The sequence below is a fragment of the Pyrgilauda ruficollis genome, unplaced genomic scaffold, assembly GCF_017590135.1.
Source record: "Pyrgilauda ruficollis isolate IOZ18807 unplaced genomic scaffold, ASM1759013v1 scaffold36, whole genome shotgun sequence".
Classification (NCBI taxonomy): Eukaryota; Metazoa; Chordata; class Aves; order Passeriformes; family Passeridae; genus Pyrgilauda; species Pyrgilauda ruficollis.
In genome coordinates, this window is record NW_024525045.1 from 57057 (window position 1) to 201235 (window position 144179).

The 144179-nt window shown below is 41.2% G+C and overlaps 2 protein-coding genes across 8 annotated transcripts; one reads left to right on the forward strand and one right to left on the reverse strand.

The window, feature by feature from the left end:
* Positions 1-3465: 3465 nt before the first annotated feature.
* On the reverse strand, positions 3466-39991 carry ATP13A4 (ATPase 13A4). The gene is made up of 30 exons (XM_041475723.1): positions 39856-39991; positions 32232-32405; positions 29661-29795; positions 27376-27446; positions 27203-27283; positions 26279-26348; positions 25326-25460; positions 24832-24904; positions 24064-24195; positions 22714-22884; positions 22125-22282; positions 20508-20696; positions 20133-20194; positions 19265-19415; positions 18606-18692; positions 17775-17928; positions 17061-17172; positions 15211-15335; positions 14348-14511; positions 13205-13327; positions 12479-12558; positions 11632-11674; positions 10935-11044; positions 10034-10130; positions 9244-9316; positions 7807-7981; positions 7161-7369; positions 6208-6296; positions 4079-4159; positions 3466-3687 (listed from the first exon to the last, which is right to left on the reverse strand). The coding sequence occupies exons 1-30, from the start codon at positions 39916-39918 to the stop codon at positions 3466-3468; spliced, it is 3609 nt and encodes a 1202-aa protein (XP_041331657.1). The 5' UTR covers positions 39919-39991.
* A 3849-nt stretch (positions 39992-43840) lies between these two features.
* On the forward strand, positions 43841-96790 carry OPA1 (OPA1 mitochondrial dynamin like GTPase). Of its 7 annotated transcripts, XM_041475644.1 has the most exons (31): positions 43841-43983; positions 46854-47172; positions 47479-47575; positions 48809-48916; positions 52979-53032; positions 53894-53961; positions 58621-58719; positions 62767-62820; positions 63860-63964; positions 64886-64972; positions 65762-65875; positions 66202-66282; positions 66692-66766; positions 67102-67173; positions 67312-67411; positions 67945-68075; positions 68612-68684; positions 68776-68848; positions 69600-69715; positions 70292-70356; positions 70948-71024; positions 71263-71428; positions 71946-72098; positions 72675-72783; positions 73407-73486; positions 74288-74428; positions 75740-75856; positions 77115-77208; positions 77527-77637; positions 94197-94274; positions 94862-96790. In XM_041475644.1, the coding sequence occupies exons 1-30, from the start codon at positions 43955-43957 to the stop codon at positions 94259-94261; spliced, it is 3033 nt and encodes a 1010-aa protein (XP_041331578.1). In that variant the 5' UTR covers positions 43841-43954; the 3' UTR covers positions 94262-94274; positions 94862-96790. The 7 variants fall into 7 exon arrangements, with proteins under 7 accessions (XP_041331578.1, XP_041331572.1, XP_041331573.1 ...); XM_041475638.1 differs by lacking the exon at positions 52979-53032; XM_041475643.1 differs by lacking the exons at positions 43841-43983; positions 46854-47172; positions 47479-47575; positions 48809-48916 and adding exons at positions 49721-50035; positions 50342-50438; positions 51675-51782.
* Positions 96791-144179: the final 47389 nt, after the last annotated feature.

Here is a 144179-nt window from a genome sequence, read left to right on the forward strand (position 1 = left end):
TTTTCAGAGTGCCACACTGGAGTTCTCTTCAAAACCTCTCTCCAGAGGGCACTGAAAGGTTGGTAACATCAAATCTAACCCATTTCAAGAGCTCTGGAATTTTCATGAATTTTGTAGGGTTTCAAACATACTTCAGTAAAAGTTCAGGCACATACTAGTTTAGAATTCCCAGCATTCATAGGTGTCTCCCATTTTAAGGACTCTCGTGTAGCATCCATAGCCCAGTAAAGTGAACACAGATGTTACGACAATATCCTGTATGCAGAAACACATGCCTGGCATTTCTATTTGCAAACTCAGCAAGTAACTATCAATAACTGTTTCCCCTCTTACCCACAAGATCTATTTGTTTTGTCCTCTGTAGAGGAAGATCAGTCCTGCAGTATTTCCTTATTTATGCAGGAAAAAACATTCTTTGTATATGTCGTGCGACAAAAGGAAGTTATGAGGTGAAAAATAAATTAAAAATAACAATTTTGCAAATATTTCCCTCTGTGCATTACTCTGCTGTTGAGGCCACAAGCAGGCCCAGCAGCAGCATTTCTCTGGTGATTTTTAGTTTCTGGACTACTAAACCAAAGCTGTTAAAGAGGAACAAGTGTGCCTTAGCTGGACTAAAAAAAGACCATTGGCAAGAGCCTCCATGAAAGGGCTGATGTGATTTGGCTGTGGTTCCAGCAGCTGCAAAAAGCACAAGCACTCCAGGTCTGTGGTGCTGCTCAGTCAGGAGGCAAGATGTCCCTTTCCACAGAAAAATTCTGTCAGGAGTGAGGTCCAACAGTAGAGGAGAAGGACATCAGTCTTTGACAGTACTGCTCTCCAAGAAGAGACACAGTCACCATAAGGGAAATATTTAGCTGTTACAAGCATGCAGCACCTCCTCAGCTTCCTATCATTCCCTGCAACCTTCTGCCAGGAATGTGTGCTAATAGCCAAAAAAGAGGTTCACCAGCTTTCCACCATGGATTATGTCCATGAAGTGTCAGTCACCCCATCCCAAAGCACCCAGGTGGAATCTTCCTAACTGTCCCCCCAAGTGCTGGCCTGACTCACTGACCTCTTTGAAAAGGAGCAGAGGTGATTACAGTGCTTAGAGTGGCAGAGGTTAAACATTACCCAGCATCTGAATTCTGCTTTCTTGCAGGCAAGGCTGTATTTCAGCAGCAGGCAAGCAGTCCTTTATCTCCTCCACCCAACAATTACCACAGGCTTACCAAGACTTGATACTTTTATAGTGTCAGTGATTTCTAAACATAAACCACATGCCTGGTCTGCAATGCTACTGCTGCTGTCACTGTATCACATCCAGCAACATACTAGTTTTGTCAGGCAGTTCATAATAGGACAGTGAATTTTGTCTTCAAAAAAATGTTACTGTATCTAAAAGACAGGATGTCAGGAGTAGCTCCACTAAACCTGCTCTTTGGTGCCTCGAGCTGTAAGGAATGCAGAGAGCATCTAGCCTTCCCCTTCCAGTGGCTTTTGCTGGGAACTGGGAAACCATGAAAACTTTGGAGACACTTCTAGGAATTAATATGAAATATTTCTAGTTTGTGTCAAGCTGTGTGGCTTTGTGACAGGCATTTACTATTAGGTAAACTTCTGTAGGTAGGAAGATATTTACTCCATTTGCTCATGTCAAACTTGTCAAAAACATTATAAAACTGCTTTGAGTCAAATAAATGTTTTTTTTTTTTTCAAGTTGAAATATTGTTTGGTTAAGTTTTTTGGGATTTTTTCTTTTTATTCTTAGTTGTTATTTCTTTGTTTTCTTAGTTATTTTAGGTTCAGGCTAGATTATTTTCAGACTCTACTCTGGTGCAGATATGTTGACTCAAAACAATTAATGATTTCCTCTGATTTGCTCTCTGTTTCCCAAGCTGATTTTTAAATCTAAAAACCGAATAAGTCTTTCCCATGATTCCCAGCTTGCCAGTTTCCTGGCTTTTTGTAGCAGCACATGAGTGCTTTAGCACACAATGGTGGGGAAATACAGTCTCCAGTAATAAAGTGCTTCTCAGCTCCACCCAGTAAAAACATGGGTTAGCTCTAAGAGCGGAAAACAAATTGTGAAGTCAACTCAGAAGGCACAGCTCCCCTGCACTTCTTATCCAAGGAAGGAAGTGTTCCTCTCGGTCCAAAGCCCTTCTGATTGACTACCTTGTTGTTTTATCCAGCCAGGGACCAAAATTGCAAAATGCAGTGAGGAGAAAGGCAGATTAACATCAGTGGGCTAAGAGAGAGTATGTGCAGGTAGAAGCTGCCTTTTTTCTTAGTAGGTAACACTTGTGGGAATGTGCAGTGTTGTTGCATTTATGTATGGCAAATACAGCACAGAAAACTGAATAAAATTCTCCATCAAAGGTTAACAGATGAGGGATATGAGCTGATGATTGAATTGCATCTACAGTTATGGAGAAACCACAGACTAAACCTCAGATGGTTCAACTTAAGAGGATGCCACTGAATTTTTAAAAAAATTATTTTGAGACCTAGCTGGTTCCACATCTTTTATTTCAGGCCTTAGCTCCTTGAGGTTAATAACCCCTTCAATACTTGCTTCTTTTGGCACTGGTAAAACTGATGCCAGGAGGCATTCCTGCTGTGCAGAACCTGCCCTGGTAAAGCAAGCTCACCCCACACGGGACAGCATGTCCTTGAAGGATGAGATCATAATTTGTAATTAATACATTCCATTCTACAGTTTAATGGATATCCTGAAAAAATATTCCCTGCCAAAACAAAAGTTAAATAATAAAAACATTCTGCTTTGCAGGTCAACAATTTTTTACTCATAAAATGCAAATATCACTTGCTAAAAACTAAGAGGGCGAACAGGTTTCCTGGTAGCAGTGAGCTAGCAAGAGAGTGCTTCTTGTTCCCATCATGGGAAAAGCACAATGGTGCTGGGAGTGGACACTTCCAGAAAGTTTTGGCTGTTTGCATCCCCTTTCAGTTCTGGAAGCCAAGTATTGCCACAAGGGTTAAAACCTCCAAAAAGAAGCAAGACACTGAGTAGCAATATCTGAAACTCCATGAGAAACCCCAGGGACGCCCATGCTCAGCAGCCTCTATCAGGAGTAAGTTCTACTTGTTTTCTCAAAAGAGATCTGAGAGGGGACTGCTGCTTTGCAATTAGCTACTTTTCATCTGGAGCCTCTCCCACGCTTAGGGATTGCATAATGCAGTTCAACAGAGGGACACAGCAGTGGGGTGTTTCAACCACAAATACTTTACCAATATTCAGCTGGCAGCCATTTGTATATGGGCAAGGGGACAGAGGAAACATCACTGTGGCTTTATGTTACTGCAGAAGTTTTTGTGCTTCCAGTTAATTTAGGTGCAAGCAAGAGCTGGTTACTCCTAGAATGGAAGATCAGTAATGAGCCCTTCCTCTTTTTAAGTCACTGAGTCCTTTTAAGGTCAAATACAACTGTCCTGGATATGTGTCCTCTGCAGTTTCCTTTAGAGCGAGTCCTCATTGCTGTCAAATGTTGGATTGCTATGGCCTCCCATATTTTCTTCTACTGTTACTGTCACAGAATCTGAGAAGAAGGTTTCATTCAGAGGTGGCCAGGCTGGGTCCTGCTCCAACATGTGCTGCAGCCTCTTGTAGTGGCTCCTTGAGTGGTACCCAAATGCCTTTTTCAGAAGCAGCCACAGGGGTCTGTTCTCAATGACAGCTTCCTGAAAAGGTAAAAGCAAAAGAGGGTTTAAGAGGACCTGGACAGCCATTTACTCTTCAACCAGAGTACAAGCATGGGGCAAATAGTGGAGACACAGATCTCCCACCTGCCCTGCTCATCCATGTCCCTTAAACAGCCTTTTATTGACCACATTTCACACCAGCTCCACCAGAGTTCTCCACCAGAGGAAAGAAAAGGTGGCCATGCCTTGCATTCCCTTATCGTTCAGATGGAGTGCTTTAAGAAAAGGGAGCAATGGTGAGATAGCAGTAATTTCTCCTGCTTTACTAGATATTCCCAAACTGGGCTGAGGAGGAGGGAGAAAGGACAAGACTTGACCATTTTTCCTCACAAATTAGTGCTGACCAGCTCATCCAATGATGCACACTCACCTCGACAAGGAAGGACACAGCCAGTGTGACTGCAAGCATTCCCACCATGGAGATTCTCCATGTGGTAGGGGTGCAAACAAGCTGGGGAAAAAGCAGGACAAGCTATTCAGCAATGAGTCCACAGTAAACACTGGTGGGTACTTGTGCAATAGGACACAGAATCATTTAGGTTGGGAAAAATCCTAAAGGTCATTAAGCCAAACCATAAACCTGGCACCACCACAGTGCCACAACTACATTTCTTTTAAATACTTCCAGGGATGATGGCTCAACCACTTCCCTGAGCAGTCTGTTCAGTTTGTAACAATTCCAGTTAAAAATATTTCTTAATCTCCAGTCTAAACTTTCCTTGGCACAACCTGAGGCCATTTTCTCTCTATCACTTGTTACATGGGAGAAAAAAAGTGACACCCACCTTGCTACAACCTCCTGTCAGGTAACTGTAGACAGAATTAAGGTCTCCTCTGTGCCTCCTTTTCCTGAGACTAAATAAACACAGCTCCCTCAGCCACTCCTTACATGACTTGTGTTCCAGCTTCAGCAGCTTCATGTCATAAAAAGCCAGACTCCCAAAATGGCTTACCCTGCTGATGAGCTAATACTGCTATTTGTCTTGAGGAATTACTGATAAAGATGCTTTTAAATCTATGATGCAGTAGAGCAAATAGAGAAAACCATGCTTTAGATCTGCAAGAGGAAATCTAATTGTCTTTTTACTTTCCAATATTAAGAAATAGTTCAAACTGAGTATTTCGGCCCCAAACCCAGTTCCAGCTTCCCAGAGATGGGGCTGGCTTTCTGGCTGTAGCTCAGCTGCTTTTGGAGATGCAGCTCAGATCCACAATTTGGATCTGCAGTTTCTCCAGGGCTAGGCTGTTGCAGAGGTTTTTATTGCTACTCCCTCATTTTCCCTTCTCAGCAATTCCAGTGAATTCCCTCCAGACTTCTTGGGCTGGGAGTTTTGCAGTTCTCCCCAAAAGCGTTTTATCCCCTTGCAGCTGCAGTGCTGAAAAATGTCCTGTGCCAGCACAGTCCACAACAGGACGGTGACTTGCTTTGAAGTGCCATCTCGTGGCAGGTTCTCTTACTGGGTCTGCCTGCTGAGACGGGCTCTGCAAATAGTTACAGGCAAGAGCAGTAAGTGGGCTGTTTGACTTTTAAAATCGAGACTCGGACCCTTTGACTATCTTTCTGTATACAAATTCCATTAATCCCATGTCTAAACAGACTTGCTAACTGACATGCAAACATACAGGACTGGAAGCTGCATTGTGTTCAGCACTTGTGACTCAAGGCCACTGCTCTGATTGCAAATGTACAGAAAAAAATAGCTGTGTGGTGCTTGTCATGTTTTGTTCCTGTGACTCCTACAGCAAGACTGTGAGAGTGTCACAGTAAAGAAGGCTAATATCTCCCAGCCTCAACATACTAATTGTCAGCTCCACTGACAACCCCATCCTTCAGCTGATGTAGATCTTATCCTTCCCTCACATTTCCCTTGGGATGGATTTGCACAAGACAACTCCCAGCTTGCATTCTGCCAGACAACATAAGCCTTATTGGTATTTATTAATCAAGGATCAAGACAGATCCTCTCTTGCCATGGCAGCCCCACTACTCTTTCCTTACAATTGTTCTAAACCCAAATCCTACTTTGGGAAACTACCTAAAATTTAAACAGGGAGCCTCAAAAGACTGGGGACTGGAACTGAGAGCTGCTCTGAGAGCCAACCGGCAGATTTTGGCAAGAGGACCTTTGTTCAGAGTAGCACAGCTTGACAAACACAAGGACATGGTGCTTTATTTTAAATGTGCAGAGCCCAGCCCTGTTCTGCTCCTGGCTTCACAAGCCACCAACATACCACACATAAGCTTAGTGATGTTGTCTTCTGTTGCTTGGACAATGTGCTGAAACAATCAAAATTACACGTGTAGCTGTCCCACTGAATGCACAGATACTAGTTTGGAGACACTGTATTTCCAGAAGTTTCTCCAATCCCATAATCTAAAATCCACCTCTTTAAATATTATTTAGAGATGCAAAAGTCTGTGCCTTTTGCTAAAACAATCCCAGTGTGCTTATAATGGACTGGCAGTAGGAAGAAAATCCCCTTTGGAACAATACTCACATCCATCTTGGAGTAGAGATCATCAATGTCAGCAAACATCAAGAAGAGGCAAATGCCCAGCTGTCCTATGAGCACCAGTATGAACACATCTGAAGGGATAAGAGCAAAGAAAAAAACCCACAGATTTATGAGCAATCTCAGCTGTTTGCCTTTACTGTAGAAGATTGTAATAATTTTCTGTGTTACACAGTCATCAAAAGAATCCATGAGACAGAAAAGAATTTTCAGCAAGAGAAAAATGAACAGAAATCCCAGCTTTACTAAATCAAGTGGATATACATGAGTGTGGGACAAGCATTGTAGCCACAAATTTAAAACACCAAATGGGTATTTTGAACATCTGATTTGACCTTCTATATCCGAGAAGCTTTATAGCTTTCCAGTGAGTCTCTCTCTGATCACAATATATTCTGTGATTCAGAAAACAGCCAGGATATATTCTTGATTTTGTTAATATGGTTAGGAATGCTGCCTTCAACTCCATCTGTAGATAAATGTTCCAATAATGAGTAAATTCATTTGCTCTTCAGCTGGCATGCACTGAACTTCATCCTCCACCCACTCATTTGTGTTTTGTCTTGTTCTGGGAGACCAATGACCCACTTTTCTGCTCTCTACAAGGAATGCCCCCTCTTCACTATTACTATACCAAAACATCAAAGCCATGAAACCTGCTGCATTATTTTAACTCTTCAGTAAAAAATATTAAAAAGAGCTGAAGAGAGTTTAAGAGCATGCTGCAGGATTCGTCCCAAACAGAAAAAGACCAGCTCTTCCATGACTCACTGCATCTTCTGGAACTGTCACCATATGTGCTCATCTTCCCTTCACATGACAGTCTTTCTCCTGATTTTTTGGCTGATATAGTTTTGCTCAAGTTAAATTTTTCCCTATTAAACTGACCTGCATATATAAGTTGACTTATATATAATTTCTTCTCTCACCATACTTACAGTTGGTGTAGATGGGTTGCCTGAAAGGCTTTCCCTTGGAAAACACCAGTGCTACAATGAGGCAATTGACGGTACTTAGCAGCCACACTGTGGTGTTTTCATAGCTCTTGAAGCCATTGTCTGCTTGCTCATGGGCTCCATCTCTCACCCCACGGAGCCCCAGGCTGGAGGATGAATTCCTCTCATGGTTGTTCACTGACAGGCAGGCACTAAAAAAGAGCGTCACACTGCTCAGGAAATTATCATTGTCCTGGTTATTTCCCCCATCTTCCACTATTAGCTATCAGGAATCCTCCCTCAAAGCCGTGATATAGGTTATTGGCAATGCCTTCAATCTCACCACTGGCTGAGCTTGCTGAACTTGTTAGAGCTTGAGCTCAGACCTGGTCTCTCCTGCAATCAAATCCTCCTCTCTGTGCTCAGCAGAAGCATTCTCACCACATGAACTGTGTGTGGCAGGTTGCTGGAGAGCTTAGGGACCTCAGGCAACACTGGTTAAAGTGTCTGCACCCTGTGGGCAGCACAGGGTCTGCTGCAGCTGCTCATCGGGCCTGCAGTTCAGCTGATCAATAGCTTCACACAGAACTGCCCCACCAGGTCAACCCTGTGGTATCCAGAGTCCCAGAAAGAGGACAGAAAGTCCTACCTGTGTATATCAGTCCGGGAATACCAAGGCTGCTCCTGGACCACCACAAACCCGAAGATCTGCATGCTGAGGCTGAAGAGGATGTTAAGCACAACAGAGAGCAGCAATGGGGGTGAGATGAGCTGGCTTGGAGGCCTGTAGGGGACCAGCTTTGGATAGGCACGTGTGAAACTCACTGAAATATGCACAGGTGTGTTTACTAGTGTGTCCACAATACAGGCAGTGATGCTGTGTAACACTGACTGTATCAATGGCACTTTTGCAGTCTGTAATAGTCTTAATAAAACATACAAAGATTGTATCAAGTACAAAACACAGTTGTTTTCTTACAAAATCATATTTACACAGAAGAGGTTAGTACATTAGTAATGCCATCTATCATGAGGTATTTTTGAAAAATAAAATGTTGGCTTTTTATTTTATTTAGCTACTGTCAGGCCCAAGACTATGAACATATGCTCTTCTCTTTCTGTCACTTGCCAGCTGTGACTTGGGATTTTTTGCTGCCCATGTTCTGTTCATCCTCCTGAACTAAACACCTAACCAGGTTATTTGAGCTGGAAAAGGACAGCCATTGCCTGACACAACAGGTTTTCCTCTGTTCTTAGGTTTAACAAAATTATCCAGACTTTGAGTAAAAGAGTTATGCACAAAGCTTTGATGCAAATCCAGATAAACTACTTACAGCAATGTAGCTTTTGGCACGCAGTGTTGCTGTGGCTGACCTTTTAAGGCTTGATTTCATTAAAGTCTTTTCCTGTTGTCTGTGTTCCAGCAAGGGTGGAACATACCAGGATGTGGTTTTGCTATATGCTTTTCATGGCCCTGTCCTTGCCATTCCTGCTTCTAAAACCTTCCCTGCACTTATTCTGTCTCAATAACTTTGTCTTTCTCTTTCTTCCTCAGCACAGTTTTTCCCTCTTATTCTTGGCTTACAGCTCCCTGCTCTGTAGTGTCTGACAGCTGTCATTTCTTTCTTCTCAATTTTCACTTCTTTTCTTTCAGGGCTCTGGTTCACACAGCTTCAAATGTGAGCTGGACTCGTAAAAACTAATCCCTACTTTTTCATTTGGGCATGGAGCCAGGTGTCTTCTTAATCTGCCTTCCTAAGTCAACAGGAAAGTGCCTGAAGAGACTTTCCACTGCACTTGGTGTGGGTTTACTCCTTGGTCCTAAAGACAGCAGCCCAGTTAGAAACAACCTACACTCAGCAAATGCACCACTAGGTACTTCCCATCTTTAGGGCTTTTCTCAAACAAGACCCCTCTTCTACTAATCCAAACATCCTGTATTCTACATAGAGGAGGTTTAGTCAGCAGAAAGCTTGGCCTCCATTTTCTTTCCTTCTCAATGTACAATTATGTATTTCCAAGGAGGAGAAAAATATTTGAGATCATTCCCTCATTAATTAATACATAGGATGACTGAGGGGCTTACTTGTCACACCAATTACTGTGGTAATAGCCAGATCTTGGAACAAAAATTGGTAATTCCCAAAGGAGTTTAGTTGCTGAAAAGAGGAAAACAAAGGAAAAAAAATCACATATCAGACATTTGACATGGGCATATTTATATTGTCTCCAGAAAGCTATGTTATATCCATGGAGCTCCTGCTCTGCTGTTTGTTTTCAAATGCTACTTTGCAGATAAGGAGACCACACATTTCACCACCCTGCCAATAGGTTCCTCACCATTGGGCCTGCAGTGAATATTCTCATTTTGCACATTGTTTGGAATAACTACACTTTCAGTTCACTCCAGGCAATAAAAGAGAATATTTGAAGAGACTGCTTTCTCACTGCTGGGTTACTTCTGAACACAAAGCCCTCCTCTCCATCTGGGAAAAAGCCATGCAAAAGTGGTTTAAGGCACTCCAGGGGATTTGCTTACTGTCAAGTTAATTCATGCTTTAAATGCTGAATAAATGGTAACAGCATATGCTTACACCAGATTCTTCCTTTTCACAGACATATGCCCTCATCCAAAACACCATTCAGTATCTCAACTTTCTTTCTGCCCAGCTTGGATCTCAAGCTCTCTGGCTGAAGTTAATGGGAAGAATCTTGCTAGTTTTCTACTGGAGGACCTTATGATCACACCACAGAAGTTTGCAGTTCAGGTAAAGGTAAATCTCCATCTCCCAGTCTCATGTGGCTTTTATGCCCTGTTTCTCCTGCAAGGAAATAGCAGCTTACCCACTTCCAGCCAAAGTGCTCCCAATACATACCCAGTAAAGCAGGAGAACACCAAGGTACTGAATTATGCTGTACAGTGCCATGTACTTGAACATGCAGAAGGAAGTGACAAGAGCAGCACGACCTTCCCTGTGTGAAGACATAAATAAAGTACAGCAATTAGGTGGTGCCAGTTCTCCCAAAAGGCTGTTGAAAAACAAGGCATGTGTCACAAGCAGAGAGGCCTCTACCAGTATTTTGCTGGGAGGTGAAATAAATAAAATCTGACCTAAACGAAAGTAAAATCTTCACTTGCAGAAATCTTGTTCAATAGAATGGGCTTGATTCCTCTCAGCTGTGTTCTGTAGACTACAATTTACCCCAGCAACTTTTTCTGCTGACATTAATAGTGTAGGTAGCAAACTCTGTATGAGGAAAAACTTACAAAGCCAAGCAGCCACTCAGTGAATTCAGAACTAACAAGTCCTCTCATCCTACAGAACATACAATATCCAATCAGGATAATGCTCTCTCCCTGGCTACTCAAACACCCCAGTAAGCAAAATCAGGATCCTGGCATAATAGATGATGTATTTTACTGGCATAGGGTATCAGAGGTAGGGCCTGAAATTCATTTACAGGTTGGCTGTGGACATTTGTTTCAGCTTTATGGAGCATTGTTAATTTTGTTATGAAAATTTAAAATATTTTTAAAATTAGAAGCATTTAAAATACTTTTGATGACATAATGCTCAACTGTAAATGTCTTCCTCTTGTGATAATTAATGTATCTTAAAGGAATTTCAGATAGGGACTAGGCAAATGGCAATTCAAGGTCAAAGATTTTTTTCTCAGATATGCATATTGTGACTTGATGGGAACACCCAAGCCTAATGTTTGAGAGGAGTGGGAACTTCCTTTTTTATGAAATAGGAAACAAAACCCCATGCTTACCTGATTAGCTCTGGAACACAGGCTATGCTGGGCGTTCGGGATGTGAAAGGTGAAGCCACAGACGCCTCCTGTTCTGACAGGGATATCCCTGCATGTGCCACTTTCAAAGCCTGAAAGTCACATTCCTCCTCAGTGCTCACCAGAAAGACACAGCAACCTACATGTCAGCCAAGCAGTGACCCCTTATCACAGGATGTGTTCTGTGACAGCAGTCCCTCTTCACTCCCTGGGTGTGCTCCACCCTGAGGGCTCCTCCAGTGAGATACCGAGTCCAGGGAGAGAATGGGGATGAGAGCAAGGAAAGTTCATTTTCCACAGACTCCCATGGCCATCCACTACCTGCTGCAGAAGACACGTTTGGCTCTGCCTCCTTTTTTAGCACTTGTTTGTTCCCATGCTTTATGCAGCTAGTCTGGGTTCTCTGCTTGCTCCCCCCAGGAGAACCTTCTGGTGGATTTTGCAAGGAAAATGAACCAGTCTTTGAGATAACAAACTGCAAAAATCTCTGCCTAGGACAGCTCTTGCATGGTAAGGACCACACAGTGGGATCAGGTCTAAATCAGTACTGGTGATAGTACAGCTGCTCTGTGAATAAGTGGTACACTCCCATCACCAGCATGTGCTCAGTTTGGAATATTCTACTGGTGTTACTCTAATTTCTCACTTTTAAAATATACTGTAAATAAAATTCACTTACCCCACAGTCATTGGCTCCATCTCCACACATGCCCACAAAGTAACTAAAAAATAAAGTGATAAGGCAAATGAGGAATCTGACCCTGCTCCATGCAAGTCATTCATGCAAGTCATACAAGATTTTTGTTAAAAGCCTTTCTGGTAAGTTAAAGCCTGTCTGGCCAGACAGCAGTTGAGGTGCTCACAACTGGACACACCAGGTTGATAATCTGAAATGGCCTAAAGCTCACCTTGCTCTAGGACATGGCCTGGGGCTAGCTAAGTGAAATATGGGTGAGGGTCTTAAAAACACTTGGGAAACTGCTGAACAACAGGCAACAAGATGCTTGTGGCTCAGGAATATATCTATATATCTGTATCTATCTCTCTCTCTCTCTCTCTCTCTCTTCATATATATATATATATATACATATATATATATATATATCACTGTGACTGTGAACAATCCAGACTGCCCTGACACATTTTCTAACCCATCACACTGAGCCAGCAGTAGCACAGTAAAGAGACAGCAAGCTCAGAGAAGCTGCAGTGCTGGGAGAGATTCTTAAAAATCTTGGGGAGACAAGTGTCAATCATTCAGGCCCAGAGAGAAGTAAAGATGAAGAATGATATGAACAAACAAAATCCAGGACCATGAAAGTATTTGATCTTTGACAGGTTGCCAAACCAGAATTGAGTTCAGTGTCTCTTTTTTAAAAGAATTTTGGAATTTAATTGCCAATTTGAAGATGTATGAGGGCTTCAATTTTGTGCAGTTCCATGAAACTCTATGCTAGACAAAAGCTACTAGACTCTTTACAAGCCTGTAAATTCAACAAACACTTCCAAATTCATTAGGAACTTACTCTAGCTTTTGAAACTCTTCTACAAGACTGGATTTCTGACTAGGAGACATTCTAGCAAAAACTGTTCCATTCAGCAAGAGCTATAAGGAGAAAAATAGGAAATTATTTTTAAAATAGTTGAAGTGATTTCAGTAGTAATCTGAGTTAAAATCACCAAATATCTCATTTATAAATGACTGATTCTACACTTGAAAGGAGGGAAAGGCTGATGAGCAAAGATAAAGGGGATCTTAATCAATATTTTGAAAAAGTAACAATGACAATAAGGACAAGAGGCCTAGTATGCCATTTGAGTTACCTGATGGACACAGATTGCCAGGCAGGGAGTTAGAATAAGAAGAGAATTCATGAGAATTCATGATAGTCTGTCCATGGAGCAGACAAGCTATGCTGAATTGCACCATGTGTAATATCACATTTTCTCCTGTTCTCCAAAACAGGTCAGAGTCAGTGCTGTGCAAGGGGTAGGGATATGGCCACAAGTGTTTCAAATCATATCCTCACACTTTAAGGCATGCCTGCTCCTCTAATGTGCAGAGAAAAAGACAGGGATTTTCAGATCCTTCCCCATATAATAAAATCAGAGATTCATCCAGCCCATAAGTATTTCAGGGTTATAATTGTTCCCAAAGATGTCCTGGTACAGATCTCTTCAGCTAATTGTACCAGGACAATTCATATCTCCTGAATGGCAAGGCTACTCCAGTTACATAATCCAGGTCTTACCTTTGGAAGTAAGTGTCTGAAATGGTGTGCTACAATTTGGTAAGATTTTCCACTCATGGCAAAATGATACTGGCCTGATCCCAATGCCAGCCTGATTCCTGGCTCAGTCTGACTGTCATCCTCCTATAAAATGAGACAGAATGAGTGCTGTGCCCAGGTCCTCAAAACCTACTCTATGTTTACACAGACACTACTACAGACAAAGTAAAGGGCATACTGTGAAGAGGGTAATTTTGAAGGCTCTGGGAAACTTGGATTCAAGGCCCACGGCCTTTGCTTGGATTTGTAAGGAGATTGAGGAACATTACGCCAGTAATTTCAGTGTTAACTGGGTGTTCGTTGCAGGAGTTCTATCAAATGGATTGTTGCTTTTGTAGAATTCATGCAACGGTGCCAGTGTGGTGGGCTGCACTGGAAATGAGAGGGACTAGAGGCAGCAGATGTGCACCACATCTAAGGAAGTCTTTGTGCAGTGGAACTCAAGACAGAAGTTGCTCAGGCTGAGGAACCACTGCAGATGTTCCCTACCATCTGCCTGACTCTGTACTTCCCAGAGAAGGGTCAGCACCTCCAGATTAACCCTTCATGGAGAAAGTAACTGGTCTTTTTCCCAGCTTCTCTGTGGAGATGCTTGATGAAATATATTTCTTGGCCTGGCTTGCCTATCATTCACTGTGTATATGCAATTTCTCAACAGTGGGTCCATGTTTTAATTCTGCAGGTATAGGAAAGTGCTAACACTCTATCTGCTTGAACAGGGCTGGTTTGTTTAATGGAGCTCCACAGATTTTAAGTCCACATCTATACCATCAAATTTTTCTTGCAGGAAAAGCAAGCATTTAAACTGATTGGCATCAGCTAAGCATGAAGGCTGGAGACAAATCGTTCTGGGATTTCTGCAAAGCTGGTCTCAAACCCAGCTAGGCGATTAGCAAAAATGTGTTCACAGGATAAAATGCTAGGAAGTAAGCTCTAGGGGAGCTCATTTCTATAAAGATCCCCTCTTCATAAACACTCTTCTAGCACATATTCTGGTGGTGAATGGTGGTTCTCTGTTATACTACCATAATCCCACTCCTTGTTTAAAGCATTCCATCCTAATTTGCTTTCCTACTGCACAAAACCTGCTTCTGATATGCTCACCAGGCTTCTGTAGTCTTCAATTTTGTTTTCTTCTAGGGATTTCCAGGTTATAGATGCAGGAAAAGATCCAGGCACTTCGTTTGCTTCAACAAGAATCACTCTGTGTGTTGGAGCTACCATGCCAGCATTTTTGGCAACTGTTATAGCTGTCTGAATGTTGTCCCCTACAAAAACCAAAGGAAGTGTTATCTAAACATTTCTGCAGTGAGGAATTGTTTTTTCATTAGCCTGAATTCTGAGTTTTCAAATATATCCAGAAGAGTTACTAAAATTTCAGTGCCTGCGCATAAGAAAGTTTTTGATAAAGATTAAAACTTTGCAGATAAGCTTTGTCTCAATCAATAAATATTTTCATTTGGAAAAGAAACATTTTGATCTGGACATGAACTATTTTCATATTCAGCTTGAAGAAATACATATGGGGAATGTGCTCCTTGATCATTTGTCTTAAACAAAAAACAGTAAGGGGTTCAGTGCAAAGGTGCTGCTGGTATCCTTGATTCTCATTGATTTGCTTTGATGTATGTGAGCTGAAAGGGGTGAGGCCCAAGTCTTAGGCACGAGTTACAGATGTCAAAAGGTTTGGAGATTTGTCCTGAGCACACATGCCCCATTTCTGCTCATTTCAGGAGGCCCTATAAAAAAGGGATCTTGCATGACAAGCCTTTATTAAAATCAGACACAGCCTGGTGAATTTGCCAGGGACAACATGGTTCACCTCATGTCATTATTAAAACACAGACGTTTCTTGGATTAAATATCTGTGCCTTCCTGCCAGTGGTGTTGACAGACTTTGCACTTAAACATTGCTGGACTCCCTGTCTGGGCCAGTGACCACAAAAATAATCCACCTTTTTAGGTACCTGTGACCATAACACTCCTGATGCGGGCAGCACTGAGCTCTTCCAGAACAGGCCTTGTCTCCCTCTTTAATCGATTCTCCATTATCAACAGACCCAGGAATGTCAGATCAGATTCTACCTCCTCCCTAACAGACAAAAAGAGACAGATTTAATTATTTACCTTTATCACCATTGGATTTGGTGATAGTCAATTATAACTATCAACCATCCCACTTAACTCAAAAGAATTAAAATAATTTGTCTATTTTGTGCAGTCCCAGGATGTCTGACTTTTGTGGGGCTACTTCAATACTAGTAGTGCTCATTCAGTACCAGAACCCTGAATTTCCTGCAGGACTCCCAGTCTGTGGTGGTCTGATTTGGAAAGTCCCTGCACACTACACCTTCTCATTTGAGGACTGTACAACAAAGAAACACACCTTAGTTAATGTGTCTGCTCCTCTTGACAGCAAGACCTAAGCAAACAGCCTATGGCAATTTGTTTTCTTCAATTTCCTCCAATTATATTTTCCCCTGCATTTTTCTTTTCACCTATGCTATTGCTTTTTTACAGTTGAACACATGCAGCTGAGAACAGAACTGAGTAGACACCCTACCCCTGAGTCATGAACTAGAGGTCTCTCAGGGACACAGGTCGACTCTGAAGAATCTGAAAAGAAGAAAAGCTTTCAAGCAGTCATTTTAGACACCAAGGAGATGCCAAACACTTGCGTGGCAGTCAGAGTAGCTGAGTCAGGTGCAGCCTGAATGGTCACTGCTTTCACAGCAGATCTTGTGTTTGACCAGCAGCTTTCCTCTTTCTCTTGGCAGCATAAACATCACACATGCTGTACCTGCACACACAACTGCAAAATCTGGGCCATTTCACACACATTTGCTTGTTGTGTGGATAGATCTGTTATGACACCTGTGACCAGAGTTATGCAACCACTTGCACTCTGCCTCAGTGCCACCAGCCCATTCAGCAAAGCAAAAAACCCTGTGAAAGTGAGCCTCACCTGGATTAGGACCTGCAGCTAGTAAAGACAAAGGACAGCAGATGCTCAGTAACTGCAGGTATTTCAGAAGTGGTGTTTCTGGAGTATCACATATAAAAGCAAAAGGCTTTTGGAAAAAAACTATATGGATTCAAGTGAAAGATGCTCTTTTGTGCAGCACAGTTTTTACAAAACTAATACCACAAGCATAATAGAAGAGTTTGCTGACTTCAATAGCAACTAAAAAGGGCTAAAGCGAGAAAGCTAAATGATTGAACTAACAGAACAGCAGAAGACAGCTTGCTCTGGGCTTTGTGGTATGCAGAGCCCTAACCCTAGACAGAGCAGTGAAAGCAGCCTTAGGCTAAGGCTGGTTCCAAGGAGAAAGCTGTGGAGGAAGCCATGTCTTGGCAGTTCTGCGTTCCCCTTGGCATGCCTTTTGCTGCCTTTTACTGGGCTGGAGATCACTACTGGGGGTCATCTACCTCCTTTGCCTAATTGAAGAGTGTGGATGATAAAAAAATTTTAAAAGACTTCTCTTCAATTGAAAGCATGGGTAAATCTGCAAGGAGTCCAGTGTAAATGATGGAATGAACAGTGGGCATGTGCTAGTGTTCAGAGTGTAAGAGGATTATGCTTCCTATGTTTAGAAATTGAACAAATATCAAGGATTCTGTGCATGTGCCATAGGAGTGCCCTCTATCTAGTCCCAGGCCTATATCCTGATTTAAATCAGGTCCCCACTGACCTGAATCTAACAAAACTCTCTACTATGATTCTGCTCTTGGCAGGGGTGATGAGGTGATGGTGCTTTGTGAGGTACCCTTGGCCCATGGCTGAACATGGCCAGAAGCAGTGTTTTTTATGGTTTACCTTGTTAGAGCAGCAGGCAGCTTCCCTCCCTGCAGAGATTTACAGGCCAGGCCAATGACCCGAAAGCCCTGTGCTGTGTAGAGCAGGAGCTTGCTTTCAAAGTTTGATGGGACTGTGCAAAAGAGGAAAACACAATTTATCACAGCAGTAACTGCTTTCTAATGAAAGGAAGCCTTGGAGCATGGAAAGTTTATGTCCCAGAGGACCTGTACACCTAGAGTATACCAGTAGGCCAAGCACATCAAAGAAAGGAGCTTTTGTTCAAAGAAAGGAAATTTTGTTCAATAAGAAAATCTTTGCCTCTCCTTTATCATTTTGAACTTCGGTCCTAAACTGCCAAGACTTACCTTCTTCCAGGGTGTCATGAAGGACTGTGCTTCTCTAAATGCCCTCACAAAGTCTGGAGAAAAAACCCAACTTTTTTGAGAGAGATGGACTTGTAGACAACTTTTCCAAATATCTATTCTGCCAGAGACTGTACATCTTGTATAGGAGTTGGTAGTTACTTTTAACTCTTATCTCTCTCAAAACCCCTCTTTTTTGAGAAGGGCTGTGTGAGAGTTTAGCCTTAGACTTGGAATACAACAGAGACACTTTTCAGGCTTTAGTACAAAGTCTTAGACAGAAATCTCATTTTGGCCTTCCATTTCATTGCACCATCCAAAGTCACTTATACATATCTGTTTCTAGAATGCATTTATGAATGTTTGTTACCTGTTTCTGCTCTACACAGCATGGCTACTGTTTCAGGAGCCCCTTTTATGAAGGCCTGTGGGTCCCCACCAATTTCCTGGGCAATGACAGACATTCTTTGCAAGGCTGAGGAAAATGGGAACTGATGTAAAATTGTAATTCCTTCCACAGGGGCCTAGGAGAAAAGCAAGTGGATTACACAATCTAGCAAGGATTTTAAACTCAGACAGAAGGATTTTAGGTCTGTCCTTTGGGCCACAGTAAGAAGCTAACCATGTATAATAGGCTAATTTGTCACACTTAGACAGAAATGACTGGTACATGAAGATGAGATTAAATTTGTGCAGAAATATTTAGCTTAAGCAGTAGGAATAGTTCATTGACAATTTAGCAGACTAGGAAATGTAATTTACTGAAGGGAATTTCCCAGTCCTGTTTCTTTAATAAGACTCTGGTGTATGTTACACTGGTCTTGCAAAGGAAAATGGTTTCCCATTTTCCCAGAAAGTGGGAATTTCTGGTTTCCCAGAAAGTGTCCCACCAGGGTATGTCACCAGAAAGGGTCTGACATCAGCCAGCAGACTCCACTGCATTCCCCACTCAGCTGAGCTCAGCCTGAGTCTCAAGCCATGAGGACAGGCACATCCCTGGGCAATCTCTAATCCAGCATCCCCCTGTTTCTGGTGTGAGCAGCAAGCTCCCCCAGGCGTCTGTAATCAGATAGAGCAAGGCAATTCTCTGCAGGCAGTACAGGAAAGTGGACAAGGACACCCAAGCTTTCCTATACTAAAAGGTAACCCTTACACTGACAGTCTTACTTGATCATGGATTTGAATCTTGCAAGTAACTTACAGTGGTGGCTTGAAGTCCAGGTCTAACAACAGTGGCATGTGTGGATCCTTGACCTTCGTTCTGGTGTCTGTTGGAATCATCTATCACCTGTGTATTGAAAGACAAAAATATTTCAGACTGAAACACCAGTACAGCTGAAAGGAACCTCAAGGATCCATTTAGAGCTTTTCCTTGCCTCTAAACAAGGTCTCTTGTTTAGAGGGGTCTGTCTGATGTCAAACTAAATACTTCCAGTAACGGAAAATCCAGTGCCTCTCTTAGCAATTGAGTAGAAAGCCTCACCAGGTTCACCAAGACACTGCTGTACCCTTGCACAGCAAATAGACTATGTCCTCTCATTGACAATAAATCCTTTTTTCATTACAGCAAAATTAAATAAAGAAAAATCTTTAGATATAACATAGACTCAATGAGAAAATAATACACAAGAATTTGTATTAATGTAGAAAGCACTGCTCTTGAAGTATTCCACAAATCATCTGGATTTTTTATCATCACAACATGATTGTGAGGAACAAAAATATCTTTTGGTGTCAAAAGAAACTCAAGTTATTTAACAGAATTCCTGAGGTTTTCATAACTTTGATAGGTGTCTGGCTAAACCTGAGATAGCAAGATAATCTACCCACTGTTTGCATAACAGCAAATCACAGCTTTACCCAGTTAGTGGCCTCAAACATTTTCACATCCAGAGGGTCTCCTTGGATCTTGCCCTCCCAAACAATTAATGAATGACAAACTGCCAGTGCTTTGAACACTGGGCCCCAAGGCAGGCTGTGGTCTGCAGGGAAACGATGAATATCCTGAAAGCTAAAGCAAAAGAGAACATAAAAGTTACTCTGAGAGAACACCAAACATAAGACTAACAGAAAAAAATCCTAAACTGGGGGCAGTTAAAGTCCCATCCTGAACCCAGACCACATGGATGTTCTGGGGACTTGTCCTCCTCTATGAACTGCTTTCCATGCACCTATAAAGGCTGGGATACACATGCTCAAACCAGGTGTGTTATGCCTAGTTAGGGAATCCAGTGGGATGGAGAGAGGAACAGATTATTATAAAATATCTTCCTTGAGGCTTGTGCAAAGATTCTTTGAGTTCTGAAGCAGATATAAGTTTGAGCAGCTTTGTATATGCACATTTCTGGACATGTAAATGGGCAAAATCAAGGCCACTGAAAAAACAGAGTGTCAATCTTGTGGGTAACAGTGACTTTCTGTCATAAAGGGTTGGGATTACACTGCAGCTTTGAGATCTAACCCGGGCTGTCTACTGAACACTGTCTGCCTCGACCTGCTGTGCCAAATGCTGGCAACAGTGGCTGTATATTTTCATGTGGATCAGGACCCCAGAGATAAGGTAAACAATTCATTTTCCAGAGAATATAGAAATAAAATTTAAAATCTAAACATGGGGAACTTCTTAACTGTTTAAAAAGAAATATCTTTCAGATTTGGTCCTTTGTCTAGTAGAAGAATCCAATCCCTAACCAAATTTAGATGCCATTGGTGTACCAAGGAGCCTTACCAGTTTCTTTCAGAGGGCAGCAAGCCCCAAAGATCCAGGCCATCTTCTGTTAAGGTGCCAGTCTAAGTTAAAATATACATTTAAATTAACTTCTTACATGAGAGCTCCAATAGGAATAAAAACAATACTTATTTTAAGAAGTTACTATCCAGAAAATACCAGCAGCGAGCAGAGCAAAAGGGCTACCAGGCAATCCCAATATTCCCAGAAAAACAAGAAATTGCTACAGCTTCTGTTCAGACAACAAGAACTTAAGTACAGAGCATTGGTCATTTTGTTTCTAAAATACAATGGAAATTTTCAATCAAACCCCAGCCTCCCACTCCCAGCATGGCTCCTTTACCAGTGAGGGCATAACCACCACACAGCCATTACTTTGTCAAAGCAGAAAAGGTTCAGCTGTCCACACATGTTGATCCTCTGTGGGCTGATGCAAAAGATGCCCTTTTTCTTCAGCCTCTGCTGGGTATAAATGATTCCTGTTGTCAAGGCAGCTGGCAGAGCTGGTGGGACAGCAATAGTGATAACATCCAAAGCCTTCTTCACCACTTCTCCTGTCTCCTCCTGACATAACAACAAGGACAGTTATCAGGAAGAGAGTGGCAAGAAGTGCTGCTTGCAGTGAGCCCTCTTCATTGCTCCTCCCCTCCACTGCAGGTGCTCCAGGCTGCTCTGTTTTCTGCCCGTGGTCCACCACATGTTCATCTCCATAAGAAATTAATAGGCTTGATTTAACCAGAGGCTTTAAAGCCTCATCACTGTTAAAGAGCAGCCTCCAGGCCTTCATCCATTCTCCATGCAAATAAACCTGCCAGGCTCACAGCCTCCTCCAAGACACATGTGTTCAAACATGCCAGCCAGATCATTTTACCCTCAGTCAAACCTATTTTCCCATGACACAGCACACAGGAATCTGCTATTTATATGGGCATTCATCCAGATGCCTACAGGCACAGCTGGAAAGGTGACAGGTGAGACATATAGGATGGTGCTGAAAATGAGGGCAGAATGGATGAGCTAATGATTTCTTCTGACCTTATGTTCTAGGAGTTGTGAAAGAAAATTGCTTTTACCTGCAGGAAGAGACATGGAAGTAACAGTTACCTTTGTAAAAGCAATCTGTAATTTGGGAGCTTAGAGGTCAGTGTAAAACTGACTGCCAGGATGCTGAGTGTGGACACCGCTATTCTGGGCAGTTGATATGAATGCTAAAGAATTGAATATTTTTCAAATTGGGGTCACAGGACTGAGACACTGCAAACTAAAACAAACTTGCAGTTCAGAAGTACTTGCAAACCATCACAAAGATCTACTTTTACTACTTCTGAGCTTGGGATTTTGACCACAAATCATGCTGCATTTGATGTGCTGAATTTCCATCATGTTCTGGTTCTCCTTTCATTGATATTGTCTCAGACCACAGAACTCATCAGTTTGATCATATTTTGTATCTATTTTCTGTTAGAATGAAGTACTTAACCACTCACCTTTAGATAAACCCTCACAGAAGAGAAAGCATTTAGTACATCCTGTGATTCAATCTTAAAATATTGGCAAGACAATTTCAGCAATTGAGATAGCATCAGCCTGTATTTTACATATTACAATGGGGAAGTTAAATTTGGAAAAAGAAAAGAAAAAACTGCAAAGCAGACACAAGAATATGTTCGTAAACACACTTTCTTTGATATCTTAAGGGGAAATAATCTTCTGAGATGATTGTAGATTATTCCTCAGGAGAAAAATTATTCAAAAGCTGAATTACAGTATCAGCCTTACAACTCATGACTTGGATTTTACATTGGCAAATAATTATCATGGCATGAAATGATTTCCTGAAAGCTTCTGAAAAAGTTCTAAATCAATCAGGCTTTAAAATTTGCAGAACTACTGCTTACAGTTTATAACTGTTCTCACATTGATGCATGAGAGTGAGTGAACTGTTTTAAAAGGGTTTCAGGTGAACCATTTCTCCTGCATTTAGTAACTCACCCCATTAAGTGCAAATACACACACTGTGTAGATCATTCCAATGGCTGCAAATGCTATGAGGCACATCAGGAACCGGAGGGCATCCCTGTACAGCTTGAAGTTCATGGGTTTAGGGTAGAGAATGGACCTCACCAGATCCCCCTTAGCTGTGTTGAAGCCTGGAAAGACAAATCAAAAGCATTCCAAGGGGAAAATATTTGTAAAAATTCTCTGCAAAGAATGGGGGCTTCAAAATTATTCAAAATTTCTGCAATTTATGAAAGGCCCAGGTGTTTCATTTTAGTGTATGTGACCTTATCTGCAGAATATAGAAAGGAGTTGTTTTTGTCTTAGGGGGAAGGATTTTTTCAATGTCTTAGAAGCAAAGCAAAATTCTTCTTTGTAATTATATGCTGGCAGTTTTTGTAGAAGTTATGACAAGCAAAAAAAAACAATGCATAATAACTTAGCCCAGCCCAGGATAATGGTTCTCTATCTGTCTGTTGTAAATATGGATTAGTGCCTTTAACCTAATGTTAGTTGATACTTTGTCAGACTGTTCCAGTGAGAAAAATCATGGAAGGGAAAGTGAACTCAAGTGTTGACTGACCAGTCCGCAGCACCACAGCTTTCACTACTCCTCTGTCGTCTGCCTTGGTCTGGATGACCTCTGTTCCACAGAAGAGGACATGTTTTCTGTAATCCTCTGCACAGTACACTCTCCAGGGCTTGAAATTATCAGCTTGTGGTAGGTGGATCTTTGTTACAGGAATACTTTCTCCTAGGGAAGATTAGTTCAGATGAGGAAAACTGCAGTACACTTAATAACAGCCTGCTGACTTTCAAATAAGTACCCAGACATCTAGATGGTAAGTTAAAGGTATTTACTAGAGCAACCAGTTTACAGAAATTTTACTTTTGTATTTTGACATCTTCAGAATGAATAGAGCTTAAAGCCTAGCAAACAAACAGAATGCCAGAGTTTTCCTTTGTATCAGTACAGCAGCTTCATGTAAGTCTAAGAACTGAAAGCAGTCCAAGGACTCCAAACCCTGACTGTAGATGTAGAGACTTGAAAAGAGGCCTGAACTGGTGTTGCATGACTGCCTTTGAAAGGCCACAAGTTGTTTACCTAATTTGAACCTGATATGCAGGTCACTACACATTCCCTCAAGAAGATGGGAACATGATATCCCCTATTCTCCCTCTCTAGTAAAAAGGAGAGCCTTTAGCTCAGTGCTTGACAGGTGACAAATACCCTATTTATGTCAAAGCAGACGTTAAGGTGAAGAAGAAATGGTTTGTGACAGCTGAAGTCTTCTAAATGAAACGTGTTTCTGGAATTTCTCCATTATATGAAATTTCAGAACTGTCAATTTCAGTTTGATTCAGACCAAGATCAAATTTAAAGACAAGAAATAGAACTGTGACCTCCTCCTGCACTAAAAACCCTGCTTTTCAGTAACCTCTCCCACCTGGTGTGTCCTCCACTGCCACCACAGGAATGTGAGGCTAAGTGTCTGGAGGGCTAGACAGACACTCCACAGGGATGCTGCAGCAATGAGACATCCAGGAAGTGACAGAAACCCCTGCAGCCAGAGTGGACTGTGGGCCCTGTGAAGGAACAACTTTGCTTCATATCCATTTTCTTCTCCTGTCCTGCTCACTCCTCCTCACTGTCCACTCTTTCCCTTCTAATCAGATCACCTCTTCCTAAATGCTGCACCCCATGAAGGTAGGAAAGGATAAATTGCCCTTCCTAAAGTCCATTGTCTGTTTAGACAATTAACAACAATTCAATCTCTGTTATATCAAACCAAAAGATTCCCCTTCTTGGCCAGCTATGGACTGTCTCACAGAAAGGGATGTGCATGACAACTCTGTCTGTCCTGTGTCACTGGCTGCAGCCGTGGGGCAATGATGGTGTTCAGGTGGCAAACCTGGCAGGGATGAGCTGTACCTGTCAGCATGCTTTCATTTACAGTGCACTGCCCGCTGACCAGGACGGCATCACAAGGCAAAAGGGTTTTGCCCTCTTTCAAAATCAGCAAATCTCCAGGAACAAGATGGTGTGATTCCAGCTCTTTGAAACCTGAAAATGACAAGTAATGCAAACTCTGTGCTTCATATCTTTCTCTGTATCAAGGGGGAAAAATACAAGGAACTAATTGCTGAATAGAATCCTTTATAATGGCTGAAAAACAAAGGACTACAGTAGGACCTATGTATACAACCTCCAATATTTAAGAAAAGCCTAGACATCAATTCCAATTGTAGAATTCCTCCTTGTCTACCCAGGATCCCAACCAATGGTTACTGTTCCATTGCACTGACTTAACTGAAGAGTCTTGGATCTAAATTTCTTCATTTGACTTCATCTCTTTGGACTGTGCTCTAGATACCTCGACAATGAACAGACTTTGCATGGAGCAATTAGATGGACTCACAGCTATTCAATGGGTATGTTGTTGGCTATGTCAGCACCGCTTCAAGAAAAATTACTTCATTTTCCTGACAATTTTCAGCTAAGGCTGCACTCAATTATTAATATGTTTGATATGCCACAACATATCTCTAAGTGGAATTAACTCTGTGTGCAGAAGCAAGTTAACTGAGTTGAGAAACAGAAGGCGAAAACCACTTTAGAATAAAACTGCTACTATTCAGGCTTTATATATATTGCTATAGAAACAAAGCACATTGGAAAAAAGAAGCATAGAGGAGTCACCTTCCTTATTTCTGCAGACAGTGACCATGATGTTGTTATGAGACTCAACCAGTCTGTGCAGTTTAATGGATTGCTATAAATTAAAGAAGAACACACAAAAGTATTACATCTTACTTACATGATGCAATTTGTCCACTAACAACTATTTCCTTTTGTTATTTGTGGTTATGAGAGCCTTCAGAAACTGATCTCTGGCTCTACCAGGAACTATACAACACAGAGAGAAAGAAATTCCCCACCCTAATTACAGAGAGCGTAACAAAATGTTACCAGGTGAAGCACTGGAATGGGGAAGGGAGGATGTGGGTAAGGTACCACACAGAGATTATGATGACTAGGAGACCAGGCCATTGCACCTGCTACTGCACAATGTCACAAGACTAAACCTCTGAGTAAGTCTTGTAGCACTGTGTGCATGTTGCAACATGCTGGCCTGTCCCAGACCAGGACATTAAAAAGTAAATCTGACTTGTGGAAAATGTGAGGTGTCTCACCTTTCTAAGATCATATATGGTCAAAAATATTGAGATGAGAGACATGAATATGATTGCTATGGCATACTCCATGTAATCTTCAGCAAACCACAGACACACACTGAACAGCTGGAACACGTAAAATGGATTCAGGACCTGTTTGGAGAGACAGCAGTGGTAAAGAGCTGGCCACATTTAAATGGCTCCAATATACTTAGACAGTCCAACCTGTTAGAAAAGGCTGGAATAAGAGACATTAAGTATTGTGACTTCTGACCCCCTTCGTAATTTTCTCAGCAGTCACTTTAGTCTAATCAGATCAGACCATCTTCATCTGACAGAAGGCACAAATAATATGGACCAATAGGATATTATTTGGGATGTGAATGACTCAGCCCAATCCTTGTTTTGTTTGCTTCTTACAAGAAATGTAACAAAGGTGAAAGAAGAGCAGATTGTGCTGTGAGCATGTAGCTCACATACCATAAACATACTGCCACAAACACCCTGTTTAGGCCACATATAGGCTGCTCCAGTCTGAAAGAGATATTGGTGCTTTGTGTAGTGCTGTGCCCAAAATCACGAACTCACTGGAGCTCTCTGCAGCTACAGGCATGTACCAGGTACTGCTGTTCACTTAACCTCTGTGGATTAAGAGACAGCCCTTGTCTGGAAGGTTTGATCTCCAGTGCAGCTTGGAAACCTTCAATGGCCCTCAGAAGGCAAATAGAATGAGCTCCCAGGACACAGATACATAGAAATATCAAGCAGACACACAGGTATGATGATGGAGGATAGGGGAAAAGGGAAAATGAAGGAATTTATGCTGATTTCATGGAACAGCTTTCAACAGGATTTGAAAAAGAAATGTGCTTGAAGAGTGAGTAGTGGGAAGTTAAATCAGATATAGAATCAATTATATGCACACATGGCCTCCCAAACAGCTTAGAATAAAATGAACAGAAATGCTTAACCTCTTTGATGAGTAGTTTCCAAATAGGGATCACTGGAACATCAATAGTGTTTGGCCCACATATAACTCTCCTGCATGGGATAAAGATACATCACTCACAGATAAAATGATGACAATGCCACTTATTCAAGTGGCAAATACAGATTTCAGTAGTCTTGAGAGCGTCTTTTGATCCCAGTTTAAAGGCTGGGAGGATATTTTTTCAAGAAAAAAAAATTAAATATCCCTACACTGCTTATGTCAGAAAAGATGGCTGTACCAGTGACATTTACTTATGCAGACAAGAAGTGTAACACAGCCTATTAGGCAAATGTTGCCATCATACAAGAATTACTTTGAGAGGCCATAAACAAAGGAGTTCTGCATCTAAAACTAAATGATCCAAACCCAAATAATTTTGCAAAAAGTTAAGAATTATTGGAATGTAAGATTTGACATGAGCTAAGGTCAGGAGCTGGATTTTCAGTATTCAATCAACTGAAGATGATTTCTCTATTTAGCAGTTTCACAAATACATGTTCTGTAACTTGCTTAATGATATACTAGTTTATGAGAATAAGTTCAATGACTAGAACTAGTCAATTTGGAGCTCCAGTGAAGAAGCAAACATGCAACTTATCTGCACTCTTCCACAGAGACTTTCTCTTTCTCCAAATAAGAACTTCTTAAAGTTAGTTACAGGACATAGTTATTTCCTGATTGAGAACAATAACAGTAATGAATACTGAGATGCTTCAAAAAATTGACAAGGAAAAAACAACACTCTCTAGCCCTTTTCATTCAACATTTCCATGCATGGCTGTTTCATCTAAAATTATGAGCATATTAATAAAAACACAAAAAACTCATGGGAAATGCACCAACAGATCGAATTTACATCCCTTTGAAATCCATATGTTGAGTGTTCATGTTTTAAAATGAGTACCTGACATTCTGTTCATTGCAGGTGAGACCAGAACCAAATTTATCATGTATAGCTGAGCAAGTGTAGTGGTCTTCTAGGACTCTAAAATAGAAAGGGATTGTGTTCCTTAGGATATTATTCACAAAGACACTTGACTTCTTCAGAGATTTGTGCAACCAGTGCAGTGAACTCACCCAGCTTTCTGGAACTGTTTTGCATAGACATTCCAGACATAGCGGATTTTTTGTACTTGGATAGTTTTCACCTGGAAAACAAGACAGGGACAGCAAAGCATGCAACACAGCAAACAGAAATACTCTGAGACTTGCTCACAGAGCTCATCTAGGCATCCTCACTGGGGTCAAGTACAGATAAAGGAAATTTTATGGGGGCAAGGAGGGAGAGAAGACAGGATTGCATTCACTGACACCCTAGATGAATTATAGATTGGGATCCCCAGTCTGTAACTGGGGAACAGTGCAAGTTCCAGACAGCTTTACAGATCTTTAGGTCAAGCAAGCACAAAGCAGTGTTCTTTCTGAAGAAAGGAATAATCTTCATTCTGATCTCACAGCATGAATGTAAGAGATCACTGATGCCATGGTGGCTACACAAGCAGCTGAAAAAGCCAACAGCTTCATTGTCTTCTCTCTAGTTTTGGGGAAAGCAGTGGGCTTTGGGCCATTTCCAAGCATGGTGCTGAGTCCTTCAGCTAAACAGATGTGCCAACAGACAAGAAAGGCCATCCCAGGATACTGAGTCACTGCTAATGCTAAGCCCTTGCAGGGCAGTTATCCATTAGGAACACACGCTGTCATTTATAACTTGCAAGAGGAGTCTGTCCTGTCCTGCACAACAATAACAAATCCTAATAGAGGTAATGGCACTTCCTATCAGCTGGCAGAAGGCAGGGCTATACACCTGTACACATGAGTGATAAAGAAATCAGCTCCAGGGAACTCTCCCTGCCCAGTGCAATAAGCATTATTATAGGCCAATGAAATCTAGATTCAGCTCATGCACCGACTCAAAATGGAGCTATAACCACAGTCATTAACTTAACAAGAGGTCTGAAGTTAGGATTTCATGCAATAGGAGCTGCAATATCTGCATTGCTGGAAACGAGTGGGAAGCGAGGGACTCCACTCCCTGTCAGATGAGGTCTTTGGACAGCTCTTGGGCACTACACAGAACTCTGCACACTCAGGGAGCTTAAATGGCAAAAACACTTTGAAATTTAATGATAAGTAAGGGCTTTTGAATTGCTAGGGAATGATTAAACTGTTCTCTTTTTGCTGCTTTGAAATCTGATCTTTTTTATCTAGATGTTTTGATTGATATGAAAGTGGTATTCAAAGGGCCTATTATTTGAGGCTATATTTGGCTTTTTTATGTTACTAATTTGATCCTCAAAAGAATGTTACAGACCTGTCTCCACTTTTTCTGCATTGTGCCAGATGATTAGATTAGCTGACACTAAACTTTCCTATGTACAATAATATATGTCCACAGTAGAAATAGCAACAGCTTTGCTCAGCTAAAGTTAGGTTTATATTGAAAATATTTACTAAAAATTGTTTCGATATAAAAAGAATTTTTAGTAAGTTAGAAATTTATTTCCTGAAAGGGAAAATAGCTCTTTTCTGGATTCGTCAGTGCAGTGCTTTAGTATCTACAATCAAAAGCCAGATATTAGCAAATGTATCATTTTGCATTCCTATTGCTCACACAAACTTAACTTGTAATGCTAAGCAAGGCACATAGCTGAACAGTCTGGTACATATTTTAGACATGGGATAATTACATTTACTCAGCTGATGAGGGACATTGAGATCTGCTTGGATCAATCCATCATCTACCTTGTCCCCAGTGTTTCACTGGGATCTCAAATCTATGGGACTGGCAGAGACCAGGATACATTTTTGCAAGAACTGTCAATAGTGACTCTTGTTAACCAGACTCCAGCAAATGCACTTTAAAGAAGAAATTGGTGCATACAAAGGCAAAGAAGCAAAATGTGTTGATGAAACATTTCTGGAAATACTGATCTAGCTCAGGTGCTTTTCTGTTCTATTCCCTGTCTGCATTCTTCCCTGTTTTCATGTTACTGGGGCAGCTGCATTCAGTTCTGTACAGACTCCCTTCACCCCTAAATTCTCTGATTCCTATGCCAGAATTTTTTTTTTAATTTGGAACTGATTCTCCACTGCCAACTTCAGTTTCCTGAAGCTCTCCTACTTATAAACATAGGTTTTCCCTCAGAAATAGTGAGAATTCTCATTTCATAACCCCCCTCAGAATAAGAGAGGATTTTTACAGAGGTGAGTACAGTTGAATCCTTTTCTTTTTCCACAGCTCACTGTGTTCCTCAAGCTGCAAGATTCTTAGTTGCATATGTTTCACAGCTCACTTTTACTCCGTGAAGCATGGCTGAGATTTGCCATCATCTCCCAGATGCTGCAAAGAATACTTCACTTACTAGCAAACTTGGCTTCATTATGGCTTTGCTGAAGATTGAGTCTTCCTCAGGGGCTGGATAGTCTGATCTACTTTTGATAAATGCAGACACAGAAATCCATGTCACAGTCTTACGAGAATAAGTCCGAAAATCATCCTAAATGGATATAGAAGAGAAATGTCACAATTTGCCCCAAACACAGACCAAATTCACTTTCACCTCCAAGTCAAGCAGCCTTTCTAGAGCACTACTCTGGCTTTTTTTAAGGATTAGCCAACGGTAGCCTCCCAACACTTGTGATTTAGAGAAAAATCATTAGAATAGGAACAGAACCACTGTCCTGTCAAAATGTGAGTACTGCAAATACTTCAGTGACCACAGGTCTGGTGTTTGGCTGATAAGGATGGAATGTGAACACCCAGGTCAAGATCTAGGGCAGGCAAACAGCACAAGACAATCTGAGATGCAGTGACCGTGCTGTAAAGGGAAGATCAAAAGGAGCACAGCGCTGTGCTGCAAAATGGATGTTTAGTGCCAGTACCCTTACAGCCACTCCTGACTTAACACTTCACTGGAAGAAGTGTCAGCACTTATGGCACCTTAGACAAGCTTTTACCACAAACTGAGTTCACGACCTTCCCATTTTTTATAAAGCAAGTTGAACATTAGAACTGCCTGATAACAAGGGTTGGTAGTACAGTCTGAGAGATTAGAGGAACTACTGTAGTGAGTAGCCCCATGCTAAGTTTCAGTCCCAAACACTGAACTACATGCACTAAGGCCAGCTATGAGACTGACTTACATTCTGTGTGTAAGCAGTTTTGCAGTTATGAAACTTTAATTGGAAAAGGGAAGAGTAAAAAACATTTCTGTACCAAATATGAGCCCTTTGGAATAATTTAATTGTTAATGTTAAAAGAACTTTAATAATGTTTATATATCTTATTTGCCTGCTTTTCTTTTTAAACTGGCCTTTTGAGCAGAATAACATTTATTTTCTGACATTTATCTTTAGTTTAGATTTCAGAATGAGTAGAGATTGGGATGCAGATTGAGATGGGAACCAGTGAATAACACAGGTGCTCATCATTTGAACTAAAGTGAATCAAAATTCAATAACAAAAGTGAGCTAATAGGCTCTTATATTGCAAATGTAGAGATAATGATGACTTAAGAATTAAGGTTTTATGTGAAGCAAAAGATAATTCCAAGGATCAAGCTGATGAGATTACTTGTATCCTTATTAGCAGTAGCCATCACATTTGAGAACTGATATAATCATAATGTAGCAAAACAAAACAAAACTGTCATTTTAACACAAAGAATCATTAAGGAAATCTTAAATTTTCAAACAGAGCACATTTGAGAAAGCTACTTGATAACAAGAACATACAATATGATTCAATTCTTGTTTAATTACACAAAGGATCATTTAAAAACTCATTTATTTGAAAAGTGCTTGGCATGGCACGTCTTTTTAAAATTACACACAAGAATTAAAAATGCAAACTGAATTGAGGATTAGGAAGGGATATTAAGCCTAATATGATGTTTTTAATAAAAGAAAAAACATACCCCCAGACTATTAGGATGCAGATTGTTTCATTAGAAAGTATTCAACATGCAGATCTGTGATTTTCAAAACCTGGGATTTTAACTGCAGGCTGCTGTGCTCATTTAAGAAGGCAGCTCAAACACAGAGGCAGTAAATTATCCATTTTGCAATTGCAAACATTGAAAATGCCATTGTTCAGAAATCTTTGAAGCAGAACAAATCAAATGTCTGGAAGTAAACCAACTCTGCCAGCTCCTGGAGCATTCAGGCTCAGCTGGGATTCAGACCCAAGTCTCAGTTTACTTCTTTAGTGTTGCAGCAGCTTCCATGAAATTAAACCAATGGTTTGCATAAGTTGCAGTGCTTCAGTACAGTCCTCAACAGGGAGTGACCTGCTTCAGGAAACTACAGCAAAATGTGCCAGCTCTGAAAGCATTAACTGCAGGATTGCAAGCTTATTGGACATGGGGAAGGGCTGATGGGAAATGGAAACACAGAGCCAAGAAAAGCAGCAGTGTAGGCTTGGCCTCTTCTGTGTACTGATCCCTCATGACACACTTGGACACTGCTGGGACTCTGCTAGACAAATCTTTAATTTGGCCCAGTAGATAAATGTTGGCAGAGAGCAGCATCTTCGCCACAACAGCCAAGTGAGGGAAACGGGACCTGCTGGATATTGCCAAACAAACAGATGCTCTAGAATCTGGAGCACAAGACTACAATGTAGAAAGCACAGGGATGGTAGGAGGGAGGAGGAAGGACTGAGAACAAACAACAGTCTTGAAACCACAGATATTATGGGTTTTATCAACCCAATGTCTTTCACCTTGTTGGACTGCCTGTTACACTCCATTCCCATCATCATCATACACGTAATTTGTGGGATATTTTTATAGATCAACAACGGTACACATAAGATATTATTGCAGGAAACCAGCAATGCAAGAGATTTCAGCTAACTGGATATCTTACAGTTAACTCACCTTCCAAATAGCCACCTACTAGGGACTAATTAAAAGATTATAGTAGGCACCTACCGTTGTTCTAAGCAGAACAATATCTGCTTCTTCCAAGCTGCATCGGATGCAGTTTATCCACACATCCCACTCTGGCTTCCAGTAAAACAGCAGCCTCAGAGCCCCACAGGACAAGATGTACCCAGCAATGCACAAGGCCCTTCGGCAGCCTTGAGTTTTGTAGCCAAATATGTCCTGTACAGCAAAAAGAAGACAAAAATCATTGCTATTCTTCCTAAAGAAATGCCTGGAATACTACACCTTCCTGTCACTCACTGCTCTCCCATAGCTACTGTTAGGTATGGTACTGTGAAAAACAAGCCATAGAACTTTTATTTGGCTACTTTAAGTGTCCTAAATATGATTACCAAAAATTTGCATCTTCAAGAGAACTTTTCATCCACCTTCACAAAATCTAGATTGCTGTAGCCTGACCACTATTTTTATGTAGTTGTGAAAGTCGGCATGAGACATTGTTTTGTGCGTGCATGAGCAAGAATGATAACAAAATATAGAGGTTTAAACCTTTATTCCAAGTCAGGAATTCAGATTTGTCCATCAGCTTTTTTAAGGGTCAGACAGCTGAAGAGCTTAAGTACATTTGCACCAGGGGATGGTGAGTGATCAGTGCAGAGCTGCTGCCTTAGAAGGGCTGCTCCCCTGCTCTAGCAGTGATCTGCACTAATGCACCCACACTTCAGAGACTCAGCCAGTGTCTCTGCTTGGTGCTGAATGGCACTGTGTGCCTGCACCAGCTGGAGCTGCTGTGCACAACTTGGCACTGACACAGCTTTTGGAGCTGTTACCCTCTTCCATGACAGCTCCAGTATGGGGATTTTGGAGCTTGGCTATGTGCCATTGGCCAAACAGCTAATGATAATAATATAATAATAATAATAATTATTACTATTATTATTAATAATAATAACAGTTGTAATAACAACTGTTAGGAAGAACATCTAATAAACACTTGCAGAATGCTTTACATGTTCACAAGGCCAAAGGAAACTACTCATTTTAGTTGTATGAGTGGGTATTATTATTCCATTTTTAAAGCTGGGGAAATTGTTACAGTGAGGCAAGGTGACTTGCCCAAAACATGTCTGTCAGCATTACGTTTTAAGAGCTGCAGGTCTTGGTACCATAGAGAAGATGCAGCCTAAGCTAAGATGGGAGATTCCACGGCTGCAATTACATCAGGTGACCAGGAGAATTTGCTAGCATAAGGGTTAAGGTTCCACAATTTCTTCTTCTGAGTATATCTACGCAACTGTATAATCTGCTTCTGAGGATCAGATCTCTGCAGCCGCAGATATTGCAAGATCCATTTATAAGGTGAGAAGAAAAGGCAATGTAATTGTAAGGATGACTAATGCATAATTCCTGGTTTTGTGTTGGTGTCTTTGCTTGTTATGTGAAATGCAGGCCCTGCCCAGTGGTTCCACATGCTGCCTTGGCACACCTGCTCTGTGGCATTCTCCAAAAGACAGACTCTGTCATCCTAGGCAATCTCCAGGAGGTTTCTAAGGGGAAGAAATTGGCAACTGTGAGGAAAAATTACGGTAAAAAACACAGGAAAGTGGTCTGCACTGCACAGGACCTGGTTAGACCACCTGTGACATGAACACACAGCACTTTCAAAGGCTTCGATAATCTCTGAGCAGACCAAGGTAATAAGTCAACTCTGCAGCAGATTGAAGGAAGCTCATAGGTGGTAGCAGACAGACAAGCTTGCTAGGAAGTAGTTGGTGTGGCAGTCATGTGCAATTAATAGTCACGTGCTCCTATAACAAGGTAAAGGGTTTCCATTCAACCCTCTCTAGCTATAACCTGACCAAAAAGGTTAAAGAAATAGTGTCAGCACCAGCATACAGAATAATACATAGGACAATGTGAACTCACTCTTCACAGCAATTGCTTACTAGCAGGATCCAGATTGCTTATTAGCTTGGATCCAGAATTCACAGCTTGTCAACAAGGCAAAGGATCTCCCAAGGAGACAGAGACACCTAAGGGAAGAACTGTTAAAAGAACACACCTTTGGACTTCCTTCAGTATATGGCTGGACCTGGAATAACTGGAATAGTATTTTCAAATTGGGATGGGCATGAATATCAGGGTGGGGAAGAAGAGGATTGTTGCCATGTGCATCTAGCTTCTGCCTGTGAATCACTCCTTTAATTTTCAGTTTTTGTGTCTTACACCGGATGTCTGAGAAGTCAGTAAGGCTGTACGAATAGAATTAAGAAGAGAGAGGGTGGATGCTCTGCATATGATTGGCAGCCATTTGGGATCATCATCTGTTGGCAGTGTTCTTCACTGAAATGTTCAATGGTTTCCCAAGTCTGATACAGCAAGATAACCACAAAACTAGAGCAAACTCTGTATTTCCCTGTATTTTTGCCTAAGAAACCATTCACCAATATATGAAAGTATGTATCTGCATCCCCCTATGCCAGCATAGGTTTTAAGGCCTTTTTTCCAGAATAGTTTCAACTCAAAAAGAGATTTGACTCCATAGATTCCAAGACACTCCCCAGAACCAAGCAGGCATCAGTATTCCTCATCCTGAAATACAGAAGAGAGGCAAAAAAGGAAAACAGCTCATCTTGGAAGAAAAGACATGCTTTTTAAGATATCCATTATGCTGTCTGCTGGATCTTGCTGCTTCTCACAAGGAACTTTTCTGAGACAGACAGAGAGACAGATAGATAGAGGGATACCATTGCGCTGTTCTGACCCTTCAAGGGCATGAACTGCCATATGAACAGAGATTTTGGTTCAGGTTTGTTGGTTCATGTCTTTATGAGTGTGACATTTCTGAATACAGCTGTTTAGGAGTTCTACAACAAGTAGCTAGGAAAGAATAAACATCAGATGTTAACTGATGCATCTGGATGTCCATGAAAGAATCTACTGCCAAAAGCAAGTAACTTCCCACAGTTTGGAATTGTCTGGAGTGGGTCACCTGGACCACGTCACTGAGAAGTAAAGTTAGTCAGGGAAATAGACTGAGCTCCAAATTTGACTTGTGCCAAAGTTCTCTGAGCCAGAACCTTTCAAGCTTAACTTCAGTACGGAATGTTCTGTTAGGTTGAGGAGTTTTTTCTGGCCCTGTGCTTTCAGCTGGAAGGATTATAGCAATGAATGCTGCATTCATTAAAAAAAAAATAATAATACATGAATAACTCCCTGTTAAAGCAGAAACTTCTCACTCATCAGATAAGTCAAAATGAAATTCTTTAGAAGAATTCTCAAAACTATTCTCTTCCACAAAAAAGGTGAATATTAGACCCATAACAGAGGTATCCACAATGTGCATGAAGAAGGGAGGAACAGGCACACACATGGCACAGGTTTGTTTAGACACATTAATGACTTACAATAATTAGGGTTTAGAAACTCTTGAAGTTTATTTAGGACTTACTCAGCCTCTGCTACAAAGATCTCCAAGCAAATGCACGTCCACTATGGCAAACAATACTTTCAAGGCTGGCAGAAGTCCTGCTGAGAGGACTGCAGTGAGAACGTGTCTGTCAGGTTAGTTTTATGTTGTTAAGGAAATAACTTTTGCTGTGTTTCATTTCGCTGCACTCATGCAGACATGCTTCTTTTGAAGAGGATCTGATGAATACAGATTTGCACCTTGACAACATTTCTAATGCATGAACAAGTTTTTAGAGTTAAATGAGTGCATTTGGTATATAAAACAGTTCAGTCAAAATTCTGTGTTCTTGAGTGCATCAGACTAGGAAATGGTGGAAAATAAAATTAAGATTAGCTGTCTGTAAGACTCCTCATAGGAGGTAACACCATCTACAGAATAGACTGGTATACAGTGTTCATCTCATCTCTATAGAATAATTTTTAATAAATTGTAGTGTACAGTAAAATTTTGTTTCCCCATATGTTAACATCCCTTTTCTCTTGAGACTCGCAACAGTCAGAGGAAAGACTGTAACAAAATGGTTTGACTTGTGAGTGAAGGGTCTAAGAAGGGGCCAGGATTATTGGACAGAAAAAGCTGCCAGACCTGTTCAGTGGCAAGTAAGGTTCTTAGCTGCTTTTACAACCACACAAAGCCAGCATTCAAGGGCTTATCACTCTAGTGTCCAGCAAGTCTTTGTTACATATGTTTAAAATAAAAATTGCCTCTAACTGCCAGGTCATCTGCACAGCAGAATTTAAATTCAAATGTCAAACAAATTCAAGCACCTTTTACTTTGGTGAAAACAAAGCCTGTAGCTACCATCAGGGAACCTAAACAGTGGCTGTGAATGGTCATATTTCTGGCAACCCCAACACCAGGTACCCTATTATGAACAACCTGTTGCTATAACAACAGTTAATAGGATTAGACTTGAAAGACTGGCTAAGTTCCACAAGCAATTTAATAACTGAATCTCAGTCTTACCAACCAGAACCTGTTTCATCAAAGGTTTGTCCCTGCTCTCTCCGAAACCAGCAGTGACATTCACTATTGTTCCATTAGCAACAAGATTGTACCTTTCAGATTTTATTTCAATTTTTAAAGTTACATTTGTTCAAATTCAACGTATATAAAATTCCTGTATCAGATTCCCTTAAGAATTGTGGCTTCTCAAAGGACACAGACAGCTGCCAAGATGCAGCAGTAAACTGGTGTGCACCAGCTGACTGACCGCATTCCTTCAGCCACAAGCAATGGGGGAACACATGCTTAAGACAGGCTGCTGGAAAATCCTTCCCAAAGCAGCAGCCTGTCAAAGTCTATCACAATCTTCTGCACTGCAAGACTTCAGCTTCACACTTTAGGTTTTGTGCAAAGGGAATGATTATTCCCAAGCTGTGCAGAGAAGAACATCAAATTGGCAGAGAGCACAAAGCTGTAGTTTTCCTTCTTTTTTGTATTCCACTGTAAATGTACTTCTTCTCAAAATCTTCAAGTAGATTTTTCTGAAGGGAAGCATACTATTAGCCCTCTCTCAGGCAAGCTGCTGTGTCCAGAGTTCTCTCACACTACTAAGATCTTTCTGGTACTACACATGGTTATGGAGAGAGAGTTTATCTCATGCTTTGAATACACCTTGCTAAGTTTCAGCTGCATAGCAGAAGAGTGAACTTTAATCCAAGCAAATGCTCTGCAGCAATTGTAAAGTAATCTCAAAGACATGCACAAGGATATACAGGTTCCATTTCCTAAGTCAGAGTGATTACTCTTAAATCCAGGACTATGTAGCACCTCAGCTATACCAAGAAATGGAAACACAGAAGAAAGCTTCAAAGCATTTCTTCTTATTAGAGTTCCCCAACTTTCCTCAGCAAACAGGACAGCTGGTTCAACACAGGGAAGCACTGCACATCCAGAGTTCAAGTGAATTACTTACATGCTTTCAAATTACTTGAACTATTCCACTCTGGAAGAACTGGCACTTGCACAGCGTCAGCTGTTACATTATTAGACCAAGAGATCTGATCTTGTTTGAAAAGTCAAGAACTGCTTGTTAATAATTTGGTTCAGGTAGATTAAACTGACTGTTGAAAATGGCATAAAAAAATATTTTTCATGGCTTTGAATTTAAACAAATTTAAATTCTCTTTACTTCACATCTCCTTCTTCACTCCTCTACTTAAAGACTTCTCTTTCTTCACAACTATTCTCATTTACATGCTACTTTCTTTTTTCCTTTCACATAAATACACACATTAGCTGCTCTCTTTTTTCTATAAACACATTGCTTTTTTTCTCCTCCTCTTACAGTACCTCATCCATCCTCAGAGATATCTTCCTCTACCTCAATCTTTTTTTCTGTCTTGCAGCTATGTAACAAACACACATGCATTTCTGCCTAAATTAGCATAATTTGGCTACAGTTTTAATTTCATTTTCTTCTCAAGTGCTTTACAACTCTTTTTTCTTCAACTTCCTTTGGGTACCCCAGGTGAATGAGCACTGATCCTACTCAGTGCAGGCATGGAGAGCATGACAACTGCCAGACACTCTGGATTCATAGTGAAGACTGACTCAACACTGGGCACACACAACAGCTGTGCACGGAAAACCCCAGATTCACAGATCCCTGAGCACCAGATTCAGGACACATGGGCTCAGTATGATATTGGTGAGAAACAAAAACATCCTTGGGATAACTGGCTCCATAGAAGCACAGCTTGGGTGTCCCAGCAGTGCACAGCTGGAGCTGAACATTCAGGTTACAATAGTGTGACTGTACACAGCACCAGACAATCCACTTAAACCTAATTAGCTCCAGCTCAATTCTGGCATTGCTAGAGTCAGCACCGACAGTGGTGAGAGCACAACAGGGTGTTTATAGTCCTAGAAGGACAGGGCAGGGTGGAGCAGAGGCACAAACCCAGCAGCTGTTTGGAGCTGGGGAGCAGTGGCACATCAGCACCAGGGCTAGAGCCAGGAGCAGGGTGCTGCCAGCAGGTTTAGTAACTGGCCGGCGGAGCCAGTCGGGTTCTGCATTGCACGGAGCTAATTAGTCCCCACCCGCGGAGCCAGTGCCTTGTGCTTCCTGCACTGCTCAGTTCATGCTGCTGGGTGACTCTCTACTGCATTCCCCAGGTCTGCATTACGCAAAATGTGGCATCTCCCCTTCCCTGGATGGCTGAGACAGCTGTCTGAAAATCTACATTTTTCTTTGCAAGATAACAGGTATCCATGTTTGCACGTGACACAGTCTCTTTCACTAGAACAGGAATGTCAGTGAGGAGATTTTGAAGACTTCTCCAGGATTTCTGAGTGAACAGTTGTGTCAGCTTGGAAGTGACTGTGTTTCAATAGCTTTGCTATTGAAATCCTGCAGGTTCTTACAGCAGTGCTCCAGTGGCTCTGCAGCACAGGAATTTTGAGAAGCACTGCATTTACCAGATATGCCTAAGAACTGTTGTTGTACAGCTGCATCATGGATCTGACATCTCCAGCAGAATCTATTAGAGGGACAGAATCCATGTGAATAGCTGACTCATAACACACAGTAATGCCAAAGCAGCTCAGAAGCACTGAATTCACTTCAATCGTTTTACTATTTAAGGGCATTGCCATGCAGGAGAACAGAGATTTTGTGTAAACATAGGACTTATTTCCAGGTGTTACAAAATGCATGCAAACATATTTCTCCCTGGGAAACTCTGGAAAGAAATATAGTATTTCAGTATTTAGGAATCTCAGCTTCTGAGATAGTGTTGGCAATTCAACAGACTGCATTAGTCAGTAATTTATGCAAACCTAACAGGTGTTTTTATGTTTTGGAGAAAGCCAAGGTTTCCAGTTCTCTAACTGGAGCTGATCCTGGAGTCCCAGCTGTCAGGTGGTTGGGGATGCCAGTCTGGCCCATCCCTCAAGCTCATATTAAACCATCTCCATCTAGATTTGTAACACCACATTAATAATCTGTTGAGCCATCATCCCCTGTTAGAAGGGATAACTGGTTAAATCCAATGGACATAATCAACCTTATTTTCTTTCCACTAAAAAAAAAAAAAAAAATTAAAAAAAAAAAATCCGTTTCTAACTGTTTGTTTCTGCCAAGGAAACACCCCAACTAGCAATAACTCAATTACAGTCTGTAGCATTCTATTGCAGAACACGTGCCACCTTCTGCTTCAAGCTAAGAAAGACCTAGACAGAGATACAACTCACCATCTCATTCTCTTCTCCCTGGTTAAGCTGTGCATAATGGTTCTTGGCAGGATTTTCCCCCATGAAATGAACCTCTGGAGACTTTCTACAGCACCCTCAGGACAGATCTTCAGCATAGTGTGCTTGAACTTCTACATTGAGGAAGTGCTCTAAGTACACACCTTCCTTATAATTCTGATGATGTTTGAAGTAGGGAGCTCCTCCCTCTCTGGGGTCAGCAGGTAACACTTTATCCCTCCTCCCTCCATTCTGTTGTTGGAGTTTTGCAATTGTGAGGGTTCATGCAGAATTCAGTCAAAAATGCAAGAAAGAAAAAGTTCAATCTTACAAGTGTTTGACACAATATGACTCCAGAGCATAACTCTGGTAGGTGCAAGCAAGTGCTGCTGGCACAAAACTTTTAGGGGAGGGCAAGAGGGGAGTATTATTCTTCAAGAGATTATGGAATCACTGGAGACCAGGAGTGTGTCCAAATAAGAAACAAAATAGCCATTGCTGTTGTTAACATTCTTAGCAACCAGTCCGAGCTAAGTGTCCAGCAGTGATCTCCACATAAGCTGCAGAAAATAAATCAAGCTCTGGCACTGTAAAAAGGGGCCCCAGTTTGTGCAGGTGGATTTGTACACTGACTGTGTGTCAGGATCCAGCCAGGTAGGATTTGTAACGAGGAGCTTTATTCATTATTAAGAATATCCTCATAGAATGTTTGCTGACTGTGCCATATAGCTTTGGGACACATCACTGAAGTTATTTACTCACTCCTGGGGAAAACTGGAGTTTCCCACTCATGTCAGTAAGCTGGATAAGATGTCTCTGACCTTTAAATCAGAGCCAAAAGGAAGCTGGCAGGAAAACAACACTGAGAGTTTTGCCACCTCTTCTTTTTTTTTTTTTTTTTTTTTTTTTTTTTTTTTTTGGGCTGCATTTGCTGATTAGTCTTGTGATTCATTCCCATTCCACTACTATTTCCTTGTACTTTGCTACTTTACTGCTTTTTAAGAAGTTACACAAGAAATATTTTAGGAGTGAGGTCAGGAAAGGCAAACCTGTTCTTCCAGTAAGTGTGTTAAGAAAACTAAAACATTACTTCTAGGGTGACTGAAACAGATCAAGAAGTATCAAGTTAGTTCCTAATCCTCAGCATTTTGCTGCCATGAGGTATGGACTTGTACAAATCCATATCTCAATCAACAGGAAAGACCACTGCCTATCCTCCAGGGCAGGCTCAGAGGACCTGAAACCGAGAAATGCAAGAAACAGAGAAGAGAAAATGAAGGCATTAGCTCAGTTAATACAAACAGGTATGCACCCATGCCCAGCACAGGGACAGATGTGTTTGAAAATGCTGGTGCTAAGCACCGCAGGGAAGTTGTTCTGCCTTGACACCTCCAAGAGGAGCCCAGACCAGAGGCTGGACTGACAAGGATATATCTGCGCTAAGCTGTGTAAGGGTGATTTATTGCACAAGATCAAGGGGGAAGAAGGCTCTCTCCAGACCCAACTTCAGTGCTACCCTCTCCTTCCTCCACTGCAACTTGCTCTGAACCTCTCAACTTACCATTTTATTTGTCTGAGACCAACCAAGCAAAGGGAACTCCAGTTGTTATACGAGAGCCACAGTATAAACTAAAACTAAAAAAGAACATACTAAATTCCATTTTTGATAAACCTGATTACATGGGGAAAATGAGCATTGCTATCTAGAAGCTGTAACAGACAGGGAACAACTGTAAAGATACCTTTTCTAAGGCAGGCTGATGATTTTGGGAAATGACTCATTGTTTTAGGAGGTGCCGGGGGTGAAAAACAGGACGGTCACACACGCTTTTTCTGCCTGGTCAGCTTTTGCTGCTTTCCCAAACATCACCTTTGCTCTTTCTAGTGCCTGTAGCAGACCAGGATGCAGCAGGGGTCCTTGGTTGCTCTGGCACAGAGATGGGAGATGCAGAGTTCCCACCAAAGCAGGGTCTCCAGGGAAGAATAAAGACTCATACAATCTTTTCATTATTCATAGTTTTATTCCAGCTCCAAGGTGTTCTGCACTCCTAGAGAACACCCTTGTAGGAGTATTTATACCTTCACAACTGAAAATGAAGAAAAAACAGGTTAAAGGTGCAAAACATTTGTCAGTTCCATAATCTGACAATCTGTCATAATAACTCATCAAAGTGTTAATCTAGAACCAAAGAAGGTGACATTTGTCCATTTTCTTAAGCATGTTCACCACTGCCTGGAGAGAAAGCAGCCTGAATTGGAACCTTTAGTAATATGATGCTCTCTACTGTTTGGAGTAAGAATTACATAGTATTCGTTCATTAAAAGTTATTTGTTAGCATGTCCTATGGAGTGTCATCATTCATATTTTTTAATTGACATTTGCCTAAAAAAATCATACATAAATTACAAAAATAACTGGTCAAGCTAATATATAAAAGCAATGTAGGATTTAAAATATAGTCCCTTAAACTTATAAATAAATAGTCACAAAGTAGGCAAGCAAGAGACAAAAACACATGCCTCACCTCAACCCAACTTTTATCCCAGTCCTGAAAATACACATATGTATTACATCATCCTTATGCAATTTATTTTGCTTTGAAAAATCTCACAGTATAAACATAAGCCTGACCTCTAAAGCACCCCAAATCTCATTTTCTGTTTCTCAGCATGTGACACCCAGTTCTGGCCACATTACAGAAAGGAAGCTGTGAATCAACTGGTGACAGTCCACAGGAGAGCACTGAGAAGAATGACAAGGGAGTTATAAAGTATGGAAGAGGTACTTAGAGTTTTTCTATCTAAGGAAAAAGAGATTGAGAAGAGTCACGGCAACAGTGTTCAAACACGTAATGGAGAATGTAACATTATCCATGTCCACTGTGGACATGTTATAAGAAAGATTCAGATCAGGCACGAGGGAACACTTCCTCTTGAAGTTAGCAAGCACTAGCATTGCCAGGTGAACGCTCCAGTGTCTGTGGTCTTTAGGGACAGGTGTGGCACGCACTGCCCAGAAATGACCTAACCAGGGGTGGTCCTGTGTGAGGGCAGAGGGACAGAGCTGATGAACTCTTCTGATGCCGCATTTGCCTTCTGCTTCATTGTGGCCAGAAAAAAAAAAAAAAACAAAAAACCAACCCAACAACTCACAGAAGCCCACTGGGAAACACCTTGTGTTTTCCAGCTTTCAAGGCAGCGCTGCCACCCATGTCTTGCACTCCCCAGGCACAACAACAGCTGGGGACTCATCAGAATCTTATCTGTAACAGCGTGGAAGCCTCGGGTACCACCACCCGGGCTGGGCCGCACCTCAGCACCCTCCCCAGGCCTGCCGGGCCGGGCCGGGCCGCGCTGGGTGCCCAGAGGAGCCGGGGCCACAGGGACGAGGCCCCGAGGCGATCACGGGGGTGTGAGGGGGGCACAGAGCCCGGTGTGAGGGCTCCCTGATCCCGGTGCGGGATCCCTGATCCGAGTGTGAGGGCTCCCTGATCCCGGTGCGGGATCCCTGATCCGAGTGTGAGGGCTCCCTGATCCCGGCGCGGGATCCCTGATCCAAGCGTTACAGATCCAGCCCTCCCCGATTCTCCGCTCCCGGCCGACCAGCCCCCGCGGTGCTCCCTCTAAACCCTCCCTCCTTCTCCGCAGCCGAGCCCGGAACCTTCGCGCGGTGAGGCGCGGTTTCCGGCGGGGCGGGCCGCGCGGACCGCGGTGCCCGGAGCTCCCTGGGGGTGGTGCGGGATCCCTGATCCGAGGGTGAGGGCTCCCTGATCCCGGTGCGGGATCCCTGATCCGAGTGTGAGGGCTCCCTGATCCCGGCGCGGGATCCCTGATCCAAGCGTTACAGATCCAGCCCTCCCCGATTCTCCGCTCCCGGCCGACCAGCCCCCGCGGTGCTCCCTCTAAACCCTCCCTCCTTCTCCGCAGCCGAGCCCGGAACCTTCGCGCGGTGAGGCGCGGTTTCCGGCGGGGCGGGCCGATGGGACCGCGGTGCCCGGAAGCGGCTGCCGCTGCCCTTGCCCTCAGCGCGGCCGCGCTCCTGCGGCTCCCGGGCCGCTCCCGCTCCCTCCCGGGCCGCTCCCGCTCCCTCCCGGCCCTTACCATGTGGCGGACGCGGGTGGCGGCGGCTTGGTAAGCGGGACGGGCCCCGACGGGCTGCAGGCGGCGCAGCACAGCGGGTTGGGGTGCGGGTGTGAGTGGCGCAGGGCTGGGCCTGAGGCTGCTGCAGGCGACAGCCTGGTGGCCCCGGGCTGGGCACTTTCCCACCCTCCAGCTCCCCTGGGACCGGGGGAGGCGGTGCATGTGGGAGGGGGCTGCTTCTCCCTCATTCTCGCCCTGGGGAGCTCGGGCCGCTTTCGTGTCCAGGCGTTGTCCCTGCCAGCAGCTGCCTTGCGTCCCGCTTGTTTTCCACCGTTCTGCTATAGCATTCCCGGCTGGAGCAGTGACAGTGATTGGAGGATAATGCCACGATGTTCCTTGGCAAATTTCATAGAGTCATGGAATGGTTTGTGTTGGAAGGGGAGCGTAAAGATCATCTAGTTCCAACCCCTGTTTGGAGCAGCAGTGGGGAAATAAGCGTTGTCTCGTGCTGAGGAAGAAAGGAAATGCCATCCTGCTTTTTGTTGGGTTATGTTTGCTTTGCAGTCACAGGCACAGTAGGGCACTTTTTTCGTGTTTTACAAAACATTTATAATCTCAGTGCAGTGCTGCAGGCCTGTAATCAGGCAGAGCACTCATGTCTGGAAGGGTAGTTTTTGTTATTGTTAAAACCAACGTAGCAGAGGCTTGAAATTTGGAACCCATTAAGTGCTTCATTTAATAGCATTGTTCTGCCACCCTTTTCAATCTGGCTGTAGTTTTCATTGAAAATCTCAAGGTGATTTTTTGGTCAGTATTCATCAGGAGACTTAGCAGCAGGAGGAGGGAGGAAATAGAAAGTGGAAGTTTTGGTGTGATGGAGGAGTAGTGGGGGTTTTAATGGATTCTAAGATTTCAGATGAGCAAGTAAAGCAGTTGGGTTTGAAATATGCAATAACACTCAAAAGGAAGTTGTGGATTGAGGTTTTGCCAGACAACTTTAATGGAATTCAGTTTTCCCTTCAGTTTAAGCACACAGACAATGCTGTAAAACACGATGTGTTTTAAAAGAAAAATCACAGAGAAGAAAGTTACATTATATTACACAAAATGCCTTTAGCCCAGGTGAAGATGAATAACGAGGAGTGACTGCTGTAGTATGTGCTAGCACATGGTCTCTGCTGAAAATAATAAATACCTGTGAAATGTAATGACTGCAAAACAAAATAATGAACAGCCCAGTCACTGGCATGCTTCATACAGGCTTGTCACTCCCTGATTTAAAAGCCTGCCTTCAGAACTGGGAAATTTAACATTTCACGTGTGGAGGCACTTTTTTATTGGCTCTCTTTGTAGTTAATTTCTGAGCATTTTGTAATTCCGTGTCCAAGAGGAGAAATGCTTTACTGGTTCAGGAATTGTTCTGTTCCTGCTTATTAATCTCTTTCTGGGTTCTAAGTTTCATATTGCCAAAGCCCAGCCTTGCAGAGATAATTTAGTATAGCAGCAAAGGGTGTCCTTCACAGCCACAGTGACTTAGGAGTGAGGAGTTGCAGAGCAGTCCCTGGAAATTCCTAAACTTAGATCATTGGTAAAATTGGTCTTAAAGAGAGAAAAATGTCTCAATTCTGATTTTTAACTTCTCTTCCAAGAGTTCCATTTCTGGATTAAAAGTCTTTTTATGACAGTCTTTCACTTCTTTGGACGTTAAGAACGTGCCTGTCATCTCTGCTACATTGACAGTCTTGAGGCAAAGGACTGTATAGATCATAAAGCATGCTATTAGAAAGTGCTCTAATATTTTCCACTAAGTATGATTCACTTGTTGTTGTTAAAATGTGTTAATTTTTAATATTTTAGGATTATGGTATTAGTAAGTTGCCATTTCAGTGATATGAAACACTTCTTTTTTTATTTGTCCTATTTGGAAATAAATGCACTTGATAATATTGAAAACCCTGAAAAAAGCATCAAAGGACAAGGTTTCATTTCAACTTTTAAAATTTCAAGCCTGTAATGTCACATATATTTTGCATTCACTAATTAATATTAACCATTCTGATGTGATGTTACATCCAGAAAATTACAGAAGAAATTACTTTTTTCAGAGCAGTTATCTTTTCCCTAAACTAACAAAATTGCCTCAAAACATTGCAGTGTGCAGATAGTGTAATCAAAAGTACACAAGTTTTATTCCAGACCGTGTGTTTGCATAACATAGGCAGGATTGATTAGGCTCCTGTGTTTTAATGTGCTTTTCACGGCTGAGCTCTGCTTTCAGAGTCAAATCTTGCAGACTTTTCCCTCCTAAATCTGAATTCCTTCATGAAAGCATCAGTGCACATGGTGCAGCCACCTCCAGAACTAACCTTGTCTATGCATGACCCAAGACAAAACCATAATCTTGTAATCCTAGAACCACAGCAAGTGAAAGGAACTGAAAGATGTCATTAAGCACATGCTTGGCCTAAGTAGGACAAATGTATTCTGCAAATAATTTTTTTTGGTTTTGTTTTTTTTTTTTTTTAATGTTCTTTAAAATTTCATTGAGAGAATAAGACAGGCCAAACTGTTTTCCTGTATGGTGGAAGTCTTTTGTGGGCTCTTTAGCCCAAACAATGCTTTACCACATGTTACTTACCTTACTGAAGTTTGAAAGTTAAATGTAATCCATAACAGACCTCAGAATTTGTAGTTAAGGTTTTGTGTCTGTGACCACTAGAAATACTATAGCTGTTAACAATGTTTGCAGCTTATTTCTTCATGAGCGTAGCAGCAGTAGCTGGAAATTGTGGATTCAAAATGACGTAATAAGATTATCTGTAACCAGCTGAAATGTAATGTGGATTGCTTCTAAAGAGGTGTTTGAGTTAATGGTGTGTTGAAGAAATCAGTTGAAATTTTTGTTTCTTTCTTTCTTTCAGTGTCATCTGCCGGAGTCTAGCAAACAGCAGCTGTGGAATAAAGAGAAAATCACCGCTTCAAAACCTGCATCTTGTTTCCCGAAGTATACATCATCCCTACTATCCAAGTGCAAAGTTCCAGAGACCTCCCTTAAGGATATCCATTCAGCAGTTCTCTTCTCTGAATCGTCTTCCCCTTCACAAAACAAAACTTTTAAATGTAAAACATGGATACCAGTCCCACAGGAACTTTTGGCTGGCCAGATTAGCCTCTAGACTTCTCAGAGTTCGCTATCTCATCTTAGGATCTGCAGTAGGAGGTGGCTACACAGCTAAGAAGGTATTTATCTCTGGAAGCTATTTCATGCATTTTATCTTTGCTATTACATACTTCAGAACAGAAGTTCTTGTTATATAGCCACAAAAATACGGGATGCCATTGCTTGGTTAACTGGTGATAATAAAGATGAGTGAATATGGAAAACATTGTTTAGGAAACTGCTATAGATCTTAAAAGATCAAAGTACTACTCATATCTAAAGATGGTGGGTTAGTATGTTTTATGTGTAGGTAGTAGTTGCTCATGCACTTTATGTACATTTCTTTTTCTATTTCTGCCATGATTTTTTTTTCCTTTCTCTGTTAGACATATGAGCAGTGGAAGGACATGATACCAGATCTCGAGGATTATAAGTGGATTGTTCCTGACTTCATTTGGGAGCTTGATGAACTTGTTGACTTCGGTATCACAAAGCCATGATGTTACTCTGTCTAAAGACTGGCATGTGTAAAACTTAAACACAGGAGTGTAGGTCCTCAGGGCCTCACTCCAGGAGTAGCTTTTCAGGTGTAATTTGAGGGGACTTTTATTTTTGGAGTTTGATGCGTGTTTCATCAAAGCATTTGTGTCAGTGTGTTTGTAAGAAGAAATTAAGCTCTGTGTAGCCATATAGTCCTATTAGTCTCTCAGAAAGGAGAGTTGCAGTGTGATCAAGGGGACTCACACAGGTCTTCGTAGTATTATGCAGAAAGTTTTTGCTTTCCATATGATTGACTTAAAGTGAAGATATAAATAGATAGTAAAAAAATAAGTGTGAGTAAAATACCAGTTGAAAATGCAGAACAGTGAACCTGCCTATCCACAAAATTGTCTTGAAGGTACAGAAGAAACGAAAATGAAAAATACTGAGACTTGCTTTCCTGAGCCTTCAGGTTGCAGTAGAGGCTCTTGTGTATTTTTAGATGAAAGACAGAAATCTGAAAATCAAGTCAAACACTGGCTTATATTTTATATGCAGGGTAGAAATGTTGTGATTTTTTTTTTTTAAAGAATCATCTCTATGTAGATTTTACTGCATAGAATCATAGAATGCTTTGGATTGGGAGGGACCTTAGAGATATTCAGTTCCAACCTCGATGCCATGTGTGAGAATTGCATAGATAAATGCAGATATTGAAAACTGATACAAGTTTTTCTTGTCTTACTGCAAATGGACACTACATTTTTATAGTACTTTAAAGGTAATGATTTTTACATTTAAGGATCCCAAAATTGGCTTGTTTATGAAATTGAAAACTAAGCTTTTCTTAAAAAGATTCAAGACATGAACATAGTTACAGTTTCACATAATTTTAAAACATCCATTTAAAACATTACAAAGTATGGGAAAGAATAATGTATGAAATGTGGTAAAATGTAGCAATAAGTTTTCAGCAATTATAAAGTACCTGAGGCAGCTAACTTATCAGGAAGTTCAAAGTCTAAAAAAGCAAGTGGTTTTTCAGATCTGATAGTCTTTCCCAACAGTAGTGGGGGGAGGTGCAGATGGAAAGAAACTTCTTCATACTTGTTTAAAAAAAAAATTTAAGCCCTATCCTGGAACAGTTGCTAGGTTTTATAGCTTAAGCCTTTTTTTTTTCCCCCCAAAAATAATAGAAAAAAGCTCAACTCACTAACTGTTTTACTGTTTTCCTAGAAAAACTTCTCAAAGCCCTCCCTGATGCAGATGACCTTGCCAAACTTATGCCTGACTTTGACAAGATTGGAGAGAGCCTCGCTTCACTGAAAGGATTTCTTTCTCCTGGTGAGAACAAATTTTCAGCTAAGTTTTAATTTCAAAAGCTGAACCTATTTGATGATGAGGGTGTAGGTATGTCCTTAGATGCTAAAACAAAGCAGATCCTGAAAATGTTTGTGTTTGCATTGAATATCTCTTCTGAAAGAGTTGTGGACACAGGTAAGTGTAATGTATCTTTAAAAGTGAGAATTCTAGTAGCAAGTGCAGATAACTGTAATAGAAATAGAAAACTTCTATTCAGCTTCAACTTCTTATTCAGCTTGAAAGCTCAATTCTTCAGTGAGTCAGAGAAGCTGGATGTGTCCAGCTAGAACTTTGTGAGAGTGCCACTGGACAGCAGCAATATCACAGCTGTTGCAGGAGAAAATAGGTGGATTATTAAGAGCAAAAATTCTTAATGTTGCAAGCATGTGAAATGGGGAATTTGTAACAAGGGTATTCTGGATTGAATGATGTTTTCCATCTGTCCATGGACCCAGGAAAACTTTCTTGGAGATTTAGGTTAGGTGGGGCAGTGTTTCAAAGGAGCAGGTGAGTTCTAAATCCTTCAGAAAAGGCATGGGGATGGTTTGTCTATTCAGTGTGTCCAGGCAGTAGGAGGGTTAATGGTTTTCAGGTTTTAGCAGACTTAAATGAGATTTCTTCATGAGCGTAGCAGCAGTAGCTGGAAATTGTGGATTCAAAATGACGTAATAAGATTATCTGTAACCAGCTGAAATGTAATGTGGATTGCTTCTAAAGAGGTGTTTGAGTTAATGGTGTGTTGAAGAAATCAGTTGAAATTTTTGTTTCTTTCTTTCTTTCAGTGTCATCTGCCGGAGTCTAGCAAACAGCAGCTGTGGAATAAAGAGAAAATCACCGCTTCAAAACCTGCATCTTGTTTCCCGAAGTATACATCATCCCTACTATCCAAGTGCAAAGTTCCAGAGACCTCCCTTAAGGATATCCATTCAGCAGTTCTCTTCTCTGAATCGTCTTCCCCTTCACAAAACAAAACTTTTAAATGTAAAACATGGATACCAGTCCCACAGGAACTTTTGGCTGGCCAGATTAGCCTCTAGACTTCTCAGAGTTCGCTATCTCATCTTAGGATCTGCAGTAGGAGGTGGCTACACAGCTAAGAAGGTATTTATCTCTGGAAGCTATTTCATGCATTTTATCTTTGCTATTACATACTTCAGAACAGAAGTTCTTGTTATATAGCCACAAAAATACGGGATGCCATTGCTTGGTTAACTGGTGATAATAAACATGAGTGAATATGGAAAACATTGTTTAGGAAACTGCTATAGATCTTAAAAGATCAAAGTACTACTCATATCTAAAGATGGTGGGTTAGTATGTTTTATGTGTAGGTAGTAGTTGCTCATGCACTTTATGTACATTTCTTTTTCTATTTCTGCCATGATTTTTTTTTCCTTTCTCTGTTAGACATATGAGCAGTGGAAGGACATGATACCAGATCTCGAGGATTATAAGTGGATTGTTCCTGACTTCATTTGGGAGCTTGATGAACTTGTTGACTTCGGTATCACAAAGCCATGATGTTACTCTGTCTAAAGACTGGCATGTGTAAAACTTAAACACAGGAGTGTAGGTCCTCAGGGCCTCACTCCAGGAGTAGCTTTTCAGGTGTAATTTGAGGGGACTTTTATTTTTGGAGTTTGATGTGTGTTTCATCAAAGCATTTGTGTCAGTGTGTTTGTAAGAAGAAATTAAGCTCTGTGTAGCCATATAGTCCTATTAGTCTCTCAGAAAGGAGAGTTGCAGTGTGATCAAGGGGACTCACACAGGTCTTCGTAGTATTATGCAGAAAGTTTTTGCTTTCCATATGATTGACTTAAAGTGAAGATATAAATAGATAGTAAAAAAATAAGTGTGAGTAAAATACCAGTTGAAAATGCAGAACAGTGAACCTGCCTATCCACAAAATTGTCTTGAAGGTACAGAAGAAACGAAAATGAAAAATACTGAGACTTGCTTTCCTGAGCCTTCAGGTTGCAGTAGAGGCTCTTGTGTATTTTTAGATGAAAGACAGAAATCTGAAAATCAAGTCAAACACTGGCTTATATTTTATATGCAGGGTAGAAATGTTGTGATTTTTTTTTTTTAAAGAATCATCTCAATGTAGATTTTACTGCATAGAATCATAGAATGCTTTGGATTGGGAGGGACCTTAGAGATATTCAGTTCCAACCTCGATGCCATGTGTGAGAATTGCATAGATAAATGCAGATATTGAAAACTGATACAAGTTTTTCTTGTCTTACTGCAAATGGACACTACATTTTTATAGTACTTTAAAGGTAATGATTTTTACATTTAAGGATCCCAAAATTGGCTTGTTTATGAAATTGAAAACTAAGCTTTTCTTAAAAAGATTCAAGACATGAACATAGTTACAGTTTCACATAATTTTAAAACATTCATTTAAAACATTACAAAGTATGGGAAAGAATAATGTATGAAATGTGGTAAAATGTGGCAATAAGTTTTCAGCAATTATAAAGTACCTGAGGCAGCTAACTTATCAGGAAGTTCAAAGTCTAAAAAAGCAAGTGGTTTTTCAGATCTGATAGTCTTTCCCAACAGTAGTGGGGGGAGGTGCAGATGGAAAGAAACTTCTTCATACTTGTTTAAAAAAAAAATTTAAGCCCTATCCTGGAACAGTTGCTAGGTTTTATAGCTTAAGCCTTTTTTTTTTTTTTTTCCCAAAAATAATAGAAAAAAGTTCAACTCACTAACTGTTTTACTGTTTTCCTAGAAAAACTTCTCAAAGCCCTCCCTGATGCAGATGACCTTGCCAAACTTATGCCTGACTTTGACAAGATTGGAGAGAGCCTCGCTTCACTGAAAGGATTTCTTTCTCCTGGTGAGAACAAATTTTCAGCTAAGTTTTAATTTCAAAAGCTGAACCTATTTGATGATGAGGGTGTAGGTATGTCCTTAGATGCTAAAACAAAGCAGATCCTGAAAATGTTTGTGTTTGCATTGAATATCTCTTCTGAAAGAGTTGTGGACACAGGTAAGTGTAATGTATCTTTAAAAGTGAGAATTCTAGTATCAAGTGCAGATAACTGTAATAGAAATAGAAAACTTCTATTCAGTTTCAACTTCTTATTCAGCTTGAAAGCTCAGTTCTTCAGTGAGTCAGAGAAGCTGGATGTGTCCAGCTAGAACTTTGTGAGAGTGCCACTGGACAGCAGCAATATCACAGCTGTTGCAGGAGAAAATAGGTGGATTATTAAGAGCAAAAATTCTTAATGTTGCAAGCATGTGAAATGGGGAATTTGTAACAAGGGTATTCTGGATTGAATGATGTTTTCCATCTGTCCATGGACCCAGGAAAACTTTCTTGGAGATTTAGGTTAGGTGGGGCAGTGTTTCAAAGGAGCAGGTGAGTTCTAAATCCTTCAGAAAAGGCATGGGGATGGTTTGTCTATTCAGTGTGTCCAGGCAGTAGGAGGGTTAATGGTTTTCAGGTTTTAGCAGACTTAAATGAGACATTTCTATCATTGGGCTTTTTAAAACTGAGAACAATTAGATTTGATCATCATATCTGACTTGTTAATGAACACAGTTCAAATCTTCATTCGTTCTTATAATAAACTGCAAGATTATTTGTATTATATACCTTAGTAATTATGAAACCTCATAAATCTGTACTCATGAAAGATTCTATCTGTGAGGGGTTATATCATTGTTCTAAGTGTGTTTGAAAATATTTCCATATCAGTGTTTTCGTTTCTTTGAAATACTGTCAATGGCAGAAGTAATTTATTAATCTTACAAAAGCAGCAAGAATCTAAGTAGGGGCCAAGTTCAGCAGAGTGACAAGTAGATTACAATCTCCTATGTATTTTGGCTGTTTAAAATTTTAACAGTTTCAAATGTTGTTATTGACCAATAGTGAATTGTTGCCTATTACTTGTTATCATACTCACACTGGCAGTGTGACCATTAATGATTGTGTGGTCCTCCAAATGAAGCAAAGATCCCTCATCTTTATCTTGCATTTTGTTTTGTGTTTATAATTTTTATTTCCCCTCTTCTGCTGATTTTTCACAGGTTACAATTTGGTTAGTGAAGTCATAGGAGCTTCTGATCTACTTCTGTTGTTAGGTGTGTAAAAGCCCTTTTTCCTGCCCTTAAACTGCCTTTTTACAGCAAACTCTTAAAGCACTACCATACTAAGAGAAGTGAATATCAATACAAATACAGCTATTTACAGCAACTTAATATGTATTTATAAATACTTTCCAACTATTTGAAAAATACTTCATAGAATCACAGAATCGCAGAATATGCTGAGTTGGAAGGGACCCATCAGGATCATCGAGTCCAACTCCTGGCCTTTTTCAGAGATATCTTAGAAATCCCACCATATGCCTGAGAGAGATGTCCAAAAGCTTGTTGAGCTCTGCCGGACTTGATGCTGTGATCACATCCCTGGGGAGCCTGTTCTAGTACCCAGCCACCCTCTGGGTGAGGAACCTGTTCCTGACCTAGCCTAGGTCCTCTCCTGGGAGAATGAATATGTGAATGGTTGATATATTTCTGCCACAGTCCTTAGGAGATGCTTTTTATTTCAGGCTTGTTCCAGAAGCTTCCTTTCAATACCTGTCATTACAATAGGAAAGATTTTTTTTTTCTCATTACAGTAACATCAGTGGATTTTGTATTATCCTTCTGTCTTTCTCAAAAACTAATTCTACAATATTTTGAGAACTTTTAATAGTCTAACTGAAGCTCCCTGCTCCCTTGTGATATAATTGATCTGAGTCATAAACTAGATATAAAATTTTCAGATGAGTTTTAAACTGATTTTCTTCAGTTTCTTGAGATGAATTTTTTATAGGAACTTCAAAGATTATTGAATTACTAACTCATAGGAGTTGAAGCTTTAATTTTCTAGTAACAGTAGTTGGAGAATTTTTAAGTGCCTTTTGCATCTTATTATTAGTTTCTGTAATTGTGTCCTAGGTTCTCCAGGAGAAACAGCATTCCGGGCTACTGACCAGGGATATGACAATGACAAACAGTTCAAGAAGGTAATTACTCACTTGCAGACCTGAAAATGTCTCTGTAAACAGATATTTAATGTTTCAAAGTGCATCAGTAGCCCATTGCAGAGGTTCATTTGAAGCAGCTTGAAAAGAATTTATTGTTGAATATTAGTTCAGTATCCATTACTGCTTTTTGTATATAAAAGTATTGCAGGGATAATAAATATTTTGGTGTAAGGAAACACAAGGCAGACATGAAAATGTTTAATAATTGCATTATTAAGAAAATTGGTCTGTAATAAGAATGTAATTTTAGGTATTGTATGCACATTTGCAGTTTTTCCAGGCTTGGTCTCCATGGCACTTGAGTTTATAACTTATTACTCAAGTTGGTTTAGGTGATTATTTTTAAGCATTTCTGCCTGCAAACTCATTTCTGTTGACATTTTCGCAGTTCTAATTGTTACTTAAGAATTTCTGCCTTAAAGAATTTCCATTTCTTAAAGTAGTCTGTTTCTTACTTTCTTTATCTAGATAAAGCATACCTCATATTTTTGTTACTATTTTCTGGAAAATAATGTTACTGTATTTTGATAACCTAAAGTTTTAGCACTTTTTTTCTTGAAGTCAGGAAGGTGAAGTTTATTTTTTTGTTTTCATGAACATTTCTGTTAAATTCCTAAATTGTCATATTGCTCATTTTTAAAGGCTTTTTATTTTTCCTGTGTCTGTTTTTAAAAATTGTTTTACAAAAATGGAAGGAAAACAATATATATCAGGGAATTTGTAAATTATCTTATAGTTATTTTTGAACTGAAATTTTCTGAACTATAACTGGGGCTTTTCCATAAACAACTATTCTGTATATGCAGGCATGTATACATTTATTCTGTGTTAATTCTGCATGGTAACATAGTGAAACATGTACAAAGCTCAGATCTTACAAACATTTTTCCCCCTGTAGAACAGTGATAGATTTTTATATGAGACTTAACCTAGCTTTTTATTTCCCCTTTGTCTGTAAACTGTCTATGTTTTTCTCCAGAGTGATTGCTTTGCACAGGTTTCACTGTACAAAACATAAAGAATACTTTACTATTGATCTGTGAAGAAGTGGCCATCTTAGTTTATTGTCTCTGATGACTGAAATAACTGACACTTTTATTGAATACTAGTAATATCATTAAAACTTGTTATGATCCTGTGGTTGTTTTGGATGCAGTGATATCTGCATTTTAACTTAGACTGTGATGTGGAAAATATCACCAGATTAATATGATTAAGAAAATTTTGTCTCATCTAATGATTATATCTGATAAAAAAATGTTAATTTGATAATTAATTTGATCAGTTTGGACAGAATATTTCAGACTAGGCACATATGAATACCTAACAGAGCATAATCACCAAATTTGTTGGCAGGCAAAATTATTACTTTTAAGACAATGGATAAGATGGCCTTTTTGCATTCAGTGCTTACCCCTGCCAACCAATGCTAGTTTAAGAACTGTGATTGTATGGGTTCATAAAGTGGTTGTATGGGTGCTGTAGTATGATACTAAACGTGCCTGATGAGCTGGTTTTCTCTGTTTTGTTTTGAGGAGATTAGTAATGGATAAATCTAGAAATTATCTGTTTGGTGGAATTTTCTGTGGAATTGATACAGGATGTGATCCTGTAGACAGGTCTCTAAAAGCTTCCAGTAGACTGAGTGAGAAACCAGTTGTTTTGCAAAGTAACTATAAGAGAGTGAAAGATGTCCTAAACACCAAATCAGGCTGTACTGCTTCTTGTCAGCTAATGTGTTTATCTTATAATCTCTCATTTAATCCAAAAAGTAGAATATTTTTACAAGAGAATTAAACTAAAATTACTGGAGTGTTCAGGTAAGTAGTTTAAATATGTGGTATCTAAATCTCTTTTTACCTGGGTTAAATAGTAAATTTTGCCTGGGAGAAAGAAGAGTAAAGATAGTTATAAAAGTTATACTGAAGTAAAAATATTGTATTGTAAACGAGGATCTAGTTGAGGCTTCTGCTTGAAACATCTGTGTTACCTTCTTAGGTTATCTTGCACTACTGTCTGTCCCCATGAAAATTTTCTTTAAGAAATAGTTTCCTCTTAAAGCAGACAAATTCCAAAGCTTAGCCTTTACCATTAAAGAACACATACAGTGGTTATAGCTGTGATGAAGTTGGATTGAAAACTGTGACTCAGGTCTTGGTGTGGGGCTTAGAGTCCTTTCTCTGCTCTGGTTCTTTGGTACCATGTCGTGCTGTGAAGACCTTGCTGCTCTCTGGAGCAGCTGCAGTGTGTGATTGTCTCACTCAGCCTGCACTGGGTCACCTTCAGCTGGTGTAAGGAGCTGCACAATATCCCACAGCCCTTGACCACAGCTGCTGCTGGAAAGTGAGAAAGAGACTTGAGTAAGGACTGTCACTCACTTGTTTTTGTTTTTTTTAAACACTTGTTTTTTGTTTTGTTCTTCCTTGCAACTTACGCAATAAAGTTTCCATAATTTCCTCTGTTTTTTTAAGAGTGCTATTGTATTCCCAACTTAATTTCCAGTTTCATGTTAGAAATGCTCTGGATAAAATTGTTACATTTATTCAAATTCTTAAAAATTGATCTCTTTACCTATCTTGTCATTTTCACTCCTTTGTATCCCTTTTAAATTAAAGAGAGAGTCATACTCAGCTGCAGTACAGTATATTAACATTTGATACAAGATAATAGGGCGTGGGAGAAGTTTAAAGAATGCACAGTAACAATGTCAAAGTTTGTCCCAATATGTCAACTACTGCAGTCTTTTAACTCCTGTTATTCCCTACCCTTTACATTGTTTCTTTGACAATGAAAAGAGTAATGTAATGGTTGTAAAGAACTTGATTTTTGAAATCGCATTAATTGATTTGTGTTGATTTTCTAGCAAAAATTCTTTAAAGGACAGATTGATTTTGGTGAAGGGGACATGCAGTAATAGTGTCCAGTGACAGAGAGATAAAAATCTTTTTGTGTGTGTCTCGGTTTATGCCAGCTGGGGTGCTGTGTATATAGTTCTGTGCTATTTAAGGGTCTTATTTTTTTAATATTAATTTATTTTAAAATCTAAAACAGTAAATTAAGATCTAAACTATAAAGGAAATAATAATGTGATTACTGATTGTAACATTATCATCTTTGTATCTATCAAAGAAGTCTTTTAAATGACGTAATTTTTTTTGTTTTATTAAATGGTGTGACTGTAGTTGAAAATTATTCTTGTCATACTTTATTGTGGAATAGCAGTCAAATGTACCAGATGTCTTTGAAAGGAATTGCTAGTTAAATAATGAGATTTGGTGACTTCAAACTTCTGTTACATTTCCTGTTTAAATGCTGAAAGGCCTTCATGGCAGACTTTGTTCAGTGTTTTTTCTTCTATTTTTGGACCCATAGCATAATGTTTAAAGGGAATGTGTTGGGTCATACCGAGAGTTTCCTTGTCTGCAAAATATAATTACTTTTCTTCTAATACTAAGTGTAGCCATGAGGCTTCCTCTCCTTGCTGCTGTGTAGGAATAAAATCTTTTTCCTGAGTTCCTGGCTCAGTTTTAGTGCATTTAATGCATCTGCTAGTCTGGCATTAGAGGCATTTATTAAATCTGAAAGTGGTTCAGTAAAATGCAAGAAAATTTTTCTGTGCTTCAAATTATACAAATCACTGTTTAAAAAATGTTTATATTTGGTCATTTGATTGTGTCTGTCCTTTTATCCATTCTCTTGTGTTGTTTATCCTTATGTGTACATGCCTGTGTGTGTATTTCATGCAACAAATGTATACCTTGATGATGGATGTCTTGAATTCTTACACCAAAGTTCTGTTTCAGTGCTTGTTTTGATTCTTGAAGTACATTTTTGAAACATTTCATTTCACTGAATGTTTTCTTAGAAGATGTAATATTTTTTAAAAAGAGCTTTACTTAAATAGTTCATTAATATTCTTCTCTTCATTCTCTGAAATAAACAGTTTGTATGCTTCTGGTAGAGGCTGGCATAGTATTTCTCAACTTTGAAAGACAGCTCACCATTATAGGATTGTTTGGCGTGGAGGGAGAAGAGAACTAAGCTTTGTGGAAATGCTGAATGAGTAAAAGAATAAGCATCAAGTTTTAGGGATTTTTGGAATGATCAGGAAGGGTTATGACAGCATGAATTTAAATTGCAGTGAGTTACAGAAGTGGAGGGGGAGCTTTTTTATGCTCGAGAAACTATTTTTCTTCTGCTAGTTTGAGAAAGTTAAGTACCAGCCAAATATCATCTTTTTATAAACTGTCTGTATTTTGCTAGGAATAAAAACAAAGCAAAAATACCCCAAAGAACTTTTACTGACAAAGCTGAACTCAACAGTTTGATAATATTTTAAAGCTGGGATAGTTATAGATGGAATTTTTAAAATATTTAGATGCTTAGTTAAAGTTCAATATAACTGTAAAATGTAGCTAAATGTTGGTTGCTTTGTTCTGCCTGGAATTGCAGAATGCATGGTTCTGCTGGCTCTATCCACTCCAGCTAGCAAGAGATCTTGCTAATGAAATTCCACTTGCATTTGAATTGACCCATTCATACCTGTTTTTCATCTGTCTTTGTCATGCCTTTTGGTTTAACTTTGTTCTCCTTACACCCCAAAATTTTCCTCTCCTTTTTATTATAAACTCACGGCAGGGCCTGCTTGGGGAGCTCATTCTGTTACAACAGCAAATCCAGCAGCACGAAGAGGAAGCACGCAGAGCCGCTGGCTTCTCTTCCCAGCAGAAGCGAAAGGTGATGCCTTAAGGGACGATATGTTCTGCATTCACTCTAATCCAATACTTCAGCTCTCTGCATTTGAGTAGAAAAATCTAACTAATTAAATCGTGGATGCAAGTAATTGGCCAGCTTCACTACAGATGTGTAGTCCTGTTTCAGTTTAACCAAGTTGCATTTAAAGCATGATGTTAAAAGCAAACCAGGTACTTTGTGTCACTTAGAAATTGTATTATCTCTGCCTTTAAAAAACTGTTTTTTAAAGTTCATACATAAAAAATGCATTTAAGGAAAGTACATGAATTAATGTCAAACCTGTTTACTGTTGCTTGTTTCTGGTAGCTCTGCCTTCTAAGAGTGTAGCTATTTACAGGGAATATATCTCTGGGAGTTTTTCTCCCCTGCTTTATACTGTTGCCAATCTGAAAATGACAGCAGCTCCTTAGTAATAATTTTGCACAGACAATTGAATACTGCTGATAGTAACAGTATCTACTGTGTATTCATCAGCGGTAGTCCCTTGTCTGTTTTCCATCTTAAAGCAGAATTTTTACTGATTTGTTGCGCTTGTTGAACATCAGTACTTCTCTTTACTTACTTAATTTAAGCTCTGATCATTTTGTTTATTATTATATGGCTGATTGGAAATTCCTCTTAAATTGGGATGTTTTAGTTGTCTGATCTGTTGCAATCTGTAATTCTTGACCACATTGCTTTGTTGGCTGCTTTTGTGTCTCCTTAAAAGCTTTCTGATTAGTCATACTTTTCAGCAGCTTTGGAATTGAGCACTTTGGAATTGAATACAGAACTGGATCTTCTGTACATCTGAAGATAAATCCCACAGAAAGATAAATGAAATAAATATGAATTAAACGTTCAGACATATTTGCATAGCTGTAATTGTCATGCTTTTTACTCCATCAACAGAGGAAAATCAATGTTCTCTGAAAGTATAGTAGTACTTCAATATTTTGCTTTCTTGTCATATTATTTTATATGGTTTAGAGTTACAAGCTCCCTTGTCAGATTGTATACAGTTTATTGAGAGAGCTAGAGTATGGAATAATAGAGTGAAGTAATAATAAAATGTATGAACTTGTAAAAATTGCTGGAAAACCAACACAATATTTGATATATAAAAATTTATCAGCCTAATAAACACATTCAGGAAAAAAATGAGCTTGATACTACATTTGTTTATGATTGAGATTCTACTTTGTTAGTACTTTGTTGCAACTAATTCCACAATTCCCAAGCTGTGAAGAAGCTGCAAGAGCTGTCTTTGTAAATGTTATCCTGCCCTCCGTGGCTAGTATTGTGTTTTCAGAGGATTGTAGGTCTACCTTCCTTTGCAGATGGAAGATTTTCACTTAGCATTCGATGTGCTGTTGGGCATACATGCCTTAAGACAAAGAATGAGTCTTGTTTGTCACACTAACTTTTATGTTTGAATCAATTTGTAAGAGATGGTAAACTATTTTCTTTAATACCTTGAGATGAGGATATGGGTCAAAGAATCCAATTATTGATCCACATTCTCTTTTGGAAGAACAAATTGTGACTGTCAGTGAAGTAAGACATTGCAGGCCCTTCTGACAGGGCACAAACTAACTCTTTTTATGTTTTAACTGAGTTGTCTTGCTTGCATGTCTATAATAAAACATGATATTTTTATTTCTGTTCTTGAAAGTTTTGTTGCCCAATTTACTTGCATATTTATCTGTTTTAGTTTATTTACTCAGTATTAAATCTACTGCAGTTGTAAATTGACCAACAGTACAAACCATCTCACAATCAGGAGAAGATACTAAAACCAAAAATTTAATGTTATCTTGTTGATTTTTATTTTTTTGGGCAACCTGTTAAATATTTATCAGTAAAATTGTTTACAACTGCAATCTGCGTGGCTGCTTGAATGCATTTTGTCTGGGCCTTAATATTTTCATTTAAATTATTGGAAATTGTTGTAGTTCTGCACATAATCGGTTTAAAATTATTTGCAGTGAACAGATACCTGTGTGCAAGGGCCCTTGATTAAAAATAAGTATCCAGCATTCTTTTCTCATAATTCTTTATGGTGGCAATGGGGAAAGAGGGAGTAATCTTGAGTTACAAGCCGTATTGATCTGGTTTAAACAAATACTCATTTACCTATATAAACATGTTTTAGTAGTTGATGAGGGGATAGAAATCAGAAATCAGTCTTATGTGACTGTTAGTACTTGAAATTGATATTTTAGCTTTTATTGGCAACTTTAAAATTTCTAGCAATATTATGGCCCACATATTCAAAATACTGTATGTCCTAACATTGAAATCACACCTGCACCAAGCACTGAGGCAAAGACATCATTCTACAGCTGTTTGTTGGTTTTGACATGACTTACCTAAAGTTTTTGTTAGAATTAATCATCTAGTGCTAGATAATTCTTTGCTTCAGATCTCGCAGTGCGAGGCTGTGCAATATTTTGGCTTTCTGTGTTGAACAGAAGCATCAGCCCACACAGACAGTGCCTGTTGTTGGAGGTGTCTGTAGGGGAGCACTTCAGAGGTGCATCATGGCCCCACAAGTCCTTTGAGAACAGCAGAGAGCAGGAAAATGTTACCTCCTTTGAAAGTCTGCAGCACATGGAAACACTTTGTTTTCCTTTTCTTTCCTAAATTTTCTTGCTTCTTTTGGCTCTGCACATCATTCTTTTTGCCTCCTGTTTTTATTTTCCCCTTATCTCTGAGGTGTTGAAGGTGTATGTATATGTAAATGTTTATTTACATATAGCAGCTTGTGGCTGCATGCATCAAGTCCTCTGTTCAACTAACCCTGTTTCTGATGCACTTTTGCTACCACTGAACTAATTAACAGCAATGAAAAGTTAATTTACAGCATTTTGTCTTTGCTCTTTATGAAAGAAAATAATGGCAATAAGATGGAAGTGTCAGCTTGGATTTCTTTCTATAAAGTGCAGACACAATTCTTCAGGCTTAACAGCTAAATGATATTGACCACTATGAATACTTGTGGATTATATTCTTGTTTCATCTGTAACAACTGTTGTAAAGTTTTAGTGATGGAATTAATTTATGTCTAAATAACAGCTGTCCTCTACATATTAGATAATACGCTCTTTCTCATTTGAAGCCAACTTGAGTTGTAGATGTCTCATGGGCTTTATCACATGAACTTTATTTAAATATTGACACACTAAGTAATTGTTTAAGTTATCATTTTTTCTGAATTGAATATTTCATCAGTCAACCATTAGATTTTGCTCTTTCTAAATATTTACGTCATAAGAATTTGTATTCCATCATTAATGTTTTTTGTCATTGTGTTATTAAAAAGGGATTGTTTAAAATAACTGTTTACTGCATCTTGATGAACACATTTTAGGAACATTTGGCTTAGAGTGTTTCTTAGTGCTTGATCTTACTACATTAATTTCTTGAATCTCAAGATCTCTTGTACTGTAATATCCTAATTTTTCCAGTTTTAATGTAATTGAAATAATTTTGAAATAACCCTTCAAGACCGTCCTGTGTATCTAAAATGTATGAAGTTGTGTAGCACATTTAGAATTCTGACAAACAAATATGAAATAAGAATGCTTATGAATATTCATAAATAGTAAATACTCACCTGAAGGTATTTTTGTAGCAAGCAGGTGTTCAGTGATTTTATCACATTGAGATGGTGCTAATTCAGAAAGTGGATATACAAGATCCTGAGAGTTTGACTGCTAAAACTACATTTAGTTCAGTGGCCAGAAATCTCAGCACCATATGAAGCTGCTATTCCCTAAGTCATTTTCCCAGTATTAAGTCTTGAAGGGTTAATTTTTACATTTGCATGTACTGAAATTCAGTCAATTCTTTGATGTAAAGCTTCTGTTGCAGATGGGGCTTTCCATCAACTTTAAATTTCAAATGCTAATTGAAGAATTTTACTTGCTGTAAAATGCATGTCAAGTCACTTTTCTTATGTGGAATGAAACTTTCAGTTCATAATTTGGTTACTTACAGTGCTTAAACTAAACAAGTGTTGGTAGCCATGATTATTTTTCTTTGTAGGTGTCTGACAAAGAGAAGATTGATCAACTTCAAGAAGAACTGTTACGCACTCAGGTGACTTTTCTGAGTTATTGATACCTTAAGTAGTGATTTATATGCAGCAGACTCAGATTTACTAAACAAAAGCACACCTGAAGTATATTTGGTAAAAATGCAGTGCTTTTTTCAGTCTCTGAATGTATCACTGCTGAGTTCCTTGTGTTGGCACAGAGCAAAGGTCAGTCTAGTCTGTTCTTCTCTGAGAATGACTTACAGTATGCAAGACCTCGTTCCAACCAAGGTCGCCTTGATTAGCAAGGCAGAACTAGTTATTTGTAAGCTAGATATTTTCAGGGATGATGCACATTGGTCATCTGTGTCAGTGTTTTGGTTTTCTTGCTCACATTAATGTCCAATTAATCTTTTATCTGCAGGATTCTAAATTGATTGGCTCTTTGGCTCAGCTACGTTGTTTTATAGGGGCTTTCCTAATCTCTTCATATATTTGCTAGTTTTGAGTGCATTTATTACTTACCTTTTCTTAATATATTGAAATATAGGGGTTTTTTTAATGTACACTCAGGCCAAATACATTTCCACGTGTAGAAAGCATTTTCAGAGTAGATATCAAAACTATATACGTCTCTCATGTTCAGAGTACTACTGCAATCTCCTAAACAGGGCTAGGCTGGTACAGTTGTCTTGATCTGAGGTTTTATGCTGAAGAAAGGGTCTAAATGAGACTTGTATATTTACATTCAAGCTCCATTTGATTGAATGGCCACTTCCCACTGACACTGATTTCTGTCTGGTTCCATATGTGTAGCTTCTTTGAAAATTATGCTTAAGATGCTTTAATATTGATCTTTGTGTCCTGAGGTTTGAACAGTATGCTCTTAAAAAAACTTTTAAAGCAAAATGGTTGCATTGCAAAAAAAAATAATTCTAACACTCTTTGCTTGGTGACCTTGTATTCTTAATAACTAGTGATCATGAGGGTTTCTATATTTTTGAAAGACCTGCCTGAAGGATTATAAGTTTTTCATAGGTAAAACTTTGCTCACATGAATCTGTTATGTCCATGATTACACAAATGTGTTTGTACTATTTATAGCTCAAATACCAAAGAATGCTCGAGCGATTAGAGAAGGAGAACAAAGAATTGAGAAAATTGGTACTGCAAAGAGATGACAAGGGAATTCATCAGAGGAAGTTAAAGGTATGTGTTACAAAACTGCATTGAAATACAGTTACACCATATTTTCCATTATGCTGTTCTAAATTGCATTTGTTAATTAATATATAAACTTCAAACATTTGTTTTAAGATACCTCTGTTAATTTTTTGAGTCATCAGGACTTCTATACATCCTTTATTTTTTAACTGTATCACTTTTGGAAGTGGCTTCAATTGACAAACACAAAGGGGTGACCATGTCTAACTCAATAACTTACCTAAGTGATGTGGAAATGTGGCTTGGTTTTTTCATGTATCTTCACTGTATTTTTGGATAATCTTGCTTCCAACTCTTCTTGCACACACAGTCTGATACCTTTTTGTTTTGTCATGGGTCACACTGAGTTTGGTAGGAGTAAGTTACGGGGTCAGGGAACATCATTTAATGACTGTAAAAATCCAGTGAGACTGGCTTTTGTTTTTGTCTGCCAAGATCCTGAGCATTCTAAAAATGAATTTTCTGCTTCTCTGTGTCATTTGTTAACCAGTATGGATCTTGTTCTTTCCTCTGGGAACTGAAAGGTGAACCCTACTTGTGCAGAATAAGACTGATAACTCTATATCCTTGTTAATGTTAATTGTTCATCAAACTCATTAAGTCTAGATTTTTAATGGAAGAAACTCAATTTCGTTTGACTTGAAAGCTGCGAAGTTTGCACTCAGTTGTTCTCTGATGCTGTACATAGGAGCTCTCATTTTCCTCCTTCATCCACAGGAGTCAAGGAGTGACTTTACTTGGTATGGTATTTCATAGAACAAAGATCTGTGATGCAGTATGGACAGCTGTGGTTTCAAACCATCAGGAGAAAGTAAAAACATTTTCACACAAATTTACAAAAGAAGTAGTCTGAAACTTTTGTTCTCTTATTTGACTGTGTTTTCTCTCTGTACTTTTTTTTTGTAGAAGTCCTTGATTGATATGTATTCTGAAGTACTTGACATCCTGTCTGATTATGATGCCAGTTATAACACTCAAGATCACCTACCTCGAGTAAGTAGATAACAAATTCAATGATTTCTACTGAAACACCAGTTTTGCAGTTAAATAGAGCACTTCATTATATTCCAGAATAATCCAGAGTTAGTGTTAGGCTATTTTATTGTAACTCCACCTTTTTTCTTAAGACATGTATTTCATTTTAAAAGCAATAAGATAATTTTGAAAGTAACAAATTTAACTAGCTAAGCCAGTTTTGGCTCTTAGATAAACCCTGTCTAGATTCAGTTACTGCTGCTGGGCTCAGGTGGAGCTGAGTGAGTAAGGTGCCCTGTCCATCTCCCCACAGCATGCTGCTGTTGGGGGGGGATTTGGGAGGGGGTTAGCCTAACTGTTGGTACAGGAGAGAGCCAGGAATGCTTCCTACTTGCACAACCACCTGTAGCATTGGTAGCTTCTATAGGAAGCCACTAAGATGGAGAAACTCAGGATTCAGCTCTTTCCAGGCAGAAGCGGCATCTACTAGATGAGTTGTGTTTTGCCTGCTGAAAGGATTTTGTGCAAGAGAAGAGCTGCCTGCCACAAGAGCAACAAGCCCTCCCTTTCTTCATTAGATGCCCTGGCAGGATGCTTTGTGCACTGTGCTGTCTTAAGCACAAGTCAATTTTTTTGCTTGACTACAATTTAGTATTTCTTCAAAGATTCCATCTTTATACCCGTGCATTTATTATCAAGCCGAATACAGCTGGTGTTGATACAGATGTATGTCTTCCTAGTCAGCTTTTGTCTAAGCTTCCAGGATATCCTTCCAAAAGCCAATGGCTGTTTAAACTTTCACTTAAGGTGGTGGTGGTTGGAGACCAAAGTGCAGGAAAAACCAGCGTGTTAGAAATGATTGCCCAGGCCCGCATATTCCCTCGAGGCTCTGGGGAGATGATGACACGTTCCCCTGTCAAGGTAAGAAACATCCTGATCTCTGAATCAGCATTTGCTCTGTTGTTCTCCCTCTGATTATGACATTGATTGAAGCATACATGTACATAGGTTTATAAAATGGCCTGTAAGCAAGGGAGTTGTTTCAGCCAATGGCAGAAGCTCTGCAGATCTGTATATGATCCCTGTGTACTGTCTGAGTAGTAGCAGTACCATTCAATAATTTTGTGCTAAAAGAGCATTAACTATAATTGTGTTTCTACAGAGGGAAGTGTACATATGCCATGTACTTCTCATGTTTCTCTGTGTTAGATTTGCTACACTTTCTCATTAAAGCTTTTTACATTTAGGTGACCCTTAGTGAAGGTCCCCACCATGTGGCTTTATTCAAAGACAGCTCTCGGGAGTTTGATCTGACCAAAGAGGAGGATGTAAGTATAATAAAGTGACTGGAAGTTAATGAGACTTCTGCTGATTCTCTGAATAATTTTTTATCTCTGTGATCTCTAAGCCCCTGTTTAATTTGAGTGAAAGGTGTTTAGCATTGTATTAGCTATTAAATTATCTCTTTGACTGGCGCTGAAGTGGATAAAATGTTGAGTGCTCCTTACGCAAGACACTTTTTGAAGCATGAAGGGATCTAGAGGTATTCTGTCGTGTAGTGCCCTCCCCATTTACCAGACTTACTAAACATGCATTTGAAATAGTACCTGTAAATAATACTTGTAAACTGAGATCTTCATCCCTAATGTAATTACCTACACCTTCTGTGTAGGTAATTTTTCTTCTATCACAGGTATAAAGAGCTTTCTGTTTGATACTTTGCTTTTCTTGTAACAGCTTGCAGCTTTGAGAAATGAAATAGAAATCAGAATGAGAAATAGTGTGAAAGAAGGGTGCACTGTTAGCACTGAGGTAAGACTTTTCAAATATTTCATGGTAAATATCTGTATGTGTATGTGTTTTGGAAGTGTTCTTCATCTGGGGGACTGTGATGAATCCAGTCTGCATATACTTCATATTTTGCAGTATACAAAATGTATTTGGACTGTTAAAATCAGTTTTATACAACAATACTGCATTTATACTTTCATTAAAAATTGTACTTCCTATTTAAAATGACAGGTTGTTGCTGAATAAAACATATATGTGTAAATATGTGATAATATAGTTTTATATATGTGTTTGTCTATGTAACTATATTCAAAGCAGATGGTATATAAACTTCTAATTTCAATTTTGTTTCACAGACCATCTCCTTAAGTGTGAAAGGTCCTGGTTTGCAGAGAATGGTATTGGTTGACTTACCTGGAGTCATTAGTGTGAGTATGCAATAATTTAATAAATGAAGACCTGTAAATGAGGTAGTGTTATTGATGAGAACATTAGCTGTTGGGGGTTTTTTAACTTTTTTTTTCTTTGTTTTTCTTCAAATATTTATCTCCATATGCATATTAAAGACTGTGACATCAGGTATGGCTCCAGATACAAAGGAAACTATCTTTAGCATCAGCAAAGCCTACATGCAGAATCCTAATGCCATCATCCTCTGTATTCAAGGTACTAAGAGTCTAAACAATTATTCATTTGTGTTTTTAATCATGGCTTATATGTTACTCTGGAGTCTGTTCTGATGGTATTTTTTCTTTTGTGATAATGTGTATAGTGTACAAAACAGCATGCTGTGGAATATCTGTTTATAAATTAAAGCAATCTGTGCAAAATTTGTGGCCAAAGCAACTTTTTGCTAAGAGTTTTTTTAGCATCAAAGAAAAATGGTGGTGATAATAAAATCCAAGTTTTCCACAGAAGTGTTTTTGGAGGTAGCATGCAATAATATTGAACATAATATAATGTTGAATATTTTGAGTAAGCTGGTACTTGTTGAAAACCTGCAGAACTGCAACAAACTGCTTTGTTTTGATTCTGGGAACAAAGCAATTTTTCCACTATGTGTATCCAAAAATGGACCATAAGTCTACTTTTATGGGGTTAAATTTGTGACATGAAACTTAATTGATGATGGCTACTGTGTTTTCAGTACTGCGTGTTGGATTACATAGTCCCTAAAATAAACTTTGTATTTATTTTAGATGGGTCAGTGGATGCAGAACGCAGTATTGTCACAGACTTAGTCAGCCAAATGGATCCCCAAGGAAAAAGGACAATATTTGTGTTGACTAAGGTTGATCTTGCAGAGAAAAATGTGGCCAGTCCAAACAGGGTGAGTCCAAACAGGTGAAACTCTTTTTCTCACGTTGTGCTGGCTGAAGTCACACATGGTAAAATACTTGAGATGTTGGCAGAGATATTAGACCTCAACTGCATGTTCTAGATAATTCTTAGTGCTTATTTCTGTATTCAGTATGATTTTTTTTTTGTTTGGTGGTGGTTGTTTAATCTCTCTCAGGCCTTGCTTTTAGTGATCAGCTATGGGACTTCAATCTCAGTTTGCTATCATACTGATTCCTTTCATGAAGGTGACCTGAGCAAGTTCCATTTCCCAAAAAGGCTAAGGATATTCTGATATAGGCATTTTTGTTTTGTTTTGTATTCTGTGTTATGCCTTATTAGATTTATGCTTTTATTTTTTTCATTTGTTTAGTTTTCAATCTCAGTAGAACTCATAGTCCCATGACAAACTGCTTCCTGCTGTAGTCTATGTATAACTATGACTAGATCTGGCCTTAAAACTGTGCTGAAGGAAAGAATGTCTCTGTGCAAAGTTAGTGACTTTTTTTTAATCCTTTATTTTCACAGATCCAGCAAATCATTGAAGGCAAACTCTTCCCAATGAAAGCTTTGGGTTATTTTGCAGTTGTTACTGGAAAAGGTAAAGAGAGCTCTAGCTCTTCTTATTTTGTCCTTGGTAGCCCAGAAAGCTGTCTAAATGGAACTGTTGCAGCACTCTGTTCTTTCTGCAGGAAACAGCAGTGAAAGCATTGAATCTATCAAAGAATATGAAGAGGAGTTCTTTCAAAATTCAAAGCTTTTAAAGTATGTTGCTATTTTATTCTTTCTGTTAAAGCAAGCCTGTGTTGGTAAATGCTAGCATCAGTTTTTCTTGTGGAATTTAAAAGGATTGCAATGTGGACACACTAATTGAGATTTAGTATGCTTAAATTAAGTATCATGTTGAGGTGACCAATTTATCCTGGTTTCCTAATGCTTGCTCTAAGTCAGTGGAGACCGACAGGCATCTTCAGGCCGCAGCTGATTCCACTGCAGTTCTGGGCCACTCTTCCAAGGTTTGTGTGTCTCTCCATCAGCTCTACAAGAAATAAGTTTCAGCTTGTCTAAGCACTTAGAGCTGAGAGGAGTAAATCTAGCCCAAAAGTGAGTTTTAGTGCCTCTAAACTTGTCTTGGTGTGACCGTGTTGTATTCAAAGTGTTAGTTTGTGTGCTCTGAGGGAAGCTCACTGAGTGGAGTTTCCATTTCACAGGCTGGTATTCTTCAGCAAAGTACAGTACATGATCTTCGGGACTGTAGTAACTGCATTGCAACCTCTAGAATAAAATCTTATTTAGGGTGGGGCTTTTTATTCCTATGTTTTGTTTTGGGGGCTTTTTCTCCTTTGCTGATGATCTACACTGAGTATTTTAGAGGAAGAGACTGGAATTCGGGTTAGGTACACAGTTACATGTTATTTTCTGCTCTGAGAAGCAAAGCTTTATTCTAGAGAGCAGAAAATGGGGGCCTGAAAGCATAGATAGGCAGAGAACTTCCTCTGTCTGTCTTACTTTACAGGACAAGTATGCTGAAAGCACATCAGGTAACAACCAAGAACTTGAGTCTTGCTGTGTCAGACTGCTTTTGGAAAATGGTGAGAGAGTCTGTGGAGCAGCAAGCAGATGCTTTTAAAGGTAAACATGTTTTGGAAAAAAAAGTAAAATAGCAACTTGCTGTTAAACAGTTATTTCTTCTGTGTGCATTTAATGCTATTCTGCCAGCATGCTTGGGCAATTGTTTCATACATTTATTATCAGAATTTCCCATTAATTGATAATTGCCCCAGGCAATTTCTAGGAAAAAAACTAAAAAGGGAATTTATGTTGCAAAGTACCACTTACTTTAAAAACCAAAGGAGTAAAAACTATGAAGAATAAAAATCATTTGGGTGTTTTTTTGTGGGCAAAACACAGTTCTTCCACTGGATTAAGATGTTTAAAATGGCTTCCTCTATAAAGGTACCATCTGGTCAGCCAGTGCAGGGCTGATGTATGCAGAGCTGGAAGCTGAGTGACTCCACTGGGCTTTTTAAATGCATGAGTTCTGCAATTTGTAGACAGAATATCTTGGCATAGACAGAATAAATTCTGCTCATTTGTAGACACACTTAAAGTTCTTGTTGCAATTTTAAGGCCTGCTGAACTTCTGAGGTAGTCATGAAGTGCTTATGGACAATTAAAAAAACAAGGCCCTGTTTCTGATTTTTGCAGCCACGCGTTTCAATCTTGAGACGGAATGGAAGAACAATTACCCCCGGCTGCGAGAGCTTGACAGGGTAAATTACACTGCCATTATTACTGTGTGCTACGAAGGGTTGAAGACTATGAATCCAAATTTATGCCTTTTGTTTTCATTTGTAAAGGTTTCCTAAAGTTAACATAAAGTACTGACATTTCAGAATGTTAGGACAGTGTAAATTATTGTGGGGGAAGGAAATACTGTTCTTCAAAATTGTGATGCTTCAGCACTTAAGTCCGTCACTCTTCTAATATACAGCTACCTGACCTAACTTGCCTCCAGGGACAGATCAGTGTTTCTTTGTGATCATGACAGAACTGGCAAAGAGAAGTTACATTCCCTGGTCTATCAGACAGAGTAACAAAACAATTGGGATCTCATTTTGTAATTATTTTATAGAGATCCTGAATACTGAAATGCCATGCCTGGACAAAGGCATGCAAGAGATGGTAGGGAAGATGTATGGTAAACCAGGGTAGCTGATGATATACACACACATTGTTCAGAACATGACCAGGAGGCATCATTTGATGCTTAAAGGTCTTAAGGAAAAGGTCTTGGATTTTTTTACCTTTTATATGGAGACATGATCAAGCTACACTTAATGTTATTATTTCCTTTTGCACAGAATGAACTGTTTGAGAAAGCAAAGAATGAGATTCTTGATGAAGTCATAAGTTTGACTCAGGTCACCCCAAAGCACTGGTACAGTAATTTTTTCTTTTTTTTTTTTTTCCATAATTTACTAGGAGAAGTTTGCCTTTAAAATAGAGTTCTAGAAAACAACATTATCAATTATAAGTAAGAAACTGTTTTTCTTGGACAATGTATTGTGTTCCTGTGATCTGTAATCTTGTTTTCTGTGTTCCTAACAAATTGAATGCACACCTATTAGTCACTTGTGTACTGGAAACCATCACATGTGTTACAACTCTCATTTTAGGGAGGAGATGCTTGAGAAAACTTTATGGGAAAGGGTATCTACTCATGTGATTGAGAACATATACCTGCCAGCAGCACAGACTGCAAACTCAGGGACATTTAACACCACTGTGGACATCAAACTGAAGCAGTGGACTGACAAGCAACTGCCTAATAAAGCAGTAGAGGTGAGAATTTATTTATTTAAATTAAAAAATCAAATTAAAACATAATTAAAATGTAAAAGGAAAGTGTAGCTCCAGAGAAGTAAGATGATGTTTGAATGGCTGACTGCATTCTTTTAACTAGCTTACATGTCAGAAAAGGCTGACAAGATCTTGATGTCCCAGAACCATTCAGAGCAAAAACATTGTATTTTGCTCTTCTGGTGAATTTTGTCTATTAAAGAAAAAAAATATTTTTGCAAGGTTAACAAACCCCTCAAGTAGATATATTCACATTTAATAGATTTATGCAAGTTTAACAGAATTCTGCTTCCTACAATACAGTGAAGCAAAGTTTAGTGTTGCTTTTATTAGCAGTGGATAGGGCAGCAAAGGAAAAGCCAGTGATTTATGTTTGTGTGGGTTTTTTTGGAAAATCTCCAGAATGTCATACTTCAAAGAATTGTAGTAAATGTGCCTTTATCAGCTGGTGCATTGTGTAATGGTCCATTTTAGGAGAAATTGTTTGCTAACTTTCCAGGTGGCGTGGGAGACTTTGCAAGAAGAATTTTCCCGTTTCATGACAGAAAAAAAAGGAAAAGAGCACGATGATATCTTTGATAAACTGAAGCAAGCTGTCAAAGAAGAAACTATTAAGCGACATAAATGGAATGAGAGAGCAGAGGATAGCCTGGTATAATGTAGTGGGCTTTTTTGCCTTGAAATGTTTTTATTATAGTTGGATAATCAGTATTTTTGCATTCTTTTGCTGTAATCATAAAATGATTATTGTTGTGTCCATCTCACCTTTTTAATTCAGTGTTTCTCATTTCATTATTATCTTTTATTAGTTATTGCCCTAAATAGTATCTAATAAAACTCTTTTGGTTGGTTCATGAATGTCCTCCATAACAAGGGCAGCCTGGTGAGAATTGTGTGGCATCAGCTTACTTGTTCTGTTCAGTGTAGCCCTATAAAATAATATAATTTCATTTCCATCTTAATAGATTCTGTAATCCAGAGGAATTTCGTATCTTTTGCTTTATTTTTTCCATTATTTATGCAGGCTGTAAAAAAGAATGAGAAGCACACAAAAATAATTTTGGGGGTGTTTTGAAAGGTGCCTCTTGAATATCTAGTGCATGCCCAATAGAATCTGTATTAGCAGACATTAAAAAATGAAAAGAATACTAGAAATGGGTAATTAACTAAATCCTGAATAATTTAATCCTGATTTACCTGTGTGCTAAAGTGACGTTGTGCATTGCAGCGGGTGATCCAGCACAATGCTTTAGAAGATCGGTCAATATCTGACAAGCAGCAGTGGGATGCAGCCATTCATTTCATGGAAGAGACGCTCCAAAGTCGGCTCAAAGACAGTGAGTGGTGTCATGTATTCCACTCTTCTTCCCTTTTTAATCTGAGCCAGTCTTGAGCTAGCTCACTTCACTGAAGGGCAGCCTTTGTATCAGTGACACAGTGGTGACTGTTTGCAGTGGTACTGATAGCGATAGAAAATACAGCCTCAAAAGCTCCCATGCTCCTGCTCTTAAAATGAGGCAACTGAATGAGAAGCAGTAGAGATCTATAGAGTCAAAAAATGGTCTAAATGCACATTAGGAGAACTGGATAAATTCAAGGAAAATAGTTGGTCTCTTTATGGTTTCTAGCATAACCAGTTTTGATGCAAGGTGCAGCCGAGGTAAGATTTGAGGTTTTTTTAATGCATGATTTGGAACCAGGAGGGTGGTCTCAGTAGAGGGTTGTTGTGGTTTTTATATACTTCTTGAAGTATCTACTGGTTGGAAGTAATTTTTAAATTTTAGTAAAATACATCAACCATTGCTTGATGTAAAATACACCTGACTTAACTCAGTGTGGTGTATTTTATGTTCTTCAACATAAAATGTTCATTCTTGTTCACCTACTTAATTTTGAAAGTATAAATTTGGCTGGTTGCATACATTTTGTTTAATAGTTAATATCATGTCTCCTTTTTCAGCTGAATCTGTTATTGAAGATATGGTGGGTCCAGACTGGAAAAAAAGATGGTTGTACTGGGTAGGCCGCACCAAAGAACAGGTAAAAGGAAAAGAATTATAAAGAATTTACAGTTCACTACCTTCAGCAGCATGCAGTTTCCTGTCATCCTCTATTTGGATTTAATTAGTATGTGATAACATTATCACTTGCATTGTAATCACAGATGTATCTTCTGATTGGCCATGTTCATCATAACGTCTCCTCTCATTTACTCATAGTTTTTGGAAATTTCCTTTGAATTTTAATTGCACCTTTTGTTTGATACCCAGAGATGATAGGCTTTTTATATTACTTTTCCTAGATGTTTCTTAAACTGATTCTTACTTTAAAGAAGTAAGCAGAATTTAAAAGGGTAGAGTAGAGAAAGGAGTTTTACAGTCAGCTATATGCAGCCAGCTATTGGAGCATGGTAGTGACTTCAGCCTGTATTAGTTAACTTTTATGAACAGCAACTTAAAGGTATGAACCCATGGAGAGTTCCTGCTAGCTAATAGTCAAAAATTACAATTTTAATCGGTGTCACAAGGGGTATATGAATGTGAAATGTAGGGGAAAGGGGACTAACACCTATGATTTTTTTCCCCACTCTTCTATTCTTGGTCTGCATTTCCATGTATAATGAAAAGGGAAAAAAATTTAAATGACAGTGAATTATCCAATGGACACTTCCACTGGTGTGCCTTTGCATAAATTCCTTTTGAAGTGAGTTAAAAGTAATAGTTAATAGTGTCAGAGGTTTTTTGTGCCCTGGCTTATTAAGCAAATAGAGTGTTTATTGAGGAGGTGCTGATGATCCCTGTGTTGCTAATAATAAATTCCAACTAATCATTCTTATCCTAGAATATTCGTAATGAAACAAAAAATGAACTTGAGAAATTAATCAAGTGCAATGAAGATCATCCGGCTTATCTGGCAAATGATGAAGTAACGACTGTCAGAAAGAATCTGGAAGCAAGAGGAGTAGCAGTGGATCCTTGTCTGGTGAGATGCAGAATTGTAACAAGACACATGGAAGCCCCCTGTGAACATTTGAATGTTTCTAGATGCCAAAGAAAAGACTTCATCTGGATCCTGAGTTTGAAATGCAGATGTTTCCAAACGAATCACTAAGTGGCTGCTTGCACGCAATTCACACACTTGTGTTGGCTGGCAGACAAAGGCTGTGCAGCACTTTGGAATCTGTCCCTTTAGACTGGGATCAGAATCTGCTGAGCAGACTTTCTTGTCTACGTTGTAACAAAGCTTGTTAGAAATTATTGTTCAGATGTAATCAAGGCCTTTGCAAGCAAGTTACAGTAAAAACATACTATGTATGCTAAAGCTTTCAGTGTGGTTGTGTGTGAAGTTTACAGTTCATTGGTACAATGAAGAGATAGAAATTTTTTTAAAATACTTAGAAAAAGGCAGGATTTTTTTGAGTGTCCTAAGGGATTGTATTATACATCTGAAATGCTCTGAAAAATTACATCTCTCATTGCAGTGAAATGCCCCTAAGAGTAATTAGACCTCTTATCTAATTAAATGTGAGATTTTAAATAAATGAGAATTCAGACATTAATAATTAATAGATGTAGATTTTCTATAGCAGTGATTTATTTTCTGCAATAACTTTGGCTATCTTTGCACCATTAGTACACGCACCACTTCTAGGAAGAAGAGTTGTAATATCTGCTACTCCTTTCCTATACAGAACTTAGCATTTTTTATGAAGGTCATAGTAGTGATCCACATCCTCTGCACGAGGAGGCTGAGTGCGAACTGAGGTTTTTTTCTAGCTAACCAACTGGTTTTCTTAATTATGTTTTATGGGTTTTCCAGAGAGGCATTTTGATACATGTTTAATTTTGAAGAATTGAAACATAATAAGCCTAATCAAGAAAAGTTATGTTTGTTTACGTAAGACCCATTAAATATTTATCTAAGCTTTAATCTGGTTTAATTGGTAAATTAATGGGTACAACTCAAAATTGTGTTCTCAGTGTTAATGTAAAGAATGTTTTGTAGTATATAACTTAAACGTGTTTTGGCCACAAACAGTATTTTTAAGCATTCAGTTATGTTCATGGAAGAGGTTTTTAAATTGACAAGTCATCTGTAGTGTTTGCCAAGTGTAACTAGCACATTAATCACATCCCAGTTGTAGACAAATTGCTGAGAAATATTTAGATGTATGTTACATGATAGGAACAGTGGAATTTGGAGTTACATTTTAAAATTAAATGCAATCATTAATCTAAGCACGATAGTGAGTGTATGTATTTATTTAGTCAAATTTAAATACTTTTTTCCTAGATTAAAGACACATGGCACCAAATTTATAGAAGATACTTCCTGAAGTCTGCTTTGAGCCACTGCAATCTATGTCGAAGAGGCTTCTATTATTATCAGAGGCATTTTGTGGACTCAGAGGTAAATTGAAGAACAGGTGTTCTTCATCTACACTGGTATTTTGCCTTAATATTTCTATTTGAGTTGGAAAAAGAATCTAATAATACTTCAAAGTAGTCTGACCAGATAGCTGGTGATCTCAGATACATTTTACATGAGACTCGTAATGGATAAAATGCCACCCTGGTGGTAATTATGTAAAATGACCACTAGGTATCAGCCATGACCTAAACATCTGTTTCTAATGGATGTGTATTGAAAATGCACAGTTAAAGCCAGCAGTGTACAGCTATTGATATGTTTTTGATAGCCATTTATCCTGCTTTCCCATTGATAGTAATTTGCTTTACTTATAAAACAAATTAGAAAATATCCCTATGGATTTATAGGAAGACTATGGTCAGTAAATGTTTATAGTTAATGCTTCGAACCATGTGTGATCACTGGGGGAAAAAATGAACAGCTATGAAGTTTCCAAACAGGTCTTTATAAATAACTTTTCCAGTTTTGTGAACCCAAGCTTGTGCAAGAAATGACAGTATGCATCAAATCATTCAAAGAATACACTGTTTTCTTACCATTATGTTTTAAATCAAAGAGAAATTACTGGAAAGGTAGAGCTCCTCACTTTTTCTCTTAATGAGCTATGAAGCGAGAAATCTTTGTTACTTTAGAAATACCTTTGCCTGTAAGAGAGAAGGAGATCACAATATGGAGAGCTACCTCTTCATGACACTTAAACTCCTAGTCATGTTCCTGTCTTTTTTAAGGTGCCCTAATGTGAACTTAATGCTCCCTCCTGCCATCCTTGCAGGTGTAGAAACTGTCTCTTCTGTTGTTAACAAATACAGCCCTTGGCTCAGCGCTGTCTTCAGAAGCATTTGTCATGCAGGGAGGCACAGTCTGGAGCTCAGCTGTTGTCTCTCAGTGTATTTGCTACCAGCAGTGGTGTTCCAGTGAGCATCAGGTTACATTCCCCAGCCTGCATAAAGTGTGTGCAAATTGTTTTCCCATGGTTTCCCATGATTCAGCTCTTTCTGTTGAAAATAGCAGACATGAAGGTGATGCAGTGTGTTAAATAAGGCTGATGTGGTTCTTGTGAAGTACTTTTGCTGTGTTTCCTTGTTACCTATACCAGTAATTCTGTGGGATTTTTGTGCAAGGTCTGGATATATATACATGAGGTTACAGTTGCTGCTGAAAGTGTCAAGAGATTCTTGTGTGTGTGGGATGTTCACTGGACATCAGGGGTCTGACACCACAAGTTCTGTCATTCCAGCTTGAATGTAATGACATTGTCCTCTTCTGGCGAATACAGCGAATGCTGGCCATTACAGCAAATACCCTGAGGCAGCAGCTCACCAACACTGAAGGTAAGGCTCACTCAGTGGAAAGGTTTGAAACAAAAAATTGTCTCCTTCTAAAAAAGTCATCCAGTAACAATTTTGCTTAGAGGGGAAATACCCTTTGAAATTTAAAAATCTTTTTCAAAGAATTTCCATTCTTAATGGCCTAAAGAAAGGGCTTCTGTGTTCAGAAATTTTCTTTTCTTCCTATCAGATTAATAAGTATGGTAATACATATTGTATGTTCAGCAGACCTTCCCAAAATTCTGTCCTTAGGTCACTGGAGTTGCAAAAGTGTTGCCACTTACTTTTTTTTGATTGCTTTGTTGCTTTATTTTTTTCCAGTAAGGCGCTTGGAGAAGAATGTAAAGGAAGTGCTTGAAGATTTTGCTGAAGACAATGAAAAGAAGGTGATGCTCCTAACTGGCAAGAGAGTCCAGCTTGCAGAAGATCTCAGTAAGTACCCACTCCTACAGTGTTTTGGAATGAGCTTGAAATGAAGCAAATTGTACCACTGTCCTTGAGAATATTCAGTGTGATGTGGGTTGTTCGTGTGCTGGCATTTATTTAATATCATACAGATTTTTTCTTAAATATGGTCTACTGATTCTAAGGTGGACATGGGTAGTATAGTGTGATAATATAATTTACACTAGATGTCACTTCACTTATATAAATGTATTGAAAAAATGTAGTTAATACAGAGTAATATTTAAAGGGAGATTCCCCTTCCAGAGGGATTACAGTAGTTTAATGCTCTGGGTAGCTCAAAAAGTGCTCAAAAACCATTAGGGTTTTATGATTAATATAATAAGATTTTAAACAGTGAAAGTTTTTAAGGTGGTAGTCCAGGTTGAGGTTGTCTCCTGTTGTCTGCCTGCACACCCAATAGGGTTTAGACTGACTTTTAGCTGATGGACCTTGTCTTGCACACATACCGTTGTTTTTTTGGCAGCATTCTGCCATTCTGTGAGACTTCCACTTAAACCCCAGCTGTGCACCTGGTCTGGGAGGGGAAAAAACAGTGCTGTGCAAAAGGGAAAAGAAAAAAAACCTAGTGATAAATGAAGTTCCTGTAGTTACATAAACACCTGCATGTTCACATCACAGGTGACCATTCTTCTTAGATCTCTATTTTGTGTTTGATGTAGAAACTAATTTTTGTCTTAAAATATGACTTAGGATATTTAATTCAGAATAAATGAATATTGTGATCAGTGTTTTTTCTTTCAATTAACTAAGTAATTAGGAAAGTTCTTATATACAGGGTTCAGCAGGACAGAGAATTCTGCCATAGCTGTTAGTTATCGAAGTATGAATCATATTTTTCATATTTTACATCCAAAATGTAATAAAAAGTAAATGTTTTGCTTAAAATAAACTCAAAATCTAAGTATTTCTTTTTAATAATGCTCGTTTGGCTACACTGAAAATACTTATTGGAAGTATTGTTACTGAAATCCCAGTGAATTGTGTTTGTTTTCCTTTAGAAAATGTAATATTTCGGAATTGTGAGTAGGAGTTTTGGTGATCTAGGGCAAATTGCCTAGGTTTTCTTGACTGATCTCTGAAACAGGTGCTATGCCTGTATAATTTTCATGATAGGTACATAATTTTTTCCAAACATCCTGTGTGGCTTTTGAAATCCTGCATCAACCTTTATGTAAACAGTCTTTTAGAGTAGGTAGAGCAGGTTTTACAGTGTAAGAGGTTCTCCTCCTCTCTATATATGTTGAGGTAAAACAAGTGGTAGCTACATAGTAGGATGTAGACTTTTATTGAGGAAGTTCTCTTTTTCAAGCAGTGCTGCTTGCTTTGATGCTGGATGCTGATTTTTTTGATTTTTTTCCTGCACAAACACTGGTATAGAGTGAACCTTGGTGGTTTTGATTTACCCTCAAGGATTCCGTGTTTTAAAACAAAATTAAAAGACCCTAACATGCCCATGATGTTTAAATTAACATGTCTTTATTTTGCACTGAAATTGACTTAGAATTTTTGTATTGTCAACTTTGCTTTTCCCCAGCCTCAGCAATAGGCTCCCATTTCAAAGCAGTGGCAGCTGAGGTCATTATTTTGTAAACTAAGACTAGACCTGTAGGAGCAGCCTGTGTGTGTTCATAACCTGAGGTGTCAGTGCACTGGTATAAATGCTTTAAGTGTATGGTTTGCATTTCATAAATTACTGTGTAGCAAAAACATGTCACGGCACTGTATTTCTTTAAATTTGGGAGGTCATAGATCCCCCACACATTATTCTAAAGAAATAATTGTTACTCAGTACAAAACAATGTATGATGACATGTTCTGCTTTATTGTACCTGTGGGAAGATTTTAAAACTACCACTGCTTAGCTCTGTACTCAGATCAGCTGTGTTCTTTCTGCATGCTTTTATTGCCAAGTGATTTTTATGGGAATATGTCTCGAAAAGGGGGTTTCTTTGCATTTCCCTTGCTGAATAGAATGCTTTTCTATGGTGCAGAGCGTTTTTTTATACCCTTGAGATAGATTTTTATAGCATAGAGCATTGAACTCTCAGATAGCTGTAATTTCATTCTAGTAGCACTTAGTAAAGTTCAGGACTCTCCTAAAGGAGAATCCTGACTCTTGTGACACACGTTCATAAAGTATTGGTATTTTAATTAGGAAGGGAAGTGATCTCCTGAGTCACAAAGTGCAGTCTCTCTATTCCATGCAGCTGTGTTTATATAACCCAGCTGATTCGAATATCTTGAGCTCTGTCTTCAAATCAGTTACTTGTTGGGGCTCACTATTGACACTGAAAACGTGTTCCAGGATGTCATTCTTCTGGTGGTTACAAATAGACTTCTAATTTCCAGTCTAAATTTGTAAATACGGGGCTGGGATTCACTTCCTGATTAGAAACTCTACTTGCAAATGTAAATTATTTATACACCTGAGGTTGGGATGACTCCTCTTGATGCTGATTATATGGGAACACTGTCTCACTGCTGTTTTATTAGTCTTTTAATGCTGAAGCACTGAAAGTGTTCTATTGTTTATTCAGGATACTGGTTAATGGCTATTACTAACATGGGTGACCGAGTCTCATGATGGGGGCTCATACAGGACTCAAAACTTACCTGAGGAGGTTTTGTTGTCTGTATTCTACAGCCTTGAATGATACTTTAATCCTATACAAGAATATTCTTTATCTGACATTTATGCCCTGAATCTTGCTGCTTCTTACTGTTCATATCTCAAGTTTTATTCTAGCTATTTTAAAGAGTGTAAACAGATCTTTGAAACAAATCGTTAATTTTTTTAAATACTGAAGGTTGCTTTTCCTTCAAAAATATGCTTTAAATGTAACATAAATGTACTCGTTAACATAAGTATTGTCATGGTACTTTTACCAGTAAATGGTTACTAAGTTTATGGAAATAAAGAAGCCCTGGAATTAGAGTCCTTTGGGAAGAAAGGATCATGAGGTGCAAAAAGGGGCAGAGGAGAATATGAATAGCTGAATTGGGAAAATTGACTCCAAAAATGTCCTAAAAATGCAATCACTCTGTAAGAATGCTTGTAGTGAAAGATACACCTGTGGTTGATGTGTCCCAGAGTCCTGGCAGTGAGCAGGCGTGGGAACAGCATAAGCATACAGTAGTACTTGCCTGTTATGCTCTCACAGCAGCCCACAATCCGTGGTTCCAAGATTTCCTAATCCTGAGGTAATATCTTTGTGATTAATAGGCATTCATGGAGGTTTTTTTTTCCTCCTGTGAATTTCTCTAATTGCTTTTTGAACTCATGTAAACTTTGGCATCTGCAACATCCTGTGGCAATTAGTTCCAGGGTTCAACTACACATTGTGAGAAAAAGTACTTCCTTTTGTTTGTTTCTGAGCCACCTGCCAGTTTCATTTGGTTCTCCTTAATTCTTGCACTGTGAAAAACATTCAGTAATCTTTTTCTTTTCATTTTTTTGCCATTCATGACTTCACAGACAAGTATGCTACCTGCACTTGATGTTCTTTTTTCTGACTTGAAAAGTCAGTGTAGCTGCTCTTTGCATGGACGTTTTTTCCTGATTTCAGTCAGCCTTGCCACTCTTCTCCTCTTTCTTAGTTCCACTAAACACTTTTTGAGGTGAAAGAGCAGACCTTGCACAAAATATTTGAAATGTATCTACGTTATGGATTTATACACCTGTGCTCTGGTGCTTTCTGGGTTTTATTCTGGTCTTTTTACAGTAATTCCTTGTAGTCTTTTTTCTCTTTTGCCAGTTACTGAATAGTGAGCTGATGCTGCAGTGGTCTATCTGCTACAACTCTCAAGTTATTGTGTGAAAAGTAACAGCCATGATATTTTCCTTTTCGTGTCACATTTTAAAACTGTAGGTACAGTTGAGATATGTTAATTGGTTTTTTATTATGAGGATTCAGAAACAAGAGTAATTTGCTATGTCTCTTACATGCCTAACTGGGTACTGTAGGCTTATTGAACAGTTGATAGGAACCTGTTTTCATGCAGTTATTCACAACCTCCCTCACAACTCTGGGGCATTATTTTTATTGAAGTTCTTCACCAAAGTTGTCTGCCATTTGGGGAAAACAGCCCTGACTTGGATAGCTTCACCAGAAATAGGAGGAATCACATTTACTTTCCAGTTGGCACCTGCATCTTGATTGTGCTCATTGCTGATGGACAAAATACTTTGATTTGAAATTTATATTTCACACAACTAAGTATTTGCTTAGCTACATCAGTATCTTAAATGTGCTGTGTTCCATAAGAAGTAAAATGGGATAGAAGGAGCTAAAAGTACAATGGTAAACATTAATATTTTAAAAGAAGAATTTCACAGAAAAGCCTCTTGGCAAGACTGCACTGTTTGTTTTGCAGGCTTTAAGTCACTGCTTTGGGCTGGAGGGAAAATCTCATGGTGGCAAGTCAGTCCCTTCGAATTCCTGCAGCTGTTACACACAAGTGTGTGTACCTCTACACAAATCTTTTCCACTTGCTCTTTTTTTTAGATATTAATTACCATTTATTTCTACAGTACCTTTGAAAATTGATGAGTCAATATATATCCTTTAATTTTATCAGTGAACACTTGCAGTATTCGCAAGTTCCTACTGTTTTCTCCAGTAATTGTGTTTAACTTTCCAAAGTGAATTATATTGAATATTCATGCAGGCTGCCTCTGACATTACTGAAGGTTTTAAATGTTTTGTATGTTTTAAATGGCAGCTTGCTTGGTTGTTTATAAAAGACAATATTTGAAGTCACACCTTCCCTAGAACTGTATTAAATATGTCCTTCAGTATTGGGCAATACTTTTTTTAAAGGAAAATAATACCTAGGTGAAAGACTTGAATTTCAACATGATTAATGCATTTTCTGCTGTTTTATTTTTAACACAAATGACAGACTAGTAATTTCAGCGGAAATACCTGGTAGCACGTGGATAAATCAGTTTATAACATGGTAATTGTTGAAAACGTTGAGTTCCCAGTAAAACACTTGGGAGAAGTGGCTCGCTGCTCGCAGGATCTCTCGGTGCCGGCCGTGCTGTGTTTCTCCGCGGGGCCGGAGCGCTTGCGGCGAGCCCCGGCGGTGCCGGTGCCGAGCGCGCGGTGGCGCTGAGCGGCCGCGGAGGGAGCGCGGGGCTCCTCCCGGGGCTCCCCTCCCGGGGCTCCTCCCGGGGCTCTCCTCCCGGGGCGCTCCTCCCGGGGCTCCTCCCGGGGCTCTCCTCCCGCCGCCGGCAGCAAGATGCGCTTGCCTGTCCCTGTCCCTCTTGTTCTCCACTCCCTCTCGACGTTTTCTGGTTTGTTTGCATGACATGTTATTTATGAAGATTGTAAAGGACGGTCATTTTTTTTTCTCAGCTGCACGTTTCTGGTTAGTAACTGCATGGAAATTACAAGTTTAGTAAGCTTTATTAAGAAAAGACTGTTAGGAATTGAATCCTTTAATCATTTCAGAAAGGAAGTGGATCTTCCAGTGTCTTATCCTAAAGCTAAGTGTCATCTCTCCCTGTTGCAGTGGCACCTAAAGCCTGCTAGATGGTGCACATGGATGTTGAATGCTTCAGGTGAATCCAAGTTTCAGGCAGGCAGCAGGAGCTTTGCCATTCACTTCCCGAGAGTTAAAATCTCACAGACCAAAACGAAATACATATGTCCTATCTTCATTTATTTCTTCTCCTTTTGGACAGCAAAACTATGAATGTTGCAAAGCCACAGGATAAACAAAACATAGTACATACAAAGCATCTTTCATAGGTCAGCACACTATTCATCCAATGTCCTGTGTCCTCACAAGCTGGAAATGAAAACCCAGTTCTTCACCAAATTATAAGTAAAACCATGTGCATGGGAGAGTCATTGGCAGGAGGTGGGAATGCCTGTGGAAACTTGATTCTGAAATTGCTAGGAATGAATGTGAATGGATCAGCCCCCAAGTTCATTTGTCAGTAATGCTGACACCTGTACAGGTGTCGTGAGCTAGCTGAGACTTTGTTCTGCACAAAAGCTTTTTGAAACATTTGAGGAGTAAGCCCTCACATGAAGAAAATACAGCTTAGGGCCATTTGTTTCAATTCTGTCATAGGTTTGTAAGCTATGAAATGTAATAGTTTGCAGAACTTAATTATTTTCTTGTAAAGACTAAAGCATATAAAAACTAAACCAGAGTTACAGTGAAATACTTTCAAGTTTTATATCTAAAGTCATTGCTTTGCAGTCACAGCATTAAATTTTTTATTTATTTTTTTCTCTTGTTGAATGTAAGCCATTTGCCAACTTGAAGCATGAATGATTTAATATCATATAGTCATATAATAAACTTGCCATTTTGATGGAGTTAGAAAGCTAAGGTTGGCACTTCCATATGCAAGTTGCTGACTCAGGACCTGAAGTTTCTGTGATTTGGCTAAGCCGAGTGGGTTCTGTTGTGTCTGTTCAGTGTAACAAACTGGTTTTAATCCAAGTGAGTCCCCTTTTTTGTTATGCATTTATTCAAAGTTGGGGATAAAGTCTGTGAAGAGTACTTGCATATAATTACTTGCTCCATGGTTACATTTTTTCTTTCATTGCTGTTAGCTGTAGAACAAAAATGTTGTGTGAAAGTAATCCTGTACTGTGGTCATTACTGTAGCCTAATTAAATTTCAGTTCCTTCAGATGACTGCCAATCGTGTTTTGATTTGACCTCTATCCTTCATGACATTGTTGATTACGTGTGCTCCTTAAAATCAGGCTTTGACTTGGCTTTCTAAAGCCTTTGCTTCCATTTGCTCTTCTATTATGAGCTTTAACTTTTTTTTAAAAAGGTCACAGTGTTTCATAGGGGCAAAGCTCAGCTGTAGGGGGAAAGATCTCTCAAATAAGCAGATCATAGGTAATTTTCCTGTAGAAACTAGAGGCAGACAAAACAGCTCAAAAGGCAGTGGTTAGTAGTTCTTTGATCAGAACCAGTGTGTTTTTCAATGTTTACAAGATACAGAAAAAAGGTATAATTTTCAGGATATTTGAAGGTAGTGCCCAAATGTCACCCTTGTTGCCCAAAGACAGATATAGTAAAGAGGAAAGCATCTTAAGAAATGCAAATGGAGGAGTAATTTTATTAGAATCTGGTTAATTAGGGTTATTTTGTGCTCTTATTTCTTCCACAGTGCCTAAATATTGGAGTTTTAGAAGCTATTTAAGTAAAAATATGGTTACTTGGTAGTTGTAAGACAATTCCAGAGGTGTCAGCAGTCTCGCTTTGATCTCATTCTCCTTTCACCTGGTCATAGCAGTGAGGAGCACTCGCTCATCTCATCCTGGGCTGGTAGATCATTACCTGGAAGGTAGTGTGGCCTTCTATCCAGAGAGATGCACAGCAGCCATTTCCCTCTGGGAATCACCAAACAGATCTCCAACTTCTGTTAAGCATGTGCAGGGAGCTGCTGTCTTCACAGTCCCCTGCCAGCAGCTTCCCTGAGGACATTGGTGTGGCCTGTGTCTTATCAGGGGCTGCTTGTCATTTAGAGCACATTCGTTTCTGCCCAAATCTCAATCAATCACAAAGTGTGGGCTGTCTGTTTCTTAACGAGTTCAGGCTTGTGCTGGTGTCACCAGTGTGCTGGTGGCAGCATGACTCCTGTGCTCCCTTTGAGCTCTGTAGAGGTCCTGGTGCTCTGTGACACAGGAACTTGGGGACAGTGTGCTTGGAATCGGTCTGTATGGTCGTGTCTTTGATTTCCCCTAAGTTTGAACCCAAGCAATATCTCACAGTAGACTTGCAAGCTTCCTGTGAGGATGCAAATTAATTATTTTTGCGTGACTATCATGTTTTTAATTCCCTGTAGATAATTTAAGAAATTCACCCAAGCCAAGTGTACTTTGATGTGAAAGACACTGGTTAAATGTTCAGATTCAGGTTTGTTTTTTTTCTCTTGAGTTTTGGGGCAGCAGCATGAAACTAATGAATTAAAACGAGAGGAATGTGTAGGATGGTCTGTGTGTCAAAGTGCAGATAAGGTAGTTCCTGCTTTGTGTCATGGCAGAAAGTGCTTTAGAAAGCTGCATCTTCTCACAGAGGGAAGTAATCCTCAAGGGAGAACATACATCACTTGCAGACATCCTGTGATGGAGTGATGGTTTACTTAACTTAAGAATCCCAGATGACCAAAGCCTGTCTGCTGTGATTTCTTAGTTATTGATGAAGAGTTAGGCACTGATGTCCAGGTCCTAAAACGGATCCTTACAAAGTTCACCACATTTGTCAATGACTAAAAGAAGCCTATCACTTAAAGTTGACATTGAAAAATAGTGATAAACTGCTACATGAATAATGACATGTTTAATGCCTATTAATCTTTCTCTAGACCCATGTCTCTTGTACTTGAGGGTCATTGTGGTGTTGTCTGCTGAATTTATTTTTTTGCTAAAATTTTCTGAATGATGCAAGGATCAAAACATCTAATTGGAAGCTATTTTCTCTTCAGCACTGGTTCCTTGTGAGGGTACTTATTAATCAAAATTTAAGTACTTATCATGGAGAGATTAACTTATCATGAAGAGATTTACTATTGGTATAAATTACAAGCTTGTAAATGGACCAATATATGCTTTTGTTCTAAAGTAGTATGGAGCTGTGGAATGTAACATTGCCATTTCCAAAAGCTGGAGAGGTCACTGTCATGTATGTTGCACATTGTCAGTTGTAGTAGACTCCACTTTGCCCATAGGAATGATAGCAAAGAAAAAATAATAGAACCATTTGGATATGAGGATTTAAATTTCTGACTATTAAGTGTTATAATCTAAAAATTCATCTAATCACCAATTTCATTTTCTGCCATATTCTAGAGACACTTTAACTTAAATAGTCCTGAAGGCATGTTACTTCATTATCTAACGAATTACTGAGTATGCTTTCATTTGGGTGGAGAAACACCCAAAAATATATCAGTTATTTTCTATGTTAAAGTCTTTACAGTTTTATAGCCTTAAGGTTACAGTAGCCTTTACATAAGTAGTTTATCTTCATCGCTGTGTATATCCTTTCTGCATAAGGAAAAGTTTGTCTTTTGTTACTGCATGAATCATTGGGTAGTATTTCTGATTTGCCTCTATGCTTTTCACTATTTGCACACTAAATAATGAGCATCACCATGTTCTGATTCATCATGTTTTGATTTGGAAGTTCAATCTTCCTGTATCTGTAAGTCTGATTCAGAGTATGAGATTGTTTTATAAGGTTGCCGTGTCATTCTGCTACTGTGCTCTTTCCAGCTGTCCAGTAAGCAACACAGTTAAGTTCTGTTGAAAGACTGAGTTATTAGAGCAGTTTTAATTAAAAATTCTGAGATGGAGACAGATGACTGAGAGATGCCCAAGTCCTACCTTGATATTGCAGACCTTGTGACTCTTATAAACTTGCAACTTAATACAGCGTAATGATCACTGGTACAATAGGCTAACCTCAATGGCAGAGTAGAAATAGTTTGTGACCTCACATCACAGTTTGGTAATATTTTGTTTCCTTTTGTAGACAAGCAGGATTTCCATGAGGATGAATAGCTCATGGAAATGTCTGTTATATAAAGTCAGTAGTCTACATAATTGTCAGTTTTGCTTTAGCCTCATAGCTCAGTTCTGAAATGCTCTGTCAGAGACAGGATTTCATGCTCACCAGCCTGAGGAGCCCCAGGGATTGCTCTAAGCTCAGCCAGCTTCTGTTCTGTTCTTCTGTTCCACCAAAGAGGGGGCAAATGTGTGGCCAAAACTGTTTTGTTAAACTGAGATCTCTCGCCAATAAATCTGGAGCAGCTATAGATCAAGACATTGATTAGTAATCTAGTAATTGCACAGCATAATACACAGTTCCCATTTCTGGGGCTGAAGATCATTGTTAGTAATGCTAAAATAATTGTTGCAGTGCTTAGTAGCTTGCAAAAATAGCTGAAGTGTTTCCAGACAAGCTGCTTCTGCTGCTGCCTGTTTATCTTTAGTGTGAAATAAAGGTAATACTGTTTCATACAGGCAGCTGACAGCTTTGTTCAGGTGTGCTATGAAGAGATTAATAATTCATATGATAGTAATACTTGCAACAAAGTAACTTCAGTGATGGCAGCTGTGACTTGGGGTTTTTTTCTGTCTAAGAATTTTTTCTTGATTTTATTATGTTTCTACATCAGGCTAAATATACAACTTGGAGGTGATCTGTTCCTGTTTAAGAGATGGATTTGCCTACAACAGAGCAAACAAAACTGTATCTTTGTAGGAAACAGGCTCCTTGATGTTTTCTCCTGTTATAGACCTGCAAAAGGAGATCAAACTGAATGCAAATTTAAATGTCCTGATAGACTGCAACACATATTAAAAATATAACATTAAAAGACAGGTACTACCATGCAACATCAGTTGGCATCTTCATTCAGTCTAACTACTGGTAGCTAATGACCATGCCAGCTACGTTCTGCAAGCTTGCATTTTAAAGGCTGTATATTCTTAATGATTCATGGATTTACTAAATGAACTATTATAAATTCCATTTAAACTTTTCAGGATTCTGCAGTGCTTTTATTACACTAATGAGCTAATTGTTTAAGAATCATTCACATGATTCATCCTCCTGCTCAGCTTTTTTTTGAAAAAACTTTTAGCTGCTGAAACTCTCTTGACAAACAATATTTATAGCGGTTTGACAGCAGGATGAAGAACAGCGTTTGTCTTTGTAACAGCTTAAAGAAAAGACCTTTCCAGCACCCAACCATGCAGTTACAATCTTGACCTCTTTCTTTTGCTGGGAACATACATACAGCATACAAGCAGCACCTCCCATGTGTTTTCTTGACCCTTTGACTGTCCATTCACTTCCCATCTGTTTTGCAGCCTTAAAGGAACAGAGGGGGCCCTCTACTTATAAATCTGTCTTTGCAGCTGACAAATTATGTTCTGTCTCTTTAAGGACATCCTGGGTGGTTTTGCCTTTTTTTTCCTTCTTCCCCCTTAAAACTTTAGCTTTCCTCTCAGTCTTATCCAGAGGAAAATATAGTATGTGAACAAGAGGAAACTGGCAAAAAATGTGATAGGTAGTTTCAAAGGATTTTCTAAAATTCAGCAGGACATGACCTTGCAGTGATCAGGGAATTATGGCAGTGTTTGCATGAAGCATGAGTAAGCGTGTTGCTGCAGGTAACTGTGGCTGGGAAGTCTGCTTTGTGAGGCATTATTTGGAGTGCCTGGGAGGGTGCTATCTCATACCATTTTAACAAGAACTAAAGCTTTCACATGGCCCTTAGAAAATCAAGGAATTTGGCACAAAAGGCTGAACTCCAAAGAGATGATTCCTCCCTCCCCCCTTGTCCACCTGACTGTTTATAGGGGTTTATACAACTATGGAGTTTGTGTCTTAGATAGCCCTAAGGTAAAAATCAGCTTTCAGTAGAAAACTTTGGATTGACATCTCTAGTTTTAATGCTGTATTTGTGGGCATTGTGATGAATTCTGACTGACAGGGCTTTCCTTTTTACTAGAGGAAAGATGATGCATTCACAGCAGTAAATTCCAAATTTCTGCCTTTGTGGTTAACTAACCATAACATAGAAGTACCACAGCAAGCAGTGAGAATGTTTATAGGCAAGGAAGGGATTAAGAAAGGAAGGAAGATGGGAAAAAAAAGTAAAAAAGGGAAGGGGAGAACTCAAGTCTAAACACAATACAGAGCAAAAGGAGCAACAACCATGAGCTTTCAAATATCAAAGCCATGTAAACATGAGTTGGAGCTAGAAGTCAGTTTAATGTAGAACAGGAGGATTTATAATAAGATGTTAACATATTTTTGTAGTCATTTCATACTGTAGTTTCATCAAAGTACAAAATAAAAATGGATTTGTGTCCAGAAAGATCTTAGAATTCATTTTGTTGCTGCAGTTAAAATTTGATATCATATGTGCACATTTGTAATTGGGAAGGGAAAGCTTTTTGATTTGCCCAAAGTGCTCTGGCACAGACAGACATGAACATCTTTTAAATTCTGTGCTAAAATTATTGATTCTTTACAGGTAAATATGTATTTGAATGTCTCAAAATAAATTTGTCTTCAGAACGATAAGCAAGACAGGTTTTGTGAACAGAGGCCACATCTCTTAGTAAACCAATTAACACAACTGGAAAATATAAGAAAACCTTTTCTTGCCTCTAGGAGTGTGTTTGAAATAGTAATTTGTGTTTCTTATTTAGGATTATTTGGCCTTACATCAGGAGATTTGCTTGATAACTTGCTTCAGCTGTTTCATGTTAGCACTGTTTATTGCTAGCTAGCTAAGCTTAGGCATCTCAGGCAGCAATCAGAAAGCAAACCTTCCTTGTAAAACTGAACATTTCAGGGGGCTTCCCTTCTGGCCAGGTTATGATAGTAGGAAAAGCAAACTCTATCTGTGCCTGCGTATTTCTGCATTCACAGTGTATTCCAAATCCTCATTACCGTTCAATTAGTCTGGTTTTGAGCCTTTTAGATTTGGGATCACAGGATTAATGAAAAGAAAATGAGCGGGTAGCAATATCATTTCATATGGAGATAAGGAGAGACTAAGCATGAATGAGGATCTCAAGACATCTGAATAAAGAATTTCCTCATTCTGTCAGTGAAGTTTTATGGGATATGGAGGAAGGATTATGGGAATATTCATGACCAGATCAAGAGGCATAATGAGTTGATGTATGAACCAGCTTATCTTTTAGGTAAACATGGGGCAAATGGGAAATAGAATAACTATTCATGGCTCCTAGGCCTGTGAATTTTACTGTTCTAAGATGGAAACAAGGGTTTAGTTACAGTTATTCTTCATTGATTTAATTTGATTTTTGATCAGTGTTTAACAGGTGCTGGAAGAATTGCTTATTTGTAACTTCAGGTCTGCATTAGAGCTAGCAAAGAGCACATTGTCTTTCTAGAATCCAGTGTAAATATGTATTAAAACTTACACAGTACCTTGTGATAAGTGTAGCACTTTTGTTAAAGTCCCTTTTGTGACATGGGAGCATTGTATAAAAGAGCTTGGGTAGTTCAACCAGTTACAGAAGTAATTTGCTAGCAAGCTGAATGCTTTTAATCTGTGGTTTACTTAACCTTGGAAAAACACAGTATCACAAGACATAGAGCAACAGGTCACTTTTTGTCTACCCCAAAATTTACTTCTGCAGTAAGTATTCTTACCTGAAACACAGATGCTTTTCTGTGTTTGGCATGCATTCCTCAGAACAGTCATTGTAATTTACAAGTAAAAATTGTTACAAACACTGATAGCTTGATCTAAGTGTCAGTCAAAACCCTATAAATGTGGGTACAGAGCTTGTGCATTTCACTTTCCCTAAAGCTGGGTAGCATCTGATTATTGAATTGTGGGAATGAATAGTTGTTCCACATACAAAGTCACATGGTGCTGATGTAACTGCACAGTTACCCCAGAACTGCAGTGCCTGCACTTGCACTCCTCCATTAGAATTCTCTCCAAGCACTTATATTTACTAGTTTATTAAGATGAGTGTTGTGTAAATGCATAACTCTGCCCTCAGCCTGTTTCAAAAGTGACCCAGTTCAGCAGACTGCTTCTCTGAGCTACAGAATGGACTTGCAGAAGAGTGTTACAGGTTGCCTGAGATCTGCTGCTGCAAAAGGCTTTACCATGGCTAAAAATACAGGGCATAGCATGAATAATTGCAGCTATTTGGCACTCATTGTAGCTGTTCTTTTTTAAGAATAGCCAGCATATTATTTCAAAGTATTAAATTACCTCAAGACCTCATAATTACTACAGTTAAGTAATCATTTCAATTCAGTCCAAGTATAAAAACTAATAAAGTGCTCGTAGTATGCAGTCAATTTTAGTATACGTGTTCTCTAAGCAAACACAGCTGATTCAGTATATTCTGGTGGAATACATATTTACTATCCTGTTATTTTAATATGCCTTAATCAGAAAATTAGAATAGATTTGTTGGCACAAACCTTTTTTTAAGGGTGAAATAATAATTACAGGGTTTTGCTGATGCTATTAATTTGCAGAGCTGGAATATTTCATTAGCAAGAGGTTGAGAAAGGAAAATACTTGCATTTAATACTGCTAAATCTGCCTGCTTTCACTGGGTCTAATGGCTTGATCAATACAAAGAACACACTTGGGAAAACATGTTGCAATTGGGAAAAAAGGTGCCACAGAAAACCACTGAAAGTACAACATAAAGAGATCTTCCGAGTTGCGAGATCTCATTTCCAGTTATCACAGGCAGCTGCTGTTCATTTTGGAGAGCAGGGTCCAGGATTATAATTTCCAAACCCAGAATCATTATAAAATATTTGGGGTAGGAAGGGACAGTAAAGATCATCTCGTTGCAACTTCTCTGCCATGGTCAGGGGCACCTTCCAGGTTGGTCAAAGCACCATGCAGCATAGTGAGGTCAAAGAATAAGTTATTTCTGTCCAAAATAGTAGAACATTATTTCAAAGGCTGATTTTGTAAACATTCATTGAGCAACAGTATTGGAAGCTGAGCTAATTAAGTTAATTAATTAAGTTACCTGAATTAATGCCATAGAAATATTTTCTATACACTAGAGGTTTATATACTGGCATGCAATGCCTATTCTTTTTTTCATTTAAAAATATAGTAGTGAAAACAGTTTGCATGTGCTCAGTAAGGAGAAATGATCATAGGACTGCCTTTTTTTCCATTGATGGCTTTCAAGGTTTCTACTGAACTAAATCAGAGTTAATTTTTTTTTAACCTGGTAAAAATCAGCTACTGCTGTTTCTTATTTGCCAAGGTACAGCTTTTGCCCTCACACTGACTGTAATCTTCATTTAATATCAAAGTACCTTAAAAGAAAAAAAAAATCAGCTGAAATTCAATAAGATTCTTTGGTTCTTCGGTGTTTTCTCTAGGAGCTGAGTGTGATTCAGCTTCACTGTACTTGTGTTTGTAGATAAGCACCACTGGGGAGGGCACGCTGAAGTGTTGAAAGTGTCAGTGGCTTACCCTTCATCACCTCAGAGTTGCAAGATAAAGAGAGAAGCTTGAGGTTTCTTCATACTCATACTTCATACTCATTTATTTCAAATGCTCACTAAAATTCTCTACTTCTGTTAGAACAGGACTGCAGGGGTTTTTTTGAGTTGTTGTTGTTATTATTATTACTCTAGAATGGATTTTATGTTTATGTTTGGTTATATGTTTGTTTGTGGGGTTGTCATTTTGTTAGATCAAACTTTCAGTTTCCATATCTACTTTAGAGTTCTCTTTAGAGGTCGTTTTTTTCCACTTTTGCTTACATATCCCATTTAAAGCTGATTGTTTTCTTTTTCTTTTTGTTTTTGCTGTTACTTCAGCTCAGCAAAGTTAATAACATATGGTATTGATAAAGAGAAGAAAAAATGGAAGTTTTTTTTTAAAAGCTCAAACCCTCTATCTCAGACAAGGGAACATACGGCTTTAATCCAATAGTATTTTTAGCTTGGAAAAAATATTTGTCTGTGTTTATGCTCGTCTAACTTATTTTTGTCTGTCCTATTGCTCTCCCCCCGTTCCTTCATATTTCTGAAGTGTGTGTTTTTCATGCCTATAATCACACACAGAAGGAGCTTCAAATGAGGATGTGGTGAGAGAGAATCAGGAAATCTCACAGGCTTTGGATTCCAACTGCGTTCTTAATCTTGCTTTATAAGCAATTTAATAAATCAAATAGGTTATATGATGACAAGTGTTGTATGGAATTGAGAATAGAGTGGAAAAATGCCTAAACCTCTGGATTTTTTGCAGTCTATTTTGCCTTTTCATTCCTAATAACTATTTGTAGTTGTGGTCAAGTCTTGTTTTGGTAGGGAAGTAAACTCCCAGATTTAGTTTTTGTGCAAAATGAGATTCTGCCCACATCCATCTGGTTACTACTGAAATGCAAGAAAATAAAATGCAAGTTTTAAACATTCTTAAGATCATGTCTGCCCTTTGGAGGAGGTGTCTTGAATACTGACATGTGTTTCCCTGAAATTCTCTTGGGTGAAAGGGCATGAGCTTTCAACTTTATTTAGAATGATTAGTGGTGTTTGTTACACTTGCTGTGGAGAATGAGGACATTTGGTTAAAGAAGGGGCTAGTGGGCATTATTTAAAACCTAAGAGCTCCCTGTGTGTAACAAGTGTACAGTAGTTCTGCTGTGCATCATCTGATGGAAATTTCACGTTGTTGAAATACACTTCTAGTATTGGATTCCTTCAGGAAATTTTTGAAATACTAAATTAGCAGCATAATCATAAAATATATCTGTAGTTCTTTGAACAGGACTTGAAGAGGGTTTCCTTTTTTCTGATGCAGAAAAATGTTGTAAACCTCTGTAATTTAGAAACAAAAGGCTTAGGGTAATATTGATGACAGCATTAATTTTTGTTTGTGTTTGCATGTTTTGGTTTATGGTTTTTTGTGTGGGTTTTCTTTTCTTTTGGTACCTGTCTTCAGGTACTTAATAGTAATAAGTATTAGAATAGGGATCTTTTTATTTCCACCAGAAAAAGTTCGGGAAATCCAGGAGAAGCTTGAAGCCTTCATAGAAGCCCTCCATCAAGAAAAGTAGATTGTTCAAGCAGGTAATCATGTTTTGATCATAAAGAGATTGCTACAGTTATCTCTGTATAATTTCTCTATATCTCTATATATTATTGCTCTATATAAAATCTGTATCTGTATATATTATTGCTCTATATAAAATTATCCATCTCATTTAAATGCATGTTTTCACACAGACTTTGTGAAAATTCCTGTTTGTTTTATTCTATTCTCTGGCTGCTGCTGCTGCTTCTTGCTTCTAATCTGCAGAACAACACTTGCTGCTTTTACCCTACAAGCAGATATGAAACTTAGTAAAAATACAATTACTGATCAGTTACTTAAGTATTGTGAATCACTGTAGGCTACTTGATTACTTTCAGTTCAATATTTTTATTTGTATTACGAGAAGAAAGCATAACTAGCTGGAATCAAAATTAATGGAACACTTTTCTATGGAAGCATTTTGGTTCTTTTGTTTTCCTTAAAGACACTGTATATTGTTAGCAAAAATATTTGCAGGCAGGTAATTTCCAAATCTCATTTCTATTAATTCTCAAATCCACGAGCTCAAGTGCTGTCATACATTTGTACATATTTTAAAATAATTGTCATTCTGTTTCAACAGCAACTTTACACAAGAATGCTGCCTTCTCCAGGATACCCTGCACAAAGACTGAATTGAAATGGCTTTTGTGTCCCATTCTCTTTCCTATCTTTTGGGGAGCATCCTGAAATGTTGAAGGAGAAAGAAAATAATGTCCCATGGGATTGAGAAGTTCAGTTAAAATCCACCTGCTCATTTAATTTTTGAAGCTACATGCACAGAAGAATCTGATTTGTGTATTAATGAGATGGCTTGGGAGCTTGCTGAAGTTGTACATTTAAGTGGCTTTTTTTCCTGAAAGGGGAAAAAAAGCTTGTTATTTTTAGTGTGTGTCTTGTATGGTAGAGCTGGATCAGATTCATAAAATGATTTTATCTGTTGTCATTTTCTTGCCTGCAGATGATGCTGGGAGTTTGACATAACATTTTAGTATTTGTATGTACATCAAAATGCCCTTCTAAGTAATGCCATTTGTATCTGTTATGCTCTGTGCTGAAGCATTTTCTGATCACTGTGGTACAGATTGAAAAGCACTGTATTGACATCCTGAGAGGAAGTGGTGGATTTTGTTAAACTCCTAAACTATTGAGAGATGTCAGCCAAGCAATTCTTGTAGTTCTTTCACCTGAAAGCACAGACTGCTATTCAATGACACCTTAAAAGGTTTAGGCTCAGGAAATAATGTCAGCAGCTGGTCCTTTTACCTGTTCTTTCCTGATATATGTTGTTACTCTTGAATGTCAGCCGATTACATTTCATTTCTGGGATTGCACAGACTCAGATTTCCTTGTTAACTCCTCCCTTCACCTTAGGTACAGAGTAACCTGATGGAATAGATGTGAAATGTAAAAAGAATGTATAATTCCAACTTCTCCAACTTCCTAACTAAAACAAAAAAGAAAAATGTCATTAATTTAATTTTTACTAATAGCTACTGTAAGACCAAAATCACTTATCTGAGAACGTTATGCACAAGGTCCTTCCACACCCACTTGATGTCTATCATTCAGTAAAATTAGTAAGGCACTGGAAACTGCCTTTCTGTTTTGCCATAGAAATGTTACTTCAGACAATTTTAAGCACGATATAAGCTCTCTATCATAGGTGCCTGGTGGTTAATCACCACCACATTTTTCTGCCCACACTTTGCCACGAATGATCTGGATACACTTCTGAATACTTGTGTGGAAGAAGGTGTTCGGCCTGAAACAGTTTGTGTTGCAGTTGTCTGATTATGGACATTAAAAAACTGACCTGGATTTATTTTCCCTTTTGAAAAGGCAATTGATTTTGATATGTAGAAATGAAAAGAGAGGAATCTGAATGTTTTCCAACAGATACTCTTTTGTTTTGCTCTGAGAGGAAACAATACAGAGTTGGGAAATGTTCCCCAAGTGTTTGGACATAAAATATTCAGCCATGTGGACAAAAAGCTAACACAGAGCTTAAAATTATGTTGAAAGGTTAAATATTTCAGGGTGATCTAATTGAATGTTTGGAGATTTTCTGTTTAAAATTAATTCCTGAAAATGAGTGTTTAAGAACTGAAAAATGAAAAAATGGCTTTTGTCATGACCATCCTCTGAAGATAACTTCAGAAATGTAAGTTTGCCCAACTTTGAAGGCAGACACCTTTGTGTATAGCAAATGAAAGAAGTCTGTACTTTGTAAAAAAAAACAAACAAAGAAGCAAACAAAAACTTTTGCATTTACCTAGAGATCACTGTTTGAAACTTCTGTGTAATGTAAATGTTGCAAAATATCGCATCCAGTGGCCCAACATTCATTTCTTTTAGTGTGATGTTCCTATGGGTTTAGTTCCAACTTCTCTGTGCTGCTCATCTAAGACTTAGCATGATGTATTCCATGGAAACTAGGTATTTATTGAATAAAAATGTAACTGAAGGAATAATAAAATGTGGGTTTTGAACACGGTGTTATTGCACCTAACTAAGAAGTCTCTTTGACCTTCTTTTTCCCGTTTGTTAAGTTGTGAACAACTGTACATTAAGGATATCAGTATGTGTTAATGATATCAAAATGCCTGATTGAGCAGAGCTGGATCAGCACCAGGTCAGCAGTGACTGTACCTACTGTTATCTTTATTATATAAATTAATGTACCATTTATGTAATACATTTAGACAAAGATCTTATATCAAGCAGCATAATAAGGACTTGCTGAATGTTACAACAGTATTGAGAAAATACTTTACAGAAAACACAATTATTTGAACTGCCTAAAATTCATGTGGTTCTGAAGAGTATGTTATTCCAAACTGGTTTGTACAAGTTCACAATATTTTTCTGTATTTCATAGGCTACCTTCAGATTCTGGAGACAGCAGTTCATTGTAAGGAGCAATGACTAATCTGAAATTTCTGTATCTTTTTAAGTTTAGGGAGGAGAATCACCAAATGCAAATATTGCTGTTGTTTCATAAATGGATATTTCATTTCCAAACCATGTTCATTACTATTATGTAGATATGCTAAGCTATTTCTGTTTTTTATAAAATGAACCATTTATGAGCCAAGGTTTAAATACTAATGGCCAAGAGGTATTCTGACACTTTTTCATAAAAAAAGATACAAATAATGTCTTTTCAAATGTCAGGAATTACTCCTCAGTGGTTACAAGTAAGTTCATCCTAAATTATCAGACTATGAGAGAAATATAATATTTTGGAAATGTTTAGAAGTGTAAAAACCAAACACAGAGGGTGAATACATCAATGAAGTTCTTAGTTATTTCACATGCACTCGTGTGTGCTCTTTCACCATCAAAGCCACATGAATCTGGTTCTTTGCTGAGTATATTTTTGAACATAAACTGAGTTATGACGTAGTTCCAAGGCTAAAGTTTTAGTGAATTTTCATGTATCTTAATGTAGCTTAGTAATTCTTAACAATTGTATTTAAAAATATGCAAGAGATTTCATAATTTGAAGTGATGAAATATGGGGATTTCTAAACCTGACCCAGGACCCCTTGAGTCAGCTAGAGCTCTTTGTTCTCAGTGGGATTTGGTACTGGAGAGCTCTGTGGGATGTTCTTGTGTCAGGGAAGATACTGCTGTATGAACTGTCTGTAGATGCCTCTGTGTTCTTGCAGAGCTGAAGTGTGACATGTTTTTTGACTGTTTGGAATGTGTTTCTGGGTCCTGAGGTGCTTTAGGGAAGTCTTCCAGCAATGCTTCCTTGCACAGATGGGATGTACAGTGGTAAAGTTTACTCAGATTCTGGGAATACCCTCACAAGAACTTAATATTAATGGCTATCTGAAGAAACTTACCATCTTAGTGAATTACCATATCCAAGCAACCTTTTTCTTTTTAAATGTCAGTCTAAAGTTCTTGGATCCTGTTCTATTTTTTAATTAGTCCAGTAATCCATCTTCCCTTGCAGTAATCTTTATAGACCATGATCAATCACTTGCTAGTTTTTATTCAGTAAGATAAATTAAATGCATTATAAAACCCTTGCAAGATAGGTAACTCCTAAAGCTGTAGTGTCACAAGTGCTATGAGTGCCATGAGTGACAGCTGCTATCACAGAGCTTTAACAGCATATGCTGTTGCCAGGAATTTTTTAGTATAAAGTACTATATAGAAAGGATGGGAAGAAGCTGGAATGGTACAGAGATTGTAATGGTTGTTTACTGTGGTGCTGGAATGGAAAACCTATGCATATTTCTGTGTATACAAATCTTGCTTGCATCTGCCATCACCTCAGTGCTTCAGCACATCAGAAGGTGAAATTATCCAGGCTGTTGTTCTGTAAGAAGTGCTGAAAGGCAGAGGCATGATTTTAGTTTTGACTAGTAGTGATTGAGGAAGTAGTTCTGAAAGTACTGGTGAGGCAGTCCTAGAGCCAACCTGACAAATTGTTCTAGAAACATTTCTGAAATTGACTCAAGTTTCTTGGGACTGGCTTTAGGTGCTGTTCCAGTGCCAGTTCCAGAAATATTTGTAGGCCTATCTGGTGAAAAGCAGTTCATTGCACATAGCTGCAAATGCTTGTGGGTTTGTGTTGCATGTTGCAGAGCACTGATAGAAAACTGTTTCTTTGCTGCCCTTGGAAGTCTGTAGGCTCCAAGAGGACTTCCAGAGCAGTGGTAGTTTCCCAATATGACTTTAAAACAGCTTTCTAAACTATCCTTGGTAGTGACAAGCAGCAAAGTGAGCTTTGTTCAGGTTTTTCACCCAAAGAACAACAACAAACTTTTTGAAGGTTAGTCAGTATGGTGCAATGATACCTTGCCTTATACCAATACTAATATAGGGGAAGACGTGAAGTTTGTATTAAAAGGGTCTTCTATAATAACTTTTAGAATAGAGACCTGAGTGTTACATCCATTTTAGAGACCTTTCCAGGAAACACCTGACTAACTAAGCATTACTGGACAGGACTGACAGCTGCCACACCCTTAGAACTGCAAAGGGCAGGGGATGGTTGTGTTCTATTACTACCAACCTTACAATTTGGAAGTGACAGAAGCTTTGCCTTGGACTGAATCTTCACATTCATGTTTCATAAAGGATCATCTCCTACAGACTGCTGGAAAACAGTAAATTGCACAACAAAAGCCTCTATAGGTCTAGATATTATTTCACTACAGAAATCATAACTGAACATGATTTTCATTTCTGCTTCAAGCAACTGCCCTCCCTTTGCCAGCCTCATGAAATAAGTATGAAGGTAACAGTATGCCCCCTATATTTAGGAACATTGGAAGCAGTGTTTGCCTCATGTCCACAAGCCAATTGCCTGTAGCTTTTGATGTTTAGAGATGGAACATTCATTGCAGCCTTCTTTACAATGAGTCTGTTCTGGTTCATGTGAAAATCAACATCCTTTTTTGTGTTGCTGCCTGACAGGATGCTACAATACTATTAGCATTTGCAAAGGGTTTGCTCTGTCTAATAGTGCAACCCCCAGATCACAGGCTGCTCAGTTTGTGTTTCTCTATTATGTGAAAGACACAAAGAAGCTGAAGGCTGGCAAAGGCCTGTCAAATCTTGTAATGTAGCGAGCGACCCCAGAGCTTCATTCCGCTTTATATCATTCCTTGTTCCCCATCCCACCCCTCTCCTTGAATGGGCTCTGAGGTAGGTAAATGAATTCAGTGGTATGGTAGGCGGATGATTCCTTTCTGACCTTGTTCCTGTACCATTTGTTTCCAGGCTTGTTGGAGGGAAAAGGACATATCTGAACCTTTTGTTTCAAATAATTTTCTCGCAGGTTGGGGAGTTAATGCAGACCTTGTCTGAACTCACCCGAGCGGAAAGTGCTCTGGGTACAAGTCTTGACACGCTTGGTCCCTTGGAATTGCCAGATTAAAGGAGAAGGCAATGAATTGGAATTCTTTCACATTTGGCATTGCTTAAACACCTGGACACCTTTTTTTTTCTCCCAGTATGCACGTGTTTATATCCTCTGTCTTGCCCTGGAACATCTGTCTTAAGAGCAGTAAAGAAGCAAACAAAGAATGACCTTTGAACAGCCCAGTGTTATGTGTTTTAGTTGGCCAGGAGGTGAGGCTGAGGCAAAAGCTGACTACAGCACACACCAAACACCAGTGGCTTTCAAAGGAGTTTTTCAGACTGATGTCTGAAATTGGCACAGCACTTCTTGAAGAGAGTCAGGTTTTAGGGATTGATCTTGAATCATGTATTTGATGGTAAGGAAGACAAAGCCTTCCTGCATGCCAGGACTGAATCTTGGGAGCAATGACACTTTTTACACCAGAGTTGTCTGAGCTCCTCATCATTGAAGATATTTTGTAGAAAGAAGACCAGAGGAATGTGACCAGTAGCAAAACATGAGGCGTGAATACCACTACAGCTGTCCTGCAGAGTCATAAATTTTCCCTCTGCACTGCCAGTGCCATGAGGTTTGGAGGACTGTTCATACCTCCTGAGTAATGGATTCCAAAGGTTTTGAACAGAGCACAAATTATAGAATCATAGTCTTTGCTGAGTTGGAAGGGACCCACAGGATCATTGAAGTACAGCTTCTGGCCCTGCAAAAACAGTGCTCTCTCCAAGTCTTCACTGTACACAGTGAGTTTGCTGTGCCTGAAGTGTCCAGTTCAAGTCTCCCTCTGCCCAGACCAGCACAAAGCTGGTGAGAGGCCTTTTATCATTTAAGCCCATCACTTTGTGGTGCAAGTATCCTTTCCTAAAGGCTCCACAAGCCAAAACAGACATTGGGACAAATCTGTAAGAGCATCAGGCCTCAGAGTTGATACCAAAGCCACAGGCATAAAGGGGATGAATGAGGATGGTCATACCCCATGTTGCCTTAAAAAATGTAGATACTAATGATTTTCTGTTGGTAGATTGTAGCTTGAAAGTGCAAGCATAAGGGATGTTACCTATCACATCGATGCCTATGCATATTAACATATTTTCTGCATACAGTTATAGAGTAATAATAATGACATGTTATGGAGTAAGTAGTATTAAGTTTGAAAAGCAAACTTCCACATCTGCACAGATTTGTGGCATCCCCAAAACAAACTCTGCTCATGCTTCATTTGTGGTTCCTCTGTGCTATGTTTGTATATCTCAGGGGGATGAAGAGTACATCGAACAGTTGTAATATCAAACCCACCTAAACTGAAAGTTATTTGCATGTGCAAACTATTTTTTAATAATTTTTATTTGGGACTAATTATGGACTAAATTTTTTATCCAAATGGATAAAAGCTTTGCTGCCCACTTTCTGGATTCCTTGCTAAAACACTTAATGCTTTCACAAGATTCCAGTATTGCAGATGTATAGCTTTGTGTAGGCCTTCCTTAATATCTCTTGTCTTACAAGCAAGACCAGCAGGAATATTATCTGTAAAAGGCCCTTCAAGAATACATATAAATAATTAATTTTTTTAAATCTTCCAACAATAACCAGGAAGACAATGTTATCCATTTTGTTCTTCTTGTAACTCTGCTCTCACCAATGGTCAGAAGGTTAGTTTTTAGCTGGAAGTTCTGCTCAATTAGATCTTTTTGCAAGAAAGCATTTTTAAAGCTATTAAATGTTTCTTTTATGACCCAAGACTTGTTACCACTGGAAACTATTGCTATAAGGAGAATAAGAGCTTCCCTTTTAAAAAGTCCTTTTTTCTCTCCTGTCAGTTTATGCAAAGTCCCTTCAGCTGCAGGAAATAATGCATCCCTTGTCAGAAAAAGAAAATAATTTTCCACTGCCTAGTGCCTGAAAATTGGAATTCTGTAAAGTTTATGGAAGTACAGCTAGCCATAGGTTATCTGGAAAGGTTCATTTCTGGACTCTGCTTTGTTGGATGTTTTTGCACACCCTGTTTGCTTTCCCTGCCAGCAAAACCTCCTTCCCTGTCCTTTTCTGCCTATGTGCATGAAAATTACACCCTCACCAGGTGACATTCTCTGGCCTGTGAGGTGCTGAAATCAGATCAGATGCTTGAAATAATCTGTCTTGAAAATATATGGTAAAGTTTCTCTGTCTACTACTGCTCATGTCTCTTTTCAGTTTTATTTTTAATGTCTTGGTTTTAGCTGCAGGCATGTATCACATTTTATAAATATACCTGTATCTCAACATTTATATTACATACGCGTAATTGTGGGAGAAAAAACCGTGCTGAGTGCCTCAGAAATCGTGACTTGCTGACTGATCTCTGCCTAGCCCAAACCAGAATTTATCTAATCCAGTCTGAAAGACTAATGCCACTAGTGGATGAGTAACAGAGAAGAAACATTGGAGAGTGGTTCATGGCAAGAGGCTGTTTTCATATGGAAACAAGGGAATATTATAGCACTTGCTGAAGCTTAGAGCAACTCCCAGATCCTCAGTGAAATCAAGCTCTGTGATGAAAAGGCCTGTAGCCTGTTGGGCCAAGAGATGGGGATTATGAGAATATTCATGACTCCTGAGAATCAGCAGGTGAGACCTAATGCACACTATTGCCCCTCACCCCTTTCCCCAGCTCATCCTTTTGGTAAACAGTACATAAAGGCTGAGTTCCCAGAGTGACTGAACTCAGTTCCTGATCCTTTTTTTTCTCCTCTTTTTTTCACCTCCATTCTTTATAAAAAAGATTGCAGTGGTTTTGCCACTTGTCCCAAGCAGAAGCACGGAATCTCCTTTTCATTTCTAAAAAGCAACTGTGTGGCCAAACCAGAAGTCTTGTGACATTACTTAGGAAAGCAGAATGGTATCTTAGCATCCAAGGCCTCTTTTAAAACTTAGTGAAAAGCCTTTCTGAGAGCTTGGATAAGCTGGAGAGGAATCTCTGTGACATATGTGCATTGTCTTAGAAAAGCATGGGTTGGAGCCAACTGTGGGCCTCTGCCTTTAATATACTGGGTATTTGTCATGCTTGTTTTGGTGTGCTTGCTAGTCAGTAAACACCCTGGTGTAGAGTCCATGCAGTTGGAAGAAGCTGCAGTATGGGATTGATGCAGGACACTGCTCCAGGCCAGTCAGTGGCAGGGGATGCTCTGAGAAAGGGAGATTCCTTGGGCAAGATGGGCAAAAGTATTTTGCCAGCTTGTCTCCAATGCAGAACAAGGGCATATTCTATATCAGATTGCATCAATCAAGGTTTTGTAAAATTATCTCACTGTGATGTAGGTGAAGAGGGATTCTCACAAATGCTGATCCTGTCCTGATTCTGACAGCTTTTACCTGCAGGCATGAAGCTGCATGTTCAGCCCGGTGGGATGATTGTCGGGTCTTTAGCTGAAGTCTAAGTGTTGTCATCCCTTTGAAGCCTGAAACAGTGCCTGCAGTAAACAGAGGAGACCATGCTAGATCTTTGCTCCAACTAAGTGTTGTTGCTTGTTTTTTCTCTGCAGGAATTTGTCAGCCCATTCTGCTGGTTGTGACTCTCTTGTACATGGATTGCAGCTATAGATCAGTGATTTGGCAGTGGGAGGTGTTGCAATGAATGCAAGCACAGGACATTTAGGCTGCTGTCAGCCTCAGGCTGTGCCACTTTTCCAGGACTGGGTGAAACTGGAGTACTAATCCTTCCTATATGTGCCCTGATATATGACAAGGGCAGGCACTTTTCCAGGCCCATCAGCCTTCCCAGCAGAGGCAGATCGTCAGCTCAAGCCTTTCTGGCTGTGCTGAGGCAGGTGATCGCAGAATTATGGTTTGGTAAAAATGTACCCTCGTGCCAACATTTGCTGTAGCCTAATGCTTGCAGAACATCTGTCCATGAAGCCAGAGTGATTATTCTGCATTAAGGAAAAGGTAACATCTTTTAAAGGGTTTTAGCCTTTCCAGGAAGGATGGTTACATCATTTTAAACCCCTCTTGGAATTTCAGTCTGCAGAAGCTGTAGTGCCTGGCTCTGACAAAACTGTTGTTACAAAGTTGCTTTCAAAGTGTCTCAGCATAAGGGTGTTTGTTTGTTGAGTCCCTGTGACAGCATCCAAACAATACTTCAACAGTTCTTTCTGTTAATCTGAATGTAACTAATAGCACTTAATTCTATGGCTGGAATTTGGTCCCCAGCAATTGAAACTGAACTGCTGTCTGCTCAATATAGTTTTTCTAGTAACTGATGCATCTAGGTCAACAAACCGACAGGCATTGCTCATTTTACTGCTTGGCAAATATTGAACTAAAGTCTTCAGCACTGTAACACTGTTGACAATTGCAGGATAAAAGCATTGTCCTCCTTTGTTACCATGAAGTGCATCTTCACGTCTGATTCTGGCATAACACACTTGGTAAACAACACGGGATGTTGTGCTCTGGAGTCCCAAGTGTTTGCTCTGACAATATAAACTTACTGCCTACTCTCTAAAACCAAACATCTGTCTCTGCCATGGTTACTTCAAACTGATATTGAAACAATCCACTCTCGTCCTGAAAACAGTGGAGGATGACAGCATGACTGCCGTTGGAGGAGCTCTTTTCTCTTTTTAAAAGCTATCTGTACCACCCTCCCTTATTATGTTGCAGGTCTACGTTGAGAAGCCCAGACTAGGCTTCAAGAGTCAGAAAAATAATAATTGACAGAAAAAAATCACTCTGGATTGGTTCAGTTAAGACTAATCCCACTGGAAAGGAAATGCTATGTTGCAAGTCCACTGTCAATTCTTTCTTTTTCAGGAGAGCATGTTATGAGAGACAAAAAACTAATGAGCCAAAATGCAGATGAAAAAATTCCATCACAAGCATCCTGTTACCTGAGCTGAGCACTGCTCCTTGCCTCTTCCTTCTCCTTTCCAAAATTAAACCTCCCCATGACTCCTGTGAAGGTCCAGGGTCATTTGTGTCCCAGCAGCCACAGCATCAATCCAAGGCCTCTCCCCTGCTTTGCCAGCATCTGGGGTTCACTCCTTTGCTGCTGTGAGTGACCCTGTGGATCAGAGTGGAGCCATCACCTGGGTGTGATCCAGTGGGACGTGCCCCACAACAATGCTGTCATTCACAATGCTTTTCTCCCCCGCTACCTTTGGTCTTTTTTCACTACAGCTTTGTTATTTGTTTCATATTTAGGTCAAGGGTGAAGATTGAACCAGATCTGCCCTTCCTTTGCTTCACATCTTCACTTTGACCTAGTTTGTTTTGCATGTAAAGCGCATGGAATCTTTATTTAGACCAGCTTGCAAGCTATACTGGTAACCTGTATCACACTGAACCTGTTTGAAAACTGTGTAGCTGCACACCTGTAGGTACAGTATTACATACGAAACATTAGCCCAAACAGTGGCTGGAGGTGAATCTGCAAGAAAGAGCATTTACAGCCATTTGGATCGTGCTGCTCTAGACTGGTGCCCACCAGCTTGGAGGATTGGTCCCCTGCACAGAAGTATTAAAAAATTAATCCACAGCTTTTTATATCCTTGATGGAGACACAGACAGTGACAGCATATGCTGTTTGTTGCCTTTGTGTGTTGAACTACTGGTGCTTCCTTTTCCTTTCTGCCTCAGGAAAAAAACCAACAGCTTTGCCTTTGAGTTAATGCAGTCACATGCTAAAAAGAAATGTAAGGCCCTAGAAAAAAGAAAGAGGCAAGCATGGATTTCAATACCAGGTGCTGAGACAGGACAAATCCTGTGACCACTTTGCATTTCAGTCTCGTCTTGGGTCACTCAGAGCTGAAGGGAATGAGAGATGGGATTGTGATTGTGTTCCCAGCAAAAGGGAGAGACAAAGCTGCACGCTTCAGGAAAATGCCACCGTAATTCTTCCCATATTAGTTCAGAGGTTTGTTGGTCATGAGGCTGGAAGCTTTTGTGGCTGATGTCAAGTGACTGCTTTTGGGTATGATTCACCTATTGTCTATAAGGCTCCTTTTACCAAAAAGCAGCTGGTGAAGCCTCTATTTGCCTTAAACAAAACTGTCTTGAACTTTCAGGGGAGAACAAGGCCTTCACTGTGCTGCCTTGACTGAAATCCCAGCCAGGAGGGAGAAGTCAGACCTGTTTCTTGCTTTGCAAAAGCAAGTACTTTTTTTTTCCCCCAGAAATAGCTGTGAAGTAGACAAAGGAAGCAGCCATCAGCCCTATGAGAGAGATGAGCCTGACCATCCCATAAAGCTGCAGCATTTTTTGTCACCTGCAAGCATGGATGGCAGAAGTGGCTGCTGTTCTGGCTGAGCCAGCCAAAGCCTGATACGGCAGAAAACTGATTTCCCAGCTGCTACCCAGTTCTGGTGTCTGAGTCTTTCACAGGTTTAAAGCTCATTTTTACACAATACACTCAGCTTTGTGATTTTTCCTTTTAGATGGCATTCATCTATGTGCACTCTATGCTAGGAATGGGACAACTAACTTGCAGAGCCTGGCTTCCCTTCTGGAGGAAGCAGCTCCCAGAAAGGCTGGTCCAGAGCTTGGGGGCTATTTGGGGGAAGGAAGCAGAGGGGGAAAGGACAGCCTGGTACTTCAGTAAAGACAGCAGTGAGTTCATGTGGGAAGGGAATGTCAGCCTTCTGATGAATAAGCTGGATTCTGTGTGAGGCAGCATCTTCCAGCTTCCCTCCCAGCAGGAGCTCATCAGGCCAAATACAGCTGGCAGCACTCTCCACCCTGCTGAGGCTGTAGAGATGGACTTATGACATGGCCCAGCTGCTACCCAGTTCTGGTGTCTGAGTCTTTCACAGGTTTAAAGCTCATTTTTACACAATACACTCAGCTCATGTGATTTTTCCTTTCAGATGGCATTCATCTATATGCACTCTATGCTAGGAATGAGACAACTAACTTGCAGAGCCTGGCTTCCCTTCTGGAGGAAGCAGCTCCCAGAAAGGCTGGTCCAGAGCTTGGGGGCTGTTTGGGGGAAGGAAGCAGAGGGGGAAAAGACAGCCTGGTACTTCAGTAAAGACAGCAGTGAGTTCATGTGGGAAGGGAATGTCAGCCTTCTGATGAATAAGCTGGATTCTGTGTGAGGCAGCATCTTCCAGCTTCCCTCCCAGCAGGAGCTCATCAGGCCAAATACAGCTGGCAGCACTCTCCACCCTGCTGAGGCTGTAGAGATGGACTTATGACATGGTAACAAACTCCCATTCCTCTACAGATGGACAGCTGGCTCTGTATTAAACAAAGGCAAGAACATTTTATATTGCCATTTAAAAGACTTGTCTATCTCTCTCACAGGTTTGGTTGTGCCTGCCTTGAAAACTGCATATATGTGTATGGCAGCCTGGGAGCTCCCTATGGACTGGTGCCAGTTTATTAACTCTGCTCCTGCAGAAACTGTTGTCTTCAAATTCATTCTTCAAAATTATCTTAACCCCAAAAAGGCAAATTTTTAGTTAAGAAGATATTTGAGAACTAGACTTCTAATAAATCTGAAGGCCAGTTCCTAAGTAAAGAAGCTCCAGAGATTCTCAGCCTTTTTACTCTATATTCAATAGCAATAAGGAAATCAACTGGAGCAAACCAACAAGCAGAAGAAATTTTATTGTGAACACTTACATGTTGGTAATGGTTCTTTCAGCCACTGATAATCAGAATCTGTAGTAGAAAAGAGCCAAGGAGTCTTTAAGTAGCCTCCATCAACTCCACCTCAGAAAAAGTGTATAGTAAGAATTGAGCTTGGAACTTTTGGTTGCACTGATTTTTACCTGCACAGTTGATTTTAGGATGAAAATAATTCCTGAATAAGACCTAGAAATCCCTGAGTAAGACCTTTTATCTCTCAAAATGTTCATTCATTTGTTGTAGGAGAGTTTTCCCTGAATTTGTCAGGTTCATTGCGCCTGATAATTTTAGAATAAACGCTAATGTGAAAATTGCATTCTGGTTTAAGGAAATACTCACTTGAACAAAGGCTTCACTGTGACCTGAGCTGAGTATTTCCTGGAGTTTCCTAACACCTGATCCTAAACATTTTCAGAAACACTACTCAAACTCAGCAAACTACAACTCCATTCCAACATTCAGGGAGAAGGAGGTTAGCATGGAGCAGAGGAGCTGCCTTGGGCAGACAAACCTGCAGAGAGAAGAGAATGGGCAGGGTATGCCACACTGCACACTCACACAGGGCTATTCCAGGCTCAACAAAGCCCTGAAGAAACTATTGTGTTTTAATTGTGCAAACCCACGTGGCTGATGAGAAGTACAAGGCTGGCTTTTTTGCTTGTTAGAATTCTTAAACTAGTGCTTTGCTACAGCCTTTTGCTCTGGAAATGCCTCATGGTTGAAATATGCTGTGCCTGAAATCCCCTGTCTCCAAGTCCTTCTGGAAATAGCTTTCCTGTATGTAGGACTTAATTTGTAGCCAAGAGACAAAAGGAACACCTTGAAATCATATCAGATTAGATGATAGAGAGCTGATAGGGTGTGCAAAGAATAAGTCAAAACCTTTCTGGAGAACTATGGCATAAATTCCCAAGAAAGCAAGTACATCCTTTTGTTTTCAGGAATTTTGCCAGTGTTCCAGTTTTCAGGTCCCCCAGAATGCCATTCCTGTTAGTTATGTTTTGCTCAGTCATCACTGGGACAGTGATGTGAACTTTGCTTCCAATTACTCTAATGAGGAACAAGGGCAGAACTACCTCAGAAAAGATTGTCCCAGCCAAACACCCCCATGCAAAATTGAGGGCTTTAGGTGATAATGAAGACAACAGGGTTAAGGAGTGAGAGGTGTAACAGGCTTCAGGTAACATTTCAAGATAACACCATTTCATTTATAATAAGCTGAAAACAGACCTGTTAGGTTCAAGATGTAGAGGTTAAGGTGAGTTGTTTGCTTGGTCAAAAGGAGATTCTGAGGTGTAATGCACACCAATGATCATCTGGTCTCCTTCTATCAACATTAATCTTGGGATTGTTTGATAATGTTTGAGTGGGGGTCCACTGACTTAAATGAAGTTTTTCCTGCTATTTGTTTCCACTTACACTGGAAATCAAAGGAAATGAAATTACATTAATATTGACATGAAATATTTGAGCCAGACCCAGTGTTTGTGCTTTTTCTTGCTTGATTTTTTGTTTTTACAAGGCGATTTTCCAGTGCAGGGTAAACATTTCGTAAAGAAAAGCATTTCTACGTCTGAGATTTTTTTTCCTTATTTTCCTATAACAGATTGTCTTGGGGAATTTGGAGATGGCAGGGAGCAAATAAAAATCCAAACTGCTTGTAAGCAGCTTGTTAGAAGTGTTTGTATTCATACTCCTTGGTATTTCTAGGTGGTAGAAATGGGTCAGAATGGATCACTGTGATCATCTGCACCAAACTTCTGCTGGGCTAAGGGAGACTTGCAATAAAGAAGCATGGAGGGCTAATGTAACAATCCTCTGTGATGGATCTTGTCACCAGATAAGTTTGCAAAGCTTATTGCAGTCATTGGTAAACAACACCACCTTATTTTGTCTAAGTTTATGCTGTAGCACTGGGATTTCGTTCTGCTTTTATCTGATGCGTTAAGAGTTGTCTTGAATTGGATGTATTATCACTGAGTGTTACTTATGACTGGATGCTGAACTTGGAGGTTATTTATTCTGTTCCCTCCTAGCCTAAGCAGAGGTATTGAACCTGGTCTTCCAAGGAGACCCTCATATCTTCAGCCAGAACTTTTTTCAATGCTCAGAGTGTTCTGTGCCTGCAGAGGTTGGTACCCTGCTTTGCTGATGGAAACTAAGAGTGGCTGAATGAGCCAAACATGCAAAACCAGCTCAGCAATCCTGGCTGCTGCTCCTCCACCACCTGACCCCAGGCCCGTTGTCCTGGTCTGGAACTGGATCATGGTTTTATGTCTGTGTGGCCCTGTCTGGCTGGTTGCCATCCCTTGTGGGATAGGCCTTGCAGTGAGCATTCCCAAAGGTTCATGAGGTCTTCAGTGCAGTCAAAAAATCCTTTCTTGGAGCTAATGATTCCCCAAAGTCCCACCCTGGTCATCTGGGGGTGACTGGCAGTTTAGCCCCTTTCATCTTTGACTTTTTTAACCCAACCTGCGGGGTCTGGCAGAACTTTAGATCACTTTGCTTTTCATTTGGCATTAGCCCACTTGAAGTAGGAAAGTTTATGCCTGGAAACAGTTGGTCAAGATCTGAAAGTAGAAAATATTAATTCCAGGCATGGAGAGCTTTTAAAAGAGCAGGAATTTCATGGAAATAAAACTGTGTAGTCTATTAAGTTCCTCTCATGGACTTTTATGAGGACAATTATTAATATTGTTGGAAATTATACTCATGAAACGTGTTAATGGGAATTGTGCTGGCTGCTGCCAGAAAAATCTGCAAGCTTTACAGCTCATTTGGAGACAGAAATATTCAGCAAAGTAGCCTACAGGGTGCAAAGGTTCGCATGGTGCCGGCTTAGACCAACTTAACATACGCCCTCTGTAGCCCTGGTATTGTCCAAAACCTAATGCCCATAATAAAAGAGAGGAAAATTGGACCCCAAGTGGCAAGGATTGTAAGCTCTTGGAATTCTCCTAATCAGAGATATTCAGCTATTTTTAGTTCATAATGTTTAGTCAAATAGCAACAATGATTTTTCTTCTTTTTTTCAACTCAGCTGCACGGTGTGTTGGAGGGGGTCTTCATGGCCTGTGACCTTGCCTTTATCTGTCAGTCTGTCACCACTGGTCTTCAAAGTGCAGCTTAAAGGATCTGAGGCTTCTGTGTGGCCTTGATGTGATCTGCTTTCCTGGTAAAGTTTTTCATTAGCGGGTGCTTTTTTAAGCTGGTTGGAACTTGCTTTGCTTGCTCTGTGGGATGTTACTGGCTTGGGGGCTCTCCTGACCCCCACAACCAGGTTTAATAACCCTGCATGGCCTGTATGTGCAAGCATTGTTTGTATGGTGGATGCTGCTTCTGCACAGTGGACGCTGCTTCCTGCCTCATTGATCATGCTCATTCTTTTCTCCTCCTGCCTCTGAAATCTCCATCAAAGACTCTCAAAACAAGAAATATTTTTTGAAGTACAGTTGGTTAGATACAGTGACTGAGCAACAAGCCCCTCCATCTGCACAGTTCTTACCCACCTGCTAAGGGTACTGCCCTTCATCCAGCCCAGATCCTTACTGCTGCTGTGCCAGCCATGCATTTCTTTCCCTCTGAATCTTAGGGAGAGAAGGTACCTAACAAAAGAGCAGTCCTGCTGCATCAGACCACTGGTCTGGGTAGTCCAGTATCCTGTCTCCAACCTTAGCCAATAGCACATGCCTAGGGTAGAGTGAAAAACAGGACAAGGGTGCATGATACTCCTGGTTAGGAGCCTTTTGAGCCAGAGCTGTTGTCTATGTGTTCAATATAACTTAACAAAGGACAAAAAATATTCTGGGGACGTGGTTCACTTGTGTGTAACAGGCTTCAGGTAACATTTCAAGATAACACCATTTCATTTATAATAAGCTGAAAACAGACCTGTTAGGTTCAAGATGTAGAGGTTAAGGTGAGTTGTTTGCTTGGTCAAAAGGAGATTCTGAGGTGTAATGCACACCAATGATCATCTGGTCTCCTTCTATCAACATTAATCTTGGGATTGTTTGATAATGTTTGAGTGGGGGTCCACTGACTTAAATGAAGTTTTTCCTGCTATTTGTTTCCACTTACACTGGAAATCAAAGGAAATGAAATTACATTAATATTGACATGAAATATTTGAGCCAGACCCAGTGTTTGTGCTTTTTCTTGCTTGATTTTTTGTTTTTACAAGGCGATTTTCCAGTGCAGGGTAAACATTTCGTAAAGAAAAGCATTTCTACGTCTGAGATTTTTTTTCCTTATTTTCCTATAACAGATTGTCTTGGGGAATTTGGAGATGGCAGGGAGCAAATAAAAATCCAAACTGCTTGTAAGCAGCTTGTTAGAAGTGTTTGTATTCATACTCCTTGGTATTTCTAGGTGGTAGAAATGGGTCAGAATGGATCACTGTGATCATCTGCACCAAACTGGTGGGCTAAGGGAGACTTGCAATAAAGAAGCATGGAGGGCTAATGTAACAATCCTCTGTGATGGATCTTGTCACCAGATAAGTTTGCAAAGCTTATTGCAGTCATTGGTAAACAACACCACCTTATTTTGTCTAAGTTTATGCTGTAGCACTGGGATTTCGTTCTGCCTTTTATCTGATGCATTAAGAGTTGTCTTGAATTGGATGTATTATCACTGAGTGTTACTTATGACTGGATGCTGAACTTGGAGGTTATTTATTCTGTTCCCTCCTAGCCTAAGCAGAGGTATTGAACCTGGTCTTCCAAGGAGACCCTCATATCTTCAGCCAGAACTTTTTTCAATGCTCAGAGTGTTCTGTGCCTGCAGAGATTGGTACCCTGCTTTGCTGATGGAAACTAAGAGTGGCTGAATGAGCCAAACATGCAAAACCAGCTCAGCAATCCTGGCTGCTGCTCCTCCACCACCTGACCCCAGGCCCGTTGTCCTGGTCTGGAACTGGATCATGGTTTTATGTCTGTGTGGCCCTGTCTGGCTGGTTGCCATCCCTTGTGGGATAGGCCTTGCAGTGAGCATTCCCAAAGGTTCATGAGGTCTTCAGTGCAGTCAAAAAATCCTTTCTTGGAGCTAATGATTCCCCAAAGTCCCACCCTGGTCATCTGGGGGTGACTGGCAGTTTAGCCCCTTTCATCTTTGACTTTTTTAACCCAACCTGCGGAGTCTGGCAGAACTTTAGATCACTTTGCTTTTCATTTGGCATTAGCCCACTTGAAGTAGGAAAGTTTATGCCTGGAAACAGTTGGTCAAGATCTGAAAGTAGAAAATATTAATTCCAGGCATGGAGAGCTTTTAAAAGAGCAGGAATTTCATGGAAATAAAACTGTGTAGTCTATTAAGTTCCTCTCATGGACTTTTATGAGGACAATTATTAATATTGTTGGAAATTATACTCATGAAACGTGTTAATGGGAATTGTGCTGGCTGCTGCCAGAAAAATCTGCAAGCTTTACAGCTCATTTGGAGACAGAAATATTCAGCAAAGTAGCCTACAGGGTGCAAAGGTTCGCATGGTGCCGGCTTAGACCAACTTAACATACGCCCTCTGTAGCCCTGGTATTGTCCAAAACCTAATGCCCATAATAAAAGAGAGGAAAATTGGACCCCAAGTGGCAAGGATTGTAAGCTCTTGGAATTCTCCTAATCAGAGATATTCAGCTATTTTTAGTTCATAATGTTTAGTCAAATAGCAACAATGATTTTTCTTCTTTTTTTCAACTCAGCTGCACGGTGTGTTGGAGGGGGTCTTCATGGCCTGTGACCTTGCCTTTATCTGTCAGTCTGTCACCACTGGTCTTCAAAGTGCAGCTTAAAGGATCTGAGGCTTCTGTGTGGCCTTGATGTGATCTGCTTTCCTGGTAAAGTTTTTCATTAGCGGGTGCTTTTTTAAGCTGGTTGGAACTTGCTTTGCTTGCTCTGTGGGATGTTACTGGCTTGGGGGCTCTCCTGACCCCCACAACCAGGTTTAATAACCCTGCATGGCCTGTATGTGCAAGCATTGTTTGTATGGTGGATGCTGCTTCTGCACAGTGGACGCTGCTTCCTGCCTCATTGATCATGCTCATTCTTTTCTCCTCCTGCCTCTGAAATCTCCATCAAAGACTCTCAAAACAAGAAATATTTTTTGAAGTACAGTTGGTTAGATACAGTGACTGAGCAACAAGCCCCTCCATCTGCACAGTTCTTACCCACCTGCTAAGGGTACTGCCCTTCATCCAGCCCAGATCCTTACTGCTGCTGTGCCAGCCATGCATTTCTTTCCCTCTGAATCTTAGGGAGAGAAGGTACCTAACAAAAGAGCAGTCCTGCTGCATCAGACCACTGGTCTGGGTAGTCCAGTATCCTGTCTCCAACCTTAGCCAATAGCACATGCCTAGGGTAGAGTGAAAAACAGGACAAGGGTGCATGATACTCCTGGTTAGGAGCCTTTTGAGCCAGAGCTGTTGTCTATGTGTTCAATATAACTTAACAAAGGACAAAAAATATTCTGGGGACGTGGTTCACTTGTGTGACCCCTGCATTTGAGTGGCTTTTTGTGGACACCTGGATGCAATTATTGATGATGCTAAAAAACCTGTCTCAGTCACCAAAGGAAAATTATTTATACATCCATGGCTGGAGCAAAGGTGTTGGGTGACCCTGTGCAAAATGAGTGGAAGGGCTGAGTGTGAAACAACTTTGTCATGGCTGTGGCTGGCTCTGAGTGACACTGACCTGTCACTGCCATGGCAGGGGGCCTGACTGGTTCCTCTCAGAGGAGCAGGGTGTTCTTGCAAAGATGCTTTCTCACGGCAGCACAGCCAGTCCTGAGTGCTTTGCCCATCAATAAACAGGTGGGACAGCAGCACTGGTGCCCTTGCTCAGCAGGTTCTGCAGACATTTGACTTCTCTGCTTAGACTGTATTTGGTCTCAGCCAGCTGGGGACCCACGGGGCACTTCTGGAGAAATGCAGACTGGTGACTGAGCACTGGTGTGGGGAGATGCAGCCCCTGCCTGTGCAGGCTGGCCCCCTTTACTGCAGAGCTGGCCATTGAAATGCAGCAGCTCTTCTCCCCCAGGTCCAGCAGCAGGGTCTGACAAACACTAAATCCAAGAGATGGGAAGAAGGATTCCTCCAAAATGTTTGGTTTGCTGTAGTGCAGTCTGTAAGGGGCAGGCCAGAGCAATTACCAGCATGCACAAGGTGCCTGCTATGTTGCTTGGAGTGTTTTTCTTTACTACGTGTCAATACAAACCTAGAGCCATTTTTCAGAGTTTGCCAATGGCTATAATTGAAAAGGCATGAATTGCCCTCAAGAGATTCCCCACTGCTCTGCATTATTATCTGCTGGATGGCAGCTCTATAGGCCATGTATCATTTTTTTCAAATAACCAGTTAATTACTAAATAAAACAACCTAGCTTTCAAGCTGATTAGCCTAGATTAATGACCAGCAGCATGTTTCACTCTCCTCAACAATTTATCATGGAAAAGAACTATGTCTTTAATGATTTAGGTACCTGGTCTATTGAGGCTTGCTCCAATCTGTACAGCCTCCAATTTGATTTAATTGCTCTTCTTAGTTTGTGACCTGGAAAAAACCAAGTGACAGCTCCCATTAGTGAAGCCCAGCTTGCAACTTGCTTACAGTGTTACAAAGGCTCACTGGGTGTCTTTCTCTGCTGACTTCATTAAGAAGATATATAGAGGTCAAGTGTCACTTTGGCACAGAACAAGTACTATGCCGTTTATCAGCTGAAACAGGTTGAATCAACCTGTGTTTTTTATTTAAGTTTATATTCATTCTTTTCCCCCTCTTACTGTTTTTAAAAGATGTTTTTAGAAGCTCCTTGTTTTGTTTAAGCTAAGACTGAATTTACAGACTGGCCTTAAAGGCATTAATTGCAGTTCATTTATTGTTACTTTGGCATGGAAACTTTGGCATTGCACTCCTCTACAATTATTCAATAAAAGATCTTTTGTTATAAGGGCTTATTCAGGGCCCTTGAGTTTGCTTCCTAATTAATATTAGACTTCCTCACAGTTGTTCTCTGGAGTACAAATGCTCACTTCCCAAGGATGTTGCTGCAAAGGCACATTGAATGTGTCTTTAAGTGCATCCTGAATTACTGACTTATTATTGGGCAAATCTCCGAAGTCTTCACTTAGCCAAAACTCCCACTTAAGACAATGGGCCCATGGGAGTTGTCTGGTCATTAACTGAGCTCCGGCAGTTGTCTGGCACTCAGTGAACTGAGTCATGGTCACTGCCCCTGAGAGTTTACCATCTACCCTAGAGACAAAGACTCAACAAGGCTGAGAAGATAATGAGGCAGCATGAGCTGGAGCTGGGCTCCCAGAGCTGGCATCGCACTGTGGACTCAAGGTGTTTGTGAAGGGCAGAGGAGCCACTGCTAGCACCCCTGGTCACTGCTGTGCTGTGAAAGGCAGACTTCAGTGTGAGCTATGGCTAACCTGCTCTTTCGTTGTGCTTTTCAGCAGAGAAGCCAAAACAGACCAAGTCCCTTCTATGTCCTCTCTTCCTAAGGAGATTTGTGGCCCTCTTGTACTGGGAGCTGCTGTCTGCTGAAAGGGGCTGCTTTGCACTGTCCTGTTCCAGGATTTTCCAGTCTGAGGGAAGGTTACTGTCTGGCTGACCTGCTCTAAGATTTTAAATCCCTGAGGTTCAATTGCCTGGTGGCAAGGTCAGAACAAGACCATCACAAACATGTGGATAAATGCGTGTGTGGAACCAGCCAGTCCCTAACTGCAGATCCCTGATCCTGGCCGTGCAAGTCCCTGGGCAGTGATCTGGGGAAAGCTCTCCTGCAAGGAACAGAGGTGGTCACCATGTCAGTATCACTGGGGCAATGGCAGGTGCACATCCTGCCCCTAACGGGCTCACTCTGTGGTGCTGCTTACACACCAGGGCCAAGGAGAGAAACCTAGAGAAAGAAGATGCACTGGTGGGCTGTTGAGGTGGAGAAGGGATTGGAGAGAGCAGGAGCTGCGGATTGTGCCTAAGGAAACTACAGCAAGGTGGGGAAGTGTTAAGTCTTTCCACAGATGAATTGTTACCTTACTGGGAGGGGTAAGGAGGCTCACACAGAACCCAACTCCTTTTTATTTTTTTCTATCAGGAGCAAGGCAAGTCTAAGAGGGGATGGCTGTGACTTCCTGACATATTCTCAGGGATTTCAGACAAACCCAAAATTTTTATTCCTTCCTTTCCACAGACAACTGTTACTGCTAATCCTTTTTGCAAGAAAGCAGTGTGTCAGGGAAAGGTTGATGGGGTTGACTGGTACCAGCATGAGTTTTATTATCAGTGTCCCAAACCTATGTTGAATGTGCTGCAAAGATTCCTGCCAAGCCTGCTAGAAAGCTCTAAAAGTCCAGAGACCCTTTGATCTACCCTCAGTATAAGCCTTATTACTGCCCATGTGCCCTCAGTGCTGTCTTGCATGAACACTGGGCTCTCATTTTACCATTGCTGGAGAGAAGCCACTAAAAATCCCTTGCAAAGAAATGCAAAATTAATTTCATTTTATATAGTCCTTACTACTACTTTTGATCAAAAAATGCAGTACTAGGTACTAAGAACAACAAGGGAAGAGCAGGGTCTGTGTAGCAGAGTAATTCCCTGCAGTCAGCCTTGGAGCTGCTTTTGTGCCATGGATAGGCACATGCATGTATCTCCTTATCCCATGGCTGGATTACTCCAAGTATGGAATTCAATGTAGTTGAGCAATTCAGGGTTACTGGCTTATTTGCCAAGGTTGTACAGGAAATATCAAAAAAAGTTTCCAAGTTTTTCACCAATTTTCATTCCTGGAGATAGACACCCCTATGTTCTTATGGTGTGACCCAGTACAGATGTGTTCCTGCAGCAAGTCCTTGTGGGTGCAGGAACCCTTAAAGCACTCCTCATCCCACAGGCTTGTGCAGCAGGGCTGGGACCTGGACGAGAGCTGCTGGTGGCCTTCACAGAGCACAGCAGCTCGTGGCTGGGTCAGACCTGGGTCTGTCTTAATCACTTGTAAGGGTCAGGAAGCTCCATCCCCCTGACCCCTTCCTCCACCCAACCCCCCGCTGCTTGAGCCACTTGATCAGAGCGTGAACCCAGCTGTGAGTGAATGTGGGCAGGTGTAAAGCCCCCTCCTAATCCCCTGGCCATGCACCTGGGTTCCCGTGGTACACTTTGAACATGTGCCTCAGATCTTCATTTCGGGACGTAAGAACTGCTTCTCCTCTGAGCATGTCTCATGCATGCTTTTTGGCTTTTCCTAAAGCAGCCTAAAAATCTCCTAATCCTCCCTTTCTGCTGCGTATTTCCTGCTGGTTGCACTTTTGAGCCCTGATGCACATTTTTGTCATGAGAGAAGGTGTGTGTTTGCTCTTGCAGTGACCGTAGCTGCTGCCAGCTGACAGAAGAGGTGTGTGACAGAGCCAGTGGTGGTCCCAGCTGCTGGTGTCTGCAGCATTTGGGTGTGAGGATCGACACAAGGGATGCCTGAGGGCAACAACTCACCTCTGCTGCTGCAAGCATCTCTGTACTGCCAAGCAGTACACACTTCTCAAGGGAGAAAGAGAAGGGGAAATCTGTCGCCTTTCAAACCCTCTCCTATTACTAATGGGGACAGGCCACAGCCATGGGAATAAGGCACGAGGCATTGATTCATTGAGCATTTTCTTGTAATGCTGTAGATCTTCATTAATGTTCCCACTTGTGCTTTCTGCTGTTCCCAGTGGGGGCACTTAATGGCATAAAGAGCTTAACAAGGAGAAGCTGTGGTCACAGCTGAGGAGAAGGGTCTGGTTTGCTGCTGCCAAGGGTTGGGCTGTTTATCAGATGCAGCTTCAGCCTCTAAATATTTCTTACCATTGGGAATGAGAGAATCACTTTGCAGAGAAGGTTATCCAGTAAATGTGGCAGGGCAGAAACAACAGACCAAGAAGGGAGCCTCTCTTGTGACAGTACTGGTCTCTGAAAGCTTTTGGCAGGTATCTGGAGAGGGCTGTTTCCTGTCATAAACTGGGATTGGGTATTGGCCATGGATATGAGGTCTTATGAGCCATGCAGTGGGGTTTTCTGCTGCTGCGTTTTCTTACCTGTTCCACTATCTCTCCTTGGGGAGTCCCAGAGCTCTAAGCAAGAAGCTTTACAGAATCTGCTGAGTTGGAAGGGACCCACAAGGATCATGGAGTCCAGCTCCTGTCCCTGCTCAGCACCACCCCCGAGAGTCACACCGTGTGCCTGAGAGCATTGCCCAAACACTTCCTGAGCTCTGCCAGGCCGTGCTGTGACCCCTTCCCTGGGAGCTGTTCCAGCCCAGCCACCCTCTGCGGGCAGAACCTTTTCCTAATATCCAGCCTAAACCTCTCCTGACACAACTCCAGGCCGCTCCCTCGGGCCCTGTGGCCAGCACAGAGAGGAGATCAGTGCCTGCCCTCCTCTTCCCCCAGGAGGAAGCTGCAGCTGCCGAGGTCTCCCTCAGCCTCCTCCAGGCTGAGCAGGCCGAGCGCCCTCAGCCTCTCCTCACACGGTTTCCCCTCAAGGTCCTTCCCCATTCACAGCCCTCCTTTGGGTGCTCTCTGATGGTTTTGTGTCTTTCTCACATTGTGGTGCCCAAAACTGCCCCAGCACTCGAGGTGAGGCTGCCCCAGAGCAGAGCAGAGCAGGACAATGCCCTCCCTTGCCCAGCTGGCCGTGCTGTGCCTGAGGCACCCCAGGACAGGGTTGGCCCTCTGGCTGCCAGGGCACTGCTGACATTCAACTTTCCAGTGACCAGGATCTCCAGGTCCCTTTCCATGGCACTGCTCTCCAGGCTCTCATTCCCCAGTCTGTCCCTGCACCCAGGCTGTGCCATGCAGAGCCCATCACTTTCCCCTGCTGAACTGCAAATGGCTGGTGATTGCCCAGCCCTCTGGTTTGTTGAGGTCTCTCTACAGGGCTCCCAGCCTTTGGGGGAGTCAGCAGCTCCTCCCTCCCAGTTTTGTATTGTCTGTGAGCTTGTTCACTATCCCTCCCAGTGCTGTGTCCAAGTCCTTTATGAAGATGTTGAAGAGCACATCATCTTGCTGATGCTGGGCCCAGTGCTGCAGGACTGGGAAAGGCCAGAGCTCTGGGAAGGAAGAGCAAGCAGAGGGAGGAATCTGGTGTATCTGTGAGAGAAAGGAGCCACAGGGAAGGGAAGGCACCTCTGCAGGATGTTCCTAGTGAAACCATCAGGTGCAAATATACTGCAATTTATCTTTTCTACTTATTGAAGCCATACCAAAGTACATGGCAAGAATACTTGAAATGTAACTGTACAAATGTGTCTTAGAAGTAGACTTCCCCTTATATATCTCAACTGCCTTAGCTCCTGCCTTCCCAGCACTTAATGCATTTGCTAAGCATTAATCTTCCCAGTGGAATTTCAGCTGGACAAGTTTACTGTGCAGCTGGAGTTTGGACAGGCAGATTAGACTCAAGTAAGTTATGATAGTTCCAGATCTAGAAGTCTTCGATTGGAGAAAGCTGTGTGCAGCCATAGCTCAGCTGTGCACTTCAGGGTCTTTCCTCTAGCTGCCCACCCAAAGCCCCCACTGGGAGAGCTTGTTGAGCCTTTGCCATTATTTGGGATACCTTCACTAAGATATTGGTGTGCAGGAGGACAAATCTGCAGCCAGGGGAGCCATGGGGTGCTGACAATTTGTTAAACCCAGCTACAAGCCCAGTTTTCATCTTGTTGTGAATTGATGCTGAACATTTATTGCAGAGCAGGTGTTAATGGAAGGTCACCTAAGGCTTCTCTGCAGCATAATTGTGGGGCTATTTCAAGCTTTCTCATTTGGTTTTAATGCAGATCAGTGTCATAAATTGTCAAGGATCATGAAGTAAGAGGTCTGCAATGCTGCTGGATCGCCTGCCTTCCAAAACTGATCCTTGCATACCAAATTTAGAAATTCATCACCTGAGATCCACGCTTCCAAGCATTTGGAATGCTTTCCAACATGGAAAGCATTACCAGAGGCTAAAGACTGGGTCCTGCCACAAGCAAAAAAAGCATGCAGATGGAGCTGCTGCTGGCTCTGCAGTGGATAACCCTGCAAGGGCTGATTTTCCCCAAATGACACTGCTTCTCACTGCTTCTCATTCCCATTAGTCACCCAGTCTCTGCTCTCAGGCTCAAATCTCTGTATGCACAAACTGGGGCATTGTGCTCATCCAGTTTGGGGCATAACTAAATTCTCATTCATTTCTACCCCACACAGAGCAGACCTGTCTCTGTGATTTGAGTTAAAGGATCTTTGGCAAGATTGGCTTTAATATCCTCTGCAGGATCAAGCTGTCATTTCAATAAGTCCCACTTTCCTCCATGAGTTCATGCTCTCTAACAGCTTTTTTTGCTTTCTCACCTTTTTTTCCCCCCACAATTTAAAGGCACTTCATTTAATGTCAAGAACTTTCTTTTAATGAGAAGTTGGTGATTATTAATTTGATAAAAACTGGAACTCTGACCTATGTTTTTCATCCTAGCTTTCAGGTGTGACATCAGATAACTTTTGTACCCTGGGATTTGCTGTGAGTTTAGTAGCACCAGAAAAGCTCTCCCTACAGCAGCAGGCTGGTGATTTACATTGCTGACAGGCGTGTGCGTTGCAGCACTTCACACCATCCTCTGCTGCATCCCTTCTGTGCTGGGCATCCTCTGGTTGCTCTCCTTCCACTCAGGTTGCTGTGTTCTTGTTGCTTAAATAAGATTTACTGCAAGGAACAAAAGTAAATTGAATGGGAATAGTTTTTAAAACCAAGACTAACCCCTAGACTTGGTGCTGTGCCTAAAACAGGGATTCCCTTTGCTGGGGAAACCATAACTTTTCCGGGTTGGTGTTGCTATAGAGATGGTGTCCGATCTCTCTCTGTTAATATTGCCCCTTTGGAAGGGCCCTGAATAGGCACTGAGGTAGGTAAATTTATGCAGTGACACCGAGCGGGTGATTTTATTCTGACAAATTCCTGCAACGTTTGTTTCCAGGCTTGTCTGAGGGCTGGGACGCAGTGTTGGGCTTTTTGTCCCACGTGCTGCCCTCATGGGGACGGAGTTAATGGAAGCCTTGTTCAGAGCCGCTGGGGCAGAAATTTTTTTGCTGAGAGAGACAAAAGCTGAACGGGCCACCTCAGAGGTTGCTTTGGGAAGGCCGTGTCTTGTGGGCTCTCAAAGGAAACAGGAGATAACGCTTGGCCCAGGAGCCTCATGGAGTATTTGCAAGCAGCCTCCTCTCTGCCCCGCTGCCTTGTGCTTCCACATCTGCCTCCTGCAGCATCTTTCCTAGGGTGGCAGGGAGGGGGCTTCTCCAGAAAACACTAATTAGAGTTGTTTTTTCACAGCCTGGCAAGAGAATAATTACCAGCATTGTGAGGCATGGCCCAGAGCTGCTGTTGGAGTGGGATGGCTGTGATGGGGCCAGCAGTGGAAAGCAGCAACAGGAAAGGGCACAACATGGCTGTATCTGGCTGTGGACCTGTGCAGGCTGGTCCCAGCACAACAGGGCTGTTTGGGTCCCCGTTCCTGCTCAGTTGTCACTGTACCAGCCAATACAACAGGGAGTTGAGCTGGGACTGAAAAAGCACCATCTAGGCTGCCAGCACCAAAGCTGTGTGTCAGCAGCTCTCGGTGGTTTGGTTTGAGGATCTGGATGTTTGAGTATTTTTGGGGTACTCGTGTGCTCTCAGGAGGACTCCAGCTCCTGGACTCACTTGGTTATGGCAGACCATCAGCTGCACTTCATGGAAATAATTTTATGGGTCCAGGAAACTTTGCACACCGTGAAAGCTCTGAGGTGAGCACTGAAGGCAGCCTGGATCACGCCATGCAGAGACAGGATCTCCACTGAGCTCCTCCTATCCAGAGCAAACTCAAGACCCAGATTCAGCATCACGTCACCCTGGGGCTGGGAGCACAGCACACAAGGGGCATCAGGGCACCTGAATAATCCTCAAGGATAATGGCAAGTTGTGCTGGTGCAGAAAACCTCCAAGACAGGACTGGATAAACCACTTAAGACTGAAGTCAGGCTTGTAGTGCTCCATGGCTCCTGCTGTGCTCTCTGGGGGTAGCAACATTTCGAAAAAGGAAATGCACTCAGCATAAATTTATCAAAGAGCACAGGATCTTTAGAACTAAGCAAAGCTTTATCATTAAAATATGGTCTTTCAATTCTACCAATTTATAAGTGGGGAAATAATTACTAATGAATAAATTATTGAATTTAGTCTGTTTCTGCTATTTAAGTGTCCAAGTTTTTCAGATGTACTTTGTAATTTTTTGGCATTATTTGATGGCCTGCCTGGAAGGGACAGTGTTTTGTGGTGAGTGGAATGTGAAATAACTGTTTTTTCTAAGTTCTGCTCTTTAGCCATACAGATGATCATATCACTATTCCTCTTACTGGAACTGAGTGTCTCTTGTAGTACAAATAACCAGATCAATCCAATTGAGTGTTGGCATTTTTGATACAACATAGTTGAGTATTATGTCAGTTGCAATATTGATGCAGAGATTATTAATAAAAGGTAGCCCATGGGCTCTGATCAATAGGAGGCTCCAGGCTGCTTGTTGTCTTGGGTTTGGGGTTTTTTTGTGTTGGCTGCAGGGGGGGATTGCTTTGGTTTTTTTGGTTGGTTTGGTTTTGTTTTGCTTTCTGAGAATATTTTTTCTTTTGTTTCTTCCTTTTCTCCCATGCAAAGCTGCCATTTCAGAGCTGCTTTTTTACAGAGAGAGGTACTAGCCCTTCAGAAAGATGAGCACAAAACCAGCTGCATTCACACAGAAAATGAGGGTTAACTCCATATGACAGTGAGGATGCTTAGACATTGGCTGGAGTGTACAAGATGCTTTTAGGCCTGTCAGGAAGAGCAGCACTATGGAGGCATAAAGCAGGGCTCTCATTAGGATGTCTGTGTGTGCAGCAAGCAGGACCCTTCCTATTGTTGATATAAATTTCATAGGAGCAAAGTGAAAAAGAGTAAAGGGGAATGTCTGCCTGTGTGTTTGCAGTGGGTGCTGATGCAGAGCAGGGAACAAAGGCCTCTCAAGTGTCAGCTAATCTGTCCCTTGGGCTGCACGTCCCAAACCAAAGCCTTGTGTCTGAGCTGTGCTGTGCCTTCACGTGAGCTGTGCCACTGAGCTCACGGACGTGGCTCACGTGCAGAGGCTTTTGCAGAGCAGAGACCCTAATCCCAGGAGGTTTGTTGGGGTTACCAAGGACTTCTCCCAAGTTACGTGCCTGCTTTAGTGGCCAAGCAGGGTTTCTGCTACCTTGAGCCCAGCTGAGAGTTGAGGACTGTTGTTTATTTGCTCCTTTTGTTTTAATAAAGAGGTTCATTCTCTCCAAACACACATGGGCACCTGCCATTTGCCCTCCTGGGACTGGTGGCCCACAGGGGGCTGCAGAGCCCTGTTTCTGCTTGCTCAGTGCAGGATGCCTTTGTAATGCAAACCGAGAAGGGTTACAGCTCCCACCCCGGATCATTCACAGCCATATAGCTGAGCAAGAAACCACTCTCAATAGCACTCAGCAGCATTTTCAGCTCCTGTAAATACTCCTCAAAGCCACACAGCACTCTTATGAAGAAAGTCTGGCTGGATGGCTTGGGGATACTGTGCTTTAGGGATGATACACCATTCTACAGCCTCAAAGATTTAACAAAAAAAAAAAAAAGAAAGAAAAAAAAAAAGGTTCTAATATAACACTGCCATTTAAGAGAAATCAGAACTGAAAAGCAGATGTCAGACTTTAATTTCCTGGCTAATGAATGACCACGAATCCATTCTTTAATGATTCTTGACCCTAGAAACAAAATGTATTAGCACTTTCAGATTTTGCACAGCAGTGCTAAATGGGGCATGTAATGTACTAATTTAGTGCCTCTTTAGCATAATCACAACCTACATGCACAGCTACATTTCCTTGCCAGGCAGCTTTCACAAGACCTGCAAAGAACTTACGTAGGGTGTTTCACCCTATTATTCATTTCTCTGATGCCTGAGAATCAATATATGTGGTTTTTTCCCCCATCCTGTCTTTCTCCACAAAAAAGCATAAAATCATCCATTGATCTTCATGGGGTGATTAAAATGCCAAGAAATCTGTGCTTTTCTCTACCTGCAATGAGGTGAGATACCTGGTTTTACTGTGTTTATCTTGTGAACCTAAAAGCCCAGAAAAATGCTGCATTTGGATATAAATCCTACTTTGCTGGAGAAATACAGGGTCAGACTGAATAATGACCAAACACTATATTTTAAAAATAAAACAAAAACTAAAATTGATTTTAAAAATAATTTAAAAGAAAGCAAGCAGTCTGAGAAGTGAAAGCACTCAGCTTGATGTGACTACCAGCTTCCTTTTTTTTGGCTTCCCTTTGGTCACTGGTTTATGACCACTCTCACAGTAAATACATGTTTTCTTCTGTTTAAGTACAACCTGTGTTTCAGTTTGTGCCATTGCCTGTTGTCCTTTCTCTGGGCATTACTGAGAAGAGCCTGGCTCTGGCATCTTTCCTCCCTCCCTGCAGATATTTATGCACATTGATAAATCTCTTTTTCAGGCTGAACAGTACCAAACTCCCTCTGACTGCGTAAGTTCAAATGAACCAGAGAGTGCTCTTGGCCATGAAAGAGCAGCTTGGTGCTTCTTTGCATGTTCTAGCCTGGGGTTTGCTCTCCTCTGTCATCTCACTGTAAAGTATGGCAATGGATGAACCCTTTGGAGGGAATATTTCCAATGCACTTTCAGGGGATGTGGATGCAGATGGAAGAACAAACATCCTGAAGATGTTATTGTAACACCACAACAGGATCCTTGTAACAGTTTGCCTGATCCTACCTGATTTATACAGATGCATGGGGGTGTCCACAAAGGCTTTGTTACAGGATCAGACCCATCATCAAAATGCAGTTAAGCCACTTGTTATTTATTACATTAACATTTACTTGGTCTAAATAATAGTGAGGCCACTGCAAGGAGTTCTGCACACCTGTGTGGTCTGCAGCAGGCAGAGCACTGTGTGTGCTGTGCTCCTACATGGGTTTTGTCATGAAATCAATCCTTGCTAAAGCTCGTTGTCCCTCTGCGTGCAGGAGCCCTGCCAGCTCTGGCCTGGCAGTCCCTGCCTGCAGCAGATCAATACGGAGGGACACAGCTGAGGGAGACAATGCACAAACAAACACTCCTGGCACTGCCAACAGGCTGGCTGTGCTTGCAGCACAAGGTGTGAGGCTCCACACCTCTTTCTGCTCCCTGAGCATCTCGGGGCTGCTGGAGGTGTTCGGTCAATTAGCGTGCCCAATACCTTTCTGAATGTTTTTATTTCCATGTGTAGGCTGCACTTTAAAGAGAAAAACCTGGATCTATGCCACACTCTTTCCAGAAATTCAGGAAAAGGAAATGGGATTGTTAAATAAAATAGCATTGATCTGGGAGTTCCTAAGGGCAGGCTGTGCAGCCTGGCAGCGCTTGCCTCCGCTGTGAGCAGAGCTGCTCGCGCAGAGAGGCTCTGTCTGCGGGGAGCACCACGCAGAGCTGGGGGCTGGCCTGGCAGCTGGCATGGCAAGTGTAAGGTCTGCTCTGAGCTGTGCTTGTGAGAGCCCAGAGAACAGCCAGATTGCTCTATGGCCTTGCATTTCTTCTCTGTGACTGACTGCTCAAGCAACAGGGCAGAGTTTGAGATTGCCTGTGTGAAAAACTTTCCTTTGGTGAAAAACAGAGTCCTGCTGCCCTCTCAGAGAAGACTCTGACTTCTAGGGAGGGTCATTGGTGCTGAAGGCACAGCACTGCCCAGCATTTGATTGATATTCATTCTCAGGGCTGTGTGAGTTGCCCCAGCTGTGGCTGTCACTCCTTAGCCTGTAATTCCCACAGATATTCACAATGAGGTCTTTGGAGGCAGGTGTGTTTGTGGTGTTTGAAGGAAGCAGTGCAGTTTTTTAGGAGAGATTTCCTGTATGTCATTACTACCATTCCCAAACAGCAGAAATACAGCATGTAATTGCTACATCTGAAACTCCTGAGCTGCCACATTAACAAGGAGTTAACAGGAACCAGAGGCTGCAATTGTTGCAGCTGTTTTTAATAACACTTATGGAGAAATTGCATCTTTCCAGAGATAATTCACAAAGAGTAAAATTTCTACTCAGTTGACCAGATAGCAATTTTTCTTTCATCTCCAGCAACAATTAATGCTAAGACTTGGTTACACAAAAATGTATAGACTATAAGGAGGGGTGTTTTGTGATAGATGCTAAAAATAATAGAACTAAAATAATAATTAACTAGTGCTGCCTTGTGATGTGCACAAAAATTACAGCTGACCATTGCTGTGGACATGGAACCCAGCCACTTTTTGCTGGTGTGTGTTCTGCTCTGAATGGAGTCAAATCTGTCTGCTCCTGTTCAGACCCTGTTTTCATATATTAATTTTGAAAGTGATGGCTGTATCATCATATTATCTGCAAGCCTTGAAATGTGTCTGAGCCTGAGGACTCTGCAGGACACACAGATGCCTGTTCAGCAGGGCTGGGCTTCTGTTAGTGGGTGAGTAGGGAATGTAAGCACCCTGCTATATCTGGGAATGAGGTGGGAGACTGCAGCCTGGCTTCACAGAGCCCAAAACCTTGTGCTTGATTAATGCCCAGAGGGCTCTGCTGTTGCTTGGAAGCTGGTGGGAGGCATGCTGCCCCTCGAGAGGATGGGGGAAAGAGGGTGGATTGTCAGATGTGGTTTTTTGGGGCCACTGTGTCACTCCTAGCAGCACTTTGCAGCCTTGTGCGTACTTGGTGTGATCCTGTGCCTAAATCAGGGAAATTACCAGTCGGTGTTGGAGCTCACTGCTAAGTGATGTTGAGAACAGCAATGTGGGAATCAGCAGCTCTTCCCTGAGCTGGGCAGCGAGGGCTGAGCCCTGCTCTCAGCACGGATGTCTTGGTTCCTCTGCATGTGTTGAGCCATCAGCCACAGCAGAGCTGCACTCCTTCCTTTAAAAGGAAAGGCAGATTCCATTGCACATGTACTATTTAGCCTGGAAACCCGGATGTGATTTCCATGGACTGTTTCAGATCATCCCTAACTATTTTGGAAGGCACCCTGGGATGCGCTGAGATCCCCTGGCTGCTGCAGCCAGAAGGTGAAAGAGCCGAGTGAGCTGCTCTTGCCCTGCGTGGGTGCAGGAGCACCGAGCCCTCCCTGCAGCGAGCCCGGGCTGTTCCCTGTGCGCTGCAGGCTCAGCCCTGTCCCAACACCCGCGGCAGCCCAGGGCAGCCCAAAGCAGCCCAGAGCTCCTCAGAGCAGCCCAGAGCAGCCCAGAGCAGCCCAGAGCTCCTCAGAGCAGCCCAGAGCAGCTCAGAGCAGCCCCAAGGAGCGGGGCCCGTGGGCCCGTCGCGGGTGGCACGTCCCGTCCTGGCAGCTCTTGTGCTGGCTGCTGCAGCCAGAAGGTGAAAGAGCCGAGTGAGCTGCTCTTGCCCTGCGTGGGTGCAGGAGCACCGAGCCCTCCCTGCAGCGAGCCCGGGCTGTTCCCTGTGCGCTGCAGGCTCAGCCCTGTCCCAACACCCGCGGCAGCCCAGGGCAGCCCAAAGCAGCCCAGAGCTCCTCAGAGCAGCCCAGAGCAGCTCAGAGCAGCCCAAAGGAGCGGGGCCCGTGGGCCCGTCGCGGGTGGCACGTCCCGTCCTGGCAGCTCTTGTGCGTTCTTGCGACAACAGAGGGCACCAGCGGCCCTTGCTGGTGCGGCTGTCCCTGCGGACACGGGGGATGCTCCGGCTCTGCCGGCCCGCGGGAAGAAGGAGCCTGCGAACCGAACCCGCTCCTCGCCTTCGGGGCACGGCTGCTCGCCCTGGGCCCGGGGCTGCTGCTGGGAGCGGTGCTGGGGATGGGGGGTGCAGGGGGGCTCACAGCCAGGACGGCACCGTCAGCCTTTGGGAATCCTCACTCTGCTCCTCCTGCCTGGCGGGGCCCGACCCTGTCATGTGCACCCCGAGGGAAGTCACTGAAATGCGGAATTTGAGGTTAATCCGCAGTGAAATGGTGCAGGTCAGAGCTGGGCCCGAGTCTGCCCTGCGTGGCAGCGGAGTTCAGGCTCGCTGACAGCAGTGTGAGCTCTGCCCGCAGGGACAGCCCTGAGCCAGCCCAGGCTGCTCCGCTCCAGCGCTGCTGCCAGCACGGGACGGAGCCCGGAGCAGCCCGGCTCCCGGAGCAGCCTGGAGCCCGGAGCAGCCTGGAGCCCGGAGCAGCCCGGCTCCCGGAGCAGCCTGGAGCCCGGAGCAGCCTGGAGCCCGGAGCAGCCCGGCTCCCGGAGCAGCCTGGAGCCCGGAGCAGCCCGGTTCCCGGAGCTCCCAGCGAGCCTGAGCTGCTGCGGCCAGCAGCCCCAGAGCCGCTCCGTTTAGGGGTAAGACCTGCACCGTGGGGGCAGCCGAGGCACACCCCGCTCCCTGAAGTAGGATGCGGCTGCTCCCAGCCTGCTCAGCCCCTGACCCGCAGATCCTCCCTCCTCCCGCTCACCCGCCGTGTTTATCCCCGCCGCAGGCGGGCTCTGATACGGGATGCTCTCGGAGGGATGCCGAGAAGGTGAAAAGTTTGTTGATTTCCTGAAGCACAGCCATCCAAGCAGGTAAGCAGCAGTCACTTTTAGTGATAACCCACTGGTCTTGATCATTGTATCACACGACAAAATAATCAGGGAGTAGAGCAATAAAATTCAAGCACATCCTTCTGTTGAACAGCCCCTTTAGCTTGATTCACTGATTCCTGATTCACTGTTGCTGTGAAAACAGAAAGAGGCAGTGATTTTATTCCTGCTTTCTTCCATGCAGCACTGGGACAGAGTTCATCTCCGCTCTGGTTTGTGGGACACTTTCTTTGTGTCATCTTAATTTACATGAGGAAGATGAAGGGAGAAAAAACAATGGAGGGGAAAGGGCTTCAAGCAAAGAAACAGCTTATCACACAGCATGAAAATGCCACCCAACCTGTGACACTGACTACTTGCAAGAATAAGAGCTCTTGTGCGTGTAAACCACAACCTAGAGTTTGTACCAGGGCCTCATCCTCTTCAGTCCTGCAAATTTGATATATCTTGCCTATTGCAGCAGGACTATTTCCATACCAGAAGATCTACTCACATGAGCACAGGACACTGGATGCTGTGTTTATCCACAGCCGAGAAACATGAAGGTCCAAAGTTTCTTCCACTGCCAGGGGCATGTGAATGCTTTGAGCACATGCTACAGAGATAAGTAGAGACATATGCTTTATGCCAGGCCAAGATGTTTTTATAAAGAGTTTCTGGCCTTGTCTGGTAAAATATTTTATAACTTTTCTGCCAGCAGCCAAAAGGCAGTCAAATATTTAAAAGCAGTAATAAAAGTTCCTGTGTGAGTCAGAGTCCTACAGAAATCCTGCTAGTGAATTTCCCCATGGTAGCCTGCAGGACTAGTAAGAAAAAAATCCCACAGAACTTTGCTGGTATGAAGTATTTTTTAACAAGCCCTTGGAAGTGGCATGGAATGTCCCTGCAAAGGCCCTGAAACCAGATCCCAGTCTATGTGAAGCCTAAAAAGCAATTCTGCTATTTTTTTCTTAAATTATTATAGCCTCAAATCTGATTTTACTCCTAGGGAATCACAGAGAGGTCAGCTTCAGTGTGACCTTTAAGTGGCATCTCACTTGCGGATAGCAGAATATGCACAAGTGTGTAGTCCTTTAATCTGGAATCCAGCATACTTAGTGTCCATGCCACAGATGGAGTGAGACACTGCCCTGCCATGTGCATGGCCTGGGCTCAACTCTGCTCTCCCTTCCTGCCGAGCTCTGCTCTTGTAGCACTAATGAAGTGCCTCTTCTTTCCCTTTCCTCAGGTGATCTCCTTCTGCTTGGAAACTGCAATGAGACCCTGGGCTTTTTTGGAAAAGAATCTCATTTAAGATCCAAGGCCACAAAAGCTTCTCTGCTAATTCTTCCTGCTGCTAAGGCCCTGTCAGTAACCAGCCTGCTCAGGTTTGGCTCTGCTGTGTGCAGGGGCCAGGCAGGCACAGGTATGGCACAGGTATGGCACAGGTGTGTCACAGCAGCTGGCTCTGACCCTGGGTTCATGGGCGGGCAGATGCAGGCATTCACATTCTTGATCTCTCAGTTGGCAGATGACAGTAACAGAGAGGGGGGAATGGTGCTGCCCTTGCTCCCTTTCTTTTTTTTTTCTTTTTTTTTTTTTTTAATTTTTTTTGTCTCTTCCAGCCAAAAATCTCCTGAGTGAGACCTTACTATATTTCTTTGGTTATTCCTGTGCTTTTGACACTAAAATGGGAAGAAGAATGTCATTTCCCCACAACAGAACACCAGGAAATATTTTACTTCAGCTTGGTAGTAAAAAGTGAAGCAATTGGTGGGACAGGTAAGTCTTTCTTGGAGCTGTTTTGCAGATCCCCCACAGACATGTTATGCCAAGTGTGACAGCATCAGCACAGCACAGGAGACCTCAGCAGAAAGGCTTTGAGCTAAGCAGGATTGGGTTCACACAGACATGGGATGTCACCATGCCTGTCAGGCTGCTCCGTCTGTCAGCACAGATCCTACCTGGATGTCCCAATTCCCTGTCCTGTGCTCTGGCCATGACCTCCTCCTTCTCTTGTACAGGAGAGCCTCGTACAACCCACCTGGTTCCCCTCCCCCAGTTCCACTGCTGTTTGGTGTGAACGTGTGATCTTCAGAGCAACCTACGTGCAGGATGAAGGCAGTTGCTCTCTAATTGTGTGAGGGCAGCACTTCTCCCTGGGAATGGAACATGGGTCTTCTGAGCCTACAGGGAGGGCCTGTGAGCCACAGCAGGGGTGTTACAGCTGACCTGCTCTCCAAAGGAGCTGGGGAAAAGCTGGGGGTTCATCACCTAGGGCAGGAGGCAGCCTCTCCTTCCTCCTGGGCAGAGAGCCCAGCTCCCATAGCCTGCCTGGTGAGCAGCCTTCTTCCCAAGGTGTCCGACCTCCAAAAACATGCCCATGGCAGGCTGCTTTGAGCACATGGCAGAGAGAAGAGACAGTGAAGAAGTGTCTGGTTACCCACCTCAGCTGCCTCCTTCCCCTCCTCTCAGGGGAGGGAGGTCTGCCCTCCTGGGTGTCAGGAGTGATTCTTTCAGGGAGAGTTTGGCAGTGCAGATTTATGACAAACCTCTTCCAACTCACTGCAGATTTGGGAAACACTTGGGGAAAATGCTGTCACCAACTGCATGATTCTCTCCTTGGAAACCCCAGTGTTTTTCTGTGCTCAGCTTGCTGCCACAGTACTGGCAGTGGCTGGGAGAGTAGCTGGGTGTCCAGAGCCAGCCCTTCCTGGCAGCATGGGCATGTCTGGCTCAGGGTGACTCCCTCAAGGATGGCTGGGACCACAGCCCTTTAGGGCCAGCCTGGGTTTGCTGGTCCTGGGTGTCCCAGTCAGCAGAGCAGAATACAAAAGCACAGTCCTTCCACCCTCAGATCATCACAGGATCTATTGAGCAACCCGGGGTGTTTATCTCATAGCGATAGTGCAGCCCTGGGCTGTCTCTGAGGTCCTGGCTGGTGCAATGGCTGCCTGTTGCATCAGAGCCAGCAGTCAGAGCAGTGGGGTCATGCTTCCCACAGGAGGCAAGTGCTGATCCAAGCTGTAAAGATTGCATTTGTCTGTTTGCATTTGCATTTTCAGCTGCAGGATGAATGCCAGGGTCCTGGGGTGGGCAGAGGGGATTTAGGTTAAGCAGGACTTCCAGATCAGCTCCAAGTTTGTCACCCTCTGCTTAAAATCTGCAATGGGCACTGGTGGCCCCTGCAGCTGCTTCTGGATTCACACGTATTTCTCCTGGTGAATCATTAAAGCCTACCCTAGCAGGGGCAGCATGAGGCAAAGCTGGGAGTTTAGGAAGGGAAAATAACTGTTTGTTTGTCAGATGCCTTGGGAGAAGCTGAAGTGATCATAAACAGTGGAGCAACTTGGAAGTGTGCAGCACTGAGACACAGCAGGCATCCCACATGCCAGATCTCATTCTCTTATCCTCACCATCCAACCTGAGACCACCAGCAGGAGCAGCTGGTGGCACGGATGGCTGCACAGTTGTGTTGGTCACCTCTTGCTGATGGGATGTACAGATGCTGGTGTTTCTTGTATAGTGGGCAATTCATGTTCCACAGCAGCCTGCAGGGTTGTGGTGATTCATGGGGAACAGGAAAACCTAGCTTTATCTTCAGGGAGAAAACTGCTGAACTTCAGGTTTCAGAGCCTTTGGTTTGGTCGAATTACAGGTTCACATCCTGAGGTTCAAACAAGGTCTTTCTTCCTCTGAGACAAATGGAGTGTCATGCAGTAAATCGCCAGTGATTCTCTTTGGTAGCTGCTGTGTTACTTTGAAAACGGCACCGTGACATATTTCAGCTTTCTGCAAAATAAATAACTGCACCACTTATCAAAAAGGTTTGCTTTCAGAAAGGTTGCCACTCTTTTAAGGCATCAGAGACTCCTGGGAATGAAGGAGATAAGAGGAACACAAGATGCCTCTTTTCTTTTCTTACTCTGTTTTATTTGACATTTCACCTTTTTTTGCTTATTTGAAAAAGCCCTGATGAGGAGTGATCCTTGGCGTGGCATGTCCCAGCAGACTTGGTGGAGTGTGACAGTGAGTGTGACAGTGAGGGCCACGCACTGCTTACTGGCCCCTGCGGCGATGGGGAGCAAAGGCACCCCTGCTGCCTGCAGCACCCCTGCTGCCTGCCATTACCTCACAAAGGAGGAGGTCTGAAATTGCTCTTCTCCCCTCGGCAGCAAACATCACCCATCAAACCCATCCCCAGGTCTCTTGCAGTGGAAGACACAGCTCCTGAAACACCAGCAAAACCACCTCATCAAGACTGATGGGCAGTGAACAAGCAGCATATTCTGCCTCCTCAGCCGAGATGGCACATCCAGAGCACGGACACTTGCTGGAGCATGAGCTCCAGTGTTCCTTTCAGACCATCACTGCAGAGCAGCTCAGCTCTGCTGTGTGTGGTGGTTGTGCAACACAGGTGTGCTGCCCCAACACGGCACCTGTCAAAGGCAAACACTGTCAGCAGGGAATTCCTCCTCAAAACTTCTACAGCAAGAGCTATGTAAAAAAAAACAAACAAACAAAAAAAAAAAAAAAAAAAAAAGTCCAGCCAGGCAGAGAAATACTTTTGAAACTTTGTATTTATCTTCTTTTAAAGCAATCTCCAGTTTTCAGCTATTTCCACACACTCATTCTTTGTCTAGGACAGGATATAATACAGCAGATTAAATGTCAAAAAGCAGCCCCTGTATTCAAATTTGTTTTACAGTGTGAGCAACAGTATTTTGTTTTGTGCTTGACATAGCAAACATTACTAATGTCCAGCCAGCACCTCACTAACTTTCTAAAAACAGAAGTATTGCAAGCAGCTTTTTGTGCCGTCTATGGGATGCCCTCAGTGCTTTGCAAATGCCTGGGAGTCCTAAGTACCAGGCAGGAATTGGCATCCTCTGTTTACACGTGGGAAAACAGAACTAAAAGAGTTTATGTCTCCTGTTTCCAAACACAGTCACTAGCTTTGGGTCTCTGTCTTCTTGGTGCCAAACTGTGAGAGCTTTTAATTTCTGGCATGTGTGCAGAACAAAGAGCAACTGTTCGCTGGTTTAGCTGGTTTGACTTGTACACAGCTCCCTTGAAAAGGTACCTTAATGTGAAGTCTGTGTAGCGCAGTGAAGAAGCAGATGTTCCCTCCATCCCCATTGCATCCATCAGGTCTGCATTTTACAAGTGCCCCAGTCGAGGCCAACAGTGTTTGCAGTGTCCAGTGCTGCTGAGAGCTAGGCCAGGTGTTAGATCAAATGTCTGGAGCTGTGTGTAACATTTTTTCAGATGTGCTTCGCAGTGATTTTTTTTCCAGACAGATGCGGGAAGTCTGTGGTAGAGCTGGGAACAGAGCCTGTTCCTGTGCTGTGAGAGGCTGCGCCCCTGACAAGACACAGGCACGGCCCTGCAAAGTAAATGTTGTGATTTCATGGCTGGAGTTGAATGGCACCCGACAGTTGCACCAGGGGAATATTTCTCCCCCAGTCTCCAGATTCACAGGCATTCACTATGTGGCTAAAGCCTCAGAAAACTCTGAAATTCAACAGAAGTAGTTTGGTGCTTAATTTTGGGTCAGTTGTACCTGTGAACCTTTGTACTCATGGCCCTGTGTGCAGCTCAGTTACAGGATGACCTTAAGGGACAATAAGCAGGCAGGAAGGCTCAGAGAGCTGGTGAGATAGAAGGGAAAAGGACCATGGGGCTGAGTTTAATACCGGCTTGCACAGAAAGTACTTTAGCCCAGGAGGTGCCTGTTGACTCTAATAGCTGTAGCTAAATCTCTTTCCTGTGCTGGATGATGGAGTGAGGACTGGGCTTATGGATGGATGACAGAAGCTGTGGCTCTGCTGGCTTGGTTGAGCTGCCTGGAAGAATCACATATTTCTTTCCTTTTTAACCATTAATTGAGCTTATCTGTGACAGCAGAGCCTGTCATATTGTGTCTGAGCATGGTGTCCTCTGCTGGAGCCAGCTGCATGGCAAACTGAGGGCACTGCTGGCCCTGCCAAGCCTGGCAATCCTCACTGCCCATCCACAGCTGGACCACGCTTGCAAGGGGTGGGCACCCCGTGGGGTGTTGGCTGCACGTGCATCTCCCTGCTGGCTGTTCTTCAGTGTTTGGGAGAGCACAGCTCCACAGATATTTCTGCCCACCTGCTTCCATGAGTTCACATTGAAAGCCTGCTTTCTCAATAAGTTCTCTTTTATTTATTTAAGGCGTGCTGTTTCCATAGGTTGCACATGTTCTTAAGGACAGTACCCATGCATAAAGGCAGAGAAGGCACAAAGCCAGCATTTGACGGCAGAATGGTCTTCAAGCACTGACCTGGCTTGGGCAGGTGAGCTTTCTAAAAAGACTACTTGAAACCACATCCCCCAACCACCCCCCTGCCAGTATAGGTCAGGAATGGTGGCTTTTCTTGAGTAAAATTTCAGTCAGACTCATTTGTCTTTCTGTTTCTGTTTTAGCAAATGCTAAATATTAAGCTGTGATGAGGCAAAAAGTAGTAAGAGGAACTTCAGACTGAAAAGCAGGACTTATACTTTTAACTTAGATGGGAAACTGGGAAACTTCTTCAGTAAAGCTGCTTCCATGAAAAAAATGTCATTGAAGAACATTCTGGCTGAAAACATTTCATCCATCTGCCATAAGAAGGTAAAAACCCCTCAGACCCTTCCCACTGTGAAAATTGTGAAAATTCAGGATTTTCTCTAGTAAAAGGCTGATTCTTTCAACTGTGGTTGAAGTATCTCACTCTCTCTCTCTCTCTTTTTTTTTTTTTTTTTTTTTTTTTTTTTTTTTTTTTTTTTTTTTTTTTTTTTTTAATGTATATCATCATCACTAAAACATGTAAAAGAAAGGAGTTTGGGGAAAACTCCAGTTGATACAGGGCAGGGAGCAATCGTGGGCTGGCAAGAACCTGGAATCAGTGACCTAATCAGCCATTTCCCTCTCTAATTGCTATGATTCTACAGCTTAAAGAATTACACAACATGTATTTTAGTTGGAACAAGATACTATTATTGAGTAAAGTGCATAATAATTGTGTTTCAGAAGGTGAAATAAACGTCTATCACCAGGCACTTCAATCCATCATTGTACTTTGCTAAATTACCAAAATTGCACTACATTCAATACTAAAATTACTTGTAATAAAGTGATTGCTGGACTGACACTCACAAAAAGATGTCTAGTACCCACATTTGTTTTCTTAATTGACAATTTTAGGCTTTGATCTAGGGAGGGAGGAGCACACAGAGCCCTCCTTGCAGTTTATAGGAATGGAGGCATGTAGCTCCTGCAGAGGCAGAGTCTGCTAGAATGGAAGGCTCCTGCCTGCATGAAGTACCTCTGATTTCCTACAGCTTCTGAGTCTTTGGTTAGGTCACTGCATAGATACATTTCACCTACATTTATAAAAATATTAGGCTTTGATACAAACCTTTCTCGTAATGATATACCACTTGATTATATTGCTCTGCAATTTCTTCCCTGGTTATTCATTAATTAATTAAAGATCCATTAATTAATGCCACATTTCACAGACTGGGGTAAGTAACTTGACCAAGAATACACAAAACAGAGATTTTTTTCTTTGGAAGAGAAACACATACTCCATCCAGAAGACACTGAATTTAAGTCCCTGCTGGATGTCTCCATGGCCTCAGCCAAAGGGATGACACTCTTCTTCATGTCAGGTAACATAATCTGTAGGGTTTACTGACTCTCTAAGTGAAATATCAGATGCTCTCATAGATATTTTTCAGCTTTTTCTTTACATGAAAGGAGATGTGAATGTCTCCTCCATCAGCAGTCACTATATAACATACATACTGTAAGGTCTATTAAAAAAGTTTCAATAAGCTGAGCAAATATGAGGAATTCTGATGGGAAGGAATTAAAACAGTCCATTTTTTTTCTTCCAAAATAAATATGGGAGTTAATCTGAAAAAGTGAAGAGTGCCAAATATTCATCCGATGTGCTAAAGTGACTCATGGCAAAGGTAGACAGTTTTATAGTGCAATTTCTTTACTTGTGTTGGAAATGGAGAGCTTCCAAGTGGCACTTACGAAACAATTAGCTCTTCAAGGATAATCAGATTTGTATGAAAATGTAAAGATAAGTGATTTAGCTGTGATCTCAGCTGGAAAGTGACTGAGGGTAGTGGGCCACACTCCACAGTAGAAATCCCCTTTCTTTTACTAAATGGCACTTTTGCTGAAATGTGCTGGATTCAAGCACGTAAGGGCTCCCTTGACTTTCATTGCTAGGATGACACACGACTGATTTGCATCATTAGAGATCTTTGCTGATGGCTGGACTGCTTTGCATATAAATGAGACCTAACCTGAACAGCTGCTCAGCTGGTGGGTGTGAAGGATTTACAGTTCCAGATCAGGTCCCTGCTCACTACCAGTCTCTGAGGGAACTCCATTCCAGACTGATGGAAACCACATAATGTTTCATACTCGCATCCCTGGAGATTGGGCAAGTGCAGAGGCTGGCAGTTCAAATGCCCAAAAAGCCTTTCTTGAAGCCTTTTAACATTTTCAGGTGAAAATGCTCATTTTGAAGATACAAAGGCACCTGACAACTCTGCAAGAAGTGTTAAGTGTAGAGCTAGTGATGGCAAAATCCTTCAGATGCTGCTTATTGTGGAGGCAGAACTCAACCTGTTATAAACACATCCTCCTTCCTTGAGTGTGGTTGGTTTTACCTCCAGGTTAAGTGCTGAGATCCCATATGGAAGAGGAAGCCGTTCGGCTTTAAGAGCATTGTTTACTTATATAAGGCCTAACAAACATGGTTGTTAAGGCCCCCTAGGAGGTCTTTCTTATGAAGCTGGGAGCTATTGGATTAGGCAAATGAGAGCCAGAGATTTGCCTAATAGCTTGACAGGCCATGAGGGATTAGACACTTGTGGGCTGGTGTAAACTTGTGGGACAGAGATGCTGTGGCATGGGTCTCTTCTGAGCCATGGATAAACGCCTTGTCAATGTGGGTTAATCTTGTTTGCCTTGTCTTCCATAATGCTGCATTGCAGCACACAACCTCTGTCAATTTAATCACTGTTGGAATGGAATTGTAGGCTTTTGTTTCGTGTACTCAACTCCTCCCTAATGCAGCACTTTCAGCATCACAAGGGTCAGTGATTAACGACAATTTTCAGCTCACTTTGGTTCAAACTCCTGAAACAGTTGTTCCTTTGGGACCAAAGGCTCTGTTGTCACTGGCTGAATGCAGGTCCACCTGGGGAGACCCCACTGCTGCCCACTGATTGTGGATCCATCTCTCCTCACTCCTTTTTCAAACACTGGTCTCCCATGTCTCTCCCTACCAAAATAACCAAGAACTCCTTCCCCTGAGCTGGGATTCTCCCTTGTCATTATGCTGTGCTCAAGGCAGCAGGCCAGCCCTGGAATGGCACTTTGTGGAGCCTGGAAGAGACCCTCAGAGAGCTACCAGCCCTCAGTGGCACACTCTGACACCTTTCATTTGAGTGAAAATGAGAGTCAGTGGTGACTGTCCTCATAGGTGAGTGGATGGTTCAAAGTGGGACTGAAGTGCCAAGTGTTAAGGGAGAATAAAGAAAGTGAACATGGGACCCCACTGCTCCCAGATCCCTTTACCTTGATAGGACAGAGGGCTGTGAGTGTGCATGGTTTTTGGAGCATCATGGCTTTTACAGCTCCTCTCACTTCTGATCCTGACCAACCTGGACAAGAGCAGCCACCTCTGCTGGGTTGGATTTGCTCCCAGGGCACAGGCCATGTTTGTCTCATTACAGTGTGGAGTCCATCCAATCCAGCTCACACTTTTGTTATGTCTTCACATTTCCTCACTCCCTACCTTCCCTTGTCCTCCCTACAATACACCAAGAGCTCAGCAGTGCTGGATCCAACACAGGAGCTGGGGTCCACACACCTGCAGCTGCTGTGGACACAGAGCTCTGAGTTTTGATGTTTTTGATTCTTGATGAATGCTTGTCAGTCTAAGGAACCTAGGAAAATTCACTGCAGGCATCCCCAAGTGTGGAGGCAGCCTCCTCCACAGCCCATTAGCATCTGCAAGACACTGGAGGGGACAGTGCAGGTGGGAGGAAGAGCTCAGGCCAGTCCCTTTTGGTCCACAATGGGCGGCATCTTGCTCAGTTGTGCAAATTGCTGGAGCAATCTGGGAGGCCATAAACCCAAACCGCTCCTTTGAAAGCCCAGCCCCTCCTCAGCCCTGTGCCCAGGCAGTGGCAGAGCTGCAGGCAGTGGGGGCAGATGGGGACAGGTGTCAGTGATGCTGGAGTACCAGGTGACAGCCCCATGGCACTGACAGGGAACAAGGCTGCCTTGAGTGCATGCAGTAGTGGCAGTCACTGGGCTCAATAACTGCAGAGAGATTGCTGTGAAAAAGTGCCTCAGGTCTTGTCCCTGGCACCTTCACTAGCCCAGCAGAGAACAGATGCAGGTGCCCAAAGAGTTGTGAGTACAGACCTTGCAGGCTGGTCCTTTACTGACACATCTCCAAGGCAGCATCTTTTCCTGAGGGGATGGAAGGGGCTGCAGGGCAGTGAGAGGCAGAGAACAGTGAGGAGAGCAGCCAGACCCTCGTGGCTGGCTGTGTCATCCACAGGCACTGGGCCCAGCTGTCCCAACACGTGAAATGCTATCCACCTCCCATCCACTTCTCTGTGTATTCCTTGCCTAACAGGGAGTGGGAAGTTTTAGATTGCCATGTGAGCTCTTAGGAGGGGGGGTGTAATGAGGAATTTCTTCTCTGTTCCAGGGAGCTCTCTTGCCACCATGGCTCTGCTCTTTCCACACCCAGCCCTGGGCAAGATTGAATCTGTGAACCAAAAGCTGGCCAGCACAGAGCCCAAAACACAACCTCAGAAGAGTCTGTGCCAGTTATTAATTGTCTGTAAGAGTGGGACCTGGCAGAAGGAGCACAGCCTGCCTTCATGGAGACAACACACGTTTGGGACTGAAGCAGTGAGGGGTAAAGTTCACTCTGCACATGTCTTCACTGCCTGCACTGCTTTTTCACTGCCTGCACTGCTTTGTGCTCCAGCTTAGTCATGGCTGGCCCAGGCGAAAGGCTGGAAGAGCAAGGCTGTACTGGCTGATATTAGCTCTGCTTGAGGCTGAGAGGCTGCATCTGGTTTGGATCTCCCTGACTGCTGCTGTGCTCTGGCTGCAGATTGAGATATGAGCTAGGAGAGCCCAGAGCTGCACCCTGCCACAGCCTGGCTCTGGCTCAGCACAGCTCTGGAGGCGCAGGGTGGTCTACTGCACTTTATTACTGCTCTTTATTATCAGGCTCCACTAATGAATTCCACTAATGTGCAAAGCCCTGCATGACAAAGCAGCCCTTGATCCTCTTCCACGCCCTTGCTTCCAAGCCCTGCACGGCTTCCTGCTGTAGCTGAGGAGTTCCAACGGGACAGGCAGCACAGATCAGCAGGTGCCAAAAGGTGTATAATCCTGAAGTGAGCTAACTGAGCCTGGGTGCTTCCTCTCTCGGGGTCTCACTGCTGGCTCTTGCACAGGGAGGACACCTGGTTTTCACCAGGCCAGGAGCTATCTTGCATTTTGGCCTGGAGCTCGTTTAAATCAGTGGCAGTGGCTCCTGCTTTGTGAGGCAGTCCCAGGAGTCTCCCGGGTTGGGACAAAGAGGGCAATTGCTATTTGATGAATGGAGCTGGGCATATCTCCCATGGTCCTGCAGCCATCATTCCTCAAACACAAATGTTCTGCCACCCTTCCTTCCCAAGGCACAGGATCCTCACGGAGCAGGGCTGTGGGCTTTTGTAATGAATTGACCCTGCAGGGAAGAGGAGAATGGAGAGGGCTCCTGCTGCCCTCGGCATGGTGCAGGCAGCCCAGGGCAACTATCACAAGGAAACATCATTGTTTTTTCATTCTGAGTGCTAAGTTATAGAAACAGAAAAAAATATCATGCAGAGGACTGCTTACATATTGCCTGTGACTTTTGTATATCTTAATTTAAGAGTTTACAAATTACAGTCCTTCTGCCTAGCCAGCAGCTATTGAGTTCCCAGAAGGAGGTTCTTTGGCCACTTCTGTCTGTACTGTCCAAACGTCTGTAGAAGAAATACCCTGGGAAGAGAACCTGTCACATTGTCCATCACTGCATACAGTGGGCTCTTACCTCTTGCTGTGCCTTTGGAGACCACTTTGTTCTCCTATTCCTTTCCTTTAACTGGCTCTGTCTTTACTCATTGGAGGCCTTGTACTTAGACAAGATCCAAATTTTGCATAATAAAAGGGCTCCCTAATAGCTGGCAGTGCATCCTGCTGTTCCCTGTGTCCTGTTGTTGAAGATTAAACAGATGTAAAATTAGGAGCTGAATCTCTCTGCATTTGGGGGTCCTTGTCCATAGCTAGAGATGAGAGATTAAGATGTGACCTTTACCCAGGAAAAGCAATTTAAGAGATCAAGAAATTATAATCCTTAACAAACCCTTCTCCAAAGAATTTTGCTTTAAATGCTTTAAATCCCACTGGTCATGTACATTTTTGCTCACAGCTTTCTTTGCTTCTCTTGACTGCACACTCCAGTGAAATCCCAGATCCTTTATCAGAAATGCTTTTGAATGCTCCATCCCCACCTACTCTTTTGGACCCTTAAGGGAGACAAATAAACAGAAGGGAAGGTTTACTGCAAGCAGAAAAGAAGTCAACAATTTCCCTTCACGACAGGAGACTTCACACAACTCAGCATCTGCAGGCCTTAGTGCAGTATTGCCCTGAGTAACTCATGTTCCTGGGCTTGGTTTCCAGGCAGAGCCAAGTCCCAGTCCATACCAATGCACACAAATATCTTCCTGGCAGCACTACTCCATCTCTTTAGAACAGGCTCACAATTGCTTGGCTTCATCTTAGGGTGCTAATCACATAAAAAAGCTAGAAAAAGTAATCACACAAAAAAGTAGAAAGTGAGTTTAATTTGTCTCCCGGCCTAGCAGCAGACTCTTTTGGGCAAATGGTCAGAACTTGTGTTTAAAAGCTCATTGCAAAAAAACAGTATCCATGGCTGACTGAGGTCTCAGTGTTGGGAAACCTTGAGATCTGTAAGTGGAGAAGGAGCCCCATTAATTCCTGTCTAGACTGGCTTCTGAGCCCAGGTTCCAGAGATGAAAGGACACTTTATTAAGACAGGACATAAATCCACCCTGCCAACAAGTCCACACTCCTCTGGATTATTTACACCTCTCTCCCTCCCTCTGGTCATTGCCTGTCCCTACATAATCTACATTAAAGTCCTGACAGGATTAAACCAACATGTCTTACACTTTAAATATCAGACTCTGTGTGCTTTCCTTTCCACCATGTCACAAAAAAAGGCATCATGTTTTTACAGATAGACTGAAAATAAAAAAGTAGGTGTCTAATGAAAGGAGCTTGATGTTATGACTGAGAGATAAAATGTGTGCTTGGGAGTTTTTATTGTCAGTGTGGCCTCTGCTGCACCTACAGCTCCTCTCCTTGGTGTGTCTGGCACTGTGTGTCACTAAGAGCCAGCCAGGGGCTGTATGAACAGAGCCATCTGGGCTCTGAGCATCACTTTTTGGATGAGGGTGACTGTCTGGGGTCAGGCTACATCCTCTGTCTTATGCAGGACTGTCCTCCCTGGCAGTGCTGTGCTCAGCTGGGGACTGAGGGGTTGCAGAGGGCATGAGCAGTTTAGGGTGAAGGCTCTGAGGACAGGCTTTTTCATTCAGAGATTTTGCAAATTTTCATAGCTCTTGAGGCTTGATTCCTTTTTTTTTTTTTTTTCTGACATTGGAAAGTTCCTATAGTTGTCTGCGGGTTTTTTGGTGTTTATGGAGGAGCTGCAGCACTGTATGAGAGTAGTAGATCCTGTCATCTCATGTTTGCATGAGCTTCTCCACCTTCCCTTGCAGCCAGGCAATGGGGAGCAAACAGTGCTTACGGAAAAGAGCCTCAAAAGGACTTTACACAAATATATTTTTAGGCTGAAAATGTAAAATGTTCTCTGTATGTAAATGTAAATGTAAAATGTAAAAAATTCCCTGTATGAGTATCTCTGCAATCCCTGGCTCATTTCTGTTGTAGGTCCTGTTCAGCCACAGGACTGAGGGGTGCAGTGAGTACATTAGCGAGGTGGGTGCTTTACACAGAAATGAGAGCCAGGCAAAGTGTTTATAGCTACAGGCAGCAAAGTTTCAGGAAGATGTGGAAGTGCTGCAGCCTGCAAGGAGACATCCAGGCACTTCTACAGGGCTGGAGTGGGTGTCAGCACTGCCCAGGCACGCGTGTGCTCCCAGAGCAGGGCAGACCAGTCCTTTGGCGCAGTGACTAATACTTTGGATTAATTTGTTTGAGGGAACAGATGAGTTCATGAGCACACTCTGATGCAGGGCTGCCTTCCTGAGGCCGGCCTTGTGCGTGTGCAGTGCTGCTTGGTACATCCCCGGTGATAAGAGCCCGTGATGACAGAGCTGCCCAGGGCCCTGGGACTCCCAACGTGCTGCAGATTTCAGCACGTTGTAGCCATGGCAGGCTGAGGAAATGACGAGCGCTCTTAAAAGGACACTCTGAACTTTTGTGTTACCAGACAGAGCTCTCCTTAGTGTCATGGTCTGCTTGGGTCTGTGTTTGAACTGACTGCAGTACTTGCAATCCTTTTGTATGCATTTTCTCTTGCCTTTTTATCAAATGAGCTTACTGGCATGGTCAATTTGAAGTCATTAGCAAATGTTTATCCAAAGTGAGTTTGAAACCTATAAAAAAGACCATTTGAAGTGTTTCCAAGATTTGCATTCATTTGGCCAAAGAAATCATGACACCT

What these genes read in the sequence shown, in the direction of transcription:
- ATP13A4 (XM_041475723.1), bottom strand. Translation starts at nt 39,918, where the DNA reads ATGGGGGAAAATCCTGCCAAGAACCATTATGCACAGCTTAACCAGGGA. An exon ending in TGCAATGAACAGAATGTCAG is followed by an intron (nt 26,349 to 27,202) that starts GTACTCATTTTA and finishes TATCCCATGCAG; the next exon opens with GAGAGTTATATGTGGGCCAA. An exon ending in CCATATATGATCTTAGAAAG is followed by an intron (nt 24,905 to 25,325) that starts GTGAGACACCTC and finishes TTTAATTTATAG; the next exon opens with CAATCCATTAAACTGCACAG.
- OPA1 (XM_041475644.1), top strand. Translation starts at nt 43,955, where the DNA reads ATGTGGCGGACGCGGGTGGCGGCGGCTTG. An exon ending in CTCAAGATCACCTACCTCGA is followed by an intron (nt 64,973 to 65,761) that starts GTAAGTAGATAA and finishes CTTTCACTTAAG; the next exon opens with GTGGTGGTGGTTGGAGACCA. An exon ending in GGTGCACTGTTAGCACTGAG is followed by an intron (nt 66,767 to 67,101) that starts GTAAGACTTTTC and finishes TTTGTTTCACAG; the next exon opens with ACCATCTCCTTAAGTGTGAA.